The sequence below is a fragment of the Mytilus trossulus genome, chromosome 2 (genome assembly GCF_036588685.1).
Source record: "Mytilus trossulus isolate FHL-02 chromosome 2, PNRI_Mtr1.1.1.hap1, whole genome shotgun sequence".
Taxonomy (NCBI): domain Eukaryota; kingdom Metazoa; phylum Mollusca; class Bivalvia; order Mytilida; family Mytilidae; genus Mytilus; species Mytilus trossulus.
The window spans coordinates 90,642,495-90,786,673 of NC_086374.1; the positions used below are offsets into that span (position 1 = coordinate 90,642,495).

Below are 144,179 nucleotides of genomic sequence, written 5' to 3' on the forward strand. Positions count from 1 at the left end.
TACAGTGAGAATAAAAGGAATCGCTAACTCATTCGTACCTAAATTCGTACAATGTAGATGGTATTTTGGTTCCATCATTAAAGAAATAATAACCATTTGATATTTGACTACAAAACTGTCGTAAATTTGAGTACACAGTTTCCCTTAAGGAATAGGTTTATTCAGCGTCAACTCATTGGGACTAATGTCCACACACCAGAGTTACCGATTTGTTTTACATAAAGCTCTTTTAAATTCATTTTAGGTAAGCTGATTATATCCCATGGCGGAGGAAACGAGTAGTGACTGTGAAGGTAAACCCCTAACGATTTTAAACAAATTAATACACGGTTACATGTCATATGATTTATAAGATACGATGTTATCTCACTAAATAATTTGTAATTTGGTGACTATGTTAAACGCATCTTTCCAATCGAACAAGAGATAAAGGATACTACAAATTCTTGATTTACATCTAGAAATTGACAATGAGGATCTGTTGTAAACAAACCTTTACGACAATAGAGTTGATTTCAACTTTCCAATTGTGAACTTTCCATTTCTTAGTAGCAACATTACAGCAGCACCTGCTTATGGGGTATGTATCTCCCAATTGATACGATATTCCCGTGCTTGTATTTCCTATCATGATTTTCTTGATAGAGGGTTGCTGCTCACACAAAACTACAATCCCCTTCCCTTTCATGAATGTGACCTACTGAACTATACTTTTTACTGGATGTGTTATAACATGAGCAATACGACGGGTGTCACATGTGGAGCAGGATCTGCTTAACATTCTGGAGCACCTGAGTTCACCCCTTCTTTTGGTGGGATCCGTGTTGCTATTTCTTTAGTTTTCTATATTGTGTCAGGTGTACTATTGTGTGTCTTTTTCATTTTAAGCCATGGCGGTGTCAGTTTATTTGCGATTAATGAGTTTGACTGTCTTTCTGGTGTATTTTTTCACTCGTTTCTATCGTTTTTAAATTCGCCTATTGTTTACTGATTTTAGCGACACAATTTGTCACCATCATAACAATTCATACACACTAGGATTAAGCAAATTTAGTAATAAGTAAAACTCATATCAATTTCGGAAAACGACGTTATGTAACTTTACAGAACATATTCACAAGAAGACAGTCCGAACGACATCCACTGAATCCATATGACAAGCACATACATTATTAATCGGATGCCCAACTAGGGATAGTGATGTACCAGCACAACAAGAGCAAAGTTTTAATGAGCTTGACTCATAACCCTTGACAGTACAGTCGTGACACAGACTAGACTTTTCAACCTTCACAATACAGCAAACTCGTGTTACTGAACAACATGTAAAGAACGGACTGTACAATCATTGTAAATAACATGACTTTTAAAATCAGAACGAAGTACAACTAATAACTTACAAAAAGTAAAAAGACATGAAGTGCCGATCTAAGAGCACTTGCAGTTACTGAAATGAAGACCAATGTCAATTATCAATTACAGATGAACTAAAATGTACAAATATATAAAAGGGTAATTATTGTTATTCTTAAACTATACTATAGCATTGTTAATTTTTGAAATTGTGTTTAAAAGAATATTTAGCTGATCAAAAGTATGCAAATTTAGTTTTAGATAATGAAATCCGAGTGGTGTTGGTTGGAAAAACCGGAGTTGGAAAAAGTGCTACAGCCAATTTATTATGCAATGAGGAAAACTTTTTTTTATCAAGATCTGGAAGTTCAGCTGTTACGGAAACATGCAAACATAAGAAAGTACAGTTAGACGACAAAAATTTATTGGTTGTTGACACTCCTGGTTTGTTTGATAGTCAGCGTGTCGAAGAGGCAACAAAACTTGAAATTAAAAAATGTATTGACATGTGTGCACCATCTATTCATGCTATTTTATATGTCGTATCATTATCACTTCGATTGACACCCGAAGATATCGAAACTTTTAATAGCTTTGTTACTTTTTTCGGTGAAGATATGTATAAATATACTATCGTCATATTCACAAACCCAGATCAACTTTCCCAAGAAGGACAAACATTAGAAAATTATATAGAGAAATCGCCTATGTTGGATGCATTTGTAAAAAAATGTTCTAACCGTAAATTAGCCATTGATAACACTGCATCTAAATTGTTCGCTGATCAGCAGAGACGTACAATACTTACAAAAATCGAATTTATGATGCACAAAAATGATGGTAAAGGCTATACAAATAAAGACTTCACAGAGGCAGGAAAAAAATTAATACAAAAAACGTTAAAGAGATATGAAAACGAATATAAGAAAAAACTAGACAAAGCAAAAGAGGACTACAAAATACAAATCCGGAAAGAATTAGTTAAAGAATATGAAGATGAAACGAAACGTCTTAAAGAACAAAATAAAAAACTTGAAAAGCAAGTGAAAGATTTAAGAAAAAAATTTAAAGAACAGTCACTTGACGATGCTAGAGAGGAGATATCGACAACAACAGGGAGCAAAATTTGGTTAGTTTATTTTAAACTCTTTAACAAATGTCTTTTCACACCGTCGTAAATATAGTGTATGTCTGATGAACGGTTCCCATGCAATTGTTCATTAATCAGAACAAGGTATTTATGACTTTAAGTATATATGTTCTAAATTGATACAAAATGATCGATAAAGAAATAAAAGTTAATATCCATGTTTTGTCTGATTTTTTATCATTTTCTGTCATTTCCAAAATTTACATATTTTAGTATTACACCAGAAACTCTACACAAATGTTTAAGATTTGAGGAATGATTATATCTTTCCTTTTGCTAATTTTCCGTTTTCCGATAGATGATATTACTTTGGCACCGTTTACGTGGTACTAACTAACGACATGTTTACCACGTCTTGTATAGTTGTATACCATCTACATCGGCTGATCTGCTTAGCCTATCGGCCTATATAATTGATATACAAGATTAAATGAATGTTTCAACATAATAAGGATTTAGGCATAGATAACCTTAGCCGTATTTGGCACAACCTTTCAAATTTGGGGAACTCGGTGCTCTTCATCTTTCTACTTGTTTGGCTTTTTAATTATTTTGATCTAAGCGTCACTGAGTGGTGAGTCTTATGTAGACGAAACGCTCGTCTGTCGTATCAAATTATAAGCCTGGTATATTTGAGCAATTTAAGCAATATGCACAGGATTTTTTATCCATTTTTGATTTAGAAGAATAACCAAAATGGTTAGAAAATACAAAATATTACAACATTGCAATATCATATTTTTTTTTCGAAATTCAGCTGTGATAATATAAATATCATCTTTAATACGTCACTTTTGTGACGATACAATCGTTAGACGCACAATTGATACTTCGTTTGTGGTTACATAGGAGTTGTCCGATGTTAATTAATCTGTGATTAACATGTTATTATAAAATTTATTTATGTATTTATCTGTCCTGGGTGTTCTTGCGTTTATTTGTGATGTATTCCTGTCAAGTAGTGTTGTCATTTTGTGGTATCTTTTACATTGCCAAATAAGCGGGATTCTTGACTAGCCATACAACTAGGTTCAACCCTCATATTTTTTTTCATTAAAATGTCCTGTACACAGCCCGGAATATGGCAGTTGTAAGCTAATAATCTGTTTGTAAGAATGTAGGCGTTTGGTTTTGTTGTAGTTCAGTGTTCCTGTTCCATTGTTTTCTTGCACTAGATTTTTGTTTGTTACCCGGATTTATCTTTGCTTAATCAAATTATGACTTTTAAAAAGCGGTTTACTACTGTTTCCTTTAATTGTAGTCACTAATGGTCAATTAGGTTGACAATGATAATTTTGACAAATAAAATGTTTTATAAGTCAGGAAAAACAACATCTGTCCTCGTCGAATACGCTAAAGTTATATGTATACCATTAAACGAGAAGATCTCATTTTGTGTGTCGCTTTTCCTCCTTCCCAAATAACTGAGAACAGGGAACACTGGAATATTTACTGTTATTAAATTTATGTATATACATATATATATATAAGTATGTGAATTTTGCTTATATTATCTACTTATTTTGTATTTGTCACAAAACTTAATATTCATAAAGTTTATATGGCAATAAATATTTTAACTTGAACTTGATTTATGAGATATACTCATATCTTTAACAATCACATATACAAGTATTTACGGCTTTCAAAGCTATTTCTTTTTAATTGCAGTGTAGTCTCGTAACGTGTTGGTAATTCAGTACAGAAGAAGACAGACTGAGGCCATTTTGTTATCCACTTTTCAAAGCCTTTTGCAAATCCTCAGGTTCATGATCGTATTTTGGCATATGTTTAGATTTGTAAAAGAGGGACGAAAGACACCAATCGCTTCTTTGTTTGTTGTTTCTCTAATTAAATTCAAATATAAATGATGTTCTGTAACTCAATAATCAATACTTTAATGAGTATATAACATAGCGAACGTGAGATTAAGGATTTTATCGAAAATAGAAAGTGTGTTTCATATTAACACAGCCGACTTCAAGCTATCAAAATAAAGCGTCTGTAAAACTTTTATAATAAAGTATAATTAGTAGACCTACACATCTTGTGTTTGATTTCAGAATATTCAATGTTAAAAGGGCCCTGTGTGAGTTCTGAAAGTACTAATGACTAGGATCACTTCAATGGTCATCAACTTGTAAAGTCGCTGCAACAGATTTAAAGCTCCAAGTGATTAAACAATGCACAATTTCATCTGTGCCATTACAACCTTGCTTTAATTGTTCATTTTTCTAAAATGATTATTTTCGAGCAGTCTTTTGCACTTTTATTCGAAAGAAGAATGTGCTAGAAAATGTTATAATGGAACATGTGCCCCATTAGTGACGCTGGAATCAAAACAATAAGAATAAATTGAAGAACAATAAAGGAAAATCAAAAATGCAGAAGAAAAAGTGACTGAGTGGTCGATGCAGTCCAACTTCTGCATCACCAGTCTGTAAGCCCTGAGGTTTTGAGTTCGAATAACGCACGTTCAAGGTTTGTTCGTTTCCATTCTTAACAGACTGTGTTAGTATTGGAAGATAATGAAACGACATTAGTTAGTCTTATAAAGTCCCCATAGGACTTCACTGTTGTAAGAGTCTCAGTGGATATTTAAAAGTGTTCAAACGAAATCAGAAGACTTAAATAAGCTTGTATTGTAAGGCACTCGAATGACTTAATTGAGTTAACCATATTAGAAATTGAAATGATGAAATTAATTTTTGAATTACTATTGACCTAGATCTTCTGTTAAATTGATCCTTTAAGAATCTTTGAGCTGTAGCAAGGCTAATCTTTGTACCATGTGGAACGTGCACGTCGAATGAAAGAAGATGAAAAAATGAATTATGTAATCTTTGTACCATGTATGTCATAAGGGAGTTAAATTATGTGAGAACACGATTGCTATGAAAATTGTAATTTTCATATGCTCAAAATATTGTATCTGTAACGTGCACGTCGAATGAAAGAAGATGAAAAAATGAATTATGAAATGTTTGGGTATACAGACGCATATACTAGCAACTTTAAGCCAAATATTTTAAAAAGGTAGTGGTTCTTTTAATCGGGTTGCGTTCAAGACAAATAATACAAACTTAAGGTTAATACAGTAAATAAAAGCAACAGTAGTATACCGCTGTTCGAAATTCATAAATCGGTTGAGAAAAAAAACAATCCAGTTTACAAACTAAAATGAGGGAAACAAATCAAATATAAGAGGAGAGCAAATGACACAACAGACACACTAAAATGAAAAACACATAAACGAATTATTATATAGCAATGAGCATTTTCCTGACTTGGTAGAGGATATTTAAAAAAAAAAGAATGGTGGGTTGAACCTGGTGTTGTGGCTAGCCAAACCTCCCGCTTTTAATATTGCATTAAAATGACAATATTACATGACAGAACTACAATACAAAAAAAAGAAGAACATGCAGGACAGAGGAACACACATATAAACAAAACATTACGACAAGCTTATAGTTATTAATGATGCCAGGCTTATAATGTAAGTCTTCTTAGTAACGTTTTGGTCAAAATAGCAAATAAGTTCAAGCAAAGATGAAAGCATTGATGACCCAATGTTTCCAAAAATAGTTCCAAATATGGCTACGAATAACTGTCTGGGATAAGAGAATCCTTATTATTTAGAAAAAAATCATTCTTTTGCAAATGGTAAATTAAAAAAATGACTATATAATAGATGTACATGCAAACACCGAAGTGGTGACTAAATACATAAAAAAAAACGAAAACGTAAAACAACATAAGTCAGCTCATACAAACAACACAGCCGAACAACGTATTATTTGTTAGCCGAAGAGATCAACGAACAAAAGTGACGTCAAATTTAAATTTCTAACTTTTCCAATAAATAGGATAGAGATCACGATCAGGTTTGTAATAATGATATGAAATGTATTAATAACAAGGAAAATAACAATACTTTTCAATATAAAATTATATAGTAATTATATATTTAAATTATTATCTAGCTATGTCGGTATTTCTTCTAAATCAAACTGTAAACAAATACAGCTTGTAAATTTATTTGACCAGAACTAAAATCTTTTATCTGTTATGGAAAACCACATTCTAAGATGTGGTAAAAATGTCCTTAGTTAGTTTGGACAAAGGCACATCTAATGGATCAACCGATTTGTGATGGTGTCCATAAAATTTACGGAGTGTGAATATGTTCCGGACCATATGAGTATTTGGACCATACGCGTATGGTCATGACCATATGGGTATATACTCATATGGTCCGACCATACGCGTATGGTCCAACCGTACGCGTATGGTCGGGGTAATTAACAAGTTTACTTCTAGTTGTCGCATCATTAAAAAGAAACTACCAAAGGTTATTTTATCATAGATCTATAAAAAAAATAATAATAATAACAAGATTTACAAAATGAAGTAAGCAGTTTTACACAGTAAATTTCATCACTAGTCAAAACTACAGTAAACACATTTTTTTTCATTTTTCGATGTGTTATTACGAGTGACTGGAAAAATGTCGACTTTGAAAGATAACTTCCAAAAATATTGTAATGAACTGTTACACAAGAAATCAATTGTTTTACTATAAACATGATAAACTGACGTAAAAGTCGACAGGATAAAGAGTCTATTAATTTGCTTACTTTTGAAACTTTATGTAATTAGCATTTATTTAGCAGTGCAATATTCAGAATTTTTATACTAATACGTGTTTTTGTTGTTAAAAAATGAATGACTTAACCAGCAAGGACCCTTGTTTAATTTTCTTAGTTGTCTGGTGTTTTGATGCACTTCAGTCTTGTTACGATATTCGAGATCTAGAGCTTTTTAAAAACATCGTAGACATATCGGAATTACCCTGGACCCAAGAAAAGCTATGGTACCGTATGGAAGTAAATGTCACCCTACGCATACAAGCAAGAATACCATAAGCGATGAAAAGTAGCTTTGGCATAAAAGTTTAATGCTATTTGAATTGTAAATAATACAATTGCATGAAGAAATCATTGTTTTTTATAAAGTTTTCTAATGCATATTATTGAAAAACAAATACCTATATGGTCCAAATACTCATATGGTCCGGCCCGTTAATAACCAAGCGAGTATCATACTCATATGGTCGGATCATACGCGTATGGTCAGACCATATGAGTATATGCATATGGTCATGACCATACGCGTATGGTCCAAATACTCATATGGTCCAGAACAAATACAAGTCAAAACTTGTTTAAAATTATCTATTTCTAACCATATGAACCGTCAACTACTTGTGCCACAATCAGAACAAAACTAATATTAGTGTTTTTGCCAGTTTGCGATTTATGACTGATGAAGAGCGATTTTTCAATCTGAAAATTTAAGTAAAAAAAATCAATTAAGTAATCGAAATAAACGATATCTTATTGTACCTTTTTAAACAAGTGCTTACTTTCTTGTTTCTTTGTTAATTGCTTACAAAGGTTACCATTTATTAGCTGCAACATTTTTACAACAACACTAACCTAGTGAAATATTTTGTTGACGATTGTACGAAATAGAGGCATAAGAATGATAAAATTGTAATAGAAGGTTAATTTTATGATATATGCATGCAGTGGTTCAATAATTGGTCAAACACTTGTTGTATACGTCATTCGTTTTATATGACTTTATTCAACATTGAAATAAACTCATCACAGATACTAGAATTGAAATTTTATATTGACGCTAGACGCGCGTTTTGTCTACAAACGACTCGTCAGTGACGCTCTTATCAAAATAGTTTGTAAAAAAAAAGGCTGAATGAAGTACGAAGTCGACTCAAAAAGCATTGAGTTTTGAACATTTCTAAAAGTTTTGCCAGCTAAGATAATCTATTCCTGAAGTCGAAACGTCTCAATATTTCAGTATTTCAAAGTTTTGTAAATAGGGAAATTATAAATACGAACATATCAATAATAATTCATGTCAACGCAGAAGTGCATACTACTGGGCTTGTGATATCCTCGTGGAATAAAATATCCATATTTGGAACAACTTTTGGGAATTTTGTTTCCTCAGAGCTCATCAACTTTGTACTTGTTTGGCTTTATAAATATTTGGATATGAGCGTCACTGATGAATCTTATGTAGACGAAACGCGCGTCTGGTGTACTAAATTATATTCCTGGTACCTTTAATAACTATAAGCATATACTGTTGTCCATTTAAGAGATAAATGTATTGTATTCGAAGCTTTGCGGACGTCCATCGGTAGTTTTACTGTCGCAAATATAGTTGACCTGGCGACGCGTATCTCTATTCTAATGCATTATGACTTCATAATTCAATTTCAATCATATTTCAGTAAATACATATTATCTTCTTTGGTCCCTAAACAAGGTGACGTCATATGTATGCTTTCGACTTCAAACGTTTTAACATCGGCGTTTTCTGACTATTTGGCCGCTTCAGATAGTAATACAATTTGATAAAAAGAAGATTTTTAGGTGCAACAAGAGAGGTTTTTTTCCGCAATTCAAAATTTCGGCTTCCTTAGTTACAGACAAGCAGGCTTTTACGCTTATTGTTATCCATTCAAAACGATTGATACAAAGTAATAACATTAACATTCTATATTACAAACTCATATTCTTGACAGTGACACTGTTATATTCTATATGATATACTGATAACATATATATTAAAGCTGATAAATGCTTAATGTTAAACCGATAGTAGATTATATTGTTGTATTAGCTTGTTAGTTGGTTGTAAACAAATCTTTACGACAAAAGCGATGATTTCAGCTTCCCAAATGTGAAAATTTAATTAACAGAAATACCGAATTCCTAGAAAATATCAAAAAGGAAAGTCCCTACTCACATGTAAAAATCAAAACCTCAAACAAATCAAAAGAATATATAACAACTGTCATATTCCTAACTAGGTACAGGTATTCATTTTTGTAGAAAATGTTGTATTTAACCTGGAACTTTCCATTGCTATGTAGCAACATTCCAGCATCACCTGCATACGGAGTATGCTAAGTATGTTTCTCCAAATTTAAGCGAGATTCCATGGGCTTGTATATCCTATCATGATTTCCTTGATAGAGGGTTGCTGCTCAAAAGAAAGCTATCAAACCAATAGTAAGAAATGGTAAAGTTGAGATTATCCCTTTGTAAATTTTACGGACGCCATCACGAGTTGGTTCATCGTAATGGAATAACAGTTTCACAGATAATGTCATATATGTTCGTTACTACAATACTCTTCCCTTTTCGCGATAGTGACCTACGGAATAAGACTTTTTACCGGGTTTGTGATAACATGAGCAACGACTGGTGCCATATGTGGAGCAGGATCTGCTTACCCTTTCATAACACCTGAGATAACCTTAGTTTTGGATGGGCTTCGTGTTGTTTAGTCTTTAGTTTTCTATGTTATGTCTTGTGTACTATTATTTGCCGTTTTTCCTTCTTTTTTAGCCATGGCGTTGTCAGTTTATTTTCGACTGTCCCTCTGGTATCTTTCGTCCCTCTTTTATATTCGATGTTATATTTTGATAAAATCCATATATATATACATAAGTGATAAATGTTTAATGATAAACCGACAGAAGAGTACACATCAATGTAACATCCTGACATTGGTGTATCAGCTTGTTTGTATACATGTTTTCTTGTACGCATATGACATTTTACATCTTGAAAACGCCATTTATCACTTGAAAGATGAATTCAATAAGTATGTTATTTCTTTGTGTTGCGACGACGATGTTTGGATTGGCAAGAGGTATGTCTGTTTATTAAATTTGGAATATAAGATCAATGTTGAAATATAATACAAGAACTAAAATTTGGAATATAAGATCAATGTTGAAATATAATACAAGAACTAAAATTTGGAATATAAGATCAATTTTGAAATATAATACAAGAACTTGAATTTGGAACATAAGATCAATGTTAATATGTTATAAAAGAACTTAAATTTGGAATATAAGATCAAGGTTGAAATATAATATAAGAACTTAAACAGACTGCTTGGCTTAAAAACGAGAGATACTTTATTCATGTGACAAATATAAAGATCTCGAAGTTAATCGCCGGGTATACTAAAAAAGCAACAATAATGCCTTGAAGAGTACGGAGTGCCTCAATATCAATATAACGTCAGTTCTGTTGTGGGATTTTTTTGGTGCAAACATTCCTTACAGGCGTAAGGCTGTAATTTACAAACCACCCCAAATTCAATTAATGATGATTTTTTAAACACCTAAATATACAAACATTTATAAATAAAATTTATACCAATTTGTATATGTCTAGTTAATAGACATTTAATTGACAATTTGTTAAACAATAATGAGTTTTATGGATATAGGTCCTCATACTCATAATATGCTAAGAAAATCTATTATGGACAAATATTTGATTTTTAAGTCGAGTCAGGGACACTTTACACTAAATACTAATAAATAAAAGTATTTCAGCACTACCCACCACTGACTGAAGGATCAATAGCATAATCAAGAAAGTCCGACCATTAAAAACAGATCCTTTAAACGTAAAAATAAGCTGCCAAGATTTAATACTCGTTCTACTAGGTTAGAACTTTTCAAATGAAAGATGAAACCTTAAATATTTCAAACGGAATGAAAGAGGGCAACAAAAACGTTGTCTATTAAAAGGCGTTAACAAACAAAAACAAAAGCGTTAAAGAAGCATTTTATAGAAGTATAACGATCAAACGATTACAATTGATTCAAATCGTTAAAACATTTATCGTTTACAAGAGAATGAAATGTGTAGTGAAAGGTTGGTAGGAGAGTAAACAAAACTAAATTTTCGATACTAGGATCCATGTTTTCATTTCCAACCGTTCCAACTCAAAAGTAACTTATAATTAGCCAAATCAATATTTCTGCAACTATTTGTTGCCATCTGTGTTATATTTATTTGAATGCTTCATTGATGATTTTAGTCAGTTGTATGTTATGTCAGTAATGTATACTGGTTTACTTTTATAAATTGTAGTTTGGATGGAGAGTTGTCTCATTGGCACTCACACCACATCTTCCTATATCTATGCACAATATTTGCTGCTGGATCCAAATAGTTGTCACGTTTATCTACAATGTCTGTTTGGTTTGCTAACCACCTTTTGTCACTTTGAAATTTTGTCTGTTCCTCTGGTATCTATCGCCCCTCTTTTGTCAATATAACGGAACTATAATCAACTGTTATACAAGTAAGAAGTTTTGCTAGCTATCAAACCAGGTATTTACGTTTTTTGATTGAGTTAAGCCTTCCAATTGGTATTTTATCGTGTGGTTTTCTATGTTGTGATGTTGTGCTATTGTTTCAGAAAAAGGGAGAAGGTTTGGTACCATTAAAACGTTTAATCCCGCTGCAAATGTTTGCACCTGTCAGGAATCTGATGTACATTAGTTGTCGTTTGTTTATGTAATTTATACGTGTTTCTCGTTTCTTGTATTTTTATATAAATTAGAACGTTGGTTTTCCTATTTGAATGATTTTACACTAGTAATTTTTGGGCCCTACACAGCTTTTTGTTCGGTGTGAGCCAAGGCTCCGGGTTGAAGGCCGTTAATTAACATACTTTTATAAATTGTTATTTGGATGGAGAGTTGTCTCATTGGCACTCACACCACTTCTTCCTATATCTATAAACCCACCATTGTGTTTTGTTAAATGTTTGTACCAAGTGAGGAATAAGACAGTTGTTTTCCACTCGTTCTGTTGATTGATAACGTTTGATTTTGTTAGTTTTAGTAGATTTCCCCCTTTTTGAATTTTCCTTTGAGTTCGATATTTTTTTACTTTTAATACTTTTTTAACACTTAGACATCAAAATTCTAAAAAATATACTCTAGCTGTATGGTTCTAAAATAAAAACTGAATTACTGTTAACCAACTTATTTTCGCTGATATTTTCTTTCTAGTCGACTTCGTGGCGATTTTTTGGCAATTTTCAAACTTTCTCTGTGCATTTATACAAGGAAAAATACAAGTTTCACATATACGCGACTATTTATATCCTCGTTATTTTTCTACTTCCGAAAAAAATATGCCAGCGAAAAATTACAGTTTATTACATTGCTCTTTTTTAGTCAAATGTTTTGATGCAGATGCACGATTTTATCCCTGTAGTTGGGTTGGTAAGACATTTAAAGTCAGCGTAGACGCTACTACAGTTGGGAGTTGGTCCTTTGATTTCACAGGGAAAGGAAGCATGTTGGAGATGTTAGACCAAGTCCTTCAGTTAGAATGTGTGAAAATCGACGGACAATTTATTATTTTACGGTACACTATAATTTACTTAATAATTTAAGTTCATCTGCCAAGCTTTTTTTTATTTATCTTTTTAAGCCTCTTGTGCACACATATTATCCGTTTGAAAAGTGATAGCTGCTTTCCATGAAAGTTGTTAATACGATATCAAGATATATCACCTTCCAGCCAAACTAGCCTGTCTTTAAGACTATTATCTTTCAACTCCGGTTTTGGTGAAATAGTTTTGAATTTTGAAAATTGTACTAAAAGTCTAGTTTAAGGTCCTATGTTGCGTGGTTTTCGAGTTAATAAATGCCTTGCAAAACTAGTTAGGCATTAATCTTGTAAAGGAAGGATTGGGGAGGCAATTATTAATGGGTTGCATGCGTATTATGTTGTTATGCGACGATTCTTGTGATATGTGTTAAGCAGTGATAAAACAATCTATGCTTTTCAATAACATACACAAACTAGAAACTTTGTTTGAAACTTAAAGTTTTGTTAAAAATTTCCCACAATTTTAAATGAAAACAGACAATAGTTTTTCAATTCATAATCGTCTTAAGGCTGGAATAATTTTTATGTTTTCAAAAAATTAGCAGTAAAAAATCATTTAAAAAACACAAGGCAACATCCCCCTTTTAGAAATAGCTCGGTGTTTGGTATGTTTATTATTTTACTTTTACACACAAATAACAAATAAATGTTCGATGCATCAAGGGTATCAACAGTTTTTCAATCATTTGTAACTATTTACTAAAACCACAAGTGCTACCATTAAATTATAATAATGTTTATTTACAGAAAGATAGGAACAGATATGATGAGTTGTATGTCTATATACAATATTACGACAGATGCCTTTATGTTTTACTACAGACAACGATACGGTAAGCTATAACATGCGATAAAACGCATGCTTTTATAATGACCATCGTATTATTTGAAAACAAGAAAAAGGTCGGGTATTATAGTTTGATATCAACATCTAAAAGTACGATTAAGGGCCAGACCAGGGTTAATATGCTTAAAACCACTTAATATTCGATCGTAGGACATGTAGGAAAAAAATTATCATGTAGAACAACCTGCATAGCAGTCCAGTTGATTGAAGACAAGCGAACAATGATTTTGTTCCGTGGAACAAGAAAGGTACTATAACCTTTTGGCATGTGAGGGGTAGTTTTGCTTTTTGTATGCTTTTTTTCCGTATATATAATTCACCGTACGGTATATGTTCATTTATGGTGAAGGTAGTACACTGACCTATGGCTGTGTGTTCTTTCATATTTTGGCCCTGCGGATAGTAATCACATTAACATTCTTATAACACCTTCGCATTTTGCTTATTTGTGTATTTGACAAAAAAAATGTTCGCTTACTTTTTAACTGGTTGTTCAAAATACGGACGACTTCTGCTTATATTTGTAAAACAAACACATTACTAAGTTTATTAAAAATCATGTCACTGTTTACAATCATTACTATACAACTACATTTGGCTGTTTAGTCTAGTAAAATAAGCAGATCTGCGGTCAGTTCAAGAACTTATAATGAAGATATATTAAAATGAAATCCATTTTAATTTCGTGATATACATAAAGGCAACAGTAGTCATCTAAATCATGTATTGTATTTGTCTCTGTTGATGCTTTTTTTCAGTATGCAGCGACATATGTTGTCAATTTTTATTGCGACGCGCCCACTCTGACGTATATGCACACGCCATTATATGTGTACGCTGTAATTGTTAATATAAATAATATAAAAAGTTCTTTGAGCCTTATTTTTGATAGAAATTTATTTATACTGAATGGCAATATTTTTTTTGGAATTTATCTGTTACATTGGATGGAAGATCATCGCATGCTTATTGTGAGTAGTTTGAGGTCTTTCCGTTAAACAAGAAAAGCAATATGATTAAAATATCAGCCAATGTGATCCTTGAAATTCGAATGCTCAGTTCAAATCGAATCTTTGTTGAACACACACCACACGTAGGAACATCAAGGATTCCCTACGTTACAAGTTTTGAAAGCTAAAACGGAAAATCAGAACAAAACCGAACTTCGAGGAAATTCAAAATCGAAAGTCCTTAATCAAACGACAAAATCAAAAGCTCAAACACATCAAACGAATTTATAACAACTGTAATGTTGCTGAATTGGTACAGTTATTTTTTTAAGTAGCAAATGGTTGATTAAACCAAGTTTTATTGCTAGCAAAACCTCTTACGTATGACAGTCGCATACAAATTTACATAATATTGATAACGATGTGTGAACAAAATAAACACACATATTAGTTTAAATGTCAAAAATTGGGGTACAGTAGTCAACGTTTTGTTATAATTTTGATCGTTGTTCAAGTGCTAAGGATACTATCCTATCCATTTTCTTTACAGTGGACAATCCAAAAAGTGTTTGTGACGTGTGTCATGATTTCAAGGCATTCATAGCCAGAGGTAACTATTATATTTCTTACATATATATATCATGAATCTTCTTGTCGATTAAAGAACGATAACTCCAAAAACAATATAAAACATGCACTTTATTGTGCTCATAGAAAACGAGAGATACCAAATTGGGGTAGGAGTTTACAACCTTAGAGTCAATTAATTGATGATTTTTTTTATTAATGTTGACCTCGATTTTAAATTCTATTTTGCTTTTTCGTTGTGGTCATTTCTTTGTTGGTAGAATAAGCAATAGTGGCTGTGCCCGGAGAGAACCCGCCACCTTCGATTGGAAAACGAGCAATCCTAGTCAACTAAGATTAGAGCTGAGCGCACCTGCCCCGTGTGGGATTCGAGCTAACAAACTCAGTGTTTGCAGGCTAGTGATACAGTTGTTCGACTACTTTTCTTCTCTGACCACTCGGCAAACGAGGACCTAAAAATAAAGATTCCCACATTTTTTTACACTTTCAGAATTATTTCATATTTGGTAAGTAGTTCAATATTGATGTGTTGTGTTTTGGACGTATCGATATTAGTAAACACAAAAGCGTCTTCAATGTTCGTAGGCTTTACTAGTCTATGTTATACAAGAGAGACGTCGGCAATTGACGACGTTGCGGGCCTATTGTTACGTAAATGGCGGTAAAACGTTAAACAAATAAAAGAGTATAAAGTAACTATAACTAATTCACAACATTCTGGGGGCCGCAAAATGCAATTACTGTTCATGTATTGGTCATAAAAGGGCTATTGAAAAAACACTTTTAACAATTAAAGTTCATATTTCCAATGGCACCAGTTTCACAATTGGTCTCGTGGTAATCAGTCCATTTGATGTCCGAAGTTTCACTGCTCTCACTACTCCATCATTCCCGGTGATCAAATCTTTTTAAATAACTGCTAGTTTCCACATCATTCTCGGTGAATTGTCCATGATTTGTACGACGGACCCGATTTTCACATGTGTAATATTTGACGTTGGACTAAAAAGGCTGATTAAACTCTGCATGTATGTTTGTACTATCTTATGTGGTTGACCGAATCTTTGTTTCAGTACATGTAATGCTTGTCCGTAATTTGTGTTACTTATTTGTATACCTGCTATGCATTGGGTGGCTTCTCCGAACAGTTGAGATTTCAAGTAATTAAATTTCTGTACATCGTAAGACAGGTTATCGTGTACGGCAGCACTAAACGAATCCCAAAAGGGTTGCCATTCTAACATATTCCCACCAAACGTTGGTAAATTTAATTTGGGAAGTTTGTGATACATGCAGAAAAAACGGACGCTGATGTATTTGCGTGCATGAAACTGGGCTGTGGCTGACTTTCTTGATGATTTGTGTAATTAGTAAACTCGTGTGCATTTGGGTTTAGCAATGAATTACTTGACTGTTTGACTGTGATTTCAGATTCCTTAATGATTTTTGAAAGTTTAGTTACACTCATTTCTATGTCATATGTGTATCTGTCGGCTTCCTCTATTTCTTCGCTCACTTCCTCTTCCGATAGTTCCTCCACAATCTTCTCGTTCAGTTGATCGATCGTTTCCTGCTTCACTTACGTCATATTCCCGCAAGAGTTCCTCGGAACTCGGTTCCACTTTCTTCAGTAGCTTTGAAAGAACTCCCTGATGTCCAGCTCGTCTGGTCTTCATCTTCGTGGTACTCATCTTTCGTATTCTTCTGTTTTTGTCACGGCACCAATGTTTTGGACGTATCGATATTAGTAAACACAAAAGCGTCTTCAATGTTCGTAAGCTTTACTAGTCTATGATATACAAGAGAGACGTCGGCAAGTGACGACGTTGCGGGCCTATTGTGACGTAAATGGCGGTATAACGTTAAACAAATAAAAGAGTATAAAGTAACTATAACTAATTCACAACATGTTGTAAGGTGTGTGTGATTTTGGAGTCCGTAAGACTTCTGATATTTTAAAATACGAGAGGTACCACAGTATGTCTAGCAAGAACAATTAATTAGTTAGTTCCGCATTGTTGTTTCTGTGCCATTTTTTAAGTATGTACGTGTATTGCTAGGTTTCAATTATTTGAATATTTTTTTGGCAGTTGGCGGTAAAGTGGACGGTGAGTTATCATAATTATAACTCATTTATCATAAAAAAAAATCATTTTGTTACCGAAAAACGCATACAAGTTGAATAACAATAATACCAAACTCCAAGGTCAATTCGAAAATGGAAATTCTATAAGGAAGGTATTTCACTCGTGCAAAGCCGCCTGATTCCTTGTCCAGTTTTTGGATACGTGTTTTGTCCTTTTTGATTTATAGCTTTAATCCTTTCAATGAGGTTTGTGTTTTCAAATATGTTTGACCTGAGCATCACTGAGGAGATATTGATTGTCGAAATATGCATCTGGTGCGAATAAATAAACTCATCATAGATACCAGGACTAAAATTTGTATATACGCCAGACGCGCGTTTCGTCTACAAAAGACTCATCAGTGACGCTCGAATCCAAAAAAGTTAAAAAAGCCAAAAAAGAAGAGCTTTGAGGACCAAAATTCCTAAAAGTGTTGCCAAATACAGCTAAGGTAGTCTATGCCTGAGGTAGAAGAACCTTAGTAGAAATTGTATCGTTTATGTTATTGTAAAAACTGACGAAACCAAACTCTCGACTATATCAACCGAAGAACGACTGGAAAACAACTGTCACAAACCTGTCATAACCCTGACTTGGTACATGCATTTACTGAGAGAGAACATTTGTGGATTAATAGTAATCAAAGATACCAGGCTTAAATTGTATACAATAGACGCGACGCGCATTTCGTCTACATAAGAATCAGACGCTCAGATCAAAATAGTAAGAAAATCAGACAGTTGAATGGCATTGATGACCCAACATTCCAAAAAGTTGTGCCAAATACGGTTTAGGTTATATATGCCTGTGATAATAAAATCCTTACATTTTAAAGTTATTCATACTTTTGCAATTAGTCAATTTATAAGAATGACCATATAACTGATATTCATGTCAACACCGAAGTGCTGACTACTAGACTGGTGATACCCTCGGGGACGAAACATCCACCAGTAGTGACATCGACCCAGTTGTGTAAATAGACAGACAGACGAACGAACAAACGAACGACGGACGCACAGACCAGAAAACATAATGCCCATAAATGGGGCATTAAAATAAATACGTGTACAAACGAGAAACAGGTTGGAAGAGCATGGTTTTGTTACTCGTCTCCTTTATTTATAAATCTCATTCTTAGTCTCAATGATAAGAGTGGCAATACCGTTTTATGTTGACCTGTTTTGGACCTTTTCAAGTTAAACTGTTACCTGATACAAATTTAAGCTGTTAACAGTTTTCAATCCACTTTGTTAACAATTATCAGCATTTTTGCATATTTTGCCAAAATCGAGGTGTTGTCAACGTGTTAACGGACCACCGCTAAGAACGTCTACAACAGGCTAAATTGTTTTGAAAGCAATCTCTACTTTAAAGTATTCCGGTCAACATAAAGAGGGTCAATAGGATGTAAAGAAAAGACACGGAATAATTAGCAAAAAGATTTCAGAAAAGGAGGATATTGTGATGGTAAAAATAAAACGACAGTAGTCAACCGATGTTTAATCTCAAATCGGTTTCGAATATATTTATCAAGCAGGGCAACACTATAAAAGACAGGCGAAAGATACAAGAGGGAAATTAAAATGCATAAGTCGAAAACAAAAATTACTTCTACCTCAGGCATATAGATCACTTTAGCTGTATTTGGCAAAACTTTTAGGATTTTGGTTTTCAATGCTCTTCAACTTCGTACTTTGTGTGGCCTTTTTATTTTTTTTTGGGGATTCGAGCGTCACTAATGAGTCTTTTGTAGACGAAAAGCGCGTCTGGCGTATATACTAAATTTAGTCCTGGTATCTATAATGAGTTTATTTACAACCACTGGGTCGATGCCACTGCCGGTGGAGATTTATTTCCCCGAGGGTATCACAAGCCCAGTAGTCAGCACTTTTTGTGCTGACATGAATTGTCATTGATATGGTTATATTAATAAATTTACTGTTTACAAATTTTTGATTTTTTTGAAAAACTCAGGCATATAGATCAGCTTAGCTGTATTTGGAAAAACTTTTAGGATTTTGGTTCTCAATGCTCTTCAACTTTGTACTTTATTTGGCCTTTTTAATTTTTTGGATTCGAGCGTCACTGATGAGTCTTTTGTAGACGAAACGCGCGTCTGGCGTATATACTAAATTTGGTCCTGGTATCTATGATGAGTTTATTTCCATATCTTATAACTATATAAGATATATCATAAACTATATAAGATAACTCATAAACTATATAAGATATATGATAAACTATATAAGATATCCTATAACCTGTATAAGATATATCATTAACTATACAAGATATCTTATAAACTATATAAAAAAGGAACGAAAGATACCAAAGGGACAGTCAAACTCATAAATCTAAAATAAACTGACAACGCCATGGCTTAAAATGTAAAAGACAAACAGACAAACAATAGTACACATGACACAACATAGAAAACTAAAGAATAAAGAACAAAACCCCACCAAAAACTAGGGGTGATCTCAGGTGCTCCGGAAGGGTAAGCAGATCCTGCTCCACATGTGGAACCCGTGGTGTTGCGTATGTGATAACAAATCCGGTAAATAGTCTATTTCGGTAGGTCACATTTATGAAAGGGAAGGGGATTGTAGTTACGACGAAAGGAACATATCCGATATCATTCGTAAAACGGTTATTCCACATCGGTCAACCAACTCGTGATGGCGTCCGTAAAATTTACGAAGGGATGATTTCAACTTAAACATTTGGAACTCTTGAGTTAATAGCTTCCTTGTGAGAAGCAACCCTCTATGACAAGCACGGGAATATCGTATCAATTGGGAGATATGTACCCCGTATGCAGGTACTGCTGGAATGTTGTTACTTAGAAATGGAAAGTTCACAATTGGAAAGCTGAAATCATCTCTTTTGTCGTAAAATTTTGTTTTCAACCGACCCTAATTGTCAATTTCTAGATGTAAGTCAAGATATGAGGCCGACTTAACTGTATCTGTAGTATCCTTTATCTCTAGTTCGATTGGATAGATGCGCTCCACATAGTCACCAAATTTTGAATTATTAAGTGAAAGAACATCATCTATATAGCGGAAAGTAGAGTTAAAGGATATTGCTAACTTCTTGTCTTTCTTCTTAAGAAGTTCCTGCATGAAGTCAGCCTCATTATGATTAAGAACAAGTCGGCAAGTAAAGGGGCACAGTTTGTTCCCATTGGAATGCCGACAGCCTGCTGAAAAACACGTCCTCCGAACGTTACAAATATTTTGTCAATCAAGAAATCAAGCATCTTGATAAAATCAGTTTCAGAGAATGTTTTGTTTGAATCAGAGTGATCCTTTCAAAGTAGGATTTATCATATAAGATATATTATAAACTATAAAAGATATCTAATAAACTATATAAGATATCCTATAAACTACAAAAGATATCTCATAAACTATACAAGATATCTTATAAACTATATTAAGATATCTAATAAATATATAAGATATCTTATATATATCTTATAAACTATATAAGATATCCTATAAAGTTTATGAGATATCTTGAAGTTTGAATAAATAAATAGCAAAACGGCTTGCCATACTAATGTCTGAGCAGAAAGTTGATGAAGGGTTATGTCAAAGAAAATCAGTGGGTCATTTTTCCAAATAAAAGTGAATTACACAAATATCGAACTACGTGGAAAATTCTAAACAGAAAGTCCCTAAGCATGCTAAGCAAATAACAAAATCAAAAGCCCAAACACATCTAAAGAATTGATATCTACAGTCGTATTCCTGACTTGGTACACTACGGGCATTTCCTTAAAATAAACAAGACCTTGTTGATAATTATCCTGTATAAACTTCACAAACAATACGTGATGGTCTTAAAGTATAGAATCTAGGTACTGATGTTGTTTATCATATTAATACATGTTGAAGCGTTCTTTTAATTGTCTCTGTAAATTATTATCTTTACTGTTTAGTCTCCATTTTTGGTACTTTTACATCCTGCCAATGTTTACTGTGGTAACTTTTATATTCTTGTCTTCCATTTTTGCTTTCTCTTTGTTCACATATTTGATTGTAGTAATAGTGCTTAAGATTAATACACAATTTTGACTGCTAAACACTTTTTTTGACATGCTTACCTGTTATGTCGGTTCGTTTTGTTAACGCATTGGAATTTTATCCAACTGTCATATAATTGAGAGGTTAAGCTAGCTATGAAACTGTTTAATAATCAACAATTTTTTTACATACACGAGAAAATAACTATCAATTAAGTAGTATGACATTTGTTTTCCATTCGAATTTTATCCGACTGTCATACAACTGAGAGGTTAAGCTAGCTATGAAACTATTTTTAATCAACAATTGTTTACATACACGAGAAAATAACTGTATCAATTAAGTAGTATGACATTTGTTTTCCATTCGAATTTTATCCGACTGTCATACAACTGAGAGATTAAGCTAGCTATGAAACTATGTTTAATCAACAATTTTTTACATAGAGAAAATAACTGTACCAATTAAGTAGTATGACAGTTGTTTTCCATTCGTTTGATTTTACTATTTGGTATGGTTTTAAATGTTCCTTGTTTGTTGCCATAGGATAATAGAACACTAGTTTGCTTTTTAGAATGAGGAGGTGCATTTATTGTACTAGATGCCTACTTTCTATATCAATTTGCCAGGAATTCGTGAGATAGTCTTTTTCGTTCGTTATACAACTTTTGTTTTTAATTTAGAGCAAATTGCAGTTTCATTTCCAAACTGTATTTATCCAAGGAACTGTTCTGATCTTAAACCTAGATCGGCAATATGTGATGAAAGGAAGGAAAAGAAGATAGAGGAAGGAACATGTGACAGGACACCTCCACCAATGCCAATGATGCCTGGTATGAACATGGGAGGAGCTAACAGTATGTCTAAGGAAGGAATGATCAGGATCTCCAAATCAAAATTGATGCACAACAAAGCCATGTCCAGACTTATGAATGGTAGGACCATGTCAATGGGATGAAGCAGGAAGTTTACACAATAAAAAAATCTTCAAATATGACATTTTTATTTAAATATAAGCAACAGTCGTATACCGCTGTTCAACAGTCGTAAATCGATGAAGAGAAAACAAATCTGGGTTACAAACTTAGAGAAACACAACATCTATAAAAGGAAAACAACGAAGCGAAAAAAAGGATGACAATGCAACTATAAGATAACAACTGCCATTTTCCTGACTTGGTATTTAAAAGAGTTTACACTGCAATATAACAAACGTATCAGAGCCATCAACTAAGACAAACCTTAACCAGAAAACCAACCTCATCTTTCATAATCTATGTTATTACTTTGGAATTTAAAATAAACTTGAGCCTGTAATTCAGTGTGTCATGGTAGCTGAATTTTTTAGGATGTCAGTGAGTAACTGTTTTCCTTTTGGTAACATTTTGTCATATAATTGCTTTAAATAGCTGCCCATAATTGTATGAGTTTTGCTCCACATGGTTGAACACTGTAAGGTGACCCTTGTTCATTTTTTACATTTACCTCATTTGGTCTCTGATTTTATATTTAACCTGAACACCTCACAGAAATTGTGTTTTGTAGTTGTAGGATTTTATCTTACACTTATGTGTTCTGTCTATGGAAATTAAAGAGAGTCCAAAGGTCTGAAATCCTGTCCTATACGTTGCCGTCATTATATAATGTGTTCTGTTGTAGACTAAATAAATCCAAACTGTTTCACATTGTAATCTTTTTATTTACATACAATACAGACAAAAACAAAATATACATTAATAAAACAATTAACATAATTCTATGCAATGAAGAATTTGTAGCACTTAAAAAACAAAATGAAAAAGTTGCTCAATCATACTACATAGACAAACATCACATGACCCCAGTTCTTCTCAAGACAAATGTCACATGATTCGTTCTGCAGTCACAGACAAACATCACATGACCCCTGCTATTTTCCCCCAGGTAATTGTCATATGAATCCTTCTACTTCAGAGAAACAAGTTCTATATATCTTTCGACTGATTATTTCAAAAAATATTATAATCAGCAGCCCCTGAGCCTCTTTTGCTAATGTGTTTGCAAACATCCTTTGAATGCTAGTCTAATAATATGAACACCAATAGTTGTTACCATGGACAGAGTGATATCAAACTTGTCATGTGATACTTGTCTGACCAATAATTGAGCAGATAACTATGCATGATGGGACTAGACTTGAATTGTGGGAGATTATAGGCATTCCATCTATCACTAGGCAACCGTCAGAAATAGTTTATGCATGTTCACAGGAAGTTGATGACATTTGCACTTTCTGATTAAATTTACATACAAATTTATTAACACAAAATATAGCAAGATGAATACTCACTATGCACTGTTGCCAAGTAAAATTTGCAATGCCTAGATCGTGAAAATTGAAAATTAAAAAAAAAATAGCCAATCACTATAAAAATACAAAATTTGATGAAAAAAAGAGGGAAGACATTTTTGTGCTAGGAGGGCTGTGTAACACTGATTAAGTAGACAACAGATCTAATGCTCACAGGTTGACAGCATGATATAATGTGAAATGTTCAGTTTGTTCAGTCATATATATACACATTGTACACTCATGTAGTTGAAGATATATTTGAAAATTGACATAATAGTATATTCTAAAGCTTAAATGCATTATCAAAATTTTAGACTTTCAAAAATTCAAATAGATTGATAATTGAAAAATGTAGGTGTTTTTTTTTAAATAGTTCTGGTAACTTGAACCAACACAATGTTAACTCTGTGTGGTTTTTTCTGTCTAGTATTGTAAAGCCGTTGTTTTTTTCTTGGAAATTGTTTTCACCAAAAAATTCTTATGACTCAATTTGAAGGTTTAATGTAATGAGTGACTCATTTGACTTAAAATGATTTTAGAGTGTGAAAAAATGTCTACTGGTTTTAGATATTACATATTTGGGAAAGTCTATGCTAATGTATGCATTAACTTATACACTGATTAAAAATACAATGCAGTACTTGAATAACCATAGTGATTTCAACACAAGAATGGTATGTAATTTTTGTGTACCAAGGTGATTTACTCATGAATTGTGTACCAAATTGATTTAAACACAAGAATGGTATGTAATGTTTGTGTACCAAAGTGATTTAGACACATTAATGTTATGTAATTTTAGTGTATTTTGAGATAAAAACTAGCACAAATATAAAATGTATTTACAAAACCGTGATTACATAACAGCACCAAAATTCTATAATATAAGCTATTTAAAAAAATGTCAAAATAATATGATGGCAATGGAACTTTATATAAAAATATAGATTATTCTTAACTACTATAACAAAATGTCATTTCTGTCCAAGCAAAACTTTTAATGGAAATATCACATATATAGAAATATGTGTGTAGAAATATAAACTATTTGTTAATCAAGTAGACAGTTGTTTACCAATGGTCAGATCACCTTTATCTATTATGAAGAGAAAAATTACTAATTTCAGTCTTTCAACCCTGTTCAAAATTTACATTAGGTATGCCCCTAGTAGCATTTACATGATGTAAGAAAAGAGAACTCAACAAATATCAAATATATTAAATAATATATAAACAGCTTTAGTAATATAGTTTGTTTCTCCCTCCTTGATTTTATTATTATTGAAATCAAAAAGTTTTTTGCTTGAACAGAAATGAATTTGAAGATTTTGTTTCACAACCTACTTATGACTGAGTTATCTCTCCTGATTTAATTTTCATAGTCAAGCAAATCTCTTGCTCAAAATATTACCATGGAAACCACTTTGACAAGCAACTGTTTTGTTAGGTATGTTACCATGGATATTTGTAAAACTTTCTCATATACTAACAACTCTTTTGCTTGTTATTATAGATCTAATTAAGACCTTATATTTACCAAACAATTTTTTCTACTTAACAACATGATGAATATTTCTTTCAAACAATAGAATGAAAATATCCCTTAAAAATAGTTCATTTCTTTTTATAAGCATCAATATTTTTCATATGAGTATAATTTGTTTATTTTGACAGCCATGAGTAAATTTTCACAAAAATCTTGCAGTCAAATTAAAGAAAAATTCCTTAATTTATGTAAGTAAAATTACAAATGTTCTGCAAGTCAATTTTTGTATCTAACTAAAACATCAAGTATTCAGTTGCAACTTAAGAAGAAATTGTGACCCCAACTTTGTTTTGAAAAATCCCCCCTTAGTTTGAATTCCTAACCTTCATATCATGGTACCGATTTACTAATTAAACATTAATTAGAAAATGTAAACAACTATCACTATTAAAAAAGTGAATGAATCTCTATTGCACAATCAATTTAACAATAATAAATACATCTTTAATTACAACAACATATACACAATCAATGGGGGATAACTCTAACAATATCTGAAGAATGGGAAATTTCTGATATAAAGGGAGAAACCTCTCCCATGCTAATGATTTTGATGAGAACAGCCAGCATAAATGTGCTAGCACCGGTCAGTATTGCAATTACATTATTTGTCAAAATAAAATTAGTGCTATCTTTTTTTAATCAAAAGCAAATCTGTTGCAAAAATACTATATGAATATGGCACTGCTCTTTTATGAACATAGTTTTTAGTAGAAAGCATGAAATGAGAAATGACAAAATTAAAGCTATTAGTTGATGTCTTTTTACAATAAATATGGATTTAATAACAGGAACTAATGATTGAAATATGCTAATCATGATTGCTACTAATTGATTACTTATAAATCATACAAAAAATGAGGTACATTGACTTGGAAATACAAATAATTTCGTTGCCTTGGTTAAAACAAACTGTCATTTCAAACCATCCATAAATTGTGAATCATGAAATATCTTTGCCAATATGTTATATCTTAAATCAAAATTATCAGTTTAAATCATAGTTTCTCCACAAAATATTTCATGATCATCATGGATGGCAATATTATATTCTGGCAAAATGACAGGGATATGAAGTAATGCATATTTTTTTCGGCAGGATTTTAGCAGAAATATTTTGTAAAAGGTGAAATTTAAATCAAAATGTGAAATTATGGGGTGAAACTTCATCAAAAAGTTTGAAATTTTTAACATAAATTAACCAAAACATGTAAAAATTACCAAAAAAAGAAGAAGCAAAAACAGTGCTTTTAATTATCGACTGCAAGTCAGGTATTTTAATTTAAAGAGCATTTTTTACATTGAGAATTAACTACATTTTAACTCAACAATTTCAGAAAATTCTTTTCCATACAACATTATCCCTCAACATGTTTTACAACTGAGAATGATCAATTTTCTGTTGTGTATACATGTCCACAACAAGAAATTCAAGAAAATACTGTTCTTATGAAAAAAACATCATAATGTTTACAATTCTCTAATAATTTTTTACAACCTCATATATTTTGTAATTTATTTCTACATGCTGGACAGCACAAGCTCTCCTTATGTTTATCCTTCTCCTTAGAGAATGGAACACCACCATCTAAACATATTTTGTTGCACTCTAACTAGAGTACTGCTATACTTTCCTCCTATTAGGATGGAGCACCACATGCTTCATCATCACAGATACAATATGGATTTTTCAGGAATACTTCTACAACTAGAAGCTGTGCTAAGCAATGAGAACAATGTCTTCACAAGATCTCACTAGCACTTTATAACTATGATTAAAGCTAGCCTGGCAGTCAGTATTGGTAGCCATATTGGCTAAATGTCTTCTCACAAGAAGTCTTACGGGAAATCACAGCATGTTTAATTTTACTACTTGTTGACTAGTATTTAATTGTTTCCGAATATAACTCGGTTCTCTTAGTCAACATATAGGAACTTTTAACTGATTCATTTTCTCGTCTTTAGGATTATAACCCATGTTTTTGCGCTGAAGAAACATATGAATTTCTCTAAACGTCGGTCGTGCACTTTCACTACGGTTCCAACATTCACACATTAAGTCATAGATTTCTTTGGGACAATTTGGTGGATGAGGCAGGTAGACCTCTTGTTTATCATTTCTATAGTAATGCCCTGCATTTTCGATCACCATTTCATCAGTAAGGGCGTCGTACGGCTGATCATGGGCAAACGTCAGAACTTCCCATAGAGTGACTGCAAACGACCATACATCACTCTTGGTGGTAAACTTACCCTGAAAAATATTAACAAGATAAGTATAATTCAATGTAAATAAATTAGTAGTCAAAAATTGATTGAGAGAAAACAAATTCGGGTTACAAACTAAAACTGAGGGAAACACATCACCTATAAGAGGAAAACAACAAAACAACAAAAACACTAAAACAAATATAAGCCTAGTTCATGAATGAAGAGAGTGAACTCTGATTGTTATAATTAACATTTTCATTTTTACAAGAAGATAATCATTACAGTTCAGTACAGTGGGTTTTATTCCGGAAAAATAATATATCCAATAAAACAAAAAATGTGTACCTTAATGATAATAAAAAGAAAGAAGTTTAGATTTGTAATAATGTTTGTAAATACAAAAGAATATATATGCAAAGTAAATTAAATAGTAATTGGCATGCAATTCCATTACTGTAAAAACAAAGAATAACGCTACAGACAGCACTGATTGTAACGAGCATGACACTGTTTTGTTAAGCTAAATTTTAAAACATTTTCAGACAGTTAAAAGTATGAAATGAATGTAACAGCAGACCCGACTATAAAGCCCTAATATAATTCAGTACTTACCAGTAGAATACTTTCCCAAGCCATCCATCGAATGGGTAACACAGCTCGTCCTTCTATCCTATAATAATCAGCACTATACAGACTCCTACTCATTCCAAAATCAGATATTTTTATGGTATAGTTTGTGCCCACTAAACAATTACGTGTAGCCAAGTCTCTATGTACCATATTTAATGATTCTAAATATTTCATTCCGGATGCAATCTGTGACGCCATGTATATCAAACAGCCGTAACTCAATGTCTTTGCGTTAGTTGCCAGGGCAACAGGACTTTCCGGTACATGATCCAGAAGGAACTGATTAAGATCTCCATATTTCATGTATTCCACGATCATACAAAGGGGTTCTTCCCGAGTACAAACACCCAAAACACGGACAATATTGGGATCCTTTAACTGAGACATTATCTTTATTTCTTTATGAAAATCACCTCTGAAATGCAAAAATAATATTTAAAAAAACTGTTGAGTAGAATAGTTTATGTCAACCATATACATATACTTGTTGTAATTTCTGTACTTCTCTAATCCGAAATTTTTTTTTCAATATTTTTACCAAAAATTTTCAAATATTCTTCTATCAGAATATGAATATGTTTATTTCAAACAGTCGTTGATTACATTAGACAGTTTATGAGGAAGGTAGTTATAGCATTGTAAAGATTGTTAGTATAAGTGTGTCATCTGGAGACTATTGTGACCTCTAAATGTCTTGTAGTGCTACAATTGTGTTGTTAGGTTGGGGTCTCTTCAATGTTTTCTCCACCATCATATTACTCAATTACCTTTCGTTATCCACCCACTATTACCCAACCGCACTATAACCACTTCAGGTGTTGGTTCACCTTGTTCAAATTCAAGTTTAAGTGATATTTGTCTAAATGTCTTGTGGTCTCTTTGATGTTTTATTTAGGAAACATAAAATTTAATCGTTTTTTATTGTTATTTGTGGGTAGCTGTCACTCATTACACTATCTTCTAGTATTATTATTAAAGCACTTACCTGGCCCTGTCATCTGCATTTCTCCGTAACATTTTCACAGCCACTAAAACAGGTCTATTACTATTTCTGTTTACGAAGTAGTCGTCATTTATGAACTCACTTACATTTAAAGCCTCACATAAATGTACCTGAAAAAAGAAAATAAAACAGTAAAATACAAACACACAAAAGAAAGATTATAGGCTTTTTGGGATAATCAAATTAAATATACAAGTCAACATTAGATCATTAAATATTGTATGTTTTTGAAATGACACCTTCTTCCAGAAATCAAATACAGATTTAAAATTTGTTTTTTAATTTGTTATTTCCAGTTTATCATTTATGTCCTAGCATGAACTGTAAACAAGTTTTCAGTGTTAATTTATAATTTCATGATTTATATTTAAATTTTTGTGAAGTTTTAAAAGTTTACCTCTCCGAATTGTCCTTCTCCCAAAACTTCAATAAACTGTAGATTGTCTCTAGGAAACTGAGTGACTGAGTGCTCCAATGTTAGGAGGATTTCTGCATTAGGAACAGCATACACATTGTTACCACTGACACCTTGTAAGCTGGGAATGTTGGGAACTTGAACATTGATCACATCAGCGGCAGCGTACAGGGCATCGTAAGTCGGTGGTTTGTCAAGGGAGTTAATCAGTATCGGTTGTCCTTGTGCCGGGTTTGGTGTTCCTCTCAACGGTGGCTGCGGTGGCTGAGGAGGCAGTGCCACCACTAATGCTGACTTGGTAACATCAGGAATGGCATAATCTCTTGAAACTGTTATAAAAAAAAAGTATTATTATGGTGTACTAAACCAAGAAACTATCACTGAGATAATTCTTTTTTTAATTTTATGTCCATTCTTGGAACGCACTTAAATCTTTAAAACTCTAGTGTGTTAATTTTGTGCAGCCAATTTTTTTTCTGATTGATTGTGAATTAATATAATTTCAACAGAAAAAGTATAATAACATTCTTCTTATCTAAAAACTAATAGTTAATTGGGATACTAAAAATGTAAAATATTAATAATGTTTTTCAAACTTCCCTTGTAGTTAAATTTTTGCAGCTCTAAATATTGAGATGCTCTTTTTTTAAATGATGATATAAGTGATGGCTCATTGTTGTTTCGATATGGTTATGTTTTATTCTGCTGTAGCTTTTGTAATATTCCATTAATTGTGACATTCCACTCTTGGAAGTCTGAAATTATCTTTGCCATCAAAAGAAAAACTTTGAAGAACAAACACCTAGAACAGCTTATACACTTAAATTCTCTTTGCCATTTCAAAGAAAATCTGTGAAGACCAGAAACAAAGATTTTTGAAAACTTGACGGTCATGAGCAAGATCCGATTGACCTCTAATGTCATGTGATTTTGACTTACATGTTTTATCACCATTACACATGTGCGGGTCACATTCCACATCGTCAGTCGCCACACTGTTATAAACATTGCCGTTTAAAACCTTCCCGTTCCTAGTGCCATGTACATCATTCATATTAATCGGTATGTTTCTATCAACAGCTGGTTTTAGACTGTGTCTATTGTTATTCTGTTTGCTCCGTCTTTGCCGCCAGAAAATAAAACAAACTATGGCGACTAAGAGAGCAATGAGTGCTGCTAAGGTTCCCACTATTATAGCTATAATATTATCATCTGGAGCTGCTTCTTTTGAGGGGGGAATATCTTCCATTGTTTGTTCTAAAAAATAAAATTTCTTCTGTAAACAATTTTGTTTATTTTCATGACAACAACAAATGGAAGTTTTTAATGACCTTGAATGATACAGCCCTTGCACAGTCGTTTCTTTTATAGTACCTCATTGCAACTTTGAACACAATTTAAAAGTAAAGTCATGCAAAATTCCCATTTAGCTTTAACGTAAAATGCATAGATAGGAATTTTCAACCTACATGTAGTTTTGTATTTGTGAACATATGTATGGTAAATATGTTACTTGTATATTATGATCATACATGTAAATCTATAAATTGTGAAAGAGTGTAGTTTGTATATTGTGGCCATTTTAAAACAAGTGTAATTTATAAATTCTGAACATATTCTATTTTATATTTTGAAAGTGTTTTACTTGTATATTGTGAACATTTGTAATTCATAAATAAGAACACCTGTATCATATAATTCTGGAGGGGCAGTATTTGAAATAGATTTATGGTATTAAAACTAGTATTTGTCATCAACGAATTAAAATTGACTGGTTCAGTTCTCAAATATAATTATTGGCGAGTTTTTTGTAAATAGTTGCTATTCAAATTTGAATCCTTACACTTTTGTTTCTTTTCAATCTAAATCCATATGGTGGTTCCCTTTATATTGACAAGACAACATATGTACTAAAACTTATTCTACATTCTTCAACTTTATTTTGCAGATACTAATTCTCATTTATAAGAATAATAATTCTGAATTAGAGATATACGTACTTGGTTTATCGTAACTTATAGGAACATCAAAGAAATCTTGTTTTGGTATCACAGGTGCTAGAGTTGAGGGCCCTTTAGTTGTAGGGGGCTCCACTTCTACAGTAAAATTATCAGCTGGCTCTGTAAAAAGAACATAAGGTATTGTAGTCATATGAATACAAAAAAAGTAAAAATCACAAAAAAACTGAAATCTAAGTTACAAATATAGTGAATTTTTAGCTCACTATGCTAATTTAGAACAAGCCAGAGCAAGTTCTATTATTATACATAACTTCATAATATCAGGGTTGGAGTTCAAAATTTGGTTACTGTAAATTCAGAAATTATTGCGTGCACTTGTCATTGCGATTTTGTCTTTTTAGACTCAAATGTGATTTAAATTTTTGCGATATTGAGGAAAATCCTTTTTTATTCATATAAAATATTTCAAAATGCGAGTTTAAATTATTGCGATTATAAACCTGTTGCATTTTTCGCAATAATAAAAACATTGCAAAGAAAGACCCAACTACAAACTTATTTTGCAGCATCGACATGATCAGGATTGTCTATTATTACAATAAATGGACAATTTACTTTTGATTACAGAAAGAAATTTTGAAATTAGAGATTAAAAGTGTATGTATTACAAACATCAGTACTTCAAACTATGTCAGTTACATGTCAGTTATAGTTAATGAACATGAAGAGGTTGCTAACCTTATTATAAATGTATCAAATTATGGGTATTATATAGCTATACAACTATGTATTATATTCCAAATGGGACAGGACTTTTACTTACTTGAGCCGAAGTCAACTTCGCTAATCATAATCCACTTGTCATCGAAGTAAAGATAAACTTTGACATAACGTCCAACATGATTTCCCAGGGAGATATTAACATCTCTGGCGTATTCTACCCATTTATCCTGGTATTCAGTGTGAATCAGGGGTTTCTTCTGGTAAAACTTCCCGCCAACACTAAAATAAATCACAGCTTTGGTAAACACTCTCACATCTTTACTGAAGTGGTTGTTCGTGTGTATCGTCATGAAAGAAAAGTTACGAACTTGTTCAAATTTGAAGATGATTTCCACAGGTTTATTTCTGACCATAGAGTCATTTTTCCATCCGACCCAATCATACCCCTTTATACCATGTTTGTCCGATCGGAAATTATCTCCCCCTGTTTCTCCGTCTATTAACTGTCCCATGCCATTAGATAAATGGTTCTCGTAAAATATACCATCGTATGTAAAGTCAAAAAGATCCACTTCCGCTCCACGTCTATCTCCTTGTGGCATTGTGTATGCCACTACACCAGCTGAAATAACAAGATTAAAACTTGTAAAATATCATGTTAGTAAGTTAGATAATGTTTAACTTTCTTTACATTCATTTAATGTAATGTTTGAAGTTTAAGGAGATATTGTGTTCTCTGAAGTTCAGTGTTCGTATTGTACCCCAAATCTGCTTCGAGAGAGGTTTAGTTAGCTATAAAACCAGGTTTAACCACTGTTCTCTACATAAGGAAATGCATGTACCAAGTCAGGAATATGATGGTTGTTTTACACACTTTTGCATATTTTGAGTTTTTGATTTTGCCAATCAGTAAAGGAATTTCTATTTACAATATTCCTTGGAGTTCTATATTTTTGTTATTTAACAGACGTCCTTAAACTGTATGAAACATCCAGCTTTAGACAATTGTCAAGCTCAAAACTAGAGAAAAACATTTTAATACTAATATTAAAATTACATAGAGTATCTATTCAAGCACTAGCTTAACTTAACAGAATTTATAACTTTCAATACATTGAGCTTGTATGCTCATGTCTTTTATTTGTATACAATATTGTGAAACTTACAGAGCCATTTACAGCCATACAATTCTACCCTCATACAAACAGTTCGTCTCTTCTGACTGAATGGAATAAACCGGATACGTTTACAGACTATGGGAGGGTCGACCTCACACATTTCTGTTAAATAGGTGTTGGTATTTCCCTTAAAATGCTGCAAAAAAAAAAAAGTGATGATTCTTATATTCATTGTTTTTCAAATATACAAATAATATGCATAGTGAACCAAGGCTGCATGTTTTAGGCTTTACTTAACCTTTAATGTTTTTTTTTTTTTTTTACAAATTGTGACTTTGGATGGTGTGTTGTCTCATTGGCATTCATATCACATCTTATATCCCTGTCTTTCTGGTATCTTTCGGCTCTCTTTTATACCTACACAGCATGCAAGGTAGAACTGGTTGTGTGGTAGATAAGTCAAAGTTATCTCCCTTTGAACACAACTGATACACCCCACCTCTTGTATATAAAATCAATGGTATACAATGCAATAACTGTGGTGAAAATGATTTAAATTCTAGAGAACCACTGTGATTTCATTGTCATGGACTGCCATTTTGATGTTAATCTCCTTATAACAATGGAGATTTTTCATTAAATGAAGAGCAATGACAAGTCAAGGACGTAATACAAAACATTTCCCTGGTAACGGGAGAAATCATTATTTAATATATCATAATTAGATTTGGAGTTTTTTCATTTAAGCAAATTTACACATGAAAGTATTCTTTTACAATTTTATGGGATAAAGATGAAATCAATAGTTGAGATAAAACAGATTCAGATTTTAGAATATTTAGCTGTATGTGGCTTGTATCAATCCTGAACTTTGTATAACTAAACCTTGTGTGCTTGGATTTTATGTTCACCCTATTGGCCCATATATTTTATTCATATAAAAAATCTTTATGTGTTTATTAAAATGTCTTTTTGATTCTGTGTTGTTGGATTGCATAGATAATCTTGAAATAATTTAACAACATGAACTTGTACCTCAATTCCTTTCCTGTTTTTAAATCTAACCCATTCACCATCATCTTCACGCTGGTATTCCAGTAAAAAATATTCTGTAAATTCTTGACCCTGAAAACAGAAAGATATTAAAATAGAGACAGTGAATGTGTGAATGTTTCAAAGGGACTTCAATGCAACAAGATAATCCTGGAACCGGAATTCACTATTCTATTTCCATGGTTAAATGTCCTTGTGACCTCAACCTTGACATTGACCTCTTGATGTGTTTTTCTTTTTTAGTGTTGTTGGTTTTGATGTATGTAACACATCACACTTTAAGCATATTGAAAACATAGTTTGAAAAATATTGGTCAGTCATTTTCAACATTAACATACATATGTAAGTTAATTAACAGAAACCAAATGGTAGTTATATATTATCGAATTGAATAAACCATGACAATTTTCAACTTTTATCAATTTTAATACCTGTCCATTTCCAAAGCGTCCTTGAACTTCGACCTTTGTAATGACGTTTAACTGACCAAGATCAACCTGTAAATACTCATAAGATTCCTTGGTGATCATCTGTTTAGGACACCAGGCTCCTCCATACAACTCCTGTCTTATTCTGTAAATAAACAACAATGTTACTCAAAAGTTACTCAATACTACTCTCCCTTACTATGCATAATTCAGGTAACCAGTAATAAATAAATTGATTTTCTAAATCAAAAGGATAAATTTAAGGGGACTGCACTTCTACATCTAGATTTTTATTTTAAATTCAGCAGACACACTTATTTCACCTAGATGCCCTGTGAACACATATCACAAACTATCATCCCCAACTGTTAAAGTATTGACCTTGACCTGGCAGACACATTCCAACCTTATTTGGAATATATTTAACAGAGAAGGGCAACAACATAAACTTCAATGCATTTCTGAGATGGGATGAATGTTAAGATGAGACTGGTATGAAAATTCTGTGATCATGGAATCTATGTTGAAGAAAATTTTGTTGAAAACTTCCTTGCATCATTGTTAAATGTAGTAGAAATCAGAACAGTCTGATGTAAAATAAATCCTACCAGAACCATAATGGTCTGGTATCAGAATCTGGTTTCCCTATCTACATAGACAACATGTAGTAATTACAATGTGTTCTGTCTAGTCAGAAAGACTACAAATCATTATGGACCATGTCAAGTAAAGCATGTAGTTTTTTTATCAGATTTTTTTTTAATATACTGTTGTTATTCTTGGATTATTTCATTAATTTGGGGTAAAAAGGAAAACAAAATATAAACTGTTGTATGAGGTCTTAGTTTTTTAGTCTACATGAGCATTTAAGAAATTATCTTTAAATATATTGCTGCAATTGAATACAAAATATATCTTATCTTATATAATACTTGAAACTGCTTAATTTAATTAAACAAAAAAAAAGAAATATGTTCGTGTGGTAATAAACTATCTGTCAATTTCAAATGGATTCGGTATGAAAAATTATAAAAAAAACTACAAAATAAGATATAGTCTGAATAATGAGTAGTTTTTTGTATTATAGATTAGATGGTTAGTCCACTTTTATCCACTTCCACATTTTAATTCACTTAAAAACTTGGCACTTTTTACTGCAAACTTCAAGAGTTTGAGTATAACAAATTCAACTTTTCAACTTTCTTACATAGAAAAATATGTTTACTTGTTAAAACCTCAATTTTACAAACATTCCACATAAAACATTCAACTTCACCCTTTTTTCAGCTACCAGAACAACGATAGCATAATACCGACAAACAGCTATTTCCTGAAGTTTATTTTTAGAATTACGGCTTTCTTGATACAAATTGTCAGAACCTAATTACTTTATCTTGCTAAAGTTTTTGTCTGTTAAGTACTCTGGTAAAAGATGTGCAGAGAATTGCAAAAAATCTTGTTTTTTGGTGTTGCAATCGTTCAGTATCTAAGAACCCAATGACAGTTCCCTAAACAAACGAGAAGTTAACTTTGGCGGAGATGTTTTTCTTTCCACCATGTTTTTCTTCCAAAATCATTGATGTATATTTTCTTAGTAACTTTTTCATCAAGACTGTGAGTTGAATTTTGAAGGTTTCTATGAAAATGAAACAAAACACATTTCTGCTGTCTGTAAAGTGTTCATTTTAAATTACTAATGAATAAAACTTTTTTGTTGTTGAAAAAATTACAAATTCTGAAATAAGATAGGTAGGTATAGGAGACATAATGTTCTATATAACCTAATAAAATAGTAAACAGGTATTAAATTGGACAATTACCTCCATCATTTGACAATCAAAACAGAGCCATGTGGTAGGTATGGTGTATTATCATGGCATCAACATGTGCAGGAGAAATCTTGTCTATTCACTCATTCAAGTTTTTTTATATATTTTTTTTATACAGGACTTAATGTAGAACTTGTTAATAGAACCTGCAGTATTGAGTCTTGCTATAGTTTACTTTTGAATTTTAAGCAGGTGTCAAATAAATCAGCGTGGAACAGATTTCCTTAGTTGTTTTTTCTTTATCGATAGCTAAACATATGTATGTATTCATTCATGAATAAAAAAATCAGACTCATTTGTAATTATGTTTTCTAATGGCAGAGAAACCTATCCTCCATAACTAAATTGTAAGGTTTTGAGGAACTTTCTTATTTCATTTATTGGTTTAAATTTCTTGAATCTGCATAAACTATTTGCCACTGGACATTAAGTAAACAACAATCAATTGATCAATGACAAATATCTTTCTTTCTTCTCTGTATATTTTCTTTCTTTTTAAATGTTATTTTTGAAATGATAAGTTTTATGTTTAATACAGCCTTTGTAAACAGCATGCTAAAGTTAAGTAATGGAATTCTAACTTTGATATTATTGTTTATATTTGCCATAGAAACGATTTCCTGAATGAGTTGTTTTTATCTCATAACCACTTCTATCTTGGAATGTTACCTAGACTGTAGGCATAATAATGATTAAGTAATACATATGAATAAACAAGCAGCCATTTTCATTGTCCTCCCTTTTAGATTATAGCTCTTCATCTTTTATATAAGCTTTGGATTTCAAATATTTTGGCCACGAGCATCACTGAATAGACATGTATTGTCGAAATGCACATCTGGTGCACGAAAATTGGTACTGTTAATTTTATTCCATATGAAACATTTTATCTTGCCTTTAAGACAACACTATACTGACTCTGGGAATACATTGTCTCACATTTCGGATATAACTTTATTGTTGCCTCAAGAAAACAATATACTAACTCTTGGAATATAGTCTACAACTCAAACCCCAACCCTCAGATATAAATGCAATTTACTGAAATTATTCTTGCATCAGTATTATCATTTTCACTCTCAGAGAATAAAATATAATTCTAAATTCACAATTTTATCTCCGACCTGGAGCTTCAGATACAATTTACTGTAATTAAACTCTGAAAACCAGGAACTGTTCTGAGCAACTTTAAGTGCATTATGGAAATTACATGGAAAATTCTCTGCACAGATGATTATGTCTACATTTCTTAGAGAGATTACCATATTCATCTACACATAAGCACTCCCTTGTTGCTCTTAAATTCCCACACTGAAATTTAAAAGTTTTTAGAGGCACCAAATTTTACCCAGAATGCATTAGACTCTGAAAATGGCCAGTAAAACAGGTCTGCTGTATTATTTAAATGCTACAGGAGTTTAAATATGAGACTATTAATCGCTCATCAGTTGTTATATCATATGATAGGCTAAATACAGTATGATATTCTACTCCTATGTCAGAAGTCAGAAAGTCAATACGGAGTTCGCTGCCCCTTGACAATTCCCTGTAAACTTGTATTTATTGTGATGACTTGTATATCAATTAATTGATGACAAATTTTTGTTTAGCCATACAGTTTTATCAGGTACATCTCTTAGATCTCCAATCAAATGTCACATGATTTTCAATATTAACAGATTCCATGTGTGGAAACCAACCTAAAAATCGATGATAATTCTCTAACACAGACAAGTAAGGAATATAAAATTACAATTGATTTACTATCAAATTGAAATCAATTAATACGCTTTGTTACAAATAAAAAAAAAGATTGCTAGATTTTAGTAACTCTTTTTCATGTGCAAGGTTTGACAAATTATCTTTTGAGGCACTAACAAATTATTAGTTTTTCAATATTCTATTTATAAGAATTATAACATTGATTTCCTTAATAATTAATGATACATTGTTAAAAAAGTGGACTTTCAATATGAGAGTCTTGGAATTTGAAGGAAACAATTCATACATTTAGCTTGCATTTATTGTAAGCAACTTTTTAGTCTGTTGAATTCCAATATCTAAATAAAAACCTTCTTTGCGGTCAAAAAACTTTCGAGCACGATTTTTGTATTCAGACTCAGGAATCAAATAATCAAAATACTGGATTTTGTGTTTCAAGCACTTATTTTGTACTCGGATTACTGAGTAAAGTTTTATGACCGAGAGCTGATGTTCACTGTTAAGTGTGTTATAATTATATTTTATCATATTTTTCCTTTATTAAAGGCAGTCATAATAGCCTCATTGTCAGGGCCATTAAGTCATCATTTTTAAACTTAAAGTTCTAAATTTTTAAAATATTATTTTAGTCCAAAGGTTACATCAATATAGTCATTAGATAACCAGATGCTCCGCAGGGCGTAGCTTTATACGACCGCAGAGGTTGAACCCTGAACGGTTGGGGCAAGTATGGACACAACATTCAAGCTGGATTCCGTTCTAAATTTGGATTGTGATTAAATAGTTGACACAGCATAGGTTTCTGACACAGAATGAATGTATTCAAATGAACTTAAAATTTTTGTTTTCTCTTAGAGCAATTCACTATGCTGTTGAATATTAATCCTCTCAAAAAAATGTTTGAAGAAATTTTCTTTTTATTTATGAAATTTCAAATGAGAAAAATTGAACCCAATTTTTTAATCACATCCCCCATTCCCTTTATATTCCAAAACTAATTTCAATTAATATATTCTAATGGAGTTTGCAACAATTACTACTCATTTAAATACATCATAAAATATTAAGATGTAAAAAAACTGCTTGTTATCACTGAATGGTAAAGATTATTTAAATTTATCAGTTGGTAGTAAAAAGTGAATATACATTGTATATTGTATATAACAAAGATTTAAGTTGATTCTGGACAAAGAAAGATAACTCCAATTAAAAAAAAATCTTGCAGATATTTCTTGCTTACTATACTGGACAAAGAAAGATAACTCTTAATTAAAAAAAAATTTGCTATTTCACAATATTGTGAAATTAGATATTTCTTGCCATTGCACAATACTGTGCAATTGAAAAGACTTGCTATTGCACAATACTTAATATAATAATTTTAGATCCTGATTTGGACCAACTTGAAAACTGAGCCCATAATCAAAAATCTAAGTACATGTTTAGATTCAGCATATCAAAGAGGCCCAAGAATTTAATTTTTGTTAAAATCAAACTTAGTTTAATTTTGGACCCTTTGCACTTTAATTTAGACCAATTTTAAAACTGGACCAAAAATTAAGAATCTACATACACAGTTAGATTTGGCATATCAAAGAACCCCAATTATTCAATTTTTGATGAAATCAAACAATGTTTAATTTTGGACCTCGATTTGGGCCAACTTGAAAACTGGGCCAATAATCAAAAATCTAAGTACATTTTTAGATTCAGCATATCAAAGAACCCCAAGATTTCAATTTTTGTTAAAATCAAACTAAGTTTAATTTTGGACCCTTTGGACCTTAATGTAGACCAATTTAAAAACTGGACCAAAAATTAAGAATCTACATACACAGTTAGATTGGCATATTAAATAACCCCAATTATTCAATTTTGATGAAATCAAACAAAGTTTAATTTTGGACCCTTTGGGCCCCTTTTTCCTTAACTGTTGGGACCAAAACTCCCAAAATCAATACCAACCTTCCTTTTATAGTCATAAACCTTGTGTTTAAATTTCATAGATTTCTATTTACTTATACTAACGCTATGGTGCGAAAACCAAGAAAAATGCTTATTTTGGTCCCTTTTTGGCCCCTAATTCCTAAACTGTTGGGACCGAAACTCCCAAAATCAATACCAACCTTCCTTTTGTGGTCATAAACCTTGTGTCAAAATTTCATAGATTTCTATTAACTTAAACTAAAGTTATAGTGCGAAAACCAAGAAAATGCTTATTTGGGCCCTTTTTGGCCCCTAATTCCTAAAATGTTGGGACCAAAACTCCCAAAACCAATACCAACCTTCCTTTTATGGTCATAAACCTTGTGTTAAAATTTCATAGATTTCTATTCACTTTTACTAAAGTTAGAGTGCGAAAACTAAAAGTATTCGGACGACGACGACGACGACGACGACGACAGACGACGACGACGACGACGACGACGACGACGACGACGCCAACGTGATAGCAATATACGACGAAATTTTTTTCAAAATTTGCGGTCGTATAAAAACATGTTTTTAAGCAAAAACTGCAGTAACATTCTATTTTTGAAAGTTCAGGGGCTAGATATTGTTTTTTATTGTACCAACTCTTAAGAAATATTATATTTTGATATACCTTTGTATTAGAATGGCCAAACTAATGCATAAACCAAGTATCTTTACACTAAAATAGCCATAACCCTGTATAAACTAAGTACTCCTCTTAGAAAAACAGCTCTAACTTGTAATACCGTTAATACTAGCAGACATAAAAATCTCTTTTCTAATAGCTATCACCTCTAAAACAGAAACATCAAAGCTAGACATTTCCCTACACTTTTCTGTGTTATATTTAAAAACCTACAGAAGGATTACATAACTAAACTGTATAAATTACTCATCTTATTCCCACAAAGAAAATAAATCATTGGGAGTCTTAAACAATTTCTACTGATTTATTAGAAACTGCTGATAATAAAGTAATGGAAATGGATAAAAACTCATCCCCTCAAAAAAGCATCTTGATAAATCATGGATAGACATGTTGCTTAAGGGAAGTTAGGAAACTAATAAGTCATGCATTTTTTTGTTTTATCAAATATTAATAATTTCAAGTTCCATAATTTACATGTGACCTTAGAGAAAATGTCTCTCTAAATTTCACAAAATTTAAACTTGTAGTTGAAAATGTCTCCATAAAACTACAAATCATTACACATGAGTCCACAAAGTCAACAACACCTGAGTCCACAAAACATTATATGCCAGTCAACAAAGGCCACAAAACATTACACATGAACCCACAAAATCTACACCACAATAGTCCACAAAACATTACATGTGAGTCCATAAAGTCCATAAAATGTTACACAACAGTCCACAAAGTCCACAAAACATCACACAATAATTACATTTCATGTATGTTTCATCACAATATGTTATTTTGATTGGCTAACAACAATCTCCAAGTGGTTCTGAAATTTACCTTCAGAAGATTCCACCTATGATGGCCTTGCATTTGCACATTTATTTAACTGGTTAAAACAAACAAATGAAAAATAGTCTACTTCAGAGAAGACTTGTAAGGTGGCTGTTGTCTTTTCTTGAACAGCCTGACTTTTTATTACTTATTTAAACTTGGCTTACCTAGCACTTTTTGGACCAACTGACTGATCTTCATAAGAAGAACTGGCTGTTATGGCAGAATCTGGTATCTTGAAATTCTCCATACCCAGGGAACCTTCACATGAAGCTAAAATAAAGGAAATACCAATTATTAAACATTAGTTACCGGTATTAAACAATAAAAGCATGTATATACAAAACTTGAAAAGACAATTGCTAAATCAACTAACAATACAAGAGAAATTCTGGTCTAAATTAAAATTAGCTAAACACTATTATTGAGGAACAAAAGCAGGTGAAAATATCCATTTGATTCTGGTCCATTATAATCTTTCTATTATAATTTGGGGGGGGATTCAGGGTCATATAGGTCGGGGTGGTTGTGTTTTGGAAAGTGAATCAATGTTGTGATGTGGTGACTGTTGTTATTGTTTTCTGTATGATACCATTGTATTCACAAAGGTTATCTGAATAAACTGTTGAACTTGGTTTAAGTGTTTATAGTGTAATATGATTTCAATGGGATTGGTATTAATATATTTCTATAGTTTTATGTTGAGTTGTTTAACCAAATTGTTTTTTTAAGAACCTTACAAAACTATCAAACTGAAGAAATGTGTAAGTGAAACTTTTATACAAGGAATTTTTATTTTTTTGTTTTAAAATATATTAAAGTTGTCTATTAATATATGCTACTAAAAGAGAATAGGAGACAAGATAACTGTCTGCATAATAGATATACTTGTACAAAATATACAAGAGGGCATTTATTACCCATATCAACCAGTCTATATAAAACTGGGAGTTTATGAAGCAATTTAATATTATAACTAATAGCATGCCTATCTGAGTGATGAAAATCTTTCATCATTGTGATGGAAAGGCTGTCTTCACAAATTGTGTGTTCTCTCACTAAATGGCCATTTCTGGCACACTTCTTCTGAAGTCAATAATTAATAAGCTACATTATCTGTTGATAATGTCACCATTAATATTTTGCCCCTTGGCTTAGAAATACCTTGTCACAACTTTGACCACCCAATCATAAATATTGACAGCTCCAAATGCTCTATTACTATTCAAAGTGACCAATCACCTGTGACTATACTGATGCCACTACTGATTAGCCAATTAAAAGGAAGATAACATCTTAAGTAGTCACTAATCTTTACATTTATCAATAAATAAACATTGAAAAACATGGTCACTGATATGTTTTATACAATTATTTTTTCTGTTGATTTTTAAAGGGATTTGTTTAATATATTCAATTAAATATAAAAATATTTAAAGTACATTTATCAAAATAATGTACATTCATCCTTTTATATCTATATTGATGAGTGATTATTAAACCTCTTATGGCGCCTAATAGCTTCGTGAGGCTATAAAACAGTTAGAGAATACAAAAAAAACCTTGCAGTCTGCACAATAAAAACAATTTCCACAGCTTCTCCTTTTGAAAGCTTACACTTCTTTTAATGTATTCAACCGAATACATCTCGTTTTCATTTCACTTCTTTTTTATAATCAAAATATCTTACTGGTTTCATTTTCAGTCACTGAATGAGGTTTTCACTATTTAATCCACTTGGAAGAATTTGAAATATTTGAATGCAGTTTAGATTTGTAAAACATCCTAATATATAGCATCAATAGTTTTATGAATAAAACATGAAACTGGTAAAAGATTTAACTTAAATGGTCTTAATGTTTCATTGGGCTCCTTTTTTTTAAAAGATAACACACCATCATACTTTCACACTTCTTTACGTAACCCCTCAATTTCAATTTCCTCCAAAATTTTCAGTTTTATACCTAATTTGACTGGAAGAGGGTGTATACATAAACCATGTCCTTCACTTTAAAGCATCCTTTATCCCTCTTCTATTAGCATCATCTAAACTTGTTTACATATTTGAAAGTATCAACTCAAATGGACAGATTTTTTTCTTCCAATATTTTGTTGTTGAAAATATATCAGATCATCTTGTCTTTCAATGGGGTATGTAAAAACTGTGGATTATCTCCCCTGACTCAGTTCTTTGTAATGTCTTTCATGATGGAAGTAAGATAAGAGAGAAGAAAGATCTGTGTAATATGTGAAGTTTATTACACATCCAGTCAGATTGTCTCCGTAAACAACCACTAATTATAACCAACAATCATTGTTTCATTGTTTTATTGTAGGAGGAATCAACAAAAAATGCCATTTGTTTCAGAAAGCCAGGTTAAACTGCCAAATGGTATCTCTATAACATGGAACAGCTCAGTTTTTGTGTTTCCTGTTATAACTTGGACAATAATATAAAACAGCTGTTGGTATTTGTAAAGAAAAAGGTGGCAGAAAAAGTCATAACCTCATGATCTGTATAGCGTTTACATTCATCAGGAACCTCATCTGAGTCAGGCATATTAGAGAGGGGTAAAACAAGTCATAACCTCTTGTCTTATGTATGCCTTTTACATCCATCAGGAAACTCTCTGATGAATTTAGTAACCTTTGTCACTTTCATTCATTAAGCCAAGGAATGAAACAAAATTTAGAGTTTACATTATTCACATGTACAAGTTCTGGTCACATTGAAACTCTTTCCATTCTGTTCTCCCACCTAAAGGGGGTCTCATTGGGGGGTTCCGATCCCGGATCCTGCTTACTGTTTTGTCAGATTCCTGTATCCCGCTTACGCTATGTACGTAAGCAATTCTCATTTTTTTGTCATTTCCCGGGTCCCTTTAGACCTCATTTCCCGTTTTCACGACACAATCATTTGACTCCCGTGTCACGCTTACCAAAAATCGGCAATCCTGCGTCACGCTTAGACCCCAATGAGACCCACCCTAAAGTCTGGAAGGCATGAGACATGAGTTAAAAGTTAAAATATGTGGTATAATTACCAATGAGTCAACTATCCTACAGAGATCAGAGCAAACCAAATCCATTTCCTCTAAATTTTGCTAAAATAAAGCCAACCCAGACAATAACCATTAAAATTAGAGATAAGCAATTTGTTTTGACCATAGAGCCACTGGGGTGATCTCCCTTGAATTCTGTATACAAATCATAAATCATAGGGTGATATCCTCTACAGGTCTATAATAGATTGTAAATTATTGATAACTTATCCCAGGTTGTTAATCACCTGATTATTAACTGACCACTGGTCATGCTTCTAATGACATTTTCACCATGGGAGCTTAGCAGATGGCCAAAGCTTAGCACTTAAATAATGATCATATATATTGATTGTGTATTCTGTAATTGCTACAGCCAATACACAAAGCTGAAGTGTATATTTAGTGCTTACAGTTCAATGGTCAGTTTGTTTGACAATAAATACCAGTCACTTTTATAGTTTATATATATATATATATATATATATAATTTTTATCAACAAAAGTTTTCATGTGCTCTTTAATATTTTCCACATAAGAAAACTTATTGATAACGGCTGTGTATTCACTGGTGTTGAAATACATAAAATATGCATGTGTCAGGGGCAGGTAGGAGTAATAAATGCAAGCAATGCTTTAAAGATAAGAATGCATGCTCTGCTTTCTGGGTTAGAATCAGGGTCTAGCAATTTTCAGGAAACATGCACTTACAATGGTTCCATTGTGAATGTTTATGATTTTTTTGTTTAACCCCTTAGGGTATAAATGTGCATCTTTAAATAAAATTATGATCTTTTTTTTGCAGTTACGTAACTAATATTTATTAATTCTATTTGGAAAAATAAAGATCTTTTCATAATGGTATGAAATATTGGTTCCAAAAGGAACAGATGGTATGCTGTAAATATGGAGGATATCTGATGACATTACACAGTTCAACCTAATGGATCATCACACCTCACCTAATACACTAGACAACATTATATCATTATAGTCAGGACCCTCAGGCTATTTACCACCTTTAGGGTGTACAAAAAACATGTCTATGGTCAAAATACAAATGTCCAGTGATTATAGGGTGATACTATTACACTGGTCATTATGTAATGTTAGGTCATTGCCCACACTTACATGTGTTACATCAGGTGTGGTCAATGATGACCAATAACCAATACATCACCACTGGTCATTTTGACCACTGGACAGTTTTACAATGATAGAGTATTGACCTACTTGGACATGTCACAGCTGGTTCTCTCAGTAATGATGTAATAAGATTATACAGTGAGTGTAAACAATAATAAAGTTGAGAAAACTTATGTTCCCTGGTTAAATTTTGATAGCAGTTCACTATTTTTGCCGCTTTTCATTTTAATAATTCAAAAATTATAATACATTGTATATGTATAATCCAAAAAAAATATCATCTATTTGGAACCTTTACATAACTTTCCTTGACTGGAAACATAAAAACATTTTGTATTATTTTTTTCATTTTCTGTTACATTTTGTATTATTATTTTGGTTATTTAAACTCCCCCTATTTGAAATTAACCACAATTCATCAGACACATTTTAAGTTCCTTACTATATGAGATCAACAAAAAACCTCTAAAAACACAATGAAATAATGAAAAATAACTTTACACATCAATTGAATAAAAAAATACTGATACAAAACAAATTTGACAACTAATTATTTCTCTGAGCAGTCTCATTTATGACCAATGAGTTTTGCCAAAAGCATGGACAGATTGCATCAAGAAACTGTAATCGCCTAATGTATTTAATATAAAATAATACGTTCTATGTGGACCAGCCTTTGCTAGAGGGTTAGATATTTCCATTTGTCGTCCCTCGATCTAAATTGATGAATCGTTGGATTGAATGATGATGAATTTTTCCACTCACAATTTCAATAATGACAAGCTTTTCGAGCAAGACAGCAATTTTTCACAGTGGGTGTTCAATTGTTACATCTCAAATACTCTTAACATGATATGCATCTTAAATTGACATTACAAAACCTAAAACGACCATGAAGCTACATAGTAATTATTTCTGGATTAAATCCGATACCTGTCTAGCAAACTAAAGAACGTATTTGTTCGAAATATTTCCGCTACAATTTCTCTCTCTTCTGAAATACCGGTAGTTTATACACAAAAGCGACTGTTTCTAAAATGTAACATCATATTACGACAAAAACCTTTAGAACAAAACATTTGACATTGTAAAAATGATTCAATCTCTGAGTTCTTGTCATTTAATTTTTACAACTGATTAATGGGAAACAACTAAGAGGTGTATGCAATTTCTTCATTAGTGAAGGGCCGAAGATCAAAGGACTTAACGATATCTTCTCAAAATTAATAGGAGTGCATGTCTCGTTTCTATTCTTGTTTTTTTGTAACTGTCTTAATTTTTACTTAAATTTGAGGGGCGTTTCAGATGGAAAATGTGTATTTAAAAAAAATAAAAATTTACTTGATTAAAACTTTGTACGTTGTAAAAGATAATAATAAGTATAAAATCCAAACAATTGTAATGTTACTAAATCATACAAATAAATACTAAATTAAACAGTAAACAATAAATAAATATATATAATTTTTAACTTTTGTTTCTAGACAAATTATGTCCTCTATTAATCAAATAACCCAAGAAAATATTTTTATGAATAATTTTTAAAAGTATTAAAACAATCATATTCCAGAATTTATTTTGTTTTTGAATGTAGGCACAATTTCTAAAGACCAAAGTTCATGACATTTTAATACTTGAATTTCAAATTTTTAACAATCCTATGTGAAAAGTAACATTGACTTATTGCCACGATATGCCTATCTAATATACTCCTTCGTCAATATTTACTCATTCTTAATTGCAACTAGTGTTGCTTGGAGTAGCCTACTACCAACACAAAATTATGTAGATAAGACACCTCTTAATATAATGGGAAGGCCCAAAAGGTTCCTAATAAGTAAAACCTTGGCATAATTACTGATGAATATCAATGTTATATCGGTCCAAAGTTTACAAATTCTTTCTCTTTGAGTGAATTCATTTGAAGAATAATGGAAAATGTAAACAAATATTATTATCAATTACAAACTGTGTATGTCATAACATGGATTAGACTGTTAAATTCATCAACATACAATCCCATGGCACCATAGAGGAGTACCAATGGCATATAGTGCAATATCACATGTAAAACATGCAGTGGCGTCTCAGTCCATTGTCAAACAAAAACAAATTAATGTTTTGTCTGTATTCACAGTAAGACTGACAAATTTTGTCTCCATACTCCTGCCTGCTTTACTGAACATTGATAGAATGTCTGACTTTGGTATGCTGTCTTTATTGACTCTTACTTCTTCTGTTTGTTCTTCTCTCATTCTCACCAGGGACGTCAAGAATATCAGTTATTAAACACCAAACTGTCTCCTTTCCTCTCTCAATGTCTTTAATAAGATATATTCATGGTACATTGGATTAAAAAAAACATGTCTCCTGCTTTGTCAGATGTCTTTAATTAATAAGATATAAACTTGGTGCTTGGATATAAAATTAACTAGATATATAATTTATTATGAGTTAATATTGGGTTAAGTAGTCAGTACCCAACAACCTTAGTTAGAATATTATGTAATGCAATTGATTTCCTCCCCTATTCCACATTTCAAAAATTATATATGCAAGAAAATCTTCCATGGTTCTTCTTTTCCACAAGATTAACCTCAAGTGCTAAGTTAAATATTAATTTCTAATTTATGCAAGTTGATGACAATAGTGAACTTTTGATATGGGAGACTTCAGTCTGAGTTTTGCAACTGGGTCATAAATTTAATTAAGGTATGTCTGCCATTCAAGTCATTCCATGAACAAGAAAGAGGTATAAACAGGTAAAAGCCACCAAGTAACAAAATAATTAAATACAAAAGCTACCAAGAATCTGTATCAAAGAAATTATTGCATTACGAAAGCCACCAAAGAATCTGTATCAAAGAAAAGATTGGATTACGAAAGCCACCAAGAATCTTAATAGCTGTACCAAACAAAAGATTTGGGTTAAGTTGTGTTCAGGAAATCTGATGCAAAGTGTATATTCTTTCACTCTAATGACAACCATTCTAGCTACTTAGACATGTCCAAGCAAAGATTTCATTTCTTAAAATGTCTTAGTTTTGATATATTGTAACCAAAAACAAACTGCTTTCTCCTTGGCATTTTACTTTAAACGAAGTTTTAGGAGATCAATTACTTATAATCCTTTAACATATTCTGGGTCAATTTCCCAATATTTGTTAATTATATATTTCAAAGGATTTTTCACTTTACTCTTAACCTTAAATCAAACATTAATTACCCATACTAAGAGTTAATTAGGCAAACATGTTTATATCTTCAAATTATGCAAATTAGGAAGTTTGTAATTTAAGATTAATCTCGCCAAAGTCAAGTATGGAATTTGATCTGTCTGATGTATCTGAACACCTTCAAAGAATTTTCACCAAGGTGTTAGAAAACTGATTAAATTTGTAAAATAGATTGAAGGAATTTATTTATCTATCTTGTGTTAAATGGGAAGTGATAAGACATGGAAATTAATCAATGCAACGGCATGAACATGTTACACAGCCTGACCTCATTGGTCATTAAATATTTCCGCTGATTCACCACACAACTTTTTCCGCAAATTTACTCATATTCAGTTTTTATCCGTATTTGCATATTAAAGTCACAACTTCAAATAAGAAGAAAACCACAGATTATCAAAAATTTGAAACATTATTTTGTAAAATTGGATAATCGGCTTTATGATTGGATAATTTGCTAGGTAACAGGTGGCCGTAATGACAGGAAAGGTGTGAAAAACCCACATTCAGTCATGAAGCTAATCCCTACCTACATTATATTCCTAGTCACGGAATGACAAACACATTTCTTCTATATTATTATCATTATCAAATGACTAGAATCGTAGAAATGTTAAATTCATCAAAAATGAATAAATAAAACATATTTTACTCTCATCCACAAAGTGAGGAAAAATATCCCAGAAATTGAGTGGATAAAACCCTACATTTTTTTTTGCCTATTCACGTCTCAACTCCTTGTCCTAAAGTGAGTACATAGGTTACAAACAAGTTAGACAATTTCCAAATTAACAATACTTTAGAAAAGATAATTTATTCAAAAAGGAATCCTTTTCTCACAGTCCTATGTAAAGTTCTCAATACAAATATATATATATTTCATATCTTATTCCCTATTTTCCATCTAACAAATTACCGATTCGATTCTCTATCCTGATTTTCATTTCACACAGCTTACAGACAATATGTATCACATGTACTGCATATTAAATAATGAAATTGAAAATGTCAAAACATTGGCAGTCATATCAATCAAGATTATCTCGTTTAATAATTCATAAAACTGTCAATTTCATAAAAAAATACCAATTAAAATGTCATGTAGCTGTGTTTTGATTTGTATACAAATAAGGAAATACTATGGAGGTATGTTAGACACAAGGCCTAGACAAACAGGATGAAAATGTAACAGATATTATTGTCTTGTTGGTTTTCTGTATCAGAAAAATCCAATAAGCATTATTATCTAAGGTACAATTACGATTCAAACTGAAGTATTGACAGAAATGTATAGAAATAACATATTATTTTCAATAAGAAAAATAAAAGATTTTTTTGCAATTATAGTTAAAGACAGTCAGTTTTATAAACGTGTTCTGTAGTTTAACATATTCTTTAACATTTAGGATAGGATTTTGTTGCAGTGAGGCAATGAAGGATCATGCCTCTTAACTGGCATTATCTTTAAGTAACAGAGGGTACTAAGGGAGTTAATATTTGTGTCTCAGTGGTGGATCCAGGGGCAGGGTTCCGGGGTTGGAACCCCCCTTCTTTGGACAATCAATGCATTTGAATGGGGACATATAGTTGCACCCCCTTTTGTCCTGGGTTGGGAACCCCCCTTTTTAAAATGGCTGGATCCGCCCCTGTGTCTAGTCAATCAGTAGGTAGGGTTCTGAGTTTATATATAGATATTTTTTAACACCCACCCGACCCCCCTTTCCTGACTTAAAATCTAAATTTCAATCTATGAATCATAAGATGATATTAATATTAACCTTCTGTCAGATTGGAGGATCAAAGACAAACTTGGAATTGGACATCTGATTGGAGGAGGAGATTAGCTGGTTCTTACTTTGATCTTAAAGATTACATCAGATTATAACTGATAACAATAATCCAGGGATACAGTTGTACAACATGGTCAAGTAAACTCTGCCCTTGAGGAAAAGATGTAAATCTATACTGGTGGGCAAAAGTTGTTTTCATTTATGCTAAAAGGTGAAGATTTTTTAAATACCGGTAATTTTTAATGATGTATGTGAGGTTTCCTGACCTATGGCAAACTGACCATCAGTTTTAAGACTGCACACTGTTATCATGGAAACATAAGAACTTTGTAGGATATAAACAACTTTTCTACAAAGAATTTTAGATTTATTTAGAAATGAGATGTAAATTATGATATCTTGCAATCCCAGGTTTTTCTTGACTAAATACTGCTTTCAGTAGCACATTTTTCAAATTCGGTTTCAAATTTGATTTTTTTATGCTTGTAAGCATGTAAGCTCATAAACAATATTTTCTTGAATATTTTAGTGTGAATCTCAAATTTTTGTTCTTCTAATCAGTATTAACAAACAACCTTTGAAGTTCTATTGAAAAGATGGCTACAAAAGATTTAAAATTTTTGCACAATGCACTTAAGAAACTGTCCATAGTCTTGGGAGACTAAATGATGCAGAATTTAATGGTCAAAGGAGAAGATACAATGATGTGACAGACACAATACCCTGCATCTGTAAATGACAATAAAGAGGTGTCAGCACAAAGAAATAACTGATTCTTGTTCCACTTGTCAATAACGCCCTCTCATCATCCAGAAAACTGTCAAAAGCAGGTCTTTGTTAGTGAGCACAGACAGACAGTAATTAGAACACAATGGCTTCGCAGACAAACTCAACAATGGGCAAAAGACTGCCGCAAGGAGGACTCTAACAAACACTTGTACCAACATGCTATAATCATCTCTGATTAAGAGAAAAGGGGGTTGACACGTTCGAGACGGAATGAACATTTATAAATTCAATTTGTCTGAATCTTTACACTGTTCCATCAAATGACCAATGCATTAACTTATTTTTATCTCATCCATCAAAATTTTCTTGTTTTCATCGCTTTTAACTTTGATAAATGAGCATAGAGAAAATTTCATGATTTTACCATTCTTTGTGGTGTCAATCAATTTTTCTCTTTTGTAGATCAAAATAACACTATAGCCATCAGACTGGAAGTTAATAACTCAAATAATTCATGAAATTATGATGAAATACATTAATGTGTTGAAACAACTTCAATTAGCTTCCTCTACTTAAAGTTAGCAAATGGTTAGTGTTACACAGACATGTAGAAAATCAAGGAAAATGTGTTGTAATCAATTTTATAGTGAAAAATTTAATACATTCAATTTTTTTTTTATTTGAAACAACCCTGAATGACATAAGTATTAAGGCCTTTCATAACTTTTAATACATGTCGTAATGACCTCTGGCCATTATTCACATCTTTTGCTTTCATATTTTTTCAGTTTTAATAAAGCACAACAAATTGTTGTCAAACTCTTTAGATGTTTATTGTTGTTGGTTTTTTTTGGCGTCTTATTTTAGGTTGGACAACTTGAAGTCTACTTTTTGGGTCATTGGGTTGCTCTCACGTTGAATTGTACCTGACATCCCTATATATGCATTATACAATGCTTATTTTCATCAACCTGACTGCACATAATGCATACTACCATATGTATGGAGAACAATGCACTAACTATTACATGTAAAATGATGTGGTAAAGATTTGGGTCAGAGGAATTCCTACGATTATATTTATCTGATTGGAATGTAATTTGGAATTCATCAGTATTGGGATGGTATTATAAAGTCATTACCAATGTCAAGCAGTGATTTAGTCAGAATATATTGGGAAAACCATTTATTTTCTTAGTACTCACGAGAAAATAATACATAGTAATGTGAGAACATTCTGAAGACATGCTGAGAATGTGCTGCCTGAGTACACTATAGTGACATGACTGAGAACTGACATTGCTAGGCATGTCACAGGGGACTGGAGTACTAGGGAAAGAGGCAACTCCTGCATGTGAGAGACTAAAAGGTCCCACACATAAGACAGTTGATAAGACATGATGAAGACTGGTCATTATCTATTATACTGATGCACCACACTTCACACATTACTGCACCGATAACTGCATCTTTGTCAGATAATTATAAATTTACTTTATCTTATCATTTTAATTCATTTACGATAAAAGTCTGCAACTGCAATCCTTGACTGCACCATGTGCAAAACACATGAAAGAATTGTAGGTGTATTGGGAAGGGCACTTAACAGAAGAGAACTATTGGAATATTCAAAATTGATCTTAAGTTGGTCAAAATAATATATAATTTACTAACATTCAACATAATATAAACTGAAAAGAATCTATTTTAAGGTGAGGTCATAAAAAAAATTCAGAAAAATAAATCACAAATCGCTTTTCTATTTTTCCTGTACAAATTTGTAAGATTCAGCACTTTAAGATATGTAATGTAAAAAACAAACAACCGGATCAAACATGGCAACACACCAGACAGTAACCTCATACATCAAACTCAGTGTATACCAAAACATTTGTCAATTTTGCATGTTTTTCACTCATTTATCTTTACCCTTTGAACCACAACAGCCCACATTAACACTTTTAACTTCATTTTATAACTGATTTGTTTTTCACTTTTTTACAATACATCTATATCAACTTTTTGTTAGTATCACATGATAATTTAAGGTTTAAAGCCCAGAACAGTAAATTTGATACTGGTATTAATCATATTTGTAGCCATTTAAAATGTCATAAATTAATTTCTTACTAGACTTTATATATTTATTGTCTATTAATTAAAATTTAAATTGTAAAACTAGACCTTAATGTGTGCAGTTACTTTGTTTATTAAAATTGCCAGGATTTATAATATTTTTGATTTAGAGACTTGTTAACATGTATAAATTTCTTTCTTTCTCAGTTTTGCAAAAATATCCTTTCTAAAGAAATTCTGCTTTATCAAAGCTGAATCCAGGCAAATATTGCCTAAGGTAACAGCTATTGCACCAGCATACAGCTGCATGTCAGGTGACTGACACCTGGGACCAATAGATTAGTGTATTAGACTCAATTTACAGATCATAAATTAGTATAAATGGTCATATTCAGAAGTATATATGTATTATCTTGTCTACCTATTGCATAAGAAAAGGGACATATTCTGAGAGCTGTAGGTATTTATTATATACTTATTTATTGTAAAACTTAGCAACTGAACAATCATGAATGTAAACCATAATTTCTGACATTATCTACACTCAAAGAACTTTATATTCTTATAAATTATAGATCAACCTACTTTTTACATTTTACTCTCCACTAATTCTGCTGAGCAAATATTTACAAAGTTAACATCTCTCCCTCCATTATACCTGAACTCATTTTTTTCACTTTTTTGACTGCAATACATTATATGTTTTCAATAAATAACATCTTTTTCGTTACGCTAAAGTTCATATTTATTTGTTTAATGATGATTTTGAATGATATCTATTTTAACTATGTGGAAAATCAATTAAATCCTCCAACCCATGACAAATTGTATTTGTGAGCCATTAACAGAATGTTCCCCATCATAGAGCAGCATCCACAAAAGCAGATCAATTCATTATTAATCTTCAAATATAGATTAAACATCAATAATTCCTTTGATGTAATTACATAACATGCTGAAGGTCAGTGTAACAGATTGGTCATTTTAATTGCTTCTGTCCATTCTATTAGATAAAATCTTCCTTTTATCCATCTGCAAAGCAGCATTAATGACTACATAATCCTTCTTTTATTCTCAAACCAATATAGTGGATATTTAATCAAGGAAATATTATGGATGTTAACAGACTTCATTGTTATTTTCAATAGAAACTAATGAAATAAATTACACTTTACATTATATACATTTCTGTTTCTACAGAAGCCAGTAAAATCATTTACATTTCTTTCTAGGTATAAATCAAGTTTTGTATTACCCAGAGTTCAACAGAACCATTAAGGGTACAGTTAATACAAATGGAGCAAAACATGACATTTGAAGACTAATTGAGATGAAATATTATGGTCTGTTTGAACATACATCAGGACCATCTCAGTCTTATCAGTAGACATATCAGAACTTGGTATTTAGACAGTCTCTTACACTTTTCCTGAATATTACCAGGACTACAGTAACAGAATCCCATTGTTTTTATCACAAAGATGATAATTCTTCTACTCCTCTTTTGATGTTCCACTTGGGGCTTGAGTATTGATGATCATTGACCAATAAATTTTCTTCATTCAACTTTCTTTATAAACTTTGGTGTAATTGTGGATTATTTATGTAATCTAAATAATCATGTAATCAGAGGTTCAAAGACCACCTGCTGAGGGTGGCCTAATGGCTGCCATTAACTGCTTATCAAAGCTCATAAATAAAATGAATTCCCTTCAGTCAATAAACATGGATCAACTTAGCCTTGGTCAAACTGTTGGATTAGATCATGTGTGTATAAACACATAAACATGTTGTAATTCTACTATATAAATAAACAATGCAATTAACAACACATTTCTTACTTTCACTTTTATCTCTTCAACTTCAAAGAGAGGTTATAACAGAACAATGAATTTATATTAAATTTGGTAGATTGGTAACAAATCTTTATTAATAAAGCAATTTCCTGGACAAATTACAAAATTATGATTGTATCATCATATCAGTTGTAAGTAATGGGTATAATTTGTATGATAAATTAGATCATTACTCCAATAATCAAACTCAGCGCCATTTTTGTATCAAAACAAGTATGAATTGGCTGGTCATCAAAATGAGGAAATTTAATTTGACACAAGAAAAAAATAATAATACAAGGTTAAAAGTATTAAAATAATTAACTGACATAAAACATTATAACGACTCAAAATATGTTTTAGTTATTATAAAACAAGCGATTACTGATTTGAAAAAAAACTACACCAACAAAACCCCATTTAAATATTGCCCGTATTTTGATTGTACATGTACATCATTATCACCGCCATTTTAACAAATATTTGCATTTTTTTTTTTTTTCTATATTCAAGTGCTATACAGCAATACCACAGAAAAAAATAACAAAAGTAATACACTTGTAACTATTCATTGACTTTAAGAAATCAATTAACATATTAGACATTAAATTTATTTACACAATGTATACATTTACAGTTGTCTTCAGGGAATTTTATCACAATAATTCACAGAAGCCGAACTTATCTGTAACTTATCTCCGTTTTTTGCCCAGCGGAACAATTGATGTTGTCTATTCGATTGAAAATTTATGACAAGACTCATGAGATTGCAATGCAAGCACATTACTTTAATGACAAAATATTGTATAATTTACTATGGTTTTAATTAACAATGCTTGACAATCATGCATTAAATAAACAACTTGCTGCTCTCCAGGCTCCAGAAAAATTCTGTAAAAAATGGAAAACTGACACCTTATAAATGAGTACGGGGCAGCACGGACACAAACTCTGAAACTCTTCCTTTGATGCTGTGGACTAATCATAGTTACTCATCTTTGAATAATTAATGATTAGCGAACAAAAGAAACGATTATGCCGCCACTAGCATTATCTGACTCATCCAGCATAGAATGAAGAGTTGTCAATTTTTGTCTTGATTTTGATTTGAGAAGCGTCTTTTGTTTTGAGTTGTGTTTTAATGACCGTTATGTGCTTGTAAACCTTCATTAAGAAACAGATGTAAATGGATTTTCATCATCTTTCTTTCACATAATAAGAGCAAAGAACATGTTTCAAGATCAGGTTTCAGGAAAAGAAGATGAATTTTGGAAAATGAATGTGAAGCATGCCATTTTTAATGGATTCAGTCTTAATTTAACGAAAGCTAATGCTGCAAGGAAGACAAATTCACAATATTAGGCTCTCTAAAGTCGGCACAGGCCTTCTATTATAAAAATTAAACACATTAATTCTAGTACACAATGACCTCAGAATCAACATAAAACATGCACACAATTTCTTCAGTTGTACAATTAATTTGAAACTTCTATTGTGTAATGTGCGAGGGCCAGATGTGGCACAGCTAAATCTTATGAAAATTTCATTGACTAGTGAAATAGATACAGGGTGTTTCATATTACCAAAAAGTAATGTAAGATTTACGTTATAGAAATTTGGTGTAACATTAATTAGAGTATAATACATTAATCTATAGAGTATGAAAATATTCCCATAAATTTACACCTGTCAAAAAACTCTTTTGAATATATTAAACCAAGACCTTTGTCATAATTGATTTAATTTATCGAAATGGCTTGTTGAACTTGACGATCGAATAAAGATACACTTATAACTACTGAACAAAATGGTAGCTATATTTTAGCCGTGTGGTCGCCTCTTTTAATACCTCTTATGTTTAAGTTTCTGATCCGGATGACGTTATTAAAAACAGAAATTATGACCGCATGTCAAAGTGCTCCTATAGATTACCGCCAGATAACACGCTAAAACAATTTACATTTGACACAAAGATTTTAAACTATGCATTTACCAAAACTGAATTCTATAGTCTTTCTACAATAACTCAGATCAATAAACTGATGATTCAATTTTCAGAGTGTTTTAATTGTATTGTGAATGAATAAAACGGTATATTCAACAGTTCTGTCAATAAACAATATCAAATTTAATTACCGTAAATATTTACAATTTGATTCAGTAGAAATTTATTTTTATGCAAATGTACTGTTGATAATTTCATCCAATTAACAGTACCATTGTACAATGCAGTGTACACTATTGAGACTCTTTTTAATCTACTAAACTTTTTCTTGCTTTATCTTAATAACCCAAGAGAGCCAGATATTTGTAAATTCAAATTGTGTCCATTAATATGTTGTGTGTGTGGAGCAGGATGCTACTTGTGACCCTACTAGAGCACGGGAGTCGACTAGAGTAAATTATTGGTATTGCAGTTTTATATGTACATGTGTAGTGTTGTGTGAACTGAGTTTTGTAAAAAAAAAAATATATTTAGCCACAAGTTTTTTTTTTATCAAATTGTATATTTGATTGTCCTTTTATAATGGTGTCCTTTAACCCTTTCCTCCATTGAATATTTTTTTTGGCATTCTTGATTCACATAGGATTTTTCAATAAAATGCTAAAAATATGCTTTAAAATATTAATAATGATTGCCGATAATGAATATTTCATCAAATAAATTTATGTCAGACATTCCTTTGATATTTCTTGTCATATTGAATACAATTTTTTTAGTCTACTGCAGACACTTTGTAGTCAAAGCGTTTCAACTGAGGTATGTAACACAGGCGTCAAAAGGTGTCATAGAGTAAAGGCTTGGTGGCGTCAAAAGGCGTAACATTTGGAAGAAAGGGGTTAAAGACAGACAGCCACTTTTCACATGGAAGTTTTCTTTTTTATTATAAGCAAGAAGAGTTGCACATTGAAACACTTCTCATGAACCAATCAAAACTAAAATTTATGGACAGCATATATGCATTTAATGTAAAAGAAATGAATAAAAGCTAGATTTCAGACAGATATATACATTGTTAACAACATATTGCAGTCTGTAATCAGACATGCTTGTTTGTTTATTCAAATATGTAAACAAACTTTATAAACACACATTAATGAATATGCTTTAAATAACTGTGTATTTAACATTCTCTCCTGACATAATGTAGTCGATCAATGTTTTCATTTTAAAACCATTCAAACGTAGGAATTAATTTCTGATTGTATCTCCCAGTTGCTTTTTGTACCACTCCTGAAAGTTTTTACTAGTCATGCAATAAAACTATAATTTTGTCTTTCATATATAAGTCATTTCCAAACAATTATTTGACAGTTTTAAACAACTTTTATTCTTCCAAATACAATGAAGAGAAATTGTGTGGAAAACATGAACAATTTACTCAAGGTACTAATACAACTTAGGATAAAGTGTTATAGGCAAACATACCAATAACGGTATGGGATTTGAGATGAACCAAAATACTAGAATAAGAGTATAAACTGTCAAAATTATGATTCATAACTTTTTTTCTTTGTCATGTTTATCACTGTACAAACTCAGAACTTAGTAAGAATTGTTTAAAGCCTGATTTGATTCTTAACACGCTTTATGTAGATTTCATTTGGCTGCTGATCTACCATTCACAAATAAATTTACATAAATTTGCATACTTTAGATTATATATCACTTGTGTATTATACAATACTACAAATGTATCACTTTGTACACTAAGAAAAGAAATTAGAACACCTTCTTCTTCAAAACTCATTATATAAATTTAAAATTAAAATTGATAGTAAAGTCACTGTTCGTGTCATCAGACGAGACAAGACGCCTCTCACTTTGCTTTGTCTTCCATGAATTTGGACAATTTGTCAAAACATTTTTTTTCAAACAATTTTTTTAAAAAAGATTTTCAAAAGGAGACACCTTCTGCATTTATTCATATAAAACTTCTTTAGTCTTAAAATAAAAATTTTATGCATGCAATAAACCAACTTCAAGTTCATTGGACGAATGATACATGTAATAACAGTTAGACTGAAATACACCTCTATTTGTAGACACAAAGTCGGTACTTTTTGGTTTGTAAAATATACCTGCTACTTAAAAGTCAAATTTGACAAATTAGGACTTTTACGTACTTACACAACAAGTGGTTAGATATAAAACAAAAACTATAGTACTGTTTACCTTTTTACTTTTTATAGTGTTAAACTTCACACATAAATATCGTACTTTATGTTTAGATACAATCTTCTCAAAGTTTTTTTCACACATTTTTGATAGTAAATAAAAGTATGTTTATATTCACAATAGCTTGAAGAGCATATATCTGAATATTTGTTCTATCTTTTTCAGATAAACAATTATTTCATTACTGATGACTAAACCACCTTTATATATCTTAGTAACAAAAACATCTCACAAAAAACATCTTATTTCATGTGTTTCCCTTTTTCAATAATTCATAAAAGTTTGAATTTGAAAGAGATCTTTGTTAGTTAGAAGATTGATGTTTAATATGTTAATTTTTCTATTGTGTATATTGTATTGTATTGTTTGTATATGCCTTCAACCCCCAGGCATCCGGGGGGGTATAAATGTGCATTTCATTAATAAATAAATAAATAAATAAATAAATAAATAAATAAATAAAGATAAAACTGTGAAAAAGGGGGAAGATTGGAAAAAGAGATAAAAAATAACCAACTGATACATTGTGTATGTATCACTAAATGCACCAAAATTCTTATGTTTGACTTTCAATGACCCTTAATAAATGTGACCCATTGCAAGGAGGGAGGTCTACCTACAACAACAAGAGATGCAGTTAGTGTGTAACATTGTACAGCCTGTAAAACAGTATCATGCCATACATCTATCTCAGAACTGTATCAATGGCTGATAAAACTACTTGTAAAAGCAAACAGAACCCACTTAGTGATATTGACTAGCAGTGTAACATCAGAGGTCAACATTTGAAGGAAACAATAATATTTTCAAACATACTTGACCTAGAACAAGTCAAGAAAAGTCAATACATGATAATAGCTGGTTAAGATGATGGTCAGCTTGACCATTATCTACTGGTCAGTGTGGACAGTGACCAGTGGTCATCAGGTGTAAGGGAGATTAGATAACTATTGTTTGTCAAGAGATATTGGTGGCACCAGTAGTTGTGAACTAGAAGGTTAAAACTCATCAGTTTTTGTCTAAGGCAGGTGATAAACTTGTAATTTAGCTCCCCTCCATTCAGACTTGTGTCTGGTTTCCCAGGTTCTGTGTGTGTTTTATCAAATTTTCAGGTTAAAAGTGAATTTGTTTGTCACTTAAGCACTTGTTAATCTTAAACCTGTAAAGTGTCCCGCTGTATATTGTAAATATCATTTATTAATGATTTTCAAATTGTAATATTCGGATTATATAAACATAATTGTTTTGTTACAACAAAGTTGACTTCAATTACTGATAACCTTCAGATTTATTTAAGGTGAATAATTTCATACAAAATGTGTCCAATATTAGTCAGATTGAAGTTGATTGAATTTTTGTTTGGGGGTTTCACAGAAAAGGATTTTTTTTGCCTCAAATTTATAAAAAAAAATCTGATGTCAGCGGGGTTCTAATAGGACAAGGAAATAAAGAAAACCTTTTGCTGCACAATTGGTAAAATTTACAACTCCAACTACACAGTTACATCTTTTTACAGATTATAATTGAAAACAGTAATATATTTTATTGAATGTTTATACTTAGATTATTATATATACTAGCTTATTTGACACCTAATACTAGACCTGGAAGAAAATTCAAGAATAGCAAGACAGAGGGGTCTGTGTAGCCGACTGTGTACTGTAAAAAACACATAATCAAGTAAAACTGCCTGTGTATGGACATTGAAATATGAAGCTGGTGTTTATCAAGAAAATCTATTATTTAGTTATAATTATAACTCTGTCATAAAATAACTGTCACCTAACACCAAGTATCATCACACAAATTGATTTTTGTTAGACCATCAAGGCGAATGGTCAAACACTATTGCTGACCGCCTTGTGTCAATTTTCATTTCCATGGCAACAAATAAACTGGCAACATTGATAACCTTTTGACATTCAATAACTGTTAATATAAAAAATCTCTATTTCTAATTTGAGTTACCAGGAGAAATAATAACTTTATTATGGAAAGATTGGATTTTATGTCCGTCAGACATTGGTGGACAATGTGAGAGAAAATTGAAGAGAAATTGAAGTAGATAAAATCATTATCAATATAATTGTGGAAACTTCAGGATGAGATATCTTACAACCTTCCTATAAAGTGGACAGAAATTGTCCTTTATTGTCATTATGGACAGGAGGGGACACCTAGGCTCCAGCTGCCGACATAATATATATACTAAAGAATAAACCACCCTCACATTGTATTAGAACACTAAAAATCTACTATCAAGTTCTGTTGCAAACATTTAATACATGTACAAATTAATAACTTATCATTGCTTATTGGTACAGTAATTAAATTCATGAATTTATTACTTTTAGTTGACCTTGACCTATTTTAACATTATTCATAATACAAATGATGTGGCATAGATTGATTTAAAACCTATCCATCATAACATACTGTCATTCAAACTTTAAATTAATCTCAATGACTTGTCATTCTAAGCCATGGGATATTATTTTCTTTAATTCTTTAGAGAAAACATCCAGTAGACTTCAATATCAGTGTCCTCAACATTTAAACAATGATAGTCATCAAAATGTAAATATGGCTGACTTAAACTTAGGTCACCGTGGAGACAAGCTGTCAGCTGACCATTTATAAGATGATGAAGGTAGAAATGTGATATCAAAACAAGAGGTGAATATTAAATTGAGTTTATTTGATGTGGTGGATTAGTAATTTAGTAATTTGTATCAGGCTCAGATAAACAAAGTTTATAAATATGTATGGCTATCAGGCAGATAAATGTACCAACTCATCACAGAGATCCATTTAGACTGATTAAGTGCACCAATTATTATCACAGTTTCATTGTTTATTCATTTTTATTGCATCTTCTGCTCAACTGAACCTGTCGTCTGCTATTGAATAATGGCCTCCAGTGAGAAACTGCATGCAGTCTGGTACTACATGTCCTCTGCTTATAAACAATGGCATCCAGTGGGGAAACTCTGGTTCTACCTGTCGTCTGCTATTGAATAATGGCTTCCAGTGAGGAATTCTGGTACTACATGTACCTGTAGTGGTTTCCAGTGAGAGACTCTGTCGTCTGCTATTGGATAATGGCCCCCAGTGAGAATTTGTATGGTACTACAATCTTTACCAATATAACTTGATTTCCACTTCTATTACTAAACAAAGGCTTCCATGGAGAAGTTCATAGGCTGAGTAGTAATGCCATTATGCACTACCATGGCTTTAGCAAACATGGACACATGGTCAGCTCAAATCTGGTGTGTGTCGTTCTGTCATGTTCAATTAAGATCCATTTTGACAAGATATAAAATTTCCATAAAACCAATCTTTGATCCTATTGATGCATAATTTATACCATTCCATTGTACTTCATTAAAATTAGTGAAATATCTACTGAATAAATATCCAAGTGAAGAGTCATGATGACATTGGGAATTATTAATGTGTGCTCAGAGTATAAAGAAGACCTATATGTTTTATTTGTATTAGAATTCATTTTAAATATTATGGATTGTATTGAACCTTGAAGGATGCACATCAAGTGCCCTAGGAAGATCTCAGTATAAAGAACCAGGCAGGTTTTAACGCTTGCTTGTAATATTTAAATTTGTGAGTGGTTATTATATAAACTATCTATTATAAAGCCATAACTACTATCATGATGTACTCCCAAGAACATTTTTCTTTGGAATTTTAAAAATATTTGTCTGTCCTCCTTCAACTTTAAGTTTTTGATTGAACCCATCATACTTTTTTTTTAATCAAACAAAACATTTTCTGTAAATAGGTAAACAAAATTGACTGACGCCAGGTCCACCTGAATAAACTTAAATCAATTGACCACTAGTGGTGGACTAACAATGCCCCTTGGTGGACTAACAATGCCCCTTCCGCTGGTCAATAGAGAGTCTTTCAACACATGTTTGTCAAGTCATCTTAAATTTTACAATATTACAATAGTCGCAAACTCTAAAGGTTTCAAAAGATTGGAAACCAATTTTGCTTCATTTTGTAAAATGACCTAAAACTACGTCTCCTTTTCACAAAAATTCAAAATTCTTAAAATTAAACTGGTTTGTAAGTTTAATACTGCATTTTTTTTTATTCTAATTTTTTGTGAGAAGAGACAAAAACCACATCAACCAAACAATGTGTGCAGTATTTTAACAACATAATTTTTATCATATTTAATTTCATAAAATAAACTACGCAAATTTTATTACTGTATGAAGACTTTATTAAATCGTATAATTCTGAAATTCCCTTTCACCGAGTCAGTGTCTCGGACGTAAATCTGCTATTAAATTTTAAATGCAAGCAATATGCATGTAATTGAATTGGTACATGTTTTTCCTTAAAGTAATACCTTCATTGTAAATGACAACTCAAAATTGTAAACACCACGCCATAGGTGTTTGAAAAACATCAAAAACCCGTCTGTTTTTTGTCAGGTGGCGTCTAAAACTCTCTTGGTTAATCTTTTACAACCTTTACCATGATATCCATCAAGACTTGAACAAGACCAAAAGATTAATTTATGAATGGCATATTGATAATGAAAATACCTGTTATTATTTACCTAACAGGTAAAACAATATACAGGTGAGAAATATACATGATTCTAACAGTACAATCCTATTAACGGAACAGCTGACCAAGAAAACATACCATGGATTCGTATATCTTGTCCCTAATCCCTGGCCATAATAGAGGGATTAACTTGTCAATATAGGCTTTCTGTTACAAAGTCAGTTTAGGTGATCTACCTGCCAAATTTACCAATAGATCCAACCCTTTTTAATGATTCTGTGACAACTACCATGTCTATTGGGGATCAACGTACAGATTTTACCGATTATCTTGCTTCAATATTAGATATGACTTTGACGAGTCAACAGTATTTTAGAGAAGATTTATTAAACCCCATCTTTATCATTTAGAACCACTCGTCTACGATAGCTTTTGATGTTAGGCGCTCTTTAGACAACATTTCTATCCACTTCACTTCTTTGTTCACATTTTCTTATTAATATCGGTAACGTGTAACGTCAAAGTAATATACCGCTGTGTGATAGATATATTCTCTATTTCTATAACTGTAAGTGATAGAATGAAGAAAACTTTAATTCGGAGCCACTCACAACAAAAGACAAATTTTATATAGGGACAATTATGTCATCACGGTGAGACAGATATGGGTTTATAAATGACATTTAATATTTTTTCCCTTTTGTCCAATACTGAGTAGGGGACCATCAAGTTTTCTAGTAAGCTATAATCAAAAATACATTTGTTATTTAATGAGAAAAGTTACATTTTTTACATTTTTCCTCAGACAAATAAATACTGACTTAAATTTCAGTGTAAAAGAAAAGTTTGCTTAATGTATTCTGTAAACTTCTCAATTATATAAATATGGTTTTGGTTCACAAATGTGAGTAATAGACATAATGTAGATTGTATACCCCTAAAGCAAAATCACATGTTTATATTTGCTTTTTTTTTTAAATGCAAATATGTGCAGGATTTATAACCTCCTGCAGCAAGCTATTTTTATTTAACATAATAACTAGTGTTTGTATAAACAAGCTATTTGCAAGTTTTATAGCTCGGCACATTTGCCTAATAGACTTATGTCACAATGATCTCTTTATTATCGCCCAACTATTCTGCACATGTGCATACAAGCCTGAATATAAATTGTAGTTGGTACCAAAAGGTCCCAAACTAAACCGTTTTGTAATGGCATAATTACACACAAACAAACATCTGATACATTCATTTTATATGTAACATACACAGTTTATTCAAGTTATCGGTACAATTCCATTTTTTTGTAATCTAATGAATGCACATCTTCTGGCTTACAACAGAGCAGAGAGAGAAATTACGTAATATCTTTATCAACACAATAAAGCACCACAAACAATTCCAATAAAACATGGCTCTTACAGTTTTGCACTTATGAAAGAAAGTTTTAAGCCGACATCAAATTAAATAAAAGCAAAGGTCTTTAACCATATCACAAGAAATCAAAATGCAATCAAATTTTCCACTATTATGCTTTATTCCAAGCGATGATTCCCTACTTTCTGTAATGAGTTTAGCAGATCTTCGCTCACTGAGTGGATGAAAGGGGGACAACTGAAGCATGACCTGGACTGTACTATAGCGATGACAGTTCCTCAAGTGTAGGCAAAGTGTTATTAGTGCATAATGATCATTCTAACAGCTTGAAAAAGTTGACTAGGGGTGTTATTAAAACCTTTGTTACAGATGATTTACGAGCGCTATATTTATATATGGGCAGGAATTCACTAATGCTACTTTAGTGTGACATTGTAAGAAAAAAATAAAAATCATTATAAGCTTCTAAATTTTTTACAAATTATTGCTACAAATGGTGTCCTTCTATTTGTAACCAAAAAATCATTTTCAAACTTGCGTCAGTTTGGATTACCAATGCAAATAATGAATTTGGAGCATGTAACATGGACACTTTTTCCAAATTGAGATTAATGATTCCTTAACTTATTCAACATTCAATATCATATATATTGATCACAAAACATTGTCTATCATCAAAACTCTAAAATGTATATTTTCATTTCTTTCAGAAATTTTGTGAAAACAAGTTTCCTCTACTTTTCTGTCAATGTTACATGCAATGTTTAAGAGATAAATACAGTAAGAATCATTTTCTTTCTAAACCTGTAAAGGCTCTTTTTCATTGTGTTACCCTCACATTAAAAAATTGTATTAATATTTTTGCAATTATCTCATTTCTGTCATAAAATAGTGACTTAAATGTTGCATGTAACGTGGACACAAAATATATGAATAATGAACCATGCCAGAATTGACCTTAAAAGATATAAAAAGCCTCCAAACAACCATCTGAATGTAAATTATACAATTATACTGCCACATTTCTCATATATGATATTATTTAAATAGTGGTTAATACCAAAACCATTCACCTACATTTCAGACAGCAGACATATTTTTTAACTATACCAGTAGTTATGCTTGTTCATGGTGGTACACTATGGAAGGCTAAATTAAAAGATATTAAAATGTCAAAATAACCAGAAAAATCAAATTAAGACCAAAGATAGATCAATTGATGAAGGAGTCATCCAAAATTTCCACAACATGAAACATTTTTATATCAGTAAGTTTAAGCAACCCGTTTTTTTATGCACAGGGATGAGATTGATAAGAAGACAACCACACAACCATCAGCATCCACAAGTTTCTCACTCAATAACTAATACTGACAAAGTAAGGGTACAAAATGATTACATGTATCCCTCATTCATGTGACACAGTTACACTTAAAATTAATAGTATGAAAAACCAAGACAAAATATGGACAAATCTACGAGAGGTTGATACAGCTGCATTTATTGAGAATCTTATTTTCAATCGTTTACATAACTTCTATAAAGAACAATTTGGGTTTCATCTTTGAGGTTGTTGTCTGATAGACATATTACCCAATATCTCGTTTTATTTCTGCTGGTAAATCTTACATTTATGATAACTTTTTAAGGTTTAAACAATAAATTTTATTTCAAACATTCAAAACAAGTTTCTTGTTTCTTGTTTTCTGTCTCCAACATTTTCAACTATCTATCTGAAAAAAAAACACAAAAAAAAACAATAAATCTACCCTTAATCAGAACCAAAATCCATGCATTGATTATAAAATTTACAATAATATAGAAACTCTCAAATATCTTGTTTCGTTTTTTCAATGCCATTTCATCTTGAAAACTTGTTACCTAAACTACAGGAAGCCACAATTTAAAGGGCCCCATAATGACCAGTGTAAAACAATTCAGAAGAGAAAACCAACACCCACTAGACCATAGTCCTGTTTTCAACTTTATTTGGCCTTCTTTTACTTTGTTGTTTTATAATTAGCGTCACTGAAGAGTCTTTTGTAAACGAAAAGCGTTTCTGGCCTACAAAATTTCAATTCTGGTATCCATGATGAGTTTATTATTATTATTTTGAAATCAGAAGGAGCCTGAACCTCTTTATAATGCAAAAGATATTCTGGAATGTCAATTATTGGCATAACAATTAAAAAAAATATGTTACAAATGGAATTTCTCATGATTTCTATAATGAGCATCAGTAAATACACATGATACATGTGTTGACTGGTGATTGAAAAGGGATAAATAAACAAGATTTTGAAATAACTATCTTCTACACTGCTGTAGAATGGTCAAATTGGAGATCACTAGTATGTCTGCATACACAGTCACCATCATCTGGTTTTCTGACACAGACAAACACTACTATCTGACTGGCTTAAAGGACCGTCACCACCTGACTCACTAATAGGGACCTTATCAGACTGGCTAACACAGACATCATAATCTGCCAGGCTGATAGCTAGGGTTATCACCATTTGACAGGCTGAAAGGGATATCACCATCTGACTGGCTGACAGGGACATCACCATCTGACTGGCTGACAGGGACATCACCATCTGACTGGCTGACAGGAACATCACCAACTGACTGACTAATATGAACATCCCCATCTGCCAGGCTGACTAGGACATCACCATCTGTTGGCTGACAGGGACATTACCCTCTGACTGGATTACAAAAACATCACAGACTGACTGACTGACAGGAACATCACCAACTAACTGATTGACTGATATTTACATCACTATCTTCCAGGCTGACAGGGACATCACCATCTGTCTAGCTGCCAGGGACATCACCATCTGACTGGTTGACAGGGACAGTATCTTTTTGCAGCATCATCCTGAGAGTTTTCTTCATCACATTTATTGCTGATCAACTTTTTCCTTTTTAGGTTTATATTGCCTGTAGATTTTTTTTTATTAAAAATTGCATGTAAATTTTCAAGACCGACACCAATTTTGTTGTCAATGCAGAAAATACACTTCTAAAAAGAATGTCTAAATTTAGAAATAAAGATGAAGTTTGATGGTGGTAAAACAAGTTAAATTATCAATAATCTCTTAATAGAGCAAAGGAGTTAGTAAATGTTATCAGTTCTGTTCATGCATGTAACATTGACAGAAAGTAAAAGGTTGTATGTCAATGTTACATACATGAAGACCAGAAGATGAAAGTGGTGTGCTTAATAGTCAACTTTGGAGAAATAATATAAATGCTGCCCAGTAATATCTAATTAATCATTTAGGTTATAAAATGTTATATAAATGTCTGACTTTAATGAAGCAATACCTTTGCCTGTAACATAAAAAAATCTGGACACAAAATATTGTTGTCAATGTTACTAACTAGTGTTAAAAGACAAATTAAAACAGAAAAACATAAAAACGCTTTAATTTTGTAAAATAAAAAATAAGATAATAGCTCCATATGGCAGTAAGTTTTGTTTACGCATGTAACATTGGCCTGAACATGTGAAAGTCTAAATAATAGACTCTGTCAATGTTACATACACAATTTCTTAATGAAAAAAAAATTTAATTTGGGTTTTCTTTATACATTATTTTTTAAAATAAGTATCATAATAATAACTTTGTATATTAAAAATTAGATTAACTGTTGATTTCAACACAGTAAAATCTTCTCATGTAACACAAAAAAGACCTGATACAAAAATCGTAGTCCATGTTACTCATAAAGTTATCATAGGAGCATCAAAGAAATTGTGTGATGACAATATTTCAGATGTTAGTCATTTATAAACTCAGATAAACTCATTTTAAAGCTTATAACAGAGGTTTGGAAATCAATGCTTTTAAAACATTATAATTCTGGGTTATGTATGTAACATTGACAGGAACACCAACAAATGATGAGGAAAAATTGCTAGTCAATCAGGAAAAAAATAAACACAAATAATTAAAACTCATTTATTTCTTTAATATCATTTTAATGAAGCAAATTTTAAATTTCAACAAGATTTTATTGATTGAATAATTGTATGCACATTTATTAGGTTGTAGCATGTAACCTGGACGCAGAAGATGTGTCAATGTTACATGCCTTTAAACGATAAGAATTACAAGTAAATATTGTAAAGTCTAGAAATCAAGAAAGATCAACAACTTCTCTGTTAAAAATTCAGCATAAATTTACATTTGATTTAATATTATGCACTGGCCAGTTATGCTTTAAGTGTAATAAAGTAATATTGTTTTTATTCTGGTGTCAATGTTACATTTTATGTTTTCAAATTAAGTGGCCAGTTATCTTTATAATGCTGAGAATGAATACAAGTACTAGTTAATCAAATTGGCAATTAATCTGTGGTATTTCATGTAAAAAATTAGATTGATAAGGCAAACCGTACAAAAAAAAGCTTTTGCATGTATCATAGACACCTTTCCTTGGTAAATATTTTCGTGTCAATGTTATGTACAGAAATCTCTCCAGCAATAAAATGAATATCGTAAGGGTCAAACCTGTTTAAATACAAGATAAACTTATATTTTTTGACAAAATTGCAAAGCAAGTCACACATCATTATCAAAGAACCTAATTTACACAAAAAGTGCATGTAACACTTCATTGTGAGGTCAAAATTAACCTGGTCCCACTCTCTTATCATCTGCTTGATCACTGGTAGATGCCAAGTGTGAAAGATGACAAAGCCACATTTTAATGTAATTATCAGTGGGTTGAAATTTGAAAAAAATAGTTATGTTAATGCTTACTATAAAAAGTATACAACTGTTATAAAAAGATGAGTATTATTGGGCAGTATTGACACGAAAATGAAATAAATTTTCTTACCTTCTATATTTTTCAAACTTCAGTTGATTGATAAAAATCATGAAATCCAAATTGTAACCATTGTTGACACCTTTCAAAATTTGCCATGCTGGACCAATAACTTGCTTCCAAAGCTAATCAGCTAATGAAAAGGTGCATGTAACATTTGTTGACCCGAAAAGTTACATGCACTTGTCCATTTTCAAACGTATTTTATTTGCAGCAATAATCGGATTCTGTACAAAATGGGGTTTCTAAATGATAGACCGATCATTTTGCAGTTGATTTTCAACTATTATAGTAGAACAATTCTTCAGGCATATTCTAAATATGACTAGGGGTTTTGCCACTGCAGAAATGTCACACTTTTTGTCTACAGTTTTCAACTGCCAGCACATAACAAGTGCTGATTTTTTTAAATTTTTTTTAATTGGATCCATTTTTTTTGCATGTGGCAATAAAGACTAACCCACTTTGCTATTTAAACAATGTTTATTCTCCATATTTGGATGATTTCTTTATTTTTTAATTGGATAAACACTATTGACCCTAAAATTTCACTAGTGAATTCCTGCCCATATCCTTTAATGGGATAGCCAGCTACTTTCATCATTACAAATATTACTTCAAATCAATGACTCAACAAAAATTTATATTTAACCACTGTTATGATAACATTTACAGAAAGTGATATGTTTCTCCTGGAAAAGAAAACATATTAAATACTTCACTTGGAAGATTTTGTACTACAATTCACATCTGTTTAGAGCACAGTCATACTCAACCTCTGTTTGGAGTCAATTGGTTTAAATTGGTTCAAACAAAGGGAGGTAAACCATTCAAAAAGAAGAAGCAAGGTAACGACCCAGTTATATAGAAAGATTACAATATGGTGGTTTGATAGTAAATCTCTTGAAAGAACTTCTTGGACACTTGTAAGTTGGAAAATAGAAATGATGTCAAGACACAGTGAATGATTTCTAAACATATGCAGAATAACTCCAAACAAGAAGATTCACTGTACATGCTTCAAAAGTGTAGAAACCACATGACTACAAGCATTGCACATAACTCATTTAATCATTCTAATAAAAATATTTGCTCTGTATATAAAAGTTTCTTGTAGATATGACATTATATTATATGAAAGTAACTCTAATTTAACGCATGGCACTGTATACATGCCATGATGGTCTCAGTAGAAAATCTGGTTTACATTCTAGTTTTATAAACAACGAGATTGAACTCATTCACTTAGGTTTTTATGTATGTGAATTTTCTGAGGAAGTACACATAAAAATAAATACTATGTAATAAATAATTGGTTTATGAGCCTGTCCTAAGTCAGGAATCTAAACACTACAGTGGTTAAAGACTTTATGTTTTGTCATGAGTTTGCTGTTCTATTTACCACCCTGAATTATATCATTTATTCAATTCACTCACAACAAGCTTGAAATACACTTTTATAATGATAATGTATACTGAATGTAAAGGAATATGATCATGAAAATGGCTAAAGGTTTCTGGATCTGCATGTTTGTTTAGAATGTATTTCCAGAATAAAAAATTATTAGTAAACATTACAAGTTGAATTAGGATTATTTGAAATGAAATGAAATATTTTCTTATTTATAATACTTTATTTGAAAAGCACTTTACGCCCATATGGACCAATGGCTTAAAACATTATACATAATATACAGTTTACATAAAACAATGAAAATAAACAATGGACACACTTTGAAATAATCGTATTACTAAAAATAAATCTTGAACTTCATTTCAACTTGTTCAATTCTTCTGTATTTCAGCACTCAAAACGAAAGTGCTGACATATACACTGTAAGCAAACTAGTTATGAGAGATTACAACAGAAACAAGACAAAACAACTTTAAGATTATCTTTTCTCTAAAAAGAGTTCCATCATTTTTTGACATTTTTCTGATCAGCATGTCTCTTATGGACAAACCAGCACTTATCCCAGATACCATCATCACAGTGAAATAGACAGAATTAGAACTTGCAGAAATTTGATCCTGACCCACCATCAGATTAATATAGCTCTCACTGTTGGAATTATGTTGCATGTATCCTTCCATCAATAAACTGGATGATACCCCCTGTCTAGGTACAAAATTACTTTCTCTAAAGGAAGCTGAACCCAGAGGCAGATTTGTTAGATAAATAAACTTGACATGGGTTAGATCAACTACACTCCTCAAGAAGTAAAATAAACATCTCACACATTCAGTATGCTACATGTATATTATGTTCAGCTATTTGCTCTTTTGTCATGGTTGCTTTGTGGGAGCAGGGCAGTATTTTACTCTTTTGACATGGTTTTTTGGTGGGATCAGGGCAGTATTTTACTCTTTTGACATGGTTGTTTGGTGGGATCAGGGCAGTATTTTACTCTTTTGTCATGGTTGTTTGGTGGGAACAGGGCAGTATTTTATTCTTTTGTCATGGTTGTTTGGTGGGATCAGTGCAGTATTTTACTCTTTTGTCATGGTTGTTTGGTGGGATCAGGGCAGTATTTTACTCTTTTGACATGGTTGTTTGGTGGGATCAGGGCAGTATTTTACTCTTTTGTCATGGTTGTTTGGTGGGATCAGGGCAGTGTTTTATTCTTTTGTCATGGTTGTTTGGTGGGATCAGGGCAGTATTTTACTCTTTTGTTATGGTTGTTGGTAGGATCAGGGCAGTATTTTATTCTTTTGTCATGGTCATTTGGTGGGATCAGGGCAGTATTTTATTCTTTTGACATGGTTATTTGGTGGGATCAGGGCAGTATTTTATTCTTTTGTCATGGTCATTTGGTGGGATCAGGGCAGTATTTTATTCTTTTGTCATGGTCATTTGGTGGGATCAGGGCAGTATTTTATTCTTTTGACATGGTTATTTGGTGGGATCAGGGCAGTATTTTATTCTTTTGACATGGTTATTTGGTGGGATCAGTGCAGTATTTTACTCTTTTGTCATGGCTGTTTGGTAGGATCAGGGCAGTATTTTATTCTTTTGTCATGGTCATTTGGTGGGATCAGTGCAGTATTTTACTCTTTTGTCATGATTGTCATCAGGTAACTCTCAATGAAGATAAAAGTAAAATCACAAAAATACTGAACTCAGAGGAAAATCAATTAGGAAAGTCCATAATCTGACACATGGCAAAATCAAATAACAAAACGCATCAAAAACTAATGGACAAGAACTGTCATATTCCTGACTTGGTACAGGCATTTTCGAAGTAGATCATCTATTTGTTTCCAACCTTTTCACTCTGATTGTACGATAGAATTTCCTCACAACTTTTGATGACAATTCAGCATAACTCTGATCTATTTTTAAAGCATATAGGGGACTATATTTATTATACAAACTGGATCCTTCCCCATTAGTTGAAAACTGTCTATATTGGAATCTGCATGTACACTAGATTAACAAATACAGAAATTAACTTTGTAGAAAATGGCATTCACTTCAAAAATAAACTTGACATGAATTAGCACAGTGACACTCCTCACTTATCCAAACAAACAATAATATCTTGGTAAGTAATATGTGAAAAACTAGATAAAAGGGCAATACAGTACAGTAAAAATATAGAAACTGACTTGTCTGAATTAAATATGTACCAATAGAAAGTATCCACCCTTGTCCAGATAAAATCAACAACCATTCTTCATTTGTAGTTTAGAAAAAAAAGTAAATTTAAATCCCTTTAGATTCTAAACAATATTTTATCTTTTCCATTTCAAATTTTAGCATACATCATAACATGCACATATTTATGTGTAAATACATTGAAATACGAAGTGTAACAATTTTTTATTACTTTGAATTTTATTATTTGTTGAGTGAATAAATTTTTATGGATTTTATGACTAAAGCAAACAATGCTTTTGTGTGTTCAACAAAACACGTTTTTTTGCGAGGCGTTGATGCAGAATTTATCAAAAACCACAAAATATTTAGTATTCTATGTCATCTTTTAAAGAAAATTGGTACCACTGTATCTCTGTCATGTCCAAATCATAGAGAGTATCCCAAAAAAAATTATTTGTTTATTCAGTCTGTCAGAATGTGCTAAATGCAAATTTGAATTAGGAATATATACATGCAATTAATTTCCGGATCTGTACTTTTAGGCCAATGAAACAAGACCTACAAATTTATTTATTTATGTTTAAATGGTTACTTTAATGTCAAAATGGCAATTTACCGACTTAAATGTGTCAGTCACACAGTTCAGAATGATGGATGATATTTTTGCCTGTCAAATTTTATTTCAACTACTCATATTTTTAAAATAAGATTGAAATTTTAATTCAATATTTTGTATGTACAAATGAATAAACATGTACATAATTTCAAACAATTATTTAATTACATTTATGTGCCTTTCTAACACATATAAAATAAAATCTGTATAGCAAATTTAATTTGTTAATTAGGTATTTTAGTGAAAGTCTTGTCTGAGTACATACCACAACAGTAATGTCAAATATAGATGTGTTATTAGCTATCTATCTACATGTCGGTCTGTACAATATATTGATGATTAGACAGTAAATATTGACTTAAGAGTGTTATTCAATACAACAATGCTATCATCGCCAGACAAAATACAAATTATTTCTATGAGGAAAACTCTATAGATATTTCTTATAGGCACATAACATTTATCTACATATGTACATGTATGTAAGTTAATGTTTTCTCAGGCATACAAATATCCCCAACTTTATTCAAGGGCAAACTTATTCTTTATCCATACATGAGGCCATACAAGAACATGATTTTTGTTTTAATTTAAAATTTGATTTTATTGCTCTTTTAATAATTTTCAATAAAAACGAAGTATTTTTTCTAACTTCCCTTTTATTTCAAAGCAAATCATGTTTTTTTGTTAGAACTTAAGAAAGAAATAATTTTTTTCAAAAATTTTGGTTGCTTCATAACAGTGCAATGACTTTATCAGACAAAGTTCAAATTAACTTTTTCCATCATAACTCTCATTCTCAACTCCATGGATAACTGGAACAGACAATCCATCATAGTGGAGTATGGTCACAATTCCTTTTATCTCCCGAGCCTGACGTCTTAATCACGGAGAAGATAAAAATAAGTGATTATCCCCCCTTATCAAGACTAAGTTAGACAGGCAGATGATTTTTCATCAATAATATTTCCCTGGCTTGACCATTCATTTCTTGTTACAATCCTAAGCTACATTTGTTTGTAATAACATATACAAACAGCTTTCACGACTTCTGTGTACAGAGAAAATAAGATCTTCTTTTCTCCTAATAACAATCAATTTATCTATCTATTGGAAGTTCTATCGATTTCCTAACATCTTAACAGATGAAGTTATTCTAAGAATGTAGAAATGTTTTGAATCGAAACAAAAACAAGAAATCCGATTTATTTCTTGATGAAATGAACCATTCAAATGGCTGCTTTAATCAATAACTAAAAAAAATATTTTAAATGAGTACTGTGAAATTTACTACGCATTGTGGGGATGGTGCACTTTTATAGATGCACATTTCCTTTCTATGGAATTAGGTATTCCACATAAATAGTTTGAAGATTAGCAAAGGCAGTCACATTTTATTGTGCGTCTCTTAATAAAGTATTTTGCATTCAATTTTATGAAATTCAATATCATTGCTGAAAAAGCATGACAGAATTTTAATATCATTTCTCTTCGACTTGCAAATGAAAATGCATAAATTGTTTAAGTTTATGTTTCTTGCATATTAAGATTGCAGAGGGCTGAATGTTAAACATACTGATTTGCAAAAACTTCACATTAAAATTTAAATTATCAACCAATAAAATTTTAAATTTCACAATTTTTATGGTATTAAAGTTGTATTGGTCATATTTCATTTTTATTTTATCGGACTTGATGACATTTAACGCACAAATATGGACATTAATTTCACATGTGACCTGTACTGTGAGTGTTTAACTGTCAATACGGTCTCCCTGGTCTTTTTATAAACAACATTAAACTGTTTTTCTAATCCCCTCAACTGTCAGACAAAAATCTTGTTATTGGGTAAATTTTAAAATTGTTGACCACAACTAAATAATGAAAGTGGATACTTTTGTCTAGGAAGAACAGTAAAAACCTTTACAAATGCACTTTAAGTAGCAGTATTCAAACTTCATATATAAAATAATGTACACAGCAAGTTTCCTAAAAAAAAAATTTTTTTACGATGAATGATTTTCAAGGGTTTTCATAAGTAATTTGAAAATAAAAATTTGACGAATTAAAATGTTTTAAAACTGTAACACTTCCAAAAGATTTCAGGGCGTCTAAACATTTTAATTGTATTAATTTATGATATTTGAATAGAAAGTCCTTTCCCATGTTTAACGGGCAAACATTTCAAGACCTAAAATTACTGGAGTCCACCTGTGTTTTTCTTTTTACACATGTCAAACTATGGATGATTTACCTAGTGTTATAAAACCAATAAAGACCTTGATCTTTCAATTTACTCTACAAAGTAGCCTCTAATTTACCGATTTAAAATTCATAATGATTTATTCAAACTGTATACTTAATAAATTGGTTAAATGAAGTTCAATTCCGCTGATTATAATTATGTAAACATCAGACTATATCTTATATACATATAAACATCGTAACAGTCATTATAGCTGGACAATGGTCAATTTATGGTCAGATGGCCAGGTAGAAAGAATTGTCAACAAAGGTTGAAGATGTTATAATGAAGTGTCCCTAGCTTGCCCCAGGGTTTGACAACACATTGTCCGTTTCTGATAACTGTATCATCTGTAAACTCCCTAAGATAATGTCCGAATAAGTACAAATTTTATCATATTAATCTCACGATAGTGTCATTTTCTTTACCCCTGATCTTATACTGGACAATAAAATCAATTGGGAAGATTTTTTTTTTTTATTATAAGTCTGGATCTTAAAACATTTCTTATAAATTTTTCTAGATCCTTTTTTTTTTTTTTTTTTTAGTTAATCTAATTTTCGTTTTGTAAAAGTGTTTGAAAAATCATTTGGACACTAGAGATGAGAACATCATTCTATTCCTATCATCTCCAATTTTAACTTTTTTTTGCCTTATTAATCAAGTACCATAAGATACAGTGTTATTCAAAGAATATCTTTTTTCTCAAATAAAATTTATGGCTATCATAATTTTTAAATTTCAGAGATTGTACAAGTATCTTATGCTTTGATAAATTCATGCTACCAACCTTAATTTACACCTTGTAAACAAATTATTATTGATAACTAAAATAACTTTTAAGGGCAAAATTAATTCTTTTGATGAACACTTATAGCTTTTAAATTACACAAAAAATTATTACGATTTTCCAAGTCATTTATTTTCTTTTTAAATTTTTTTTGTATTATGATAATGCAGGTATATTATGTCAAGAAAAATTATGTTATGTAATTTTTCTAGACAAATTTTTGCAGCAATAAATCAAAATTTTGTAAAGTAAATCCATCTTCCTGTACAAATATTTTGGTGTCAGATTAGTATGAAACATGTGTTATTTTTCTTAAAATTAAGAAAAAATAATATATCCTCAAGCCCTCTGACAAATTCTGTTTCATTAATCATTTGTAAACTTTGGTGCTCATTAAAAATATTTCAGATGTGTTAAGTAACATGATGAAAAGTTTCAGGAATTTGATTTTTTTTAGGAATATGAAATTATTGCTGTCTTCATTTAGCTCTTATTCTAAATTTCATAAAAAAAAATATTTAAAAATATCGGTATTCATTCTTTAATGCGAATTCAACCATAATCATTTTTTTTTTCAGATTCTTTTTCAATCTAATTAATATTATATGTTCATTGTTACTAAATAAATAAACTGCTTCTATAAAGGACTTTACAATTTACATGTATAATATTTTTTTGACAGAATCTTGCAAAAACACCATAATCTATATGATAGAAACAAAGACATTTGTTTTTCATTTACATAGTGGACAGTTAACTATGATAAAAGGTTGAGTAATAATTACGAATTATGAGTAAACAGATCTCACGAGAAAAAATATCAAATTCATATAAAATTATATCAATTTATTATTGTCATAAAAATGAAAAGGTCAGTCAATTTCCTGTGATATATTACTCACAGTCATTATAATCCAGAGAAAAACTTTAAGTTTTATGTACCACAGTATCTTTATTTCATGGGTTATTTGAGACAAGATTTTAATCCCCTTTTACAGGCTTTTTTAAACAACTTCCATTGTGAAGAAGTTACAATTTCTATGTAAACTGAACTGAAAATAGTAGATAATTTACACTTGAATTACATTGGTAAATCGCTTGATAAAATACACACAAACCCTTGGTAAACAATGAAATTTACATCCATGTGTAAAAGACATTGCAACATCCCTTGAGAAATGGATGAAGTCTATGAATAAATCACTTACATAGATCCACTGAATTAACTCTCTTCCATCCACAGCTCACTATAATTCCAATCAAATATATCCACTTCATTTTGCCAGGGTGGATTAAAAACTCCATGTTATATTTTCACATTAAATCCATTAAAATATTCTGCACTGTTTGTAGAAATCCTCACATCTTTCATAACAGTATCAACACACTGGCTACCACTGAAATAGCAACAATAGAATAGCTGTACACTAATCATTATGTGAAGTAGTGGATCAGTCCATTTTACCTATAGGGTAAGACAGGATGGAAATGGATTAGTAGCAATGTAGTGTATTTAAAATCAGATGTAATCAAAGTTATGAGATAACCTTTACAAACCAGTAAAAAAAAAAAAATCTTTTTACTTTCCGAAATATTTGACATATTCAATTTATCAAAAACAAAAAGTAATGTGATTATTTTGTTGAAAAGTTAATTGCGGATTACACCGTTCACAAGTTTGGCCTTTACAGATCAAATTGACCATAACCCAAAACTGGTCATAAATTTTGTGAAACATGTAATTTTTGTATGGCCAGATGATAAAGCTCTTCAGTTACTATTGAGTTATTATAGTCAAGTGCAATCTTGCATAATTAGGATGAAATCTGAGCTATTCTTCTGACCCAATTTAAAAAAAAAGATAAGAAATTGATTTGTGAATTTCTTTCACCTATAAACAAATGATAAGATAAAAAGGCTACAATTGATAAAAGACTAGCTGTTAAAAAAAAATCATAAAATAAAATTTTAATTGGTGGCATAAAAAATAAATAATCCGATTTAAAAATGTGCGTAGGATTGTTCAGAGTTTCTTTAAATACTAGAATATGAATTTTGAAGTTTTTATTTTCTCTTTCCAGACTTCCTCTTTTACTTTTACCACTGATGTGGCAGGATATAGTTTTGTTGTTAGGCTATTAAATCTGTGAGAAGGTGTATGTTTTTGAGCTATTCGTGAATTTAAATGCATATTTATGATTCAATAAATTCAGTTTCAATTAGAGGTAGCATTTTAGGGAGCATCCAGGGATATCTACATATAGCACCATAATTTAAAGATGAGCAATGCTAATAAAATAGTTTTAAATAATTGTGAATTCATTATTATTCGAGTGATATCAGTTTTTCAAGGACTCTATATGTATAGTTCAATTTAGATGTTCAATGAAGTCACCATTTTCTCAATGCTTGTTTGAAAACTTCAACAAAGCCAAAGCCATAGGATTTTTTCTGAATCCACCAAAAATAAATGAATCCACAGAAAAGGTTATTGACCAAATAAAAAGAAAAAGGAAAGAAAAGAAGGATAATAAAATATAATATCTGACCTTATAACACCTATCAAATATTTATCACTAAATCAATGACCTTGGAAGATAGCCCTAACTTCTTTACCTCTTTTTTATGACGTTTTACACATACCTTGGCACCAACCTATATCTAACTGTCTCATTATGTGGGGAACAATAATCACATGGGGGATACCTGTAACACTATACTATAGATAACATACCTATTAATGAGGAATTAAGACATTTTAATGGCTGAGGATAAATTTAATTACTGGGGAGGGGAGATAACCCACTAATCCTAATGGGAAACACTAGGTGGCCATTTTGAATAATTGACAAAATAATTAGATTTTGTAGAATGCAAGCAGGGGTCTAAATAGAAGAAATTATAATCTGGAATTAATAGAAATGTGACTTAGATTGTTCTGATTTGAAATGCAAGAGGGGGTGTTTACATCTGGTATTGATTTAGATTGAGATTTTTGATCTTGTGATGTGGAGTAAATACAAGTGACAACAATGGTCAACATGCCAAATGTTACAAGTCTTTTTGGAATCCCTTGATGTGTGAAATAAACCATGAAACATTTGTTAATCTCAAAATACCCTGTTGTTAGATCTCTTTCCATCTTTTAGAGTTTAAAAGTTCATTTAAATGTAACAGCAGGTCAAGAAGCTTGCTTAGAAGTCTCAAGCTTTAAAAACTTTCATTTAAATTTCATTAGCCTCACAAATTTGCATATTTTTTTCATATAAATATTGCCAAGTGTAATCAAAATTTCAACTGAAGACCTTTTGCATGAATAAAATCAAGCTGATTTATTTCTGAAGTATTTCTTTGTAATGTAAGGAAGTAACATTCTCATTTTTGTATGTAGTAAAATCTAATTTACTACACTGTATAACTGTAACCTTAGATAGGATCAGACGGACAACTCAAGGTCAAACTGATCGCTTCATAACTTTACATAAAGTACATCAGCCAAAATCAGAAACAGAGAAACAATTTTCGCTGTAATCGCATATTTTACTATGAATCTAAAGACCAAGAGAAAATATGAAATTAGTAATCAAGATTTCAAGATTTCAAGATTCAAGATTTATTGATAACGCTCAGACACATAAATGTGTAACATGAGGTCAAAGTATAATACATAAACAATTGAATGACGAAATGAGCATGCAGTACTATCTAAACACATAGAAATACAATAATAATGGTAAATATTTTAGAATAAACAAGCGATTTTCTTAATAAACTAGAGGCTCCAAAGAGCCTGTGTCGCTCACCTTGGTCTATGTGAATATTAAACAAAGGACGCATTAGAATTCATGACAAAATTGTGTTTTGGTGATGGTGATGTGTTTGTATATCTTACTTTACTGAACATTATTGCTGCTTACAATCATTCTATCTATATTGAACTTGGCCTAAGAGCTTCAGTGGAAAATGTTAGTTAAAATTTACAAATTTTATGAAAATTGTTAAAAATTGACTATAAAGGGCAATAACTCCTTATGGGGTCAATTGACCATTTAGGTCATGTTGACTTATTTTTAGGTGTTACTTTGCTGTACATTGTTTCCCTTTACAGTTTATCTCTATCTATAATAATATTCAAGATAATAACAAACCAGATGCTCCGCAGGGCGTAGCTTTATACGACCGCAGAGGTTGAACCCTGAACGGTTGGGGCAAGTATGGACACAACATTCAAGCTGGATTCCGCTCTAAATTTGGATTGTGATTAAATAGTTGACACAGCATAGGTTTCTGACACAGAATGAATGTATTCAAATGAACTTAAAATTTTTGTTTTCTCTTAGAGCAATTCACTATGCTGTTGAATATTAATCCTCTCAAAAAAATGTTTGAAGAAATTTTCTTTCTATTTATGAAATTTCAAATGAGAAAAATTGAACCCAATTTTTTAATCACATCCCCCTTTCCCTTATTCCAAAACTAATTTCAATTAAAAAAATATTCTAATGGAGTTTGCAACAATTACTACTCATTTAAATACATCATAAAATATCAAGATGTAAAAAAAACTGCTTGTTATCACTGAATGGTAAAGATTATTTAAATTTATCAGTTGGTAGTAAAAAGTGAATATACATTGTATATTGTATATAACAAAGATTTAAGTTGATTCTGGACAAAGAAAGATAACTCCAATTAAAAAAATTTCTTGCAGATATTTCTTGCTTACTATACTGGACAAAGAAAGATAACTCTTACTTAAAAAAAAAATTGCTATTTCACAATATTGTAAAATTAGATATTTCTTGCCATTGCACAATACTGTGCAATTGAAAAGACTTGCTATTGCACAATACTTAATATAATAATTTTAGATCCTAATTTGGACCAACTTGAAAACTGGGCCCATAATCAAAAATCTAAGTACATGTTTAGATTCAGCATATCAAAGAGGCCCAAGAATTTAATTTTTGTTAAAATCAAACTTAGTTTAATTTTGGACCCTTTGCACTTTAATTTAGACCAATTTTAAAACTGGACCAAAAATTAAGAATCAACATACACAGTTAGATTTGGCATATCAAAGAACCCCAATTATTCAATTTTTGATGAAATCAAACAATGTTTACTTTTGGACCTCGATTTGGGCCAACTTGAAAACTGGGCCAATAATCAAAAATCTAAGTACATTTTTAGATTCAGCATATCAAAGAACCCAAAGGTTTCAATTTTTGTTAAAATCAAACTAAGTTTAATTTTGGACCCTTTGGACCTTAATGTAGACCAATTTGAAAACGGGACCAAAAATTAAGAATCTACATACACAGTTAGATTCGGCATATTAAAGAACCCCAATTATTCAATTTTGATGAAATCAAACAAAATTTAATTTTGGACCCTTTGGGCCCCTTTTTCCTTAACTGTTGGGACCAAAACTCCCAAAATCAATATCAACCTTCCTTTAATAGTCATAAACCTTGTGTATAAATTTCATAGATTTCTATTTACTTATACTAACGCTATGGTGCGAAAACCAAGAAAAATGCTTATTTGGGTCCCTTTTTGGCCCCTAATTCCTAAACTGTTGGGACCGAAACTCCCAAAATCAATACCAACCTTCCTTTTGTGGTCATAAACATTGTGTTTAAATTTCATTGATTTCTATTTACTTTAATTAAAGTTATTGTGCGAAAACCAAGAATAATGCTTATTTGGGCCCTTTTTTGGCCCCTAATTCCTAAACTGTTGAAACCAAAACTCCCAAAATCAATCCCAACCTTTCTTTTGTGGTCATAAACCTTGTGTCAAAATTTCATAGATTTCTATTAACTTAAACTAAAGTTATAGTGCGAAAACCAAGAAAATGCTTATTTGGGCCCTTTTTGGCCCCTAATTCCTAAAATGTTGGGACCAAAACTCCCAAAATCAATACCAGCCTTCCTTTTATGGTCATAAACCTTGTGTTAAAATTTCATAGATTTCTATTCACTTTTACTAAAGTTAGAGTGCGAAAACTAAAAGTATTCGGACGACGACGACGACGACGACGACGACGACGACGACGACGACGACGACGACGCCAACGTGATAGCAATATACGACGAAAATTTTTTCAAAATTTGCGGTCGTATAAAAACGGCAAAATTTCCTTAAAATGACTAATTCAGGGGCAGCAACCTAACAGCAGTTTGTCCAATCCATCTGAAAATTTCATGGCAAATAGATCTTGACCTGATTAACAATTTTACTCCCTGTTAGATTTGCTCTAAATGCTTTGGTTTTTGAGTTATAAGCAAAAAACTGCATTTTACCCATATGTTCTATTTTTAGCCATGGCGGCCATCTTTGTTGGTTGGCCGGGTCACGCCACACAATTTTTAAACTAGATACCCCAATGATGATTGTGGCCAAGTTTGTTTAAATTTGGCCTGGTAGTTTCAGAGGAGAAGATTTTTGTAAAAGATTACCAAGATTTACGAAAAATGGTTAAAAATTGATTATAAAGGACAATAACTCCTAAAGTGGTCAACTGACCATTTTGGTTATGTTGACTTATTTGTAGATTTTACTTTGCTGAACATTATTGCTGTTTACAGTTTATCTCTATCTATAATAATATTCAAGATAATAACAAAAAACAGCAAAATTTCCCTAAAATTACCAATTCAGGGGCAGCAACCCAACAACAGGTTGTCCGATTCATCTGAAAATTTCAGGGCCGTTAGATCTTGACCTGATGAACATTTTTACCCCACGTCAGATTTGCTCTAAATGCTTTGGTTTTTGAGTTATAAGCCAAAAACTGCATTTTACCCCTATGTTCTATTTTTAGCCGTGGCAGCCATCTTGGTTGGTTGGCGGGGTCACCGGACACAATTTTTAAACTAGATACCCCAATGATGATTATGGCCAAGTTTGGATTAATTTGGCCCAGCAGTTTCAGAGGAGAAGATTTTTGTAAAAGTTAACGACGACGGACGCAGGACGCCGGACGCCGGACGCCAAGTGATGAGAAAAGCTCACTTGGCCCGAAGGGCCAGGTGAGCTAAAAATGACAATCGTTTGTAGACCTCCATATTACATATGGAATAATCAAAGTGAAAATCTACACAAATATATTTTTTTCTATAAGTATCATTTATTACCCAAAATTAAGATAATATTTTTTTCCTATAAGTATCATTTATTATCCAAAATTAAGATATAATTGGTTGTTTATAATCAACAAATGCAATTTCAGTTACAAATGTGCATTAACTTGAATAATTTAAATTTTGCAAAAAAACTGTTTTTGTTCAACTATGCTAATTTCAACATGTTTATGATGTCACAGTGACTTTACTAATAGCATTTCCATAAAAAAATCAAACTAACTTTATTTTGAAATGATTGCATTTGTTATACTTATATTGCAGTGTGAGGGTCTTTTTCATACCTCTTCTCTTTGACAGACTGTTATCAGTTTTAATGACACCTTTAATCCTTACTTTACGAAGATGTATACAGGTTACTGATGTTTTAATCTTAAAGACTGATTCCAGACTCGTCATCAGGAAACCATTTCTCATCACTCACTGATGTAGGTCTCTAAGTATCTGTTTTCTTTGGACAAGGACATTTTATAAAGTATAGGGATTTTATTATCATTACTTGAGAAATAGTTGTGCAAGTTTGATTTTATTGCATATGTATGGTTCATTTATCTACAAACCAACCTTGAGATGAAGAACAACATAAGACAGTGGTATCAAACAATTGGTAGCGTTGGATACTAAAAATTCAGATATTATTGCGAGGTTTTTTATTATTGCGAAAAATGTGACAGTGATGTTAACGCAATAATTTAAACTCGCATTTTGAAATATTTTATACGAGTTAAACAGGATTTTACTCAAAATGTAAAATTTAAAATCGCATTTAAGTCTAAAAGGACAAAATTGCTATAATAAATGCACGCAATAATTTCTGAATTTACAGTATGACAAAGCGTGGCTAGTGATGATAACAACAAGTTTCTATAACAAAAAAAATCAAAGAACACACGTGACAGGGCAGCTGAATGTTTATTTTTTCAATTTCATGACCAAAATGTACCATTTTACCCTAAATTTTTTATCAATAATTGTAGAACAAAGGAAAAAAAATGTACAGCTAGGATGTTTATATCATTTGGACTAACAAAAGGAACAAGGAAGCCTTATATTTCTACCAGTTTTAAAGCCTATGTTCAATGAATTCAATGTTCTATTAAGTAACGGAGTAGGATGTGTTTGGCTTAAACCTTTTTTTACCACTCAACCTATTGTGTTTACATGTATCTAGAAAATTAGAGATCAAGTAATACATTAAGATATTTACAATAAAAATAAAAATCAGTTTAGAAAAAGCACTTTTATGAGTATTTAGTATAGTATGTTTAAGTGTTATATTATTCTTGCTTAGTTCTTATGTATGGTCAATTGCATCTGTATTATATTTGGTTAAAATCTATGTTAGATCTGGTGGCGACATCTGGTGACATATATATTTCACAATGCAGGATACAGCTGTCACAAAGATATGAAATGAAACCTGTCAAAAAGGTCAAACTCATAAAAAAACAAACTCTATTGGTATCTATTAAAAATAAAAAAATATGGATTTACTACAAAAGAAAAAGGAAAAGTAAAAAAATGAAAATTTAAGTGTTGGTTTCATATTAGCTAAGCCAAGATTGATATTACTTAGGATTTCTGCAAGTGATTTGTTCTTTGTTATGTAACAAAAGGCTATAAAAAAGAGGCCCTTAGGAGTCTGATTTGCTCAACATAAAAGTTATCAATTGCTTAATAGGTGTTAGAACGTTTACTATCTGCTGGCATCATTATTCTGCTACCAAAAAAATGTTGCAGATAATATTAAGGTGTCATACAAAACTCATAATTCAAAAGAAAACTAACAAGGCCATGGCAATAAATGAAGAACATTTGAAAGCCAAACAGGTCAACAAAACAATTAATTCAAAACAAAGAATGAACATAAAACCCAAACAAAACTTTGGATGATCTCAGGTGCTCCAAAAGGGTAAACAGATGCTGCTCTGCTAGACCCAGGAGGACCGTCTTGTGTGGGAAAATTCTGGTTGATTATCGAGAAAATGACTGGAGCAGGCCCTCCCTGAGCCAGTCAGTGCCCCCTCTCCCTCTCATGTTAATATAACATCCTTCCTTTTTTTCTAATTGTGCAATTACATTGCAGATATTAACCATAGATATAATGCAGATAACTTCTCGTTGTGGGTATGAATACAATATTTGCAACTAGACATTTAGTAGTTGTCTCATTGGAAATCATACCACATCTTCTTTTTTTATATTTAATAACTTAAGATCATATTTTGTCTCAGATTGCTTGCCAGATATCAGAGCAGTCTAAGATAATTGTTGTGTAAGACTTACCTTAAAAGATACCATTCAAATATTCAAAAGGTTTGGAATATTTAAGTCTGCAAACCAATTTTTACATCAGCTTCTGTCTTTTACTCTCATCTTAAAAATTAAAAAATCACTTAAAAAAGGGTTTGGAACTAATATAAATATAAACAGTTGCTCAATCTGATTAAAATAGAGATCATGCCGTGTCCACACACACTTAGTTAACAGGAATCTGACAACACTACACTACTTTGATATTTTATGTGAATGCCATGTAGTGAGAGGTTTAGCAAGCTACAAAACCAGGTTTAATCCAACATTTCTACATAAGGAAATGACTGTACCATGTCAGGATTATGATGGTTATTTTTCATTGGTTTGATGTGTTTGAGCTTTTGATTTTGCTATTTTCTAAGGGACTTTCCTTTCTGAACTATCCTTGGAGTTGGACATTTTTGTGATTTGAAGCTGTGGGCACTGATGTCTTCTAAAGAACATAAAACTCTCTGAATCAGAGAAGAACAAAACAATGACATGTTTATTTTGTAGGTGGAAAAAACATTAAAGAGGTCATCAGTTAGGTTTCAACATTTTATGTGTCCAAGAAGATTCTATTAATACCAAAATAGCAGAAATTTATTAATTTTTATTGTCTTTCAACATTTATTTTGTCGTCCAGTGAAAGGTCAGATGTTGCTGAGGATGCACTTTTCCCTTTTGGAATAGGACAATAAACGAAGCCATACATCATTAATTCGACAACAAGTCATCATGTGACAACTGATGTGATAAAAGTACATTAAGACAGAGAAGATAATTCTCGGGAGATTACAAAAACGTCATACCACATTCCATAGACTTACACCTTATTCTCAACAGGGGTATTTTACGTAATATTACAGTATGAAAATTGTTAATTTCATATTGCAATTCGCTAATTCAGTACGTTTTCTTGAACAGTTGTTTACTACTTCTAGCATGATGTTATTGAGAATGATTTCTGCCAAATATGACTTCATTATCGCAACTATTTGATGGGTTCACTGTAACTAAAATAGTACATAATCTAAATCTGGATTGAAATTAGTCTGGATTCCAAAAAAAAAACTAAGTGATCATTGATGCATGACAGAGGCTCAGTATCAGATGTATGCTTGACAGAGCCATGCAGTATTTCCTAAAGGTAAAACATATTAAAGATCAATATAATCATCTCACACTGTTCACTCTCTACATGATACAACATCCTCCATTATTGATTCCAAAAATACCAATAGATGGAAAACTATTTCTTATGTGCTGGAATGATGCTGCGGTTGTCAACAGCAACCAAAAGTTTTATTTTCAACTTCCAGGTGAATTCTGATAAAAAGTCATGTTTTTTGGTAGCTAACTTGGACTGAAATCTAGTAAGTGTGATGTGAACGCTGGTATGTACGTAGACAAACAATAGACCATTCAATCTTTTACAATAGCGATCGATTCTGTCCTGGAACGGAGCAGGTTGTTTGATTATTCAATCACAGTGAACATAATTATTTTCCAAAGCCGATCTCATCGCCAGTATTAACCTAGATTAATTAAGTCCGACAAGAGGCAACCATTTATAATACTTTTCCCGTATTGATTTGCCATTTACCCTAATTGATGAATTTTACAAATGAAAAATCCAATTTGTTATGGTGAAGTTTACAATATAAATCTTAATTAGGGATAAATTCAAAAGAATCCTTATATGGATCACTTTATTTGTAAATGCAGAGATTTTCGCCATAAAACTAATCTTTAACAACTTTCTTAAAAGGCTTTCCTGTCCATTCCTAGTATTTCAATTAACGTTGGACAGGAAAATAATCTGACGAGGTGTAAAAAACACAATAAATATTTCCCAGAATTCCCTTATCTTGTGTAACATATTGTTTTTCACATCATTCAATAAGGGGATGACAAAATTGAGTGTTCAGAGAGGAAGGATTCAAATTTGGAAGACAAAATATTCCTCTTAAAGTTTTGCTTAACACTATAGTAAAACCCCTGTAGGACCTACTGTATAGGGTAGTTCATAATCTAAATTCACTGTGTTCATATGAACATTAAGTAATTATCTGCTTACTACTAAATCTCTTTAGATTTTGGTATAGCATACCCATAGCATATTCAGATATGTACCTTTATACAATAAAGGCATAATACTAAATACATATTTACTTACTGTTAGGCGCAATGACCATCTTGATTTTAATAACAAGATACAGATCATAATATTTTATCAAAAGTCAAAATTCATACAAAAACTGCACATAATTATATCATATTTATTGAAAACAAAACAAGACTGCCTGCTTACTTAAAATTGCAGTCTACAGAAAAAGAATGGGAGTGTCAAAATATGAGATCCAATTTCATAAATATTACATCAATTTGAGGATGAAAGAGAATAATTTGATATCTTTATACATATTTCATGTTGTTTTATTCTTCCCAAAACCTCATAATGTATGGATAAAACTTTTTAATGACTTGTCTAAAAACATATTTAGTGGCGCCCCCTACTAGGCTAACATTAACTGGTATCCAAGGAGAAGGAATCAATTACAGAGATTCATGGTGATTTTATCCTTGAATCAAAATAAAAATGAAATAAGATGCAACATGCAGACTTTTGTGCATTATAGACAAATGTAAACAATCATATATATCAGTGTTATTAAGTAAGGTATCATGGTTAATTCAGACTGATACTGTTGCTCTGCCTAAATAAATAAGTGGACATAGGTCAGTTTCGATATTGGTTTACAATGACCTTTGCTGACATACAAATGTCGTTTTTCATTTTAAACACACAAAAGGAATCAATTAATACGGTTTGTAATGACCTTTCTGAGATGCAAGTCATTTTTCATTCTAAACAAGAAAAAAGTTGAGGCATGTTTATATACAGTGACAACTTGTACACTTTGGAATCAGTCAAGTGTTCCCTTCTAAATCAGTCAAGTGTTCCCTTCTAAATCAGTCAAGTGTTCCCTTCTAAATCAGTTTGATTGCATTTACCATAATAATTTGTCTAAGAACATTTTTTCTTTGTTGCTTACTGTCAATCCATTTATTTTCGTTGGTACATTTTCTTCAAAATATCAATATGTCTTGGTCAGAAACAAGAATGTGTCCATAGTACACGGATCCCCCACTCACACAATAATTTTCTAGGGTTAGTGGACCGTGAAATTGGGATAAAAACTCTAATTTGGCATTAAAATTAGAAAGATCATATCATAGGGAACATGTATACTAAGTTTCAAGTTGATTGGACTTCAACTTCATCAGAAACTACCTTGACCAAAATCTTTAACCTGAAGTGGGACAGACGAAAGAACGAACAGACGATCCAATGAACAGATGAATGGATGCATAGGCCAGAAAACAAAATGTCCCTCTACTATCGTAGGTGGGGCATAAAAAGGTTGGTATTTTGAGAGTATCTTATTTTTATAGATTCATTATTTGCTCCTAGTATCAGAGCTAACTTAAAATTTATGATTCCTTGAGAAATACGAACCAGCATCATTTATTTTTTGTATATTTTTTTGTTTTTTTGAATGATAGACAATGGTCAGGTGAGTGCATTGTAACATCAGGAAATATCGTAAACTATCTTCACAAAGTACAATTGTAGCATGTTTACATGCCAAGTTGAGAAATCATCAATTCATTATTCCAGACAGGTCTTCACAAATCTTCAATCATGATTAAACCATTTCTCTTCCAGCTTTGTTTACTTAGCCAAGACATCCTGATAAAAGGTCTCAGAAATGTTTATTTCTATAGGGAATATTAACAGTTATAGAATACTTCTTACTGACTTTGGTTACTACAAATTTCATTTTGATGGCTTTTTCACCTGCTTCAAATATTTATCAGAAATATTTTGATAGGATGTACAACGATTAAAACACTACAGGTTTCCCTACCCATTCTATTCTATGCTTGCTTATTTAATGTTTTTTTTTTTTACATATCTTAAAAAAATATAAAAATCAAGGTTTCCATTCTCTATTTTATGTCAATCAAAACACAAAATTGTATGTCCGTTGTGTGTAAACAAATACTATCCTATCCAAGGCTTTTCAAAGAGGAGATATGCAGCAGCTTTTTACCCACACATTATTTTTGGTAGTGAACTTTTTTAAGCAATTGTAATGGCATTCAAAAAGTAAAAAGAGGTTTTAACATGGTGCACTCTACTTTTCTCTACCAAAAATCTACCTTATTAGTAATGATTATTGAATAAAAAGTTAGGTGCACCCTGCCATTCCAAGAAAGGGACCATGACTTAACCCCCTACCCCTTCTAACGAATAACACAAGAAGTGCACTTGCTTAATAATCTGCACATGCACATGTCACCCTGACTTAAAGAGTCAACCTGAGTTTATCAATCTATTATCAAAGCATATCACAATTCAGATATTCAGTTGATTTCCACATCTTGGTGTTGACTTCTAGTGATAAAATGCTTTCACTGTCACCTTATCAATGCAATGATACATTTTTCTGTTATTCTGGTATTTCAGTTTGGAAACTTAGAAATGACAATCATTTCCCATGTAAATCTGATCAAAGTCAGCATGGGGTTAAAAAAGCTTTACATGCTCCAAGTAATTATCATCAAAATAAACAAAGAGATGACCATGATAAATTTCTCACCAATATCCAATCACAAAACAGCTGCTGGTCACATGCAGTCAACCAAAGGTCAAAAACCAGATCATCAGTATCTAAAAAAGAAAAAAAATGTTTCCATATGTACATATCGCATCCCAAAAATAAACAAAACTAATCATTACAGTCAGTCTACATTCATTGTAAGAACAAAAGTCTTTGGTTTTGTCTCAAGTTCCTGGGAAAAGTTTTGGATTTCAACAGTAAAAGTATTCTGAACTGAATTGTTTAAAAATTGTAATAATCTTTTGTACAAATCTTTATATCAAGAGGTTGAGCTAAAACAATTTACATTACTAAAAGTAACGGAGAACTAAACAAACAACTGAGTCAACCATCATTAACTATATTTCAATTCAATGTCTCATTACTGAGAGTTTTATCAAATTTGCAACTGGACTACATATCCAACTGCCACTGACATGATGTTTCTTGAAATGTTTCGGTTTTTTATTACATCATTGGCTTTTAATATTCAGCTTTTGAGTGTTCCTGCTGAAGGCAAAATCAGAAAAGCACTTGGGACACATGAAATTTTCTAAAGACTTGTTTAATTTTTTTAATTTCATGTATTTCATTCCATTTTGAATAAAATGTATACAAATGTTGATTTGACAAATCATTTGAAAATGTTTCTGGAGATCTACACCTCATGACATCACCATCATGTGTATTCAGGTGATATTTTGTCTAGTTCCCGTTTTAAAAATAATTACCATTGATTTTTTTTGTCACATAGTGTACATCATTGAATATTAGTGTCAACAAATCACTCAATCAAGACCGAAACCCAAAAGTCGAAATCTGTTTAAAGCAAGTTTAATTCTTAAAATCCAACTTTTTCTTATATAATAATAAGATTATTGTTATAAATCACGAAAGTCAAGATTTTACACTCGATAAAACACAGACTAACAACTATATAGTTGAATTAATCCTGAATTAGGAAAGTGTCGTACAGTACTTACCTTTTACAAACAAACGAGAGAGATTAGGAATTTACAAATACTTCAACTGCTTTCAATATTATTAAATATCCTAAAGTTACATAATCTCCGTAATTTAAAATAACCTCTATAACTTTGATTAACTCATGGACAATTGTATTAAATATTGAATAGTATTAAATCATAAGTATTAACACCAAATGGAACAGTCTAAATCAATATACTAATAATGTTATTCTTCTTGTAAAACATTATTCAATTTTATAAAAGATTTAATGAAATAAGATTTAATGTATATTGAATGCATTGACAAGTGAAAATGTTGTAAAGTTTATAAATCAATATGAATTTCATAGTAAAACATAGAATAAAAAAGAAATCGTGTTGAGATGAAAACATTGGTTTCTTTTAGTTTCTGTTTCATCCAATGTTGCATTATATCTCATTGGCTGTCAAATTCAAAACAAAAAATGTTACATTTATGTCATATATATATAGTATCAATTGTTACACCTTACTTCATTGGATATCAAACTGCATGTTACTAATGACCAAAAATGAAATGTGGGGGGGGGGGGGGCATATATCAAGAGACAGCAACACAACAACAACATAAAACCAAGGCATCTAACTAGATCAAACTACATTTTTCACCAAAATGTACTGATTAAACAATATACTAAGAAGACCCTGGTTTAGACCTGGAAAAGTGGCATATGCGATTAGTGGAGGACTGGATGTATGGATGTATGGAGGCACATTTATCTATATAAGGAATATTAGTCGATGACTATATTACCTCTATTCCTATGGGAAAATCTCCATCATGTATTGTGCTCACTATTGAAAGAATTAACTACTTTTCAAATTAAATTTAACCTCCGCTATAAAGTCTCTCCTGACAAGAAAGTAATAAGTAATATTTATTTGTGGGCTGCAATTTCAAGTAACAAATCGTGTTAAGTACTGAATGTTGAGATATAAATTTAATTCACTTCATTAATATATTAACACAATATATTTAAAAATAACCCAAAACCTACAAGAAATGCTTAATATGGACATGATGCTCTAGAAGGATGGGAATCAAATTGCAATATATTACACCCCAGTCTGCATTAAATTACAACTCCCCTGCACAACTGAAGACAAAATACACCATTGTGAATTGCAATGTCAATATATGTAAAAATATCTGTTCATGTAACAAAGGAGTCTATGGCATGATGTATCCCTCTATAGTAATTTAAATACATTAACAAATATACAATTACAAGATCCGATTATTTATTAATTCACTATAGACTTTCAAAATCATCCTAAATTGTTTTAGGTTTAACGATTTTATTTTAAAAAGTTTAAATGGAAGAACAGCATCTCACTCACTGCACAGGCATTAATTGTCTCTAGAAAAGAAAATACTTATTTACATTAAAATAAACATGACATATTAAAGAACATGAAAAAAGCAGAAACGAAAACTAAAGTTAAGAGAAAGGAAACAAAAAATTCAGCTATTTTTTCATTTGTGAAGGGGCATAATGGTAAAAGTGACGCCACAAAAATTCAAACCAATCTGAGTTTTGTGTTTATAAGCATTTTGTTTAAGTTTCAAAACATGTGGTTGAGTTAAACTAATAAGAAGAACGGACAGACACAGATAAAACTCAATGCCTTAATCTCCACTACAGCAAGGCCATAAATATTTTGTTTGTTTAGGGGCAAGCTGAAGCAAGCCTTCAGGTGCAGGATGTTTTCGCTGTGTCAAAGACACATTGGTGGACCCGGCTGTTTTCTGCTTTTTCATCGGGTTGTTGTCTCTTTGACACATTCCCTTTTTTCCACTCTCAATTTGATATTCTATTTTATTGCCAGAGAAATAAACTTAAAAAATTTAATAGATAGTCATATCATCTGTTACAGATGTTGTCCATGACTAAAACTTTTGATATTTTCAACAGACACATTGATTTTTTAAATTCTAAATTTCAAATTCTGGCAATTTTCAGTGAAAAAGCAATATGCAATACCATAAAAAGGCCTTTTGATTATATTCCCCATGAATGGTTTCACATCTGTGTCACGGGTCTCTGTGACTTTTTCTTTGATTTTACCTTGTTCTCGATACAACACCTGTAGTTCTTCAATAATCAATAGAGTTTCTTTTAAAATACAAAGTCCCATATTGTATCTAAAACTAATAACAACAAATACAGGCTCCAAGAAACCTCAATAGCTCATCTATCAAAACTACACTTTCAAAGCTAAAGAGAGAACAAGATAAGTTTAAGTATGACAATTCTCATCTTCATTTTATCAGTTTTTATAACAAATACATGTGATCACATGTACTACAGGTGTCATACCACCAATTAAAAGTCCCTATCTGTTCAACCAAATTTTGCAATTTTCACAGCTTTCTAAATATTTTACCTCAAGTTAAACTTCATAGAAACTAGGTATATCCTGAATTGTACAGGTGTCACCTTTCTGCATGCCAATTTTCAATATACCTTCTAAATCATATAAGAAAGAAGAGAGATTCCGAAAGGAGGTACCACTAAAAATAACCCATGGTTTTCTAAAAATCTTAAATTAGTATACCATGGAGTGTATTAATCCTCAATTTTAAATGCAAACTCCTAGACAGATAAAATTTGGCTCAAAATGGTCTTGATATATTTTTCTTTCAACAAAAGTTTCATTTCTGAAAATTTATTGGTCAGTTTAGGTGAACAATGACATCAAATGCACTATTTTTTTCCGAGTAGGCCTACTTTCACATACGTTCTAAATTTGAGGGAGTAATTGGTGGTATGAGAGTCACCTAAAGAGACAAAATAGTTGATTAGAAATCTTTTGTTTTGCTTTATTCTTAATCCTTAGTCAATTTGAAGTTAAAAACAGCATTTCTGAGCATAATGCAACTTATATTAAAAATTTCACAGCTCAATTTAAACTGACTGTAATGTATGACTTTGATAGAAAATACTTGAAAATTTCATTTTGGGCTACAGGAACATAAACTTTCAATATCAAGATCAGTTTTTGCTGATGTTTCCTTGTTTGTTCTACTACTTTAAAGACTTTCAACAGTTTTTGCAATGAATTTAGTAAAAAATCCAAGGTATTGAAGTGTCAAGGAATAGTGACCCTCCTTTTTTTCATCTGGTGTCAGTAAAGTACTACAAATTGATCAAAAGTGCAGTCATGGTCATTAAACTGTTTTTATTTACATCAGTTAATAAAATTTATGATATAAAAATTTCATTTGGAATAATAAATGGTATTTTTGTGAGTTTCTGCAGTGTTTACATTAGGCTATGCTATCTTCCAAGTAAAAAGTATGACGCAATGATATACGGGGTAAAAATCAAATAATTTCAATAAATCTGCATGACAAATTTTTTTTGGGGGTAGTAAATAACCTATGTTTTAATGTTTAACACCACAGATACAACTTTCTGTGCATTTATAACAATTTAGGACATTTTTTTTATATTAAAGCATATTGTCAGGGTGAGAAAAGCTAAAAACAGCACAAACTCAGTTTTAGGCTCTAAATATGCAATATGTGACATTTTGCCCCCAAAAAGATTGAAATGTGCATAGTATTATTTCATAAGATCAGTTAAGACAAAAAACATCAGGACTCAGGTACCACTAAAAATAACCCATGGGTTTCTGAAAATCTTAAATTAGTATACCATGGAGTGTATCAATCCTCAATTTTAAATGCAAACTCCTAGACAGATAAAATTTGGCTCCAAATGGTCTTGATATATTTTTCTTTCAACAAAAGTTTCATTTCTGAAAATTTATTGGTTAGTTTAGGTGAACAATGACATCAAATGCACTATTTTTTATCTGAGTAGGCCTACTTTCACATACGTTCTAAATTTGAGGGAGTAATTGGTGGTATGACACCTACAATAGTCCAAGATGGTCGGACTAGTTGAAAAATCACTATCAAAGTTTCTTAAAAAAAACTTAGTATGTAACAGCAATGTAAAGAACAATTCAATATGTTTCAGGCCCGTAGCCAGAAATTTTCAAGGGGGGGGTATTTGGACTCCTAAACTTGACTTAAACAGCTAGCTGTCACAATTCGAACAGAACGTTGACTTTAATAGTGCTTATTTGTTTTCAGAGGGGGATTCGTGCAAACCCCCTTGCGTCAGGTATGTGTTTAATGATTTATTGGTTTGCAAGAAGATTATCAAATGTAAAATGTGGACAATGATAGATCATGGAAATGGTCAGATGTCTTTTCTTTTAATTAAGCACTTCATGAAAATTAGGTTTGAATGCACCTGTTTTTTCTTACCCAAGTAGTTATAAGTATGACAAACTATCTTTCACTTGACTTTGTTTTCTCCAATAATATAAAGAAAAACTTTTTTAATAGATCATAGTAAAATTTGATAGAGCTATATTACATCTCATTGAAATCAACAGCAATAAAATATGAAATTTACAGTCCCCCACCTTATACTATAAAATCAAAGGGTACTGTACTTTACTTTTTCACATTCTATCATCAGTATATCATGAATTTTATTGTTTTTCAATTTTATGACAACTATTAAAGTATGTATCTGATATATACATTGTCACATTTCAAACAATTTTGATTGGCTCCTTATATTCATATGAGCTGCTTTGGATAGAAATTGACTTATGCATGTACACGTATACAGGAACATACATCATAAAATTGAGAATGGAAATGGGGAATATGTCAGAGACAAACACCTGACCAAAAGGAAGACAACAACCTTTATTATACTTCAAGTGAAAATGTCATATTTTGATTGGCTTATACAAGGGTGTTAATTTACTCTATCACATGGCTGAGAGGGTGACAATTTTTTTGAATGTTACCCTCTCGTCCAGACCAATCAGATATCGCTAATTAAAGGACAATGAATTGAATTTCATTAAGTAATTGAATACAATGCTTAAGTTCTACATTTTGGCTGAGATTATTATTTGACTGTCAAAATAAAATAATAAAACATCTTGCTTAACTTTTTTTTTTTTTTTTAATACCCGTAACGATGTTATGTACGTGAAGTCATAATAAATACTTTTAAAATAAAATTAGTCGGTAAAAGACTAAAATGATAGGACATTCAGTATAATAAATAAAATAACACATAGCTGAGAGAGTGATAGAGCAGATTGGTACCCCTCAAAAAAGCATTGTCAACCTTGGCTAATAGTGTACTAGTTCAGGGAAAATGGACATCACATTTAACTCCAAAACATATATGTAAAATAAATTTTAAAAATATACAAGACCAACAAAGGCCACTTCTGAGGCTCCTGACTAGTGGGACAGGCGCAAAAAGCCTAATGCTAACCCATTACTCTGATTGGTTTTAGAGCATTCAAATACTAAATAAAAGATGACATTTTGCCTATTTCGTAGTGTCTTATATCAATTTAATTTTCCAGCAGTTACAGATTTTGCATAGAGAATTTTTCTTCCCAAAATAGGTTAATATATGTATTATAAATATCGATTTCTATCCAAAGTAACTCATATATTATTACGTTTTCCATCTGATGCAAAAGGTGACATAATTTAAATTTTAGAAATGAGTTTCAACGTCCACAAAGACAATTTATTCACAGGAAATTGCAAAAAAAATATTAAAATGACTTTCTTGGCTATGAAATACTATAATTAAGGACACTAAATAAGGACTTTACAAACACTGCCATTAAAATTTTTCCAATTTTGAATTCATAAATAGTTTTTTTTAGAGAATGAAATTTGAGAATGAAAATTTGGAATAAAATCGCTCTTCATAAAGTGATTTTTTTCGGTAAAAGAATGTAATTGTAAGTTTATGACCATGTTAGGTATGTGTTAGGGCCATAAAACCCATCTATTGAAACACCTGCAACACATTAAACACTATAAAGAATAATAAACATTTATGTAATACATAAAGCGATTTGTTTATGATATAACCCTTTGACCTTAGGAGCCTACTAAATTAGAGATATGTAGGAAGATTTCATAATACTAGCAGATCTAAATAAAATAAGAAGAAAAATTAGAAAGAAAAACCAAAAATTATTCTTACAAAAATTTATTGAAGATATTAATATGAATTATTTAAAAATATTCATTGGCTAAAATTTTTAATGACTATTGAGGCATTCTATGTAAGCTTGTAAGCACTAAGTGTTAAATTTCAATATCTTTTAAGAACTAATAAAATTTGGCAATAAAATTTATAGTTATAGGTGTTTTATAATATCTAGCAGTTACTCAAGTCACTTTTATTACTTTAAAGCATAGTAAATGCTGAGGGATATTTATATGAACTTTTAAAATATGCACATAAATTATATTTTACACAATTATTTGCTTCAGTCTAATTTAAAAAATCTAAAAATTGCTTTACGGTCAATTTTGCTGTAGAAAATATAAAGTGATGGAAATTTTTGGAAAATTATTCTCAACCCACCAATTCGTTTAAAGAAGAAATCTGAATGTTCTTTTATTTATTTAAGTCTTGTAATTATCTTTTCTTACTGGTGAAATACAAATTATTTTTAATTCGAGTGAATAAATTTTGCATATTAAAAATTTTAACTTGTGCTTCAAATACAGCCATACAAAATCCAAGGAAAATTGTACAAAGTGAAATTCTGACAAGTTTAGGTGTGTTGAAATAATTCAGCAAAAAGATAATATCCAACTAGTTAAATTCTTGAAGCCACATGGTGGTCATATTCACATTCTCTAAGAAAAATCAAAATGCTTTCTTGGGAATATTTAAAAAAAAAAACCACCATAGTACTAGTACATGTATTACACCATCTGTAATTTTTTTTTTTTCATGTGTAAATTGTTTCATTACGTTATGAAAATGAAAACATTATTTACAGAGACAGTTTTTTTATATAAATTATAAATGACCTTATTTTTCCAATCTAGACAAACTTTGTCATCTTAAAAAAAAATGAGCCTAATTTTGAAAGGTGATAAAATGATTGTAATACAATGCAGTGTTACTGGACCAAACCAACCTCTCTGTGAGCTACTGATAAATATAAGGCACTGAGACATGTGGTCAATAGATAATCTAACTAAGCTAATTAGGATACCTGTAATTACTGCACCTGTAAGATCACTTTGTACTAATGTCTACTAATAGGTTTAATATTAGCCATTCAACTGGTCATTTACCAGTGGCTGAAGCAGATGGCTCATACTTGTGAATGATTTTCCAGTGGCTAAGCATATTTTAAGGACTTGACCATTACTTTTGAATGTCTTTTTAATGAGATTCACACCTCATAAAATTAAATGACCCATAAGTGATTCCCATTTAATATCTCACAAAATATGTTAACAGTATAGGTCAAAGGTCACATCATCACAGCTGATCTCTTACTGTTGTGAGTATCCCTCTGTATTAACAATGTTGTTAAAAGAAATAATTTAAAAGCTAAAAAAGGTTTAAATTGCACCAACAATGGTACAAAGGGACAAAACAGAACTAAAGGTCCACAATGATAATAAAACATCATTGAATATAAGTCCAATACAAAAAATTTCTACTGTTTTGAATATACAGTAAATTGAGTTGAAATGTTTTATAAATACAAAATATTTGGAGGGGCTTTATACCTTGTATGCTTATCAATTTCATGTCGACATAAACATATAAATGCTTAAAGTGTAATATGTAATATTCATGACTTCAGGTTTCCAAATAAAGCATCAACAAAACTTTATGAAATTACAGAAGATTCAAATTGGATCAGATTTATGCAAAAAGCAAAATGTTTGTTTGACATTTAAAACCAACTGTATCAGAATTTTTGGGTGTAATTCTATATCTTGTAACCTCAATAAACACTTCTTAAGAAAATCGTGACATTTTAGCAACTGTAAACTTTAAAATGTTGTCTGAAAAATGCTAAAAGGCAAAAGTGTTAATTTGTTTAATTCAATCTTTTAACCTCATTCTTGACAAATTTCTTTAAACAGAGATTTATGATTCCACCCCTTATGAATTATTCATTCTATGTAATTATAACACATAAAGGGGGGCTAAATTATTTGTAACCTTTGACAAATTTATTGACATTGCACCTATCAACTGCACAATATCAGTAATTATGCAGATGTGCAGTTTACATTTACTTGGAGCTAAGCGAGTGATCATTTGTTCCATTTCCTGCAATTTTTACCAGATTTAATCATATGTGGTTTATTAATGTGCAGTGCAGCTGGGAATTCAAATTTATTTATATATATATCCAAACAAAATAGTATCTCAAAGATAAATCTAAATTTTTTGTTTATTTTTACAACAATAATCTTTGATGTTTTTCATGTTAAACATATAACTCATTTTTTTTTTTACCAAAATTTCATGCATCAGAAATAGTTTTAAAAAAATGTTTGTAAAATGGGGATCCTGCTACTGTTTAAAAGAACAAAAGTTGTAACTAAAAAAAGACAGAATAATTGATTTGCAAAACTGAAAAATATGTCAGGGAGAGAAAAAAGAATTATTATAATCAGTTTATAACATGTGGTTTTACATATATTTGAGTCATACTTTAAATTTTATTAGGAATGCAAACCTAATAAATTTATAAATACTTTTACCCATCACTATGGGAGATATATAAATAGCTGAAAGGGGAGATAACTCAATAATCTGCATTGGTTAAATTCTTTTATAATGAGGTAGCTTAAGTTTGGGTAGAATTATGTATTTGACAATGTACAACATTTAGTTAGAAAATAAAAATTCAAAATTTGGCTGTTTTTCTTGATAAATAATTTTTCATAAATTTTAAGATTGATTAAAGGAAACTACAGTCATTTTATAGTTTTTTTTGTTTTTGTGTTGCATACACAGGAGTCTTATTTCTAAACAAAAAGATATTTCTCCCAATCATTTATATCTTTGTCTTAAGACATCAATTGGAAAGATATATTTCATTTTATTGTGGTATCTCATAAATGAAATTCAAAATTGTGTACTTTTGCAAAACCTTCGTTAATATATTATATGCAGTAATCTTTGTTAAGGGTTTGAGATTTCAAGATCGCACAATAAATGTGAAGAATTTACACCTCCAACTGTTAGAAGTATAGTGATTGAGGTCTATGGAATTCGTAGAGGACCAATTGAAGCAGATATCTGACTGCAATTTGTTGACATACAGGTGTTGACAGGTTAATATACGAGAGCCGTGAACAAAGTCGAGAGCTGTGAACAAAGTCGAGGACCCAACAAGTACTTCATTTATCTATTTCAACTATTGTCTTATATAGGTAAAAACAATCTCTTAAAGAGTGGATTTTGTCAATGTTCTAACCTCCCACATACCAACATGTAAACTGACAACGTTAGGGTTGTTCTGACCAGCTGTTAAATGGCGCAACAACAAAAAAAACTTGGGGAAAAAAATTAATCAATTTGGAATTCTCATAAATATTTAGAAAGAAAACATGTTTGAAAAATATCAGATTTTTTGTGTTGGCTCAAATTTTGACTACCTTTTACAGAATAAATAAATTAATGAAATAATTTTTATTTTTAGAATATGATGTATTTCATTTCACAACTTTCTATGTAAAAAAAAAGATAAACGACAAAATAAATGCATACTAATTTCAGAAATGTACTGTCCTTATAATACAGCAACATTTCAGACTTTTCTTTATTATATTAATCTATAAGCTTTAATCTGATCAATTCTGACCCCAGTGATACCATTTAAGTTAATCACATTTTGTTTATAAGCAGAAATAACGTTTCATTTGAACTTTTTTCCCTTCATTTCTTCTGAAAACCAACGGATGTCCTGAAGGTTTATATCAATCAAGACTCGGACAATGAAAGTTTCTAACTATTGACCAATGTGGTGTAACCTAACAATGGGGCAGCTGTCAGATCGTGATGGAGGGTATCGTGAAGGTTTCCGACAGGAATAACAGCGTAAAAAGCTTACGATTAATAAAACCTCATCAAACCAACACAAAAGTTGTGAAATATTGTGGGATTCGTTTGTCACCGTCCAGACGAACTATTTCTCCGGGTGCACTCAGATGTAAATATGTTAAAACTTATCAAGACATTTATTCGTCACAAGAGAAGAACAGACTTAATCAAAACGACTAGAGAACTCTTTCAGATTTATATTGGTTTTAAATTGAAATTAAATTTACCAATGGTTGAAACTCAAAGGTGTGGAAGTTCATATAAATTACTTCGTCATAAATGAAAATATTTTGAATAAGTCACACGCCTTCACCTCCCAAGATGTCAAGTGGACCATAAAGTTCTGAAGATTCTTGAAAAGTTTTTAAAATATGCTTGAAACAATATTCCCTACCACAATTTTATTTCGATTATGAAGTCTTAAAAGGGATATTCCCACATATAGATATGTACACTAACGTGTGAAAACTTCAATTGATACATAATGGTATTTGAAAAATGTCAGGATTAGTAATATACAAGTATATCTCTACGACAGGTGTATCGGCCTGAAATTTTCTCTCAGAATTTTCTTACCATCTATTTTCAAGTTAAACTCCAACCAGAATTTGTAAAATATATTGTAAACTAAGAAGAAACCAAGTTTAAAATAACCATATAAAACTAGAGGCTCCAAAGAGCCTGTGTCGCTCACCTTGGTCTATGTGAATATTAAACAAAGGAAGCAGATGGATTCATGACAAAATTGCATTTTGGTGATGGTGATGTGTTTGTAAATCTTACTTTACTAAACAGTCTTGCTGCTAACATTTATCTCTATCTATAATGAACTTGGCCCAGTAGTTTCAGTGGAAAATGTTAATAAAAATTTACAAATTTTATGAAAATTGTTAAAAATTTACTATATTAAGGACAATAACTCCTTAGGGGGTCAATTGACCATTTCGGTCATGTTGACTTAATTGTAAATCTTACTTTGCTGAACATAATTGCTGTTTACAGTTTATCTCTTTCTATAATAATATTCAAGATAATAACCAAAAACAGCAAAATTTCCTTAAAATTACCTTAAAAGGGGCAGCAACCCAACAATGGGTTGTCAGATTTATCTGAAAATTATAGGGCAGATAGATCTTCATCTGATAAACAATTTTACCCCTGTCGGATTTGCTTTAAATGCTTTGGTTTTTGAATTATAAGCCAAAAACTGCATTTTACCCCTATGTTCTATTTTTAGCTGTGGCAGCCATCTTGATTTGATAGTCGGGTCACCGGACACATTTTTAAAACTAGATACCCCAAAGATGATTGTTGCCAAGTCTGGATTAATTTGGCCTAGTAGTTTCATAGGAGAAGATTTTTGTAAAAGATAACTAAGATTTACGAAAAATGGTTAAAAATTGACTATAAAGGGCAATAACTCCTAAAGGGGTCAACTGACCATTTCGGTCATGTTGACTTATTTGTAAATCCTACTTTGCTAAACATTATTGCTGTTTACAGTTTATCTCTATCTATAATAATATTCAAGATAATTACCAAAAACAGCAAGATTTCCTTTAAATTACCAATTCAGGGGCAGCAACCCAACAAAGGGTTGTCTAATTCGTATGGAAATTTCAGGGCAGATAGATCTTGATCTGATAAACAAATGTACCCCATGTCAAATTAGCTCTAAATGCTTCGATTTTTGAGTTATAAGCCAAAAACAGTATTTTACCCCTATGTTCTATTTTTGGCCGTGGCGGCCATTTTGTTTGGTGGACCGGGTCACCGGACACATTTTTTGAACTAGATACCCCAATAACAATTGTGGCCAAGTTTGATTGAATTTGGCCCAGTAGTTTCAGAGGAGAAGATTTTTGTAAAAGATTACTTTAATTTAAGAAAAATGGTTAAAAATTGACTATAAAGGACAATAACTCCTTAACGGGTCAACTGACCATTTCGGTCATGATGACTTATTTGTAAATCTAACTTTGCTGAACATTATTGCTGTTTACAGTTTATCTCTATCTATAATAATATTCAAGATAATAACCAAAAACTGCAAAATTTCCACAAAATTACCAATTCAGGGGCAGCAACCCAACAACAGGTTGACCGATTCATCTGAAAATTTCAGGGCAGATAGATCTTGACCTGATAAACATTTTTACCCCAGGTCAGATTTCCTCTAAATCCTTTGGTTTTTGAGTTATAAGCCAAAAACTGCATTTTACCCCTATGTTCTATTTTTAGCCGTGGCGGCCATCTTGGTTAGTTGACCGGGTCACGCCACACATTTTTTAAACTAGATACCCCAATGATGATTGTGGCCAAGTTTGGTTCAATTTGGCCCAGTAGTTTCAGAGGAGAAGATTTTTGAGAAAGTTAACAACGACGACGGACGCCGGACGACGCCGGACGCCGGACGCAAAGTGATGGGAAAAGCTCACTTGGCCCTTCGGGCCAGGTGAGCTAAAAAAGTTAAATAAATCTACATTCAATTTACCGTTTTATTATATAATTGGTTGATGATTTCCTGTTCATTCACAAATTATTGCTATGTTTTTATAAATACAACAGTATCAAGTTCGAAATGATAAAAACTCACATATATAATTTTTGTAGATTTTTTATTTCTCAAAATGTTTGCAATGGCATAAATTAAATCTAACAATTTTACCAGGTATCAGTTATTCACAATAATAAATTCATGCATCAATTTACAATAACTCATCCACATGGCATAACATTTTACTTTTTTCATTTTTAACATCAGATCTCCCCTTTTCCCATAACATAAGTTTCATATTTATTGTATTCCATCAATTACAGAAATTTGTACATTATAAAACCATCTGATTCCTGTTTCCTGGCTTTACTTTATTAAATCTGACAATGGTCATTTCTACTCCTCTGTTTTCAAGACTTATTCAGGATACCATGTGATTGACAATGAAATAACTATCCACCAAAGTTGACACAGGGTCAAGGATAGCTAGAATAAAATATGGAATAGTGCAGTGGAGGATCCACAACTTTTCCTAAAGGGGTGGGGGTGGGAAGGGCCTGCTGACTGACCTAAGGGGGGCCCGCTCCAGTCATGAGTCAATGCTTCCCTATATAATCAACCAAATTTTTCCCACAAAAGGGGGGCCCTGAAAAATGAAAAACCTATTTTCAGGAAAATGAAAATAGATGTCCATCAAATTGGTGCAATTTATCTTGGTTTACATTACCTATGTCTTAAATGCTTATGTTATTTTCTTCACAGGAGTAACAAACTGTTCAATGACATCTTTCACAAACATTGACCATAAACACAACTTCAGATTGGTCTGCATAATTTTCTGTACCAACTATTGTGAAACAACCAGTAGTTTCAATACATGAAGATACAAGATTTTTTCTTTCTCTCAGCATATTAACCCTCTATTTTTATATGAGTATATAACATGATTCAGACCCAGATTTTCTTTTTATGATATCATCAAAGGAGTATAATATCTTTTTTATTATTCAAACACAGTAGATACAAGACATATATTCATTTTAAGTAAATAAATAATAAAATATCAAGATGTTACAATAAAGCATGTTTGTATGAGTCCTCGGAGATAATTATCAATCACCCGTCAATAAAACATATCTTGACCCGCGTCACTGAGGAGGAACTATTTTAAAAAGTCATTGTAATATTTTTTCAAATGAATATATAAATTTTATCATTAAAGCTAATCACATGTGGCTTTTGGTTTTTTAACATTCAGCCACGATAACATGATGTATTTTATAACATATAATCATCTATTTTATGGGTTTTTACATACATTAGCTAAGTTACCCAATTATGAAAATATTAAAAAACATATTAGGTTAGTAATTTTTATATAATATTTCAATTTCCCCCATTTCATCTGATATTATCTGATAAAGGATCTAACCTAGTTACTTTTATGAAATTATTTCATTAATTTTATTACCTACAAAAACTGCAGATGTATTTTAGGACGCCTTCATTTATTTGTTCCAGAAAAAAATTTGTATAAGTGTTAAATAAATGACATTTTTTTGTAATACAATCATGAGAAAAAAATAATAATATTCATAATTAAATTACCTTTTTAACAGTTTTTATCATCAGAAAGAGAAAAAATGGTTCATCACTAAAATAGCTGATTAAAATAAAAAAAAATACGGGTAGTTTTCCTCAAATGTTGTAAGAAAAAGTAAAAGTCTACAAATAAGGACATAAAAATAGTACAAATCATAATTTAAATATATTTTCTGGTCTAAATGATGCTACTTTTACTTTTCTCTTAAAACAGAGATAAATAGATGAAGGTGATAACAAAATTATTTTAACTGAATTGTGCTATATTCTCAATCACACTTAATAATTCATAAAATGGCTGGAGAATTCAATAAAAAAAAAAAAAATTGTCTGAATGAAACATTTGAAAAATGCATACGCTGCCTTCTAAATAAAGTGGTCATTTTTTTTTATTTCACTTTTATTTTTGACACATAACAGAACTTTTCTTTTTTATGAAACACTTCCCTGTTATGACCTTCCCCTCTCTCATATCGCAGTCTAATTAATAAGGCCTGATTTCTGTTGAATAATAACCTTCCAATTCTTATCAGAAATACTATTGAATAAACTTTGTTTTACTATTTTCTATATGTTTAATTATAAAAAAGCATATCTTACGATCGACAAGTTCATTACGATTGAATACACTCACAAAATTATCCTTTCAGCAGAATGCACCTTTCGTCTGATTTAGAATTCTGCGACCTTTTCTGTTTGATAGTATCACTTCCTTTACAAACTAGTCTATGGTTTGCAATGCAGGGTTGAACAAATTCACAATTATCTTTACGCAAAATCTTACAAATTTGTACAAACAAAAAATTTGGTTTAAATCATGACATGAGAAATTTTTCTCTTTTTAAATTTTCGAGTATTTCTATGAAGTTTTATCTCTGGCAAATATTGAAAATCTTTTATAATTTCAAAGACTTAATCGCATTTAAGGCCATTTTTTGCATGGAGTAAACAAAAGATCAAAAGACAATTAATACATTGTATGCACTTATATTATTTATTTGAAAAAGTCTAAGCTTAACAAATTCAAATTAAATTTTTCACAAGAACAAAAAAAGTTGATTTTTAACACAAAGATCAGTAAGATCAAATAAGAAAGTTTTAGAATATTTAGATAAGGTTTTCCAACTGGTTGACAGTAATCTTATATTGTCGAGACATTGTTTTTGCTGCATTACATTTAAAACATGTTTATAGCTAATTTTTTTTTGGGGGGGTGATAATTTAATTTTCCATATCAAGCGACTCAACTGAGAACAGTTTTTTTTTTCTAGTCAAGTAGTGCAAGTAGATTTGACGTATTAAGCCAATGACATTGATGTTGCCTAGGAAAATAGCAATAAACAGAAACTATAGATAATACACTTAGTATAAGATTTAAGCTGAGCATTACTCCCCCACATTTTCAAAACCATATATAATCTTAAAAAAAAACTTGGTCTTCGAAGAGTTATCAAGCAAAATAACATAACCAGAGCCATGGTGAAAGCAAGATATTGAACCTGTATAAGCCAAGATTAAAGTTAATAGATCTCCTTTGAGACTTGTCAGCGAGTTATGCCATATCTTAGTTCAGGATTGAATTATAAGTATTGCAGATTTGGAATTTTTTCCAGGATTTTCATTGCAGCAAGACTACAATTTTTTTCCCAATCTTTCAAATTATAGTTTCAGATCCCAATGTTTGACTGAGTTGTGTGTGTTGAAAAAGTTAACCCAAACCTCAACCTCTAAATAACTTCATTTCTGATATATACTATAGAATTCAGGAACTGTTTGCTTGCATTCAATACTGTGTTAAATGAACATTGGATATTGCTATTTCAGGAAATTTGTTGAACATGTTGAACAAATTTTATTATAAAAATTGAAAATGAGAGATTTAATTTTGGATAACCTATCCTGTAACAATTTTTCAAGATTTACAAACATTATACACAAGTTTCAGAATTAAAGGTAATTACTGTTTAATCAAAGAAATCTTTTAACACATGAACTTATAAGGACTGATGAATATAACAAGTGAAACAATGACCTACTGCAAATGACAGACATTTAAAACAACTATAGGTCACAATACAGCCTTCAACAATGAGCAAATCCCAAACTTTAAAAAAAACACCTGCCCATGACTATAATTTCATTCCTCTTTGTCTGTTAAGTACAAAAGTTAGTAACTATTAGTCAAGCTGCTAGGACAAGATATATACCAATGTCCTAATTAAGAGTTGAATGCTTTAGAAGGCAGAATCTCTTACACTTATCTATCTAATTAATAAATAGTCTGATGTGATATTCCTTATCACAGAATCATGATGATATATTGTTGTGAGGAGAGAAAAGGTGATTGACCAATCAAACTTATCATTATTAAATCATAATTGACCAATAATAACAGGGTTAACATATTCTGTAACAAACTGTCTGTCAGAGATACAGGGGATGATTTACGTGATAAAAACTGGAGACTTTAATGAGGGGCTTATTCATAGTCACAAAACGAAAGGTTGAACGTCTATATGAGATAGGATTGTACTTTTAAAGGAATTACATTAAAGTTTCTATTCATTCTAAAGGGAGGTTTTCATCACAGTAGAACCAAATTTAATAATGTCTTGGATCACTTTGTCTAGTAATATCATCATAAACATTTTCTATATGTTAAGTAACAACTGAATTTCAAATAAAATAGTAAGACCACTGACTGCCAGGTTAGTTGGTTATGATTTGAGCCATTTGTTGATAAAAAAACACCGGTTGAACTCTGATATTTTATTTTTTTATTTTGTTAGGTTGATGACGTCTCATTTGTTTTTACCCAAAAATCTTCCCAGTTTCATAATAATAAGTCATACTAAAAGAAAAATTTCCAAATATAAAACTGGTATGATCTAATTAATTAATTGCCCCAGTCTAGGCTGTCTGAATATGTCTCAATCAATAAGATAATGTCATTAGTTGGTGCTGATCTCCCATTTTTCATCATTTTAGTGGACAAGTCAAACGAAAATAATTTATGCTGAACATGGACGAACTCTGAACTTTCACATTATTGTATGCAACTGATTGCAATCTTACTGAGAAACGTTAGTATTCAATAAGTTTAAATAGACAAAATAAAAATAATAAGTCCCTTATAATAATGATGGGGAGCCTAAATATTAATACCTTGTAACGGATTTCTCTGTGCTCATCATTCACTTGGTATTTTAGGCCCTGAAAATAGACAAAACATTTATTTTTACTTCACAAATAAATAAAATCCACAAATAAAGAGATCTTCTTGTATAAAAATTTCTATGAAAATACCCCTCTGCAGAGAAGTTTTCTAGTTTTGATTTTTGTTTACATTTATCATGTCAGTGCCTTTGAGAGAATAAAATTGAGAATGGTAATGAGGAATGTGTCAATGAGACAACAACCCGACCATAGTTCTAACAAAAGCAGAAGGTCACCAACAGGTCTTCAATGTAGCGAGAAATTCCCACACCCAGAGGCATCCTTCAGCTGGCCCTAAACAAATATATACTTGTTCAGCCGTTTTTTGTGAGTTTTGCCCATTGTTGAAGGCCATGTAGTGACAAAAAGTTGCTAACTTTTTAAAATTCCTTTTGGTTGTCTCATTGGCAATGACACCACAGCATCTTATTTCTATATGGACAAACAGTAGGTTCTCATGCACTTAAACTTATGTGACCTCGAATATATCTATTTCACGTATAAGGGCGTATGTCAGAGGTGAAATTGATGTGAATTTCACATGAGATTCACATGAATTTAAATTCAAGTGAAATTGATGTGAGTGAAATTTGCCTGTGTAGAATGTTTTGTTTTATAAGTTTGTGACCTGTTTCTTGGACAATATCAATTTTAATCAGGCTCACAAGAAACTGATAAATGAACTTTGGTAAAAGAATATATAGCTAACCAAATTCCTGATTTAGTATGCATCTATTGTCAATTATTGTACACCAAATATCATCTGACATTAACTTTGTTATATATTTCTTATATACCGTATTAAAAAGTCAAAGTGCCCTTATAAATTTAAATAAATCTCAATATTACTGCTAACTTACAATTTTTCAACTAATTGAAACTTTCAAATTCACATTAACAATGGATAATTTAATGACTAAAAAATTGTAAAAATGATCTTTTCTAATTACTGTACGGAGGATTGGGAATACTTAATGTTAATAAGTTCTTTTTTATGTAAAATTCAAACCTTTTTGTTTAAATTCCTATATTGTTCTGTAGATAGCAGACAAGGTTGTTATTTGACCTTGAAAAAATTGTTTTGCTGTGCCGGTTTCCTTGACATCAATCAGTCTCCTTGACACATTAATTGTACAACTACTTTTCTATATTAAGCATCCCAAATGAGAAATAAAATTCAAAATGCCTGTATAATGCTTTTAATTTTATTCAGCATCTTAAAATCTCCTGCTTTATGTAGTGCCATTTAGATATATTTTTGACTGATTTTCATTTCTTAAGGTTAATATAAAAAATAAGATGTGGTATGATTGCCAATGAGACAACTCTCCACAAGAGACCAAATGACAATGAAATTAACAACTATTGGTCATTGCAAGGTTTTCAACAATGAGCAAAGCCATTAACACCATTTGTGAAACATTCCATAATGGTCAGCAGCCCTAGTGGTAAAAAGAACTGGACAGCATATCAAAAAACCTAAAGACCTTGAACACAAGGAAAAATCATCTGCCTGCATGGTGGCAATCACACATTTTACATATGATCTAGATCTTTCATAAACACTTATGCGGTCCACAAGCCATAGAAACTAGAATGTTCTTAATTTTCTATACAAAAGTTTTTTAAGTATTCTCACTGATTTTGATTTTTTTTTATCTCAAATTGAACAAAATTCAACCAATTGTTTTACCTCAAAAATATGGACAAGTTCATTGTTGTGGGGTTACAATAATTTAATCTTATTTAGTTTCAACAGCTTTAAAGTGCCTGGTTAGATATTGTTACTACTTTCATGTTTCTATTGTGTAATTTCTGCTCCCTACTTGAAACAATTAATTGAATATTTAAAGAGGAAAGAGGCGATGAAAAAGAAGTGGGGAAAGAAATGTATGATGACCAACACTATGGATTAATACATGTGTAGACATGAGACAATGAAAATTAGCAGGGAAGGTTACCATGCTTCATTAAAGACTGATGGAACAAGCTGCACAGTTCATCTACACTTTGTTAATAGAAACCACAATTTATTGGCTACTTGTTAAAAGTTTCACGACTTATATTTATTTAACCACAAATTGACTTTTTGGTCAAATTGAAAAATTTTACACTATAAAACTAATTACGATAAAGAAAACATTTATTACTTTTGTAAGATTTTATCATGTGTCAAAGTTAATTGCAATTTTCATTTTCTCAAATTTACATTTCTCACTGAATGGTTTGAATGACCAAAAAGTTGTTTTAAGAAATATAAATTTCTATAGAAACCGTAAACATTACAATCTTTAAGTGTTGAATAAGGAGTTTTTGAATCAGCATTTTCAATCAAATTTTAAGGTCGTGAACAACTTTATGATGAGGTAATAAAATGTTTAGAATAATGTGTTGTTGTTGAATATAGTATATGTAACTAATATGTTGCACCTTCTAAGCAAAGTGACAAATTATGAAATTTTGCAATTCAAAATATTTTGCGAAAATTTCAAAGTATATAAAAATAGAAGATGTGGTATGATTGTAAATGGGCAACTATCAATCCACTGAAAAACTTAAGAATAAATATGTCGTCAAGTTCAGATAATTAAAATTGAGAATGGAAATGGGGAATGTGTCAAATAAACTCATCATAGATACCAGGACTTAATTTAGTATATACACCAGACACGCGTTTCAAGACAACCTGAGCAAACAGCAGAAAACGGCCAAAGGCCACCGAGCAAAAAAGTAAAACAAAATTACCAAACTCAAAGTCAAAGTCAAATTCAAAAAGAGGATGTTCATAAAAACTGTCAAAATAAAACACTATCAATTAACAGAACTAGTGAAAACTGCCATATTCCTGACTAAATGATACACATGGTGTTGAATGGTAATGGACTTATGGTTTTGTTTTCGGCATTTCAGCACTAATCGGGTTCAGCAACAGACTTAACGCGTTTTCAGATGATAAAATTTGGCAAGAGTGGTTATTTTTTTCAACTTAAAGCAGAATTGATATTTCCAAATACTAGTAAGCTTGATGTCACAGCATGGGGAAATCATTTATTTTGTTGGATATGTAAACATATATTCATGGGAAACTGTTCAAATTGTTTCTATTCTAAGTCTGTTGCTGAACCCGATTAGTGCAAAAACGCCGTAAAAACCCTACAAGTCTGTTACCATTCTACACCGTGATACAGACTTTTCTGAAAAGCTATATATTCCAACTTGTGTGACTGTAGAGGAATGACAAAACCCTTACAAAACTGCATACATAAATACAAGTAACCAGTAAGCTTGCTGCATGCATGCTGCAAGATTATGAACATCATAATTTTTTTTATTTCAAGATGCTTACAATAAATACTTTCATTTTTGGTTTGGGAATGCATATCAATTCAAAGGCGAACAATAACAGCTTAATTCAAGCTATGCAGCGAAAAGTTTTTATCAACAAAGTATGTAAGTGAGTTACACTAAAAACTGAAAATAAATGAAATAGACATGATAATAAAGTCTGAAATGTAATCAGTAACTAACACTGAGAAACACTCCAAAAACTTAAACCTCATCTAATAAACCAATAGGAAACAATACAGAACTTAAATCATTTCATTACCAAGTAATAATGTCCTAATAATTCAAATTGTAAAATAAATAAGATATATTAACTAGCCTATTACGTTCCATTGAGATGCATACAATACAATTTAACACTACATCTCTTTCTAAATCTAATTTACCCCTCTGTACTTATTGCCTATGTAATTACACAATTTTATGCAGCGCTGCCAAACAAATTAAATTTTCTTTAATTATATAACAATCTTGCCTCAATTCTGTATGTGGTGACCCAAAGTATTAAGTTTTATAACAAATTAGAACTTTTCTACCAGTGTTTCATTGAAGTCAGCTGATTACTGAAACAACAGGTGCCAAACAGTGTAGAAAGCCACTTTATAATGCAAAATACAACACTGACGTTTTTTAATCAGTTAAGCTCCCCGTCATAGAAAAACAAATAGTTCTTTGGTAAAGGGAGGGAATATTTTTTTGCATGGTTTAACAAGAGTTTTAGCTGTGTTATTTCCCCAAAGAAAAGTCAACAAGTTTTACATCTGAAAGTCCCGTCAGATCTATTTACAAATCTGATTTTACATTAATGATGAAAATATCAAAAGCCAATAGCAGGGCGATGGAATCTAAATTTTTGTATGATTACTTTAACAATTGGCGTCATTAAAAAGCCATCCATCTAAGTTATAATCTGTGATTCAGCCGTTACATTACTTGACGTTGCTGAGGAAATCGTTGGACCCGTCATACTCCCTACTAATATCTTTAAATAGTCATTTGGAAGGGAATTCATTTTTGATCGTTGAGCATAGTCCGAGAAAGCCAGAGATCACACTATGCAGCTGGCTGTGGTTTATATACAAATGGGAAAAACATTTGTGTTATGCACCGAAGAGATGACCTTTCAAATGTTTCATTTTTCGGTGATACACAAATTTACATAAAACTGACATTTCTTCTGAAGTTAAAACCTCAATCATTCATTGTTTAGACATTTAAATTTCTGGATTAAAAATTTATTTCCGATAGAATTTGGTTACATCATTCTTAGCAATTTGTTCAAGTTTCCTCTCTGTGAAAACAATTTCCAGGTAATCTCTCTGCTATTATCATCAATTTTATTATTGGAACATTTTACTTTATGCAATCTGTAAACTGCATTTTATCAAATAATTATTGATAGGATAGCTATAATGCATACCATCCACATTTCTTTAGTCTTTTGCTCTTTTTTAAGGGTGGGGGACTCGGGTGCATGGGGAAAGGGCTAAGGATGTCATAATTTTAAGGAAATCATATACGAAAGTTGAGGTAAATTTTTAATGTATGGTTTTAATTCTAGTTGTTTTCATAAAGAAGAAAATGAGGGGGCAATATCTTTTTATGTTAACCTGTTTTGGTCCTTTTCAAGATGTTGTTAACTGTTATCTGAGGTAAATAAAAGCTGTTAACTGTTTTCAACCCACTTTGTTAACTGTTATCTGCATTTTTGTTAACTGTTTTTGCCAAAATAGAAGTGTTGTTAAATAAAACATGTTAACGGACCCCTTATTGCCCCCTCCCCCTTTTCCCCCGAAAATCAATGAGAAGTTTTAAGTATAGACTGATAAATCTGTCTCAAATCTGATCTGTAGGTATCAAGTAAGGGGACATTACTCTTTAATCTAGATATGTGTATACTAAAATGTGTAAAAATATATAAATATAGGATAAACAGGAACTTGAACATGAAAACACATTCAAAACTTGATACAAAATTTTAGTAAGGTTTGATCTGTTAACAGTTTCTGAAAAAATGTAATGAAATGTTTTGGAACAACAGTTAATTTTATAATGCAAATTATCCCCCCTTATAGTGTATACTGATAGATCAAAATGAAACATAGCAGAGAGAAATACAAAAATTAAACTGCATGAGCATTTATCAGGTAAAGGCTAGTAATTCACTTTTACATGACTATTTTATATCATTGGGTTGTTGTCTCATTAATGTAAGCCATACATCAACTTTTGTTCTATTTTATTTTAAAATGTTTAGAGTGAGAAATGAGTGCATCGTGCTAAAGGCAGCCTCAACGAACAGCAAGCTGGTGTAACTTCATTAATCCTTTTTTTTTATCATCAATTTAAAATGAACTCGCTAGCTCAGTTCAAATCAAAACAGATTACAATAATTCAAGTTATAAATGTATTTAAAATTCAAATTACAGAAAGAAAGTTAGTTTTAGTGCAGACGAATTACATTGGAATCAATTTACAAGAGGTATCATCTATAAAACAAAATAAATACAGAAGTTAAAATACGCCATTGTTATATATCTATTGCCTAACACAGAGTCACAGAGTACGAATTTATTTAATATCGAATAAAACTCTGTAATGTCCTGTACCAAATACATAGATAATTATTTATCAATTTCTCCGCCATTTCTATTGTGTTTTTGTTATTGCTGCCTGCCATTGACAGAATATACCTGTGAAAGATGTCACGCTGAGGGGACAACAATATGTGTTTTGATGATAACGTGAGCCATTAGACATGAAATGACATCAGCTCGACCTATTATTTATTAACATTGCGTGTTGTATATTTCAAATCTACCCTTATTTAACATAAGCCATCAGACGCCTTGATGTTCTGCCTCAGCAGCCACTGTTAGATTAACCTGAGTGATTACGATAAAAATAGACGCTGGCGTTGGGTACTAATTAAACAAACTTATTGATTCCTTACATGTTTGATTATTTTCTCCCGCTGACTTCCTTTCCTGTAGAAAATAGGATCAACAACTCTTTAAATGAACATCCTAATTGAAATACAGCATCAGCAAATAATGAAAGCCTCATTTGAATACAGATTAAGTCAACCGTATGTAAGTCCTGCAGCGAACTATTCCATTTGATAATTTCCCTTTTCTCTCGAGAATATAACAGTTTCAATCTACATCCCAATGAGATATACACTTACAAGTCAAACTTTTTGTCTACTTTCTAAACTTCGTCCCAAAACACTAATTTAAAAGTTAATATATGTATATTTTCTATACTTACTCCCTAAAGCATCTATTAAAAATCAATCTACAAATGACAAATATGTGGTAAATAGAAAGGAATAATTAATATTTCAAATAGTTAAACCTAAATCAAATCGGAATGTTAACTTCTAGCCTTCAAAATATGAGCATTTATTTGGGATATTAGTTTTCGTGGGTTGCGGAAATTTTGCAATCTTATAAGATTCTGTGTTTTTTCTGAGACTGTGTTACATGAGCCTCTAGAAAATGTGTAAACTACTGAACACTATTATACCTATAATCCACGAAAATCTACGAAAAATTGATATCTTGAGAATAATGAATACATCATAAATGAAAGCATAATATTGTAATTTTTCTATATTATATCCTCATCATTTTCAGGTTTACATATATGTCAATGAGACAGAAAAAAAACATTACCAATTCTGAATTTGCATAGGTCAATAAAACAACAACAACAAAAAAAACCAAAAACATTAACTCACAAATTAATTTTCCTCATTTGGACTTCGAACCAGAATACAACAAATTAAGATGCTTTATTTGATGTTAGATTGATTGTAGATTAATACTTGGCCAAGGTCAGTATAAAATTTATCAATTAAAAATTCTTTTTAAACTACAGTTGACATTGTTGAATCTGATTCAAATCCATTAAAATCTTCAGCAATAATAAATACCAATTATTACAACTAATTAGACAAGTTTAAAACCTCCTTTGTGAACCTAACACATGAAAAATCTTAATTACCAACTTATTCTTCCATAAAACCAACATCCGTTTTTTTTCCCTAATTTACCTAGCTTACGGCTTTGGTAATGATCATACGATTAGTTACAAACAACGAAAATCTCATTGCCATGACAACCTGGCGGTAATTAATTGACGATGACATTAGGGCAGCTTTGTATAAAGGATTTTTCATTTCTTGAATATTAGATAAAAAGATTATTCCCCCGTTTTGACACATTGACTACAAAATGATTCATTCTTCTAAAGCCAAGGTAGTATGCTTTTATCAATATGACATCATTTTTTATATAATATTGTTTCTAAATCAACCCATCTTAGATTTAAGGTAATGATTTTTAATAATGTGTCACAAATTAAATCAATGTTTAAAATATAAAATTCTTGCATTGTGCAGGGACGGATCAAGCCATTTTTAAAAGAGGATAAGTCCAGGGTTCCAAAAAAACAGGAGAAAAGGGGTTTTTAACTAAATGTCCCTGTTCAAATGCATTGATAGTCCAATAAAAAGGGGGGTTCAAATCCCTGGAACCCTCCCCCTGGATCGGCCACTGATGTATCTATGTTATGTATGCATTTAAGTCAAGAAACTTGTCGATGGTCTTTATGTCTTCTGATATCAAAAAGTTAATTAACAAAATTCAATCTCCAAGGAACATTGGAAAAAAATAGTCCATTATCAAAGGTGGTCATAAGGTCAAATACATCACACCTATGGAAAACGACAACCACTATACTTTCAATGCCTTCACTAAACACAAACTTCCAAAACTAATTATCTCTCAGGAAATAAAGTAAGATTTTCACAAGTTGAAATCCTTCAGATATATTATAAACTATATCAATGGAACAAATGCATTAAATGGTGTTAAAAGTGGCATAAACCTTTCCTCAATATTGACTTCTTACTGTGAGTAAAATGGTCCCTAAGAAAACCCTTAGAGCTTTAGTTCTATGGCTGAAAGATTACCACACGAAAGAATCATTTTAAGGGGTAATAGACTATTATACATTTTCACTTTAGCAGATTTTTTTTTTAAATGGAGGCAATGCCAATGCTTGGATAATGATAGCTGTCTGCTAAAAGTCCAGTGGCAATAGATTTTATGCAGAATTTAGGTGAATAATACTATCTTCTAAATAAATTGAAAATCAGTTTTCAGCCATACAATTTTGTCCAAGGCAGCTACTAGCATGCAATATTTGTATTTAATCAATTTATTAAGTATCTCCACATTATACATGGTATAGGAGAGTATAGGATATCTAGATTAGGGACTCAATTTTAACAGTTCTTTACAAATGAGGTGAAAATACTGTGCTGTTTATATCAATGACATTAAATAAACAAAGTACAAAATTCCGTGCTACTGTGGTAAAGACATACTGGCTTCATGTAGACTAAGAACTCGCCTCCGATCAATCATCATGACATAGAATATTTAAAGCGTATACATCTTCCTAAATCTTTGGTCAGTTTAACTGACAGCAGTTATTTAAATGAACGAAATCTAAAACTCTCAATTTTATAACAAAAATATTCGTTAATTGAAAATGATGATTCAGCAGATTGAAAGTGATCTAAAAAATCAACACAAAAAACTTGGGTCTATTCTTCCTGGAATTCAGCACAACATGCAATGTCAAAGTTGACAGCCTCAGTTTAAAGTATGATGAATGGTGTTAATTCAACTGAATAACAAATATTCAGTTTGACCTTGAACTAACAGACATTGATTAAACAGTAAATAAATTGATATTATTCTAAAAATAAAATGGTCTTTGATATAAACACCAATGAACTAAAGTTAAATGTATATATACAGGACCAAATTTAAAACTTTAATGAGAAATAGATGTAAATTAAGGTCATTAAGTATGAACAATTTAAAAATATGAAGATGTGGAATAATTTGATCGCTAATGCAACAACTCTTGGTACCAAAGACTAAACGATGATGAAGGTAAAAGCTGCATGACCTTCAACAATGAGAAAAACCCATATCACAAAGCATGCGATTAACAGTCCTTAAGTAACAAATATAAAACAATTAAAATAAGAAAATTAATTATTTAGCATTTACTGCCCTACAATTGATAGGTAGAAGAAAATTTTATTAATCCCGAAAAATCTACACCAATATCCACACTTCTAAATTTTCAGTGCATATAATGCACACAAGGATAACATAAAATAACCTAAACAAGAATGTGTCCCCAGTACACAAATGTTCCACTCACACTATCATTTTTTATGTTCAGTGGATCGTGAAATTGGGGTCAGAACTTTATTTTGACATTAAAATTAGAAAGATCATATCATAAGGAAATATATACTAAGTTTCAGGTTGATTGGATTTCAATTTCATCAAAAACTACCTCAACCAAAACTTTAACCTGAAACTGGACAGAAAAACGAAAGAACGGATGAACTGACGCACAGACCTGAAAACATAATGCCCCTCTTCTATTGTAGGTGGCGCATAAAAATATTTGATAGGACAACAGACCATTTATATAAACATTTTTAATTTCAATTGTTTCGTAATATTCTGATTTATTCCACATTTGTATTTAACAAAATAAAATCTTGAAATTATGACATAGTCGGGAAGCTACTGTAGATATCAGTACACAAATTACTGCACATGCACCAAATGATCTAACACAAAAAATAGACATGAACATCATCATTAATTATTGTTGATTAACGACCTCAATCAATAAGTATATATAACAAGTGAGACTTTAAACCTATACTGGTATTTTGCATCATTTCTGAAATAATTGTCAACAAATCTGCTGCAAGCTGAATATATGTAATAAGGAACCAATAATGCATAATTTTTACATCCAACATATCAATCTAACACTAATGTTGAGCAGTGAGGCTGAGGATTCCTTAATAACTACGATTCAAAAGAATATCAGAAACTGCTCTAGAAATGACAATATGTATTTAATTTCAATCAAATAAAACATATAAAGAATAAAGAATATGATAGGAATACTGTGGATTCATTTATTTTCGTGGATACCAATTTTCGTGGATTGAGTAAAAACTTACATGTTCGTGGATATTTGATTTCGTGGTTTTGCCGAAGTCTGCGTACAAGCCATGAGAAAATTTGTCATTCGTTGAACATTTAATTTCGACTGTTCTCACGAAATCCACGAAAATTGGTATCCAACGAATAATGATGAATCCACAGTATAAGGTTTTTATGAGGATTGCAAAAAACTCAAGGTCACATGGTCAGAGACCACAATTATTTCCTAGTGCATTTCTTTTGCAACAGAAATGAAAATAAAAAAAATCCCACCTGCGCTTTTTCAAAGAAACTTTTACAGTGTGTTGTACTACTTTTGGGACAAATTATATCAAAATTATAGAAAACTTCATCGCCTCTAACTCAAAATTTAAACAATTTTATCTTTAGAGCGTCTGGAAATCTTTTAACAGCTTCAGAAGTGCTATTTTCAACCTTTTTCACCTGGGCCAAATCACTACTTTCCTTTAAAATTCTGAACCCAAAATTTTTACAGTGTAATTTGAGGCATTACACGTGGAGAAATAAATTTGGAAGGGGTATAAAAAATTAATGGCAAGTAATCCACTGTCAATATTAGGGACTATATTTGTGAACATCAAGAACAACGAAAATCAAGGGACAACAATTGTGGTCTCGGACCACATGTAATTCATTTTTAGAAAGATTGAAGAAATTCAAAAATGTGATGAATATAAAAGTTGTTTTCCATTCATTTGATGTGTTTAAGCTTTTGATTTTGTCATTGAATTAAAGGGACATTTTGATTTAAATTTTCCTTGGGATTAATTTTGAATTTTTACATTGGTTATTTTAAGTTTTTCTAGATCCAATGTTATTCATCTTTTGATACTTTCCTTGTGCATACTTTAGATTATACTTCTATTTCTGTGCAGCTTGTGGTATTTAAATACATGTCTTTGATGTTCAGACAATTCTAAATATATACCTTAGTACAATAGACATAGGCAGTTATAATTATTTAAAGACATTAAAGGAATAAAAAAGAATGGATAAATTAAATTAATTCATCAACAAAAAAGACAATTATTCTTTCACATGGTTAGAAATAAATTTCCAATACTGCAAAGCTGAGATTGAATACCTCTGCGTTTGATACAACAATCAATAAATACTCTTCAAATATTAAAACATGTGCAAAGGTCGATAGATCATGTTAAAAACAAACTCAAAAGTTTTAATATTACATCTGAAGAAATGGCCTTATGACCCCACTTTTTCAATAACGTCATTTTGTCACACATATTGTCTCTTTAGAGTTAACACATCAAACGACAGTTTCGTCAAAATGTGGATGACCTCTGAACTTTAAAATCTCCACTTCACACAATTTTCACAATATCACCTCTGCATAAAATCAATTTAAGCAAATATAATTCACATGAGAAAGCTTGTTATATTTATCAATGTAACAAAAGTTTGCACCGACGACTTACCGCTATTGCAATTCACCGAACAGGAAATGGTGTACAATGAATCTCCCTGCCGATCTATCGGAATTTCATTACAGTGATCTGGCACCTTCCTAGACATCAAATAATGTGAACAAATCAATAACAATCATTTCAAATAACAAATTATTGATCACTGATACGTTTTATAAGACATCAAAACATAATAAAAGCAGCAAACATCTGTATGACCTTTACAAAATAATTCCTTTCATGCTTTTACCAATTTTAGAGAGAAAATTTTCATGAATTTATAATAGGAGCTGTCACAATATGCATTTAATTTTTCCAACAAAACCATAAATGTTTTACCCAGGGGATTCCATACCAATGCATTTCTATTGTCTTATGTATAAAGAACTAGTAATGTCACAATCAGTTTATATGAAACCATTATATCAAAATCTAGTCCAATGTTCTAGAAAAAAAAGTTACTGAATAATACAAGTCTAAAATGATGTAAATAGTATCTAATATTAATGGTGGCAACATTATACTGAGAGAAAAAGGGGAAAAAATGATGGAGGAGTAAGCAAGGAAGAATATTTCATATTATCAAATTCATATAACTAACATATCTTAGACAAAAAGATACCACTAGATATCCATAGAAGAACCAGCATGTTTACAAAAGTGTCTCGAAATTAGAAATGCTTTGCTGACAAAATAACATCAATGAAACAGGTAATTCAGTGTTTATAAGTTCTTATTTTACCCCTGGCGAAATGTAATACATTTCATGTGACTAAAAGCTTAAAATAATAACCAGACTCCTCACCATAGACATTAACAGCTACAACCACTGACCAAATAACTAATCTGGGATATTTTAAACACCTACAACAAATAACATGAGACAGCTAATCTGGGACATTAACAACTTCAACAACTGGCCAAACAGGTAGCCTGTGCTATTAACAGCTACAACTAACCAAACAGCTAGCCTGTGATATTAACAGCTACAACTAACCAAACAGCTAGCCTGTGATATTAACAGCTACAACTAACCAAACAGCTAGCCTGTGCTATTAACAGCTACAACTAACCAAACAGCTAGCCTGTGCTATTAACAGCTACAACTAACCAAACAGCTAACCTGTGATATTAACAGCTACAACTAACCAAACAGCTAACCTGAGACGTTAACAGCTACAACTAACCAAACAGCTAACTTGAGACATTAACAGCTACAACAACTGCTATAAAAAAAGAAGATATGGTATGATTGCCAATGAGACAACTATCCACATAAGACCAAAAGAGAAAACTAACGGCCTTATTTATGTAAATAAAAATTAAATTAAATGAACGAAAAACAAATATGATACACATAAACAAATGACAACCACTGAATTACAGGCTTCTGACTTGGGACAGGCACATACATAAATAATGTGGACGGGTTAAACTTGTTAGCGGGATTCCAACTCTCCCCCTTACCTGGGACAGTGGTATAACAGTACAACATAAGAACGTAGACAGCTAACCTGAGACATTAACAGCAACAACAACTGACTAGACAGCTAACCTGAGACATTAACAGCTACAACTGACCAAACAGCTAACCTTGGACATAAACAGCTACAACAACTCACCAAACAGCTAACCTGTAACATTAACAGCTAAAACAACTGACTAGACAGCAAATATGAGACATTAACAGCTAAAACAACTGACTAGACAGCTAACCTGAGACATTAACGGCTACAACAACTCACCAAACAGATAACTTGTGGCATTAACAGCTAAAACAACTGATTAGACAGCTAACCATGGACATTAACAGCTACAACTCACCAAATAGCTAACCTGTGACATTAACAGCTAAAACAACTGACTAAACAGCTAACCTGTGACATTAACAGCTAAAACAACTGACTAGACAGCTAACCTGGGACATAAACAGCTTCAAAAACTCACCAAACAGCTAACCTGTGACATTCACAGCTTCAACAAGTGACCAAACAGCTAACCCTCTGACATTCACAGCTAAAACAACTGACTAGACAGCTAACCTGAGACATTAACAGCTACAACTCACCAAACAGATAACCTGTGACATTAACAGCTAAAACAACTGATAAGACAGCTAACCATGGACATTAACAGCTACAACAACTCACCAAATAGCTAACCTGTGACATTAACAGCTAAAACAACTGACTACACAGCTAACCTGTGACATTAACAGCTAAAACAACTGACTAGACAGCTAACCTTGGACATAAACAGTTACAACAACTCATCAAACAGCTAACCTGTGACATTCACAGCTTCAAAAAGTGACCAAACAGCTAACCCTCTGACATTCACAGCTTTAATGTTTCACCAAACAGGTAACCTGGGACATTAACAGCTTCAGCAACTCACCAAACAGCTAACCTGGGACATTAACAGCTTCAACAACTCACCAAACAGGTAACCTGGGACATTAACAGCTACAACAACTCACCAAACAGCTACAACAAATCACTAGACAGCTAACCTTGGACATAAACCGCTACAACAACTCACCAGACACAACTCACCAGACAGCCAACTTTGGACATTAAAAGCTACAGCAACTCACTAGACAGCTAACCTGTGACATTCACAGCTATGACAACTCATCAGACAGCTAACCTGGGATCTTTGACAATCAAGGTTAATCTGACCAGTGACAAAAAGAAGTCTTACAACCATTGAACACATACATTACCATTGACAAGGCTTTTTATAACAAAGGTCATTATAACTTTGAATATTTGTGTAGATGAACATCTGGATTCAGTTGCTGTAGTGGTCAGTAGAATAAACTAATAACTTGGGAAATTTAAATATAATATGTTATTTTTGAAAACATCACATGTGATAAGCTATTACTTATCTAGAAAAGAAAACAATGTATAAACAGTGATACTATTTTTTTCTCAACAGATGGAACTGGCTATTTTTCTATTTCTCAGGTCTTTTTCATGATATGGGGAGAACTATCAACAGTGAATTAGGCAATGCACATATGTGCCTCATATATAAAAAAAAATGTCAAAGATAAAATGGTTCACAAGATAAAACTGCCTAAAAAAATCAATTATTTGACCTTAACAACAAGGTCATATAAAGGTTGAGAGGATATGCAATCCATTTTCTTTTGCCAACTTATGTATTGATATTATGCAATACGAATAATATTTTTTATTTGGCGCCACAGTTTCCGCTGGGGGTCGCCATTTTCGCATTTTGTGAAAAAATAATAATTGTGGCAATTTGAATTCATCATTTGCAAAAGAATTTGGTTGAAGAAATATATACATATATATATAACAAATTAATTTCATCCATCTTGTTTTATATCTTTTCGGGTTTCTCAGACTTTACCGAAGCAGACAATCCTCGAAAGTCACCTTGAACTCATTTCAATTTTGACTGAACATCAATAACCAGCTGATTGCATTTTATAGCTGTAGGCAACACAGAACTTATTAACAAAGGTGTTGAATGTATTATTTGACAACAATTTTAAAAGATATGGTTAAATGGCATCCATCACACGGATTTATTAACAACTTTTGCAACGCAAGTGTTTGGGTCAAACTTTTGACGTCTCCTTTTCCTTGGTTGAGAAAGAAAAACTGACGAAATATTCAAAAGCAAGAAAATTCTCCACCTTAAACCTTAGCCTTTAACTTTCAAATATAATTGATTTGATTGGGTACTTAATAAGTCGTTTTAACAACGCTTGTATTTCAAGCATAGTTTGATGTCTCATCTTTTTTAATTTTCCAATGGTCCAAAAAAGAAACTGTCGTTACGAAGAAACACTTTAAAGGAAAAATATATATTTACGTTACTTGGCGAAAAATATATTGTTTTGGCGAAAGAGGTGGCGAAAAAAATAACCTCTAACCTTTCTTCCACATATTTCAGGTAAGTACAAATTCAGTCGTTGTTCTGTGAGAGTATATACAATTATGAATGCACACAATTGTCTAGTTTTTCATACTGGGCATGATTGAATTCTAGACATACATCTTTAATACTACGGCATCACAAAAACTATCTATAAAGTATGAAAAAACATCAATAACAAATCAGAAATAATTGCCAGGTATTTATTAATGTCAATAATGCAACTGTGTGAATACATGTATTGCAATAATAGAAATTCACATTCTGAAATCTGATACATGTATCTGTGTGCTGGCTTTCCTTAAATTGTAATCCCGCATTTTTACACATTCTTCAAGAATTGCAATTTAATAAATGCACACACTCATTTTTTGAATTTACTTTAATTAAAACCTTTTCTATTTAACTAATGAATTTCTCTAGAATCGACAGCTTTTTTATTACAAGTTGCAATGACCAATAAGATGATTAATCAGAGTGATATCTCTGCCATTTCTGCACTTATGTAAATAAGAACATAGCACCATCTGTAATGTGTCGATTTTCTCACAGGAAATTCGTCCGAACATTCACAACACTTTATTGGCTGTTTTATTGATTCTATTAATTCCCTTCTTCTAAAAATAAATACAATTGTAGAAGAAAAAGCCTTATGAAAACTGGCACGTCAATTATTAAGAATTGGATGGTACTCATGGAGACAACACATCTGTAGTGAAATAATAGTCAAATAATTAACGAACTCATATAATATCGCCAGAAATATAACATTTGCTTCAATAAAAGCAGGCTATTTTTAAAAGAAATTAAAGGTACAGTTCTCATCAAAATTACGGAAGTCAGAAAAATTAAAAGATTTGTCAATTTTCTAAACAAAAAACAGTTTTCAATAAAAGACTATGCAAGGATTACAATTGGCCAACAATCTCAAAGTGAGAAATTATACAATGTCTAAATATTTTGAAAACATATGATCATCAATGAACAAAGCAATGAGTAAAAAGACTGTCATTAGATTCATGAACAAAAATTACCATTCTGGTTTAAAGTGTGGACTTGGCATTGCCTAATCAGCAGAAAAGCAATTTATAGAGTTCTGTTTACCTCAAGGTTTTACCATCAAGAGAACAAACCAACAACCTCTAGCCTTAGAGGCAGGTAATTATCTTGAAATTATCTGACTGCAGTCCTATTGACAGAATTAGAATTGAGGTACAACTTCATAAATATTTCTAAAGAATCATATTATATTCAAAGCTGACAACTTAAAAGCCAAAGCTGTGTAAGAACCAACACAGTTGAAGAACTAAAAAGGATCTAATAATAATAACCAAATACATCCTTATAGTCATTTTTAGTTTCTTGATAATTTAAAAAAAAAATTCTTGCTTCCAAAACAATTTTCTGAATTCAATTCCTCATTTAATAATATATGTGTATTAAAACCAAGAGAAAAATTGATAATGTTTTATAGAGTAACTGTAAGTTCAAGCTTAAAACTATCCTGTTCTTTGGATTAAAGTTGAAATTGGCTTGGAATTACTACTTACAAACCTTTGAATGTTCATCTAATATAATGGAAACAAAATTAATACTCAAGATGTTTGTGTCTCATACCACATCAAAGATCTAATATAGTTGAAAACTCATTACAATGAAAGCCCAGAGCAATACAAGATATTAGGGATTTGTAAAAAAACAAAATGAAACATAGTCTGTTTGCTAATAAAATTCTTCTTTAACTATAAGAAACACTGTGGCATGGTTTTATCTTTCATATTAGCAATGAATATTTCATAGAAAAGTCAATAAAACCTAAAACCCTACTCCAGTTTCTTAGAACTGACATCAAATATCAAGTCTTATTAATCATTCATTAACAAAAATCAGAAATTAACAAAAAACAACAAAGAGACTTTCTCCATTTACTAACCCAGTAAAATTTATAGCTTTACTTTGCTGCAGATCTTAAACATAACCTTCTGCATTCACTAATGTTATTTTGATTAAATCCGTAATAAAGATCAACAATAAAATCTTCAGAAACAGGGATTTTTAAGCCATCAACTATTTATTGGGTAATAAAATGTGCATTTGTTGGTTCTCAAGTTACTTTTCTAATTATTTCAAAGGATATATTTGATGCATTTTATATAATTTTGTAAATTTCTAGTTTCCTACAGTTTCCCACATCAAAGGTTTGAGAAGAATTGATACAGACTGTCAATACTGTGAAGACGTGTCATATTTCCTGCACTGCCTCAGTGATACAACATGGCCTCTAGACTGCATGAATAGAGGAATGCAGTCTTGTCATACATACTGTATAAGATGTGAATTAGTGATAGATTTTTAATCACAACTAATGTGCATGAAGGTCATATGCAATATATAAGATGCAAAAGCCTTCAAATTTTTGTCAAACTTTACTGAACATAGTTTCTGTTCCTGAGACATTACAGCCCTAATACACCTGCCTAATACATGAAAAACCTTAAGACACTTCTTCTATTGTGAATTAAACAACAGAACAGCAGACTTGGTCAGTATTATGCATGGACACCAGTGGCGGATCCCGGGGGAAGGTTCCTGGAGTTGGAACCCCCCTTTTATTGGACGATCTATGCATTTGAATGGGGACATATATTAAGAACCCACCCTTTGTCATGGGTTGGGACCCCCCCCTTTTTAAAATGACTGGATCCACCCCTGGACACTGACATAGAATGGGACAGATAGAAAAAGAAAGACAGAGCCATAGACTGATTGAGACACTGAAAGACAGGGCCATAGACTGATGGAGACACTGAAAGACAGAGTCATTGACTAATGGAGACACTGAAAGACAAAGCCATAGACTGATGGAGACACTGAAAGACAGCGCCATAGACTGATGGAGACACTGAAAGACAGAGCCATAGACTGATGGAGACAATGAAAGACAGAGCCATATACTGATGGAGACACTGAAAGACAGAGCCATAGACAGATGGAGACACTGAAAGACAGAGATGAAGCAAGAACAGATAACAAGACAGAGAAGGAAGACAAACTGTGTAAAAAACAAGCTAATTCTTGTATTCTATCATACAGATAAACCAACAGTTATTATACATGTATATATGGCAATTGTCTTATACCCTACCACATATATATAAACCTAAAGATTGATTTATATTGATATGTTTATGAGTTTTTTTTCTTATACTAATATATTTTTTTTACTGCCCACAAGTGTTAAATTGTACTAGACATATTTTATTTCAATGGCTGTTTTCAGAATATAATTATAGGGTTCCCAGATTCAAATACAACTTATGATATTCACTCAAGTATTTTTTTCTGTCATTTGTTTTTCCTTCATGTGTATCTTTTTTTAATTTTTATTTTATTTTTTTATCTGCATTATGAGGCTGCATTTATTGCCGATATAAAACTTGACTATTTCTGTTTTAAATTTTTAACTTATCTTTGTTGATTTATGATTTGATTTAGTATTTTAATATCTTCTAAAATTCCTTTCAAGTGAAACAAAGAGGTTGGCTTCTCGGAGTTCAAAGATATTTTTTACATAATTTAGAACATTAGGAAACAGTTTAATGTTAATCTTATCACACGAAGTGCTAATCCAGGTGTAGAAATATCAAACATTATTTACATATTTATTGCATAAGGGATAACTTTCTTCAACAGACTTCAAAAATATCCCCGATCAATAATCTTAAGAAGATAATGAAATTGACTTCATAATCGGTAATTAAGTTTGGTAATTATCGTAATGTACAACGTTAATTGGCGGTAATAACTGAACAAATTTTATATATTGTTTTGGTAAGCATCCAAATTCTCGACAAAAATGTCTCCCATTTTGATCTGTTAATAGCTCTATGCCTCCAATCATACCAAGGCGAGCATGTAAAAACAAAAGTCCACTGTTAGGCTGCGTCTGACATATTTTCTAATTCTATACTTTACGAGCCTATTAAGATAACCTCCATAATACATACGATAATAATCAAAAATTAGTGCACCTATTAAATTTTCCGACTTAATGCATGTTTCTCAAACAAAGAGTTTTCTACTTTATTACACAATTAGTTAGCGAACTACGGATATTTTATTGATAAACATGATCGAAATAACGTGTAATAAATTTCTCTTATAATATTTTAAATAAAATATTCTAATAAATTTACTATTGAAAATCTAAATAAAACATATGTTTGGTAATTATAATAGAAAGCGTTGATTTATGTTGTGTGTAATGAACAGTTCTTCTCTCATAAAGGAAAGAAATAGATTGGGGGACATTTATTATTTAAAGGTTTCCATGTAAAATTCTAACATGAACAATGTGACACACAGGTGTAAACTAAACTATAGAAATGTCACTTTTAGCAGCGCGACTTTAAGCATTGTGAAATCTGAGCAGCTTTCATTTTGTTGTAGAAAATTGGATAAAATAGTTTTAATTCAAAGTAATATATGCTCATGAATATGTATGACCTACATTGTAAGGGTATTCATCCACCATCAATATCTCAGGACAAGTCAAGCATGTTTCTGTAACTTGTTAATTGACTTCTAAGTGTTAGATAAATGCTCAGGACAAGTCAAGCACATTTCAATGATTGGTTTTGTTAGTTAAATGTCCAATACTATCTTGATTTGGATGGGAAGTAGCAATAGTCAGCTGAAATAAGTTACACTTTACAGAAAAAAATACAGAATCAAGCACTCAGCTTGCATCGAAGGCCAACTATGAAAGATTTCCTGTAGATAAAAACATGGAAATGGACTGACAAATATTCAGATACATTCATTCAATTCTGGACAAAGCCTTTTATGTTTTACCATGAAATTGTGATATTAGAAATGGTTGCCCTGATGGTTGGTAGGTTGGAAGAAATATAAGATACAATATATATTGAAACAAGACACCTTATAAAAACTCATGTCCAATTAAAATTAAGTAAACTTTAAGAAAACCAGCAACAGAACTATAACTGCAAACTTGTTACCATAAAAGAGATCATTATATTCTTACTACAATCCAGTCTCCAATGACTATAAAAAGTACCTAATCACATTGAATAAATGTAATAAGAGTGATCAGATACCAAAAGGAGATGTGCAATAAAAAAATGGATATCAGGAGAAATAAGAGGGGGGATAGGACCTTTATCGGGACTCCAGGATCGGGTGTTTTTAAGCTCGGGATTTTGGGATTGACCCTTTCAGAATCCGGGAATTCTTTATTCGAATTTCGGGACATCGGGATTTCGTGTTTTTAAGTCTGGGATTTCAGGATTTCATGTTTTTAAGCCTGGGATTTTGGTATCAGGAACCCTCCTATCCACCCTCAAAAAAGTCACTCTCTTGTCAATCTGTTTCTCTCCTTGTTAGTTTTAGGATTCCCATTGAATTGAAATGGTTATATAGATTATATGCCCTTCCTCAGTGAGTGTCCCCACCATCCAAACAAAAAAAAAAGAAGTTAACAAGGGTATAATAACAGTCTGTTTTGTGTAAGACATTAGGTTCTTAAATTTCTAATTATCAGCGGCATTCCTTACAGCAACATATCAAATCATGGATCCACACTTGAAACTGAAATAAAGCCAGCCATATAATTTGTTATTCTCTGCACACCATCATAGAATCCTAAATCCATATGTCATTCAACTTCCTGTGGCCATTCAACATCAGTCTGGGTTAATTGAAAGTTTGTATTAGTGTCCATCCCAGTAATGAAGCTGACTTCCTTAATGACCATGAAGTCTTGATAGCCTGTAGCCATAGCAATGTCATTTGGAAAAACATAGGAAATCTAAGAAACTGATAATAACAGCTTTATTTGGTAAAACTCTCGACTAATAGCAATCTTGAAAGATAAAAAACAGAATCAATTAAGGAAAAGACCACATACTCCAAATTTTGTCACATCTTAATGAATCTGACAAGCTCCTGATGACAGAATTAGCAATTTTAAAATCTTCTATGGATTTTTGTACAAGAATGTATAATAATCATTTAAAGACTAGCAATAAAATTTACCTGCCTCTTATATTAATTCTTATTTTATTTTACTTAGCAGTCTACGAGTCCTTCATGTTTTCTGTGGGAAATGTTGAGCTGTTGGCTGACCAAATATCATTGCATTTTGTTTTGTTCTACCAAAAAATTGTTTGAGCAAAAGTTAAGATTCTTCAGCATATTGATTGAAAGCATCAGCAAACTTAAAGCACGAGTCTGACAGATCAAAAGTAACAACTCATCCCTATCAAGCTGCTGACTAAATGTGAATTCATTCTGTACAGTAGTGTCCCAGACAAATGTCATAAAATCAAAATATTTGTTACAAAATCAGACTGTACAGATTAGAAAAGAGAACACTTACTAAAGATGGTAGGATAGGCATATAAAACCACTTTCAATGTGAAAATGAAGTCCCTGATTGACATCTATGCCGATGAAGGACAAAAAATTGAGGATAAGAAAACTGATGAAGACAGAAACAAAGTATATCAGAACATAGTGGGGTCTGTCTTCTGATTTTGACATAGCAAGATATAAAAGTTTTCAGAAAATAGAGAATTTTTTTTTTAATTATGACAAACACTTTCCTGATGGACATTTATATGCATTAAGGGGACATGACTGTAAACTTAGTCAAGACTGATTGAGTAAAAGCAATAGTGAATACATTCTTTCTACATTCTTTCTACTGGTGATGGTAATGTGCAAGTCTCAGTAACACAAATACCAAGGTTTTTATATTCATCTAGGGGACATAACTGCAGATAAGCGACTACTGACTGACTGCACATAGAAATGTGCTAATCTCAGCTATCAAATAAAACAACATTCCCAGCGTGGCAAACAAATTGTTAGAAGACTTTTATACTCAAAAAGGGGAGATAAATGCAGACAGGAGACTGAATAAGTAAAGCAATGGGTTTTTTTACTGACTGACTGCATGTAGAGAAATGTGCAAAAGTCAGCAATCAAATAAAACAATTTTCCCAGTGTGGCAAACAAGTTGTTAAAAGACTTTTATACTCAACAAGGGGAGATAAATGCAGACAGGAGACTGAATAAGTAAAGCAGTTGTTTTTTTTACTGACTAACTGCACAGAGAAATGTGCAAAAGTCAGCAATCAAATAAAACAATTTTCCCAGTGTGGCAAACAAGTTGTTAGAAGACTTTTATACTCATCAAGGGCACATAACTGTCATTCATATGTATATAAGATGATGTAATTGTATTCGATCCCTATCAAGATAAACTGGATAATGATGTAACTCAAATCTGCATTGCAGTTGTGCAAGTGCTACTCTATAGAAAAAAGTCGTAATTTAAAGATCTAGCAGTCAAAAATCATTCCATTTAGAACAGCTGATGACATTTTCTGTGATAATTCTGTGATTTTTCATAAGAAATGTATACCAAGAAGTAAGGACGTATTTTTTGTGCATTGAAATTCATTGCACATTAAATATTTAGGTGAAAACTTTGATAATAAATAGCTTGATGTTTAGTCTTGGTTCAGCTGACATTTTGAGTTGATCAGACTAAGTAAATAGTTACTATTGGTGTTTTTTCTATCCTGAATGACACATTCTTGGCAAATTATATTACTGAATCAAAACTTATCTGCCTATATCACTGTGTGTTGGATAAAAATGTTGTTGCTTTAGTCAAAATCAAAACTTTTTGTGAAGGAAAATACAATTCTCACAGGAATTATATGTTCTCTAAAGACTCGTTGTTCTGGAATGAAAAACACAAATTCCATATTCGGTCAACATTGTAAGTTTCTTTCAGTAAGGTCATTTGAACTATGAGTATTACAGTCAAACCTGAATATATAAATATTATCTCTGAAAACAGAGTATTTACCTCAAATTAAGGTTAATAAAAGCACAGACTTCCAAATAGACCCACACTGCACAGGCATTTATACTACATAACAAGTCTTTTTTTCTTTTTTTTCTTTTTCTGAATATTGAGAGCAAATGTATTACAATGTTCTATAAAGTTAATATTTGCAAGGGATCAACAATGGATCGTCCATATTTCTAATTTGTCATAGAATTTGCTGATATAACCTTTGATATAATTTTTTTTGGCAAACAAGGTGTAGCCCTTATAAAGTTATTTCCTATAAAATTAATAATTCCAAGGGGCATAACTCTTTTTTTTTTATAATTAGCACTGATTTTCAGACTTCTCTAATGTTGAATGTTGAAATCAATATGTGACTCTAGACAAAAAATATCAAACCTTACTGCTAAGTCAAGATGGTCTTTTAACTGCTTGTATAATTCTCTGCTATAAGTTAATAACTTAACATCTGTCAATGAATATAGTCTGAAATTAAAATTACAGATTAACTAAAATACCCATGAATGGCATTAAATACCTATATGAATAACAGAATACACCTAGTTCATAAATTCTTACTTGATGAAAACTATTTCCTTTTACATTGTAAAACAAGAGGATTGTCAGAGCAACAGCAAACCCGTCTATTATCATTTATTTGTGTCTTGGAATCTTTTTCCATATCACATAAGGACCATAACTACTGAACAATAAAAGTGACAACCATAAATATTGAACTAGACATCCATTTTGTCATCAGTAAGAACTTACTAAAATTTGAAAAGATTTGGTTGAATGGTTTATGAGTAAATGCACACACACTGTTTGGCAGTTGCCAGCCCGCCCAGATGCCCGCTCAAAGTACATCACCAAATTGATCACAGATTTTTCCTTTTAAAAAAAGTTTTAACATTGCAGATTTAAGAAATTCCCTGTTTTAAGACAGATTCACTAGTGGAAAAAAACAATATGTAGGGTTAATGAAACAACCCAAAGACAGTATTGACAACAACAGAGACAAGTCTCTACACAATACTGAGCTTCAAATCACACTGAATGTATCATTATAAAAAAGAAGATGTGGTATTATTGCCAATGAGACAACTATCCACAAATGACCAAAATGACACAGACATTATCAACTATAGGTCACCGTACTGCCTTCAACAATGAGCAAAGCCCATACTGCATAGTCAGCATACTGCTTACATGCCATTGATGAATTCAATAATGATGTTAGAGTAAATAACAACTGTATCTTCCTCCATTGTATCCTCACTATTCCTGAGGCTTCTTTAAACTATATATTGTAACTTTTAATATCAGAATTAATTCTCTACATGCAATAAAAGATAAAATGCAATAAAGGAGTTAATAATAAAATTTTCAACTTAATGTAGCGTATTAAAACGGCACCACAAGGCTCGGTATAGAAGAATTGAGATATAGAATGTCTTCATATGAATAATTTAACAAGTATTTTATGTTTCAGGTTTTTGTTACATTAAAACAATTACTTGATGTTTGTCATATAAATGAAGAAAAAGAATACTAATGAAGGGCTTTAGGAAGAAATATAAATGTTATTGTTTTTTTTATTACTAACATAGACCTGTCACCATGGAAACTTATAAATACAAGATAAATAATAGATTCTTACACTGCATTGAATGTGATCCGATATTTCTCCACTTGAGATGGTAAAATTTTTCAAATTTTTAATTTTAAAATGCTTAACTTTTATTGACAACCGTTGAGAAATATCGTGTTGTATGAGATTTGGTAACTGAATCTGTTCCTTAATTAAGAGGTTAGCAACTATAGGTCACTATATAACTTGACCTCATTGAATCGTAATTCATGTGACCTTTTAATGGAATTTGATGCAACTGTCATACAAGTGAGAGGTTTAGCTAGCTATAAAAACAGGTTCATTCCACCATTTTCTACATAAGAAAATGCCTGTACCAAGTCAGGAATATGGCAGTTGTTATCCATACATTTGATGTGTTTAAGCTTTTGATTTTGACATTTGATTGGGGACTTTCCTTTTTGAATTTTCCTTGGATAGATATAGGAAGATGTGGTGTGAGTGCCAATGAGACAACTCTCCATCCAAATAACAATTTAAAAATTAAACCATGATAGGTTAAAGTACGGCCTTCAACACGGAGCCTTTGCTCACACCGAACAACAAGCTTAGTATTTTTGTGATTTTACTTCTAACTCCTTTGATAAAGATTGGTTATGCATGTATTCAGCTTTTATAAGTAAATGTCAACCAAAAGATGAACCATTTGGCTGACTGATTCAATCCATAAAATAACATCTTATACAGGTAATAATAGCTGTGCCATGAGTGCATGATACACCCATCGCTTTTCAGAATAATGAAGTTTCTTCAAATAATAAAGTTCCTCAACTCATCAATGTCATAAAAATTTACTAAAAAAACTAAAGGGAGCTAATTTCAATAGATATGAAACAATCACCAAAGGTTTCAGAAAAATTGCTCAAAGCACTTTTATGTTATTGTCTGAAAACTTGAACATTAACCTTTTTAATGAATAAAACCCATTTACTCAGAAATACGAGATCTAAAATTCTTAAAAATCACAAGTGAGCTCAAAACACCAAAGTTTCATGCTAATTGCTTAAAGAGATTTTGAGTTATTGTCTGACATGTTGAAGGCCAAAGGAGGGATGGACAGACAGACAGCATTGTACCATAATATGTCCCATTACAGGCGTTAGAAACAACAATTAACATACTTTTTTACCTACAGTATGAATCAGACAGACAGAGAAGAATTCAATTGTATGTGATTTCTTTCTTTTGCTATATTTATGACAATTCATCTGGTTATATGACCTTTGGCAGACTTCGGAAGTCATCTCGATGGTTTAAATTAGATGATGTCTAAACAAAAATACACACAAAATACTGGTACATATCATCAAGTCTATGCACTGTTAATTTGTGGTTTTAGACTTTTTGTAATTTAGACATACATGTTTCAGCATGTTATAAATCTGATAAATAAACTTGAGTGAACATGAATTTTACAGCTAATGCCCCTTTTCAAGAATTAAAGAATAAAAATTAAGAATCTACAAGGTTTCCACTGGTTTGGGTAGTAAAGCAAAAGACCGAAGAAAGAAAAGACCAGACACTATTTAGAAGAGGTATGTAAGCCTTCTAAAACCAAGTTATATGCAAGCCAGGCTTAAAATTCAGTACAGTAAGATCCCTATTCCAATAAAAATAGTCAAATATTTCATAATTTTCAAGTCTTAATTCAGCAAAACAATTTTCTGACGTCATTGAAACCTTGATATGGAGAATTATATATAGGCTTCCAGTGTGAAGGGAAAACACCAGCTGACATTTATGGTCTATCAGTAAGCTTCAGAATGAAATAAAATTTGAGAATAAGTAGATTTTATAGGCGAGACGTCTAATTAGTCTGTTAATTATTGAAGGAAAAACATACCAATAAATTCCAGAATTAAAAATGGCGGCTTTTATTAGTATGACATGTAAACAGTGGATCTAAATCCACAAAATATATTATGTGGACAATCAAAATCATAATAAACAAATTGTATTAGATTTAATAGTTGTTACCTTCTTCAAGGATCTAATTCGTAGGTTTGTATTAAGTTTTATACATCTACCGTGCCTTCATTGATCTAAATACAGAAAAAAATATTGTATGTAAATAATTTCAGCATTTCTTCTATTAAAATTGCATAATAACTGATGTAAACTACAGCCTAGACTTAAAGGTGTTTTATTTCTGTCTCCTAGTATATTACAATAAGACTGTTCGTGCAAGAAATATATTCCATTAATAATGCTAAAGTTATTGGTAGATATTGCAGGATCAATACACAAATCTAAGTTGATGGCCCCATTAACTGCACAGAAAAAACACATCTACAGCCAAGTTATGTACCAATTTGACATTTACTTAAGTTAAAAGTGTTTTATTGACGGATATCTTAATTTGGTGTTAATTGGCGTAACCACATAGTAATAATCGATAGAAAATTACTTCAACAGAATTCTTCAATCTACATACTATATCCAATCAAAATATCAGTAAAGATATTCGATGGATCTTAAAACACTTTGTAAAATTATACAGAATGCAAAATGAATGACCCCAAATTTAAGAAATTAACGTTACCAGACTTTCAACTCAGGCTACCATGTATAAGTACCCTGTATATAAGACTTTGCCTTTGTATAGTCTTTGTAATTCAGTTCTTGGTAAAGATCATATTTAAATTACACCCGAAGCAAAAATATAAGACTGATAAAAAATTAGGACAGGACAAGGTGCTCAGGAAGAAAGAGAGACGTCCGTAAGGTTAAAGTCTGATACAAAATTACTTGCAAGGTACATATACAGAATAATTTTCAGGCTTAAAGAATACTCTCACAGCATTGATCTGTGCTAATGCTTCACTGAGAATTTTAGATGAAGAACAACAATAAAAGTCCTGTTGTTTCATTTTTATTTTGTCAAATATGTAAGTAGTGATTTTGTGACATTAATGAATACAGATATCATTTCTTTTTTACAAAATGCCATTTATAATTGAGTCTATAGAACATAATGATCATTAATATATTTCATCAATCATGTTTATCCGATTTGACCACAGACACATCATTAGTATAAGCAGTCTGTCTAAGCAGTGTGGTTTTGTGATGGTTTCCTGTATAGACATGTTATAAATGATATGCAATCAGCTAAACTGGTCATTTACAAGGTCTGCATTCTTATACAGTTTCTTCCTGCTTTGATTATAGAGGGGGCAATAGGGGGTCCCTAAACATGTTAACAACACCTCAATTTGGCAAAAAACAGTTACCAAAAATGCTGATAACAGTTAAAACTAGAGGCTCTAAAGAGCCTGTGTCGCTCACCTTGGTCTATGTGAATATCAAACAAAGGATGAGATGGATTCATGACAAAATTGTGATTTTGTGATGGTGAAGTGTTTGTACATCTTATTTTACTGAACATTCTTGCTGCTTACAATTATTTCTATCTATATTGAACTTGGCCCAGTAGTTTCAGTGGAAAATGTTAGTTAAAATTTACAAATTTCATGAAAATTGTTAAAAATTGACTATAAAGGGCAATAACTCCTAAAGGGGTCAACTGACCATTTTGGTCATGTTGACTTATTTGTAGATCTTACTTTGCTGAACATTATGGCTGTTTACAGTTTATCTTTATCTATAATAATATTCAAGATAATAACCAATAAAGGGCTGCACTTAGACGCATGATACGCCCGTTGCTCTTTTAACTTGTCTTTTAAGCTTTAAATGAATTTATATGATCAACTAGAAATAGTGTGAGCCCTGTCAAATACCCCCCCCCCCAAATAATAAATAAAAATGCACAAAAAAAATGGCACTATTAAGGCTACCTCAAATTTAAATAAGTTTGTTTTCTTAATTTTTCATCCATACATAAAATTTTGTGAAAGTGCTAGTTATTGTCCCAAAATTGGAAAAATCCCCCCTTTTTTTAGAATAAAAATTCATAACATGGAAATGTAAAATCTGAAATTTATAAAAATTGAAAGGGAGCTTACATTAATAGATCTATATAAACAATTCTCCAAAGTTTCATGGACATTGGTGAAAGCCTTTTTGAGTTATTGTCCGAAGTGTTAAAAATCACCCTTTTTTATGAATAAAGCCCCATAAATCCAAAACTTAAAATCTGAAATTTATAAAAATTATAAGGGAGCTTACATCAATAGATATAAACAATTCACCAAAGTTTCATGGACATTGGTGAAAGCCTTTTTGAGTTATTGTCCGAAGTGTTGAAAATCCCCCCTTTTTTATGAATAAAGCCCCATAAATCCAAAACTTAAAATCTGAAATTAAAAAAAAATAAAAGGGAGCTTACGTCAATAGATATAAACAATTAACCAAAGTTTCATGGACATTGGTGAAAGCCTTTTTGAGTTATTGTCCAAAGTGTTGAAAATCCCCCCTTTTTTTATGAATAAAGCCCCATAAATCCAAAACTTAAAATCTGAAATTAAAAAAAAAACGAAAGGGAGCTTACGTCAATAGATATAAACAATTCACCTAAGTTTCATGGAAATTGGTGAAGGTGTTTTTGAGTTATTGTCCGAAGTGTGGACGACGGACGGACAGATGGACGGACGGATGGACAACGGTATACCATAATACGTCCCGTCCCGGACGTATAAAAACAGCAAAATTTCCCAATTCAGGGTCAGCAACCCAACAACGGGTTGTCGGATTCATCTGAAAATTTCAGGGCAGATAGATCTTGATCTGATAAACAGTTTAACCCATGTCAGATTTGCTCTAAAAGGTTTGATTTTTGAGTTATAAGCCAAAAACTGCATTTTACCCTTATGTTCTATTTTTAGCCATGGCAGCCATCTTGGTTGGTTGGCCAGGTCATGCCACACATTTTGTAAACTAGATACCCCAATGATGATTGTGGCCAAGTTTGGTTTAATTTGGCTTAGTAGTTTCAGAGGAGAAGATTTTTGTAAAAGATTACTAAGATTAACGAAAAATGGTTAAAAATTGACTATAAAGGGCAATAACTCCTAAAGGGGTCAGCTGACCATTTTGGTTATGTTGACTTATTTGTAGATCTTACTTTGCTGAACATTATTGCTGTTTACAGTTTATCTCTATCTGTAATAATATTCAAGATAATAACCAAAAACAGACAACATTTCCCTAAAATCACCAATTCAGGGGCAGCAACCCAACAACGGGTTGTCTGATTCATCTGAAAATTTCAGGGCAGATAGATCTTGACCTTAATAACAATTTTACCCCTGTCAGATTTGCTCTAAATGCTTTGGTTTTTGAGTTATAAGCCAAAAACTGCATTTTACCCCTATGTTCTATTTATAGCCATGGCAGCCATCTTTGTTGGTTTGACGGGTCACGCCACACATTTTTTAAACTAGATACCCCACTGATGATTGTGTCCAAGTTTTATTTAATTTGGCCCAGTAGTTTTGGAGGAGAAGATTTTTGTAAAAGTTAATGATGACGAAAAATCAAGACATGCTATCTGACTAAACACAATATTCATAGCTTAATAAGGTGGAAGCTGGTTTAAAAGAAGTTATGACTGTTTAAGTCCATAAAAAATGTTTGTTAATAGTCCAGTGACAAATATTACATGCATACCTAGAATAAGAATTAAGAAAAAGAATTTGTAAACAATTGAATTCACAGTGGTATAAGGGTAACAGACACTTGTTTATGCTGCAATACTTATAATGAACATAGTTCAAGCTGTCTTTAGTTTGTTAAAAGTAATTGCATGAAAGTAAGCTATTTTTAAATACATGTTTGAATGATTTCTTCATCACTTCAGTTCTGAAGATAGCCCTCCTTAGTGTTAGGAGGAATGACTTCTTTTGAACATGACAGAATAGATTTATAAAGTATTCAACAAGAAAACAAACTTAGAGCCACTGAGTCTGCAGGTTTCCATCAACGCCAGCACAATGTCTGACACCTTACAGACAAAAAGATACTAGTTTATATATACATATTTGTGGGATCTGGCACCTGGGTATAGGACAAACCCATCAAACATACAGAGCACTTTTAACTGGTTCCCCTGTTTACTTAAAGCCATCTGAAATGAAGGCCAGGTAACATACCGCCATGGTTTGTATAAACAAATCATGTAACATTATGAGATATCACTACCAACTTTGTTTATTAATAAATGGCAATTCAAAAAGACAGAAGAATTTTATGATGTTATTTTGAGTATGATTTACTGTTTTATGACACTTCTATCTTTTCTGAAAGAGAACAAACCGACTTTTCAAGTAGAAGGACTGGTGTTTTACGATTTTCTTGTCTCCAAAAAAACTTGTATCTCACCGCAACATAAAATGACTGTTAATATTTATCTGATGAATATAACCAGAAGAACCTGGCACTTTAAAGTCCATAACAATTATAGTATTTAGCATTTCGATAAGGGCATCAAGTCCATATAAATATAAAGTCATATTTCCAGACCATATAAATATACCGTATAGTGGGTTATTTTCGTGGGTGTAAAATTTCGCGATTTTCATTGAACAAGGTATACAAAATAAATTGCCGGTTTTTATTTTGGCGGATTCAAAACCTTATGAATGCCTTTGAATGTGCCGTTTTAAATTGGCAGCATTTATTTTGGCGATTTTGTTCTATCTGTGAAAAAAAGCAAAAATTTACACCCGGCGAAAATAACCCGCTATAGGTAAATGACATAATATTTCATAATCATTGAAGTTAGTCAATTTCATAATTAAAGAAAAATCATATTTTTTTTTATAACAAACTGTTTTATCAGTGACAGTTTTTAAGAAAAAAAATTATTTACTGTTTCCAATATTCTGAATTTTGATAACCTGCGGCAGCTTTTAGAACCAGGCTGTTTGACTCTGGAATTTCTTCATCAACCTGATTGAATTTACAGACACTTTGTAAACACTAACATAAGAAGCCTCAGTGGACAAAGGAACTGCCTTTTAATCAGGTTAATTCTAGATATAAAGTACATGTACATAGATTTAAAATAGGGTGGACATATCAATTATAATTGAGTATACTATAGTCTAGACATGAATCCGGCATCCTTTAACTTACTGTCTTATGGAAACATAGGCTGTCATTAAAATGTGTAACTACAAGTATTAGAAGCAGTGCATGTGGAGAAAACAAAAGAAACTTGTACTTTCTGTAAAATATATCCTGTCCTTAATAATTCTTTTCATTTAAACTCAGGAAGCTGCTGTCCGTCTCTTGTATGATAAGGTTTGGGTGAGTTTTACTTGTGTGGGAAATGGACTGGAGCTAGCTTAACTAGTAACTCTGTTCTGAAGATGATTTGTTTGAATTCAGTGGCGGATCCAGGAGGAGGGTTCTAGGGGTTAAAACCCCACCTTTTTTTAGACAATCAATAAAATTGAGAATGGAAAAGGGGAATGTGTCAAAGAGACAACAACCCGACCAAATAAAAAAACAACAGCAGAAGGTCACCAACAGGTCTTCAATGTAGCGAGAAATTCCCGCACCCGGAGGCGTCCTTCAGCTGGCCCCTAAACAAATATATACTAGTTCAGTGATAATGAACGCCATACTAATTTCCAAATTGTACACAAGAAACTAAAATTAAAATAATACAAGACTAACAAAGGCCAGAGGCTCCTGACTTGGGACAGGCGCAAAAATGCGGCGGGGTTAAACATGTTTGTGAGATCTCAACCCTCCCCCTATACCTCTAACCAATGTAGAAAAGTAAACGCATAACAATACGCACATTAAAATTCAGTTCAAGAGAAGTCCGAGTCTGATGTCAGAAGATGCATTTGAATGGGGTCATATAGTTAACCCCCCCCCCCCCCATTTGTCCTGGGTTGGGACCCCCTTTTTTAAATGGCTGGAATCACCCCTAGAATTATCTGTATTTCAATCACTGTAAAGTAGTAATTTCTAAGAATATGCTTATTTTCAAACTAAGATAAAATAGCAAGAAACATCCCCACATATTAGTTTGATCTCTGAGAATGGAAAGTTAAAATCAGAAGCATTATAAATACAGATGGGAAACAATTTTGTCCTAGAAATATTGAAATTCAAACTTTGAAACATAAACTACTTATAAACAGATTAAAAAATTGTAATTTTTGTATTGTAGTATATTTTCAATAATTGATGATTTCTGAAGTATCATTTATACCAATTTTTACATCTGGTATAAAATCTATTGTAACTCTCTATATAAAAAACCAAGCATTTTGTCATCAAAGACTATAATTAGTTTTTTTTTTAAATTAGTTCCTTCTGATAGTTTTTATAACAATGAAAAGCAGCTGTGTTCCGACATTCAATTTTTACTGACCCCCGGGCTATTATTCTCCTCATCACATGTGTAGGACTTCTAACAATGGTGGGAAACTCTTCAAAAATCTCACAAAAAGGTTTTCAGGAATGGAAGGAAAGAGTGCCCCAGGGTACCTTCATAAAGTGTGCCTATTTTCAACAATGAGTCACGCAAAAAAATGAAGTCCTAATAAGAGGCTCTAAAAATGACGATTTTGCATGTCTAAAATGTTTGTAATTAGCTGAAGAGCCACTGGCTACGATACATCTAATTAACTTCATGCAGAATCAAAACCAATTAAAATTACTAAGTGAAAACGAAACCTGCAATTGTCATTTTATTTTACATTGTCCTTGAGGGTCCAAAACAATTACAAATTTGACTAATT

At 31.5% G+C, this 144,179-nt stretch overlaps 3 protein-coding genes and 1 long non-coding RNA gene across 4 annotated transcripts; 3 read left to right on the forward strand and 1 right to left on the reverse strand.

Annotated features, from left to right (window-relative positions):
* The first annotated feature begins 262 nt into the window (after positions 1 to 262).
* On the forward strand, positions 263 to 4,540 carry LOC134708628 (GTPase IMAP family member 9-like). Its single transcript, XM_063569275.1, has 3 exons — positions 263 to 293; positions 1,576 to 2,482; positions 4,175 to 4,540. The coding sequence occupies exons 1-3, from the start codon at positions 263 to 265 to the stop codon at positions 4,185 to 4,187; spliced, it is 951 nt and encodes a 316-aa protein (XP_063425345.1). The 3' UTR covers positions 4,188 to 4,540.
* An 8,063-nt stretch (positions 4,541 to 12,603) lies between these two features.
* On the forward strand, positions 12,604 to 15,226 carry LOC134705522 (uncharacterized). Its single transcript, XR_010105586.1, has 3 exons — positions 12,604 to 12,792; positions 13,567 to 13,652; positions 15,167 to 15,226. It is a non-coding gene; the product is annotated as an uncharacterized LOC134705522 (long non-coding RNA).
* Positions 15,227 to 16,995: 1,769 nt separating this feature from the next.
* Positions 16,996 to 22,322, forward strand: LOC134708630 (uncharacterized). Its single transcript, XM_063569276.1, has 3 exons — positions 16,996 to 17,017; positions 17,295 to 17,312; positions 22,048 to 22,322. The coding sequence occupies exons 1-3, from the start codon at positions 16,996 to 16,998 to the stop codon at positions 22,320 to 22,322; spliced, it is 315 nt and encodes a 104-aa protein (XP_063425346.1).
* A 1,828-nt stretch (positions 22,323 to 24,150) lies between these two features.
* LOC134708328 (discoidin domain-containing receptor 2-like) lies at positions 24,151 to 92,019 on the reverse strand. The gene is made up of 13 exons (XM_063568776.1): positions 91,949 to 92,019; positions 79,044 to 79,232; positions 41,952 to 42,057; positions 34,789 to 34,930; positions 34,339 to 34,428; positions 33,352 to 33,499; positions 32,286 to 32,807; positions 31,502 to 31,621; positions 30,441 to 30,758; positions 29,484 to 29,830; positions 29,069 to 29,196; positions 28,066 to 28,498; positions 24,151 to 27,496 (listed from the first exon to the last, which is right to left on the reverse strand). Exons 2-13 carry the CDS (start codon positions 79,138 to 79,140, stop codon positions 27,164 to 27,166), a joined length of 2,784 nt encoding a protein of 927 aa, XP_063424846.1. The 5' UTR covers positions 79,141 to 79,232; positions 91,949 to 92,019; the 3' UTR covers positions 24,151 to 27,163.
* Positions 92,020 to 144,179: the final 52,160 nt, after the last annotated feature.

Bases quoted from the DNA above. Each gene is read 5' to 3' on its own strand.
- LOC134708328 (XM_063568776.1), bottom strand. From the start codon at position 79,140: ATGGAGTTTTTAATCCACCCTGGCAAAATGAAGTGGATATATTTGATT. The intron at 34,429-34,788 runs GTATTAAAATTG...TTCTGTTTTCAG, and splicing joins GACGCTTTGGAAATGGACAG to GGTCAAGAATTTACAGAATA. The intron at 31,622-32,285 runs GTAAGTAAAAGT...TTCTTTTTACAG, and splicing joins CGAAGTTGACTTCGGCTCAA to AGCCAGCTGATAATTTTACT.
- LOC134708628 (XM_063569275.1), top strand. From the start codon at position 263: ATGGCGGAGGAAACGAGTAGTGACTGTGAAG. The intron at 294-1,575 runs GTAAACCCCTAA...TGTGTTTAAAAG, and splicing joins AACGAGTAGTGACTGTGAAG to AATATTTAGCTGATCAAAAG.
- LOC134708630 (XM_063569276.1), top strand. From the start codon at position 16,996: ATGATATACAAGAGAGACGTCG.